Source organism: Cherax quadricarinatus, chromosome 1, assembly GCF_038502225.1.
Source record: "Cherax quadricarinatus isolate ZL_2023a chromosome 1, ASM3850222v1, whole genome shotgun sequence".
NCBI lineage: Eukaryota > Metazoa > Arthropoda > Malacostraca > Decapoda > Parastacidae > Cherax > Cherax quadricarinatus.
The window spans coordinates 31221246-31365424 of NC_091292.1; the positions used below are offsets into that span (position 1 = coordinate 31221246).

At 39.9% G+C, this 144179-nt stretch overlaps 1 protein-coding gene and 1 long non-coding RNA gene across 3 annotated transcripts; one reads left to right on the top strand and one right to left on the bottom strand.

The window, feature by feature from the left end:
* The first annotated feature begins 5097 nt into the window (after positions 1-5097).
* Positions 5098-5770, top strand: LOC138855451 (uncharacterized). The gene is made up of 2 exons (XR_011394683.1): positions 5098-5225; positions 5291-5770. It is a non-coding gene; the product is annotated as an uncharacterized lncRNA (long non-coding RNA).
* A 12802-nt stretch (positions 5771-18572) lies between these two features.
* Rcd-1 (Required for cell differentiation 1) lies at positions 18573-116495 on the bottom strand. 2 transcript variants are annotated; one of them, XM_070104944.1, is made up of 7 exons: positions 116372-116495; positions 112284-112414; positions 82187-82352; positions 73230-73379; positions 69272-69430; positions 41708-41835; positions 18573-22765 (listed from the first exon to the last, which is right to left on the bottom strand). In XM_070104944.1, the coding sequence occupies exons 1-7, from the start codon at positions 116393-116395 to the stop codon at positions 22591-22593; spliced, it is 933 nt and encodes a 310-aa protein (XP_069961045.1). In that variant the 5' UTR covers positions 116396-116495; the 3' UTR covers positions 18573-22590. The 2 variants fall into 2 exon arrangements, with proteins under 2 accessions (XP_069961045.1, XP_069961110.1); XM_070105009.1 differs by lacking the exon at positions 18573-22765 and adding an exon at positions 38030-41151.
* Positions 116496-144179: the final 27684 nt, after the last annotated feature.

Here is a 144179-nt window from a genome sequence, read left to right on the forward strand (position 1 = left end):
TAACTAATTAAACTAACATCTCCTCCAAGGTAAGTGTAAATATAAAAGTGTAAGTAAAAAAAGTAAACATAAGTGTAAATATAAAAGGACCAATGGAAATGTCACTCTTGATTTTTTTGGGTTATCCTGGGTACTTTACACATATGCTGCTATGTATGATAATCTATGTATGTAACTGTATTTGTGTATACCTGAATAAACTTACTTATTTATAAATTAAAATGTAAATATTTCTTATTTATAAATTAAATGTAAATATTTCTTATTTATAAATTACATACATTGTTTAAGTGCGATGGTGGTAGTGGCCAAAGCCTCCACCACCATCACACACCAACATGGCTTCTCTCAGTGGCGGCCCTTAAACCCAACAACAACACTTACACCATTTACTCCTCTCATACATTATGACATATTTTATTCATTCTAGAGTATGCAATAAGATCACAGTAAACAGGTGATTTCAGAATATGCAAAACAACCACTGTGAAAGAATAGAGAAGTTCCAAGCGCTTTCGTGACTACTCATATTATCAAGGAAAATTTGTTCCTTGATAATGTGAGTAGTCACGAAAGCGCTTGGAACTTCTCTATTCTTTCACAGTGGTTGTTTTGCACATTCTAGAGTATATATCATGTTTCTATGTTATTAATATTGTTTATAATGTCATATTAGATGAATTATGATAGATAAATAAGCCGTAGAGATGATATTAGCGTCATATTGAAGCATAATAAACTCACCTTCCTCTTGCCTCCTACCTACCTCCTACACCAACAAGAATCAATAAAGGTTAAGTGTGATGTTAAATGTTCATTTATCCATTTTATTAGTGTTTTATTATTTGTCATTTTTTTCTGTATGTAAATATATATTTAATCTTCAAAAAAAAATTTTTTTTGTTAAAACTTTTGGCTGTCTGAAACGGATTAATTGGGTTTCCATTATTTCTTAGGGGGTAAAACAGATTCACCAATCGTGAACTTCACCAGTCGGCAAACTCTCTGGAATGGATTAATCACGAAACTTGGGGGTCCACTGTAATTCAAAATAGAAGGCAAGTGTAATAGTATAGGAGAGGCCTAAGGACATTATTTAACTATCAGTGGAAATGTTTTAGTGCCTAGAATGTCTACAGTGTTTCTTTTAAACTGTTTTTAAATGTTATTTTTTAATTTTGCATAAAATTGGCCAAATTACCAAATTCTGTGCACTTGATAATGTAGTTTTGATAGTTGAATGGGCAGTTTCTTGAACTTAATAGGGTGGAAGGCATACTAGCAAAATAGATAAAAATTTGATGAAATTAAGCAAAATAGGATTCAAATTGGGCAAAAATCACCGGTGTAAATTGCACCAAGACCACTAACTTTGCGCCTGCGCAATTCAGTAAGTTCTCCACCAAATTTTGTATTTTTGGTGTCATTGCTTTCAGAAAAAGATTCTCTACCATTTCAGAAGAAACAATAATTTAAATGTGGACACTGTGAGCACTTTCAATTTCGAAAGTCTGGACAGTGAAAGATTAAGTTTCTTGGCACCTTCAACATCACTAATAATAATAATAATATAATTCACCACTAAGCCCAAAAGGATCATACAACACTGCAGGGAGGGATGTGCTAGAGGAATATTCAGAAGATAGGAGAGAGTGAGAGACAGGAGTGTTAAGCATCACTAGAATTTCTTTTTTGGTGACATGGTTAATATACAATACGTAATAGACAGGGTGATGAAAGGATTGAAAAATGGAAAGATAAGCATGATGTGTCCAGAAAACAACTGATAATGAGTGGGTGGTTACACCAAGGAGACAACCTGGGCCTTCCCCTAAAACAATGACCTCACAGGGCCTGGTTTTGAGAGTAGGAAAACTCTTGAACCTCATAGAAGGTATGGTATATGAACAGTAGGGCCCCGCTTTATGGCATTTCGTCTTACGGCATTCCGCTAATATGGCGATTTCAAATTATGACCAAAACTCACTGTACGGCTCCCCATCTTTCTAATACAGAGCACCACACCTGGTTTGTTTACATTCAGTGAGCACATCTCTATTATGCCAGGAAACTTTTGAAAATTTTAAGTGTTTTAAAGTTATTGCATATTTTATATGTACTCTGGTAATTATACTTATGTGTCCCTGTACCTAAATATACTTACACACTGTGCTGGCATGCAAGTACACATTAAAATCGCTAAGTCTCTATACTTGACGCCATATAATAATCTCTTGGGCGCATTAAATGTCATATATTATGTTAATATAGACATTTCCATTAATCCATGATATTTTTTCAAAATTATATAATAAACATGCTACATAACATATAAACATGATAAATATACCCCACATTAGAATAAATTAACATAAATATGAGATGTGGTAGCTAGGCGACTTGTTGGAGTGACTGCAAGAATAACGTTTTCTCTAGTCCAACATCAGAGAAAATGTGCACACAATAAAATTACTGGGGGGTAACTAGAAAATTATTTCTTTCATATTCCTTCACTCAGAGCGTCATTTCTTCTAAAAATGGTGTAACATGAGAATGGCAGTGTTCCTCTTTATTTATTCTACTGTATCAAGTAAGTAGACTAAACTTTAACATTATCCTATTGCTGGTACATACTATATATACAGTCAATAACACCTAGCAATAGACTGTAGTATCCTAAAGAAGCTTCAAAATCTATTTTTTATTTTCATTAACACATCAACAGTTTCCTACCAAGGCAGGGTGACCCAAAAAAGAAGAAACACTTTCATCAACATTCACTCCATCACTGTCATGTCAGAAGTGCGCTTAAACTACAGTTTAAGAACTGCAACACCCCTCCTCCCGAGTGCAGGCACTGTACTTCCCACTTCCAGGACTGAAATCCAGCTAACCAGTTTCCCTGAATCCCTTCGTAAATGCTACTTTGCTCACACTTCAAAATCTAAACATTTATAATTCCAACTCGTTTCATTTTTATAAGGATCACTTTCCACAGTATGAAAAATACCTTTAAGGTACGTATATAGATTCACTTGATAAATTCTGAGATCATCCTTATAAAGGAGAGCCCATGTTCTCAGTGCCCTCTTTTTTGGCAGTTTTCAACTGAGTCATTGCTCATTATGTTCTGTGCTTTTTCCACTTTTCCACTGTTTTCACAACAGTTGCATTAAGGAAGGGCGGCCAGTGCCATATTTTAAGGCAAGTATTGTATGTACTGTGTATTTATTTTCATTCCTAGCTGTATAGAGCACTTGACTGTCGGTGTCACATATATACGTCTTACGAGTCAGTGTTTTTGACGTATTAATATGCCAAAATTCTAGCGGCTTCAAATCAAGGGGAGAAAGCTGGTAGACCCACATGTGAGAGAATGGGTCTGTGTGGTCAGTGTGCACAGTATAAAGAAAATCCTGCAGCAGTGCATAATGAGAAAAAGAAAACTCCAACCATGTTTTTGAATAAAAATGCCGACTTTGAGGTGTATTTTTAATGTAGTATTCACGGTTGTATTCTCGTTTTCTTGATCTTATTTGATAGAATGGAAGACATATTACAGAATTAGAGATGATTTTGACTGGTTTCATGATGAAAAGGACCTTGAAATTGAGCTCAAAGTAGCAGAAATGTTCAAGTTTTGCCAATGTTCAAGAGTAAACAAATGACATCACCGTCCAATAAGTGCCCAGCTAGCCATTCTAATATGCAGTCATGAATGGGATGACATTATTTATACAATTATTACAACAATGCAGTAGTCTGCATAACAGTAAATCTTATATTATTTGTGTGAATAAAAATTCAAAATGGAAAGCAAGAGTAATATAAGAGGGGCCTGGAGATGTGACTAAGGAACAGAGAAAATGTTATTTTAGTGCCAGGAATGTCTGCACTGTTTATTCTGAACTCTATTTTGAAACTGGCATCTTTATTAATTTGCGTGAAATTGGCCAAATTGCCAAATTCTGACCTCTTTATTGGGTAGTTGATATTGGTAAATGGGAGGTTTCTTGTACTCAATCGATAGAACAAATGGAGTTCTAAAGAAATGGCTATGAGTTTGGTCGACTGGAACAATGGAACTAGCTGAAAATCGGGCGCAAAAATGGGTGAAATTGCCGATGCGTATATATCGCCAAGATCGCTAACTTCACGCGAGGGTATTTCTGTAAGTTTTCCATCAAATTTCATACTTTTGGTGTCATTATCACCGGGAAAAGATTCTCTATCATTTTATAAGAATTTTTTTTTTTTCGAATATTTTGCGACACGGAGAGACACTTCAGGATTTCAGGTCTCAACAGTCAAAGGGTTAACATATTATAGTGTCAACCTATTGTCAGGTGTTTTAGACACATGCAATATTGAGGAAAAAACCATTCTTTACCATTCATTGATAACTTTTCTTCATTGGCAGAGGTTGGGAACCTAAAAGCCACAAAAACAGAGCCCTCCTGTAATTTATATCAATGTAAAATTCATAACCCACATGAATGTCAAAAATTTGTATACAGTAGGGCCCCGCTTTACAGCGTTTCGCTTTACGGCGTTTTGCTTTACAGCGTTCCGCTAATATGGTCATTTCAAATTATGACCAAAACTCGCTATACGGCTCCCCCCACCTGACTTTCTAATACGGTCACCGCGCCCAACCCGGTTTGTTTACATTCTCCGTGAGATCCGTAAGCACTAAATCTCTCCATTATGTCTGAAAACTCCAAAATTTCAAGTGTTTTTAAAAGTTATTTCATATTTTAAATATACGTACTCTGATAATTATACTTATGTATACCTGTACCTAAATAAACTTACATACTGTGCTGGCGTACAGATACACATTAAAATCAGTGTCTTATGTCTCGAGACGTCATATTAGTAATGATAACAATAATCACCGAGTCTCATTTAAATGTCATACATTACGTTAATATACACATTTTCATTAATCCATCTATGATATTTTTTCAAAATTATATAATAAACATGATACATAACAAATAAATATGATAAATACACCCCACAGTAGAATAAATAAACAAATATGAGATGTGGTAGCAGACGACTTGCACAAGTGACGCCATATTAGAAATAATAATAATAATCACCGAGTCTCATTAAATGTCGTATATTATGTTAATATACACATTTTCATTAATCCATCCATGATATTTTTTTCAAAATTATATAGGCAGTTTGGAGAGATATATTGTGTATTTTTATATGTATATACTTCTAATTATTATTATTATAATCAAGGGGGAAGCGCTAAACCCGGAGGATTATACAGCTATATACTTCTAAACTGTTGTATTCTGGGCACCTCTGCAAAAACAGTGATTACGTGTGAGTGAGGTGAAAGTGTTGAATGATGATGAAAGTATTTTCTTTTTGGGGATTTTCTTTCTCTTTGGGTCACCCTGCCTCGGTGGGAGACGGCCGACTTAATGAAAAAAAAAATAATGATAAACACGATACATAACATATAAAGATGATAAATACACCCCACAGTAGAATAAACATAAATATGAGATGTCATAGCCAGATAACTTGTACAAGTGACGGCAAGAATAACATATTCTCTAATCTAACATAAGAGAAAATGTGTTACTGGGGGTAACTGTAGAAAATTATTCCTTTCATATGTATGTAAGTTTATTCAGGTATACATAAATACAGTTACATAGACTATCATACATAACAGCATGTGTAGAGAACCTAGGATAACCCAAAAAAGTCAGAGTGACTTATTTCCATTGCCTTCACTCAGAGCGTCATTTCTTCTAAAAATGGTGTTACATGAGAATGGGAGTGTTCTTCTTTCTTTATTCTACATGTACACATTTATTTATACACACTCATCTGAGTTTTCTTTGATTTTATCTTAATAGTTCTTGGTCTTATTACTTTTCCTTTTATATCCATGGGGAAGTGGAATAAGAATCTTTCCTCCGTAAGCCATGCGTGTTGTAAGTCAACTAAAATGCCGGGAACAATGGGCTAGTAACCCCTTTTCCTGTAAAGATTACTAAAAAGAATAAGAAGAAGAAAATTGTCAAAGTAGGAAGTCTGAATGTGTGTGGATGTTGTGCAGATGATAAGAAAGAGATGATTGTGGATGTTATGAATGAGAAGAAGCTGGATGTCCTGGCTTTAAGTGAAACAAAGCTGAAGGGGGTGGGAGAGTTTCAGTGGAGAGGAATAAATGGGATTAGGTCAGGGGGTTCAAATAGAGTTAGAGCTAAAAAAGGAGTAGCAATAATGTTTAAGGATAAGCTATGGCAGGAAAAGAGGGACTATAAATGTACTAATTCAGGGATTATGTGGAGTAAAATAAAGATTGGATGTGAAAAGTGAGTTATAATAAGCGTGTATGCACCTGGAGAAGAGAGAAGTGTAGAGGAGAGAGAGAGATTTTGGGAAATGTTGAGTGAATGCGTGGGGAGTTTTGAATCAAGTGTGAGAGTAATGGTGGTTGGGGATTTCAATGCTAAAGTGGGTAAAAATGTTATGGAGGGAGTAGTAGGTAAATTTGGGGTGCCAGGGGTAAATGTAAATGGGGAGCCTTTAATTGAGCTATGTGTAGAAAGAGATTTGGTAATAAGTAATACATATTTTATGAAAAAGAGGATAAATAAATATACAAGGTATGATGTAGCACGTAATGAAAGTAGTTTATTAGATTATGTATTGGTGGATAAAAGGTTGATGGGTAGGCTCCAGGATGTACATGCTTATAGAGGGGCAACTGATATATCGGATCATTATTTAGTTGTAGCTACAGTTAGAGTAAGAGGTAGATGGGAAAAGAGTAAGGTGGCAACAACAAGTAAGAGGGAGGTGAAAGTATATAGACTAAGGGAGGAGGAAGTTCGGGTGAGATATAAGCGACTATTGGCAGAAAGGTGGGCTAGTGCAAAGATGAGTAGTGGGGGGGTTGAAGAGGGTTGGAATAGTTTTAAAAATGCAGTACTAGAATGTGGGGCAGAAGTCTGTGGTTATAGGAGGGTGGGGGCAGGAGGAAAGAGGAGTGATTGGTGGAATGATGAAGTAAAGGGTGTGATAAAAGAGAAAAAGGTAGCTTATGAGAGGTTTTTACAAAGCAGAAGTGTTATATGAAGAGCAGAGTATATGGGGAGTAAAAGAAAGGTAAAGAGAGTGGTGAGAGAGTGCAAAAGGAGAGCAGATGATAGAGTGGGAGAGGCACTGTCAAGAAATTTTAATGAAAATAAGAAAAAAATTTGGAGTGAGTTAAACAAGTTAAGAAAGCCTAGGGAAAGTATGGATTTGTCAGTTAAAAACAGAGTAGGGGAGTTAATAGATGGGGAGATGGAGGTATTAGGTAGATGGCGAGAATATTTTGAGGAACTTTTAAATGTTAAGGAAGAAACAGAGGCAGTAATTTCATGCACTGGGCAGGGAGGTATACCATCTTTTAGGAGTGAAGAAGAGCAGAATGTAAGTGTGGGGGAGGTACGTGAGGCATTACATAAAATGAAAGGGGGTAAAGCAGCTGGAACTGATGGGATCATGACAGAAATGTTAAAAGCAGGGGGGGATATAGTGTTGGAGTGGTTGGTACTTTTGTTTAATAAATGTATGAAAGAGGGGAAGGTACCTAGGGATTGGCAGAGAGCATGTATAGTCCCTTTATATAAAGGGAAAGGGGACAAAAGAGACTGTAAAAATTATAGAGGAATAAGTTTACTGAGTATACCAGGAAAAGTGTACGGTAGGGTTATAATTGAAAGAATTAGAGGTAAGACAGAATGTAGGATTGCGGATGAGCAAGGAGATTTCAGAGTGGGTAGGGGATGTGTAGATCAAGTGTTTACATTGAAGCATATATGTGAACAGTATTTAGATAAAGGTAGGGAAGTTTTTATTGCATTTATGGATTTAGAAAAGGCATATGATAGAGTGGATAGAGGAGCAATGTGGCAGATGTTGCAAGTATATGGAATAGGTGGTAAGTTATTAAATGCTGTAGAGAGTTTTTATGAGGATAGTGAGGCTCAGGTTAGGGTGTGTAGAAGAGAGGGAGACTACTTCTCGGTAAAAGTAGGTGTTAGACAGGGATGTGTAATATCACCATGGTTGTTTAATATATTTATAGATGGGGTTGTAAAGGAAGTAAATGCTAGGGTGTTCGGGAGAGGGGTGGGATTAAATTTTGGGGAATCAAATTCAAAATGGGAATTGACACAGTTACTTTTTGCTGATGATACTGTGCTTATGGGAGATTCTAAAGAAAAATTGCAAGGGCTAGTGGATGAGTTTGGGAATGTGTGTAAAGGTAGAAAGTTGAAAGTGAACGTAGAAAAGAGTAAGGTGATGAGGGTGTCAAATGATTTAGATAAAGAAAAATTGGATATCAAATTGGAGAGGAGGAGTATGGAAGAAGTGAATGTTTTCAGATACTTGGGAGTTGACGTGTCGGCGGATGGATTTATGAAGGATAAGGTTAATCATAGAATTGATGAGGGAAAAAAGGTGAGTGGTGCGTTGAGGTATATGTGGAGTCAAAAAACATTATCTATGGAGGCAAAGAAGGGAATGTATGAAAGTATAGTAGTACCAACACTCTTATATGGGTGTGAAGCTTGGGTGGTAAATGCAGCAGCGAGGAGACGGTTGGAGGCAGTGGAGATGTCCTGTTTAAGGGCAATGTGTGATGTAAATATTATGCAGAAAATTCGGAGTGTGGAAATTAGGAAAAGGTGTGGAGTTAATAAAAGTATTAGTCAGAGGGCAGAAGAGGGGTTGTTGAGGTGGTTTGGTCATTTAGAGAGAATGGATCAAAGTAGAATGACATGGAAAGCATATAAATCTATAGGGGAAGGAAGGCGGGGTAGGGGTCATCCTCGAAAGGGTTGGAGAGAGGGGGTAAAGGAGGTTTTGTGGGCAAGGGGCTTGGACTTCCAGCAAGCGTGCATGAGCATGTTAGATAGGAGTGAATGGAGACGAATGGTACTTGGGACCTGACGATCTGTTGGAGTGTGAGCAGGGTAATATTTAGTGAAGGGATTCAGGGAAAGTAACATTTATGAAGGGGTTCAGGGAAACCGGCAGGCCGGACTTGAGTCCTGGAGATGGGAAGTACAGTGCCTGCACTCTGAAGGAGGGGTGTTAATGTTGCAGTTTAAAAACTGTAGTGTAAAGCACCCTTCTGGCAAGACAATGATGGAGTGAATGATGGTGAAAGTTTTTCTTTTTCGGGCCACCCTGCCTTGGTGGGAATCGGCCAGTGTGATGATAATAATAATAATAAAAAAAAAAAAAAAAATCAGGGAAACCGGTTATTTTCATATAGTCGGACTTGAGTCCTGGAAATGGGAAGTACAATGCCTGCACTTTAAAGGAGGGGTTTGGGATATTGGCAGTTTGGAGGGATATGTTGTGTATCTTTATATGTGTATGCTTCTAAACTGTTGTATTCTGAGCACCTCTGCAAAAACAGTGATAATGTGCGAGTGTGGTGAAAGTGTTGAATTATGATGAAAGTATTTTCTTTTTGGGGATTTTCTTTCTTTTTTTTTTGGGTCACCCTGCCTCAGTGAGAGACGGCCGACTTGTTGAAAAAAAAATAAAAATCAATGTAGAGACAACTTGTACACAATGTAACTTGTACACAAAGCAGACGTGTACATTTTGTTTTCAAAACTTACTTTCACCTGGTTTGTTTACATAACTCTGCGCCTGTCCTCCCTCATGTACTCATTCTCTCTCTCTCTCATTTATTCGTTTTATCTCGTTTACTCACTCCTGACCTTACATTAAGACTACAAATATTTTAAGGTAAGTAATGAGTAAACTGTATATGCATTTTATCGCTCTGGGATGCTTAAACATCATAGAATATTATGTGTAGGTGGGGTGACCTGGTATGGTAGCCCGGCTGACTACCATACATACCACACTTGATTTCTTAAAATAATTACTACTTGTCTCACCCTAGATTAAGACTACAAATATTTTAAGGCAAGTAATAAGTGCACTATGTGTGTATTGTACTTTTTTATTGTTTTTGATGCCTAGTTCTATTGCTAACTTAATATATGTAAGTGTAAAATTGTTATCTAGTATTTGTACGCATTTATAAAAAAAAAAAAAAAAGGGTGTTCCACTATACGGCAATTTCCACTTTATGGCAGTAGCCTGGAACCTAACCTGCCATATAAGTGGGGCCCTACTGTATTGCAAAAGCCAAAATATTTTCTAATGCAGATCTGTAATTACAAAATACTAAAACAGTCGTCCCTGTAAATTCGTAGAGGGGGGGGGGGTATATTTCCATGAATACAAAATTATGTCTGCATAACAAATTTTATCTCCATGGGGAAGTGGAACAGAATTCTTCCTCCGTAAGCCATGCGTAAGAGGCAACTAAAATGCCAGGAGCAAGGGGCTAGTAACCCCTTCTCCTGTATACATTAGTAAATTTATAAAGAGACTTTCATTTTTCTTTTTGGGCCACCTTGCTTTGGTGCAATATGGCCAGTGTTGAAAGAAGAACAAATTTTACTTCAGATTTAGGTACATTTTGTTTCAGCAACATATCGTTCTCGTATATATCACTCTTATCTATTTCATACTGAGATTCATAATAAATATTAATAGAATAGAGTTAAGTTTGAATGTGGAATAGCCACCAAGCCAGAAAAACGTAGGATAAATGAATTTATTTGGTGCTTGCCCATCAGTAACAAGGAAGATCATGAATTTAGAGGGACAGCTGAATATTATATACATTTCTATTTTGTGTCAGTAATATAACAGTGTTAGTACTGCAACTTAGAAGCTACATATCATTATCGTTGATGACAAGGAATTGGGCACCAGTAAGGGAGATTCCACAAACTGGTTTTTGCTTAAAACACAAGAAATACAAATTTTAAGCAGCCTGAAGACTGCATACAGTACTACAAAATTAATTGCAACACACATATATTGTGTCAGTGGTAATCAATGTGATGCTAAAGAGAGAGTATAATGTTGTAAGGAAACTTGCTTCTTGTCAATGAATAACTTTCAACTAAAACAATGACAACCATGATATAAGTTTACCATTTTATAAAGCCAAAAGAAATACTGCATACTAGTAGGACAACGCCTTATGGTGTTCCACTGATATGGACATTTCAAATTATGACCAAAATTCGCTATATGGCTCCCCCACCTGACTAATACGGTAACCATGTGCCACTCGGTTTGTTTACATTCTTCAAGGTCCACGTCTCTCCATTACGTCTGGAAACTTTCCAAAATTTCAAGTGTTTTAACTCCTTTCAGGGCCGAGAGGCCCTCTCTTAAACTTCTCAGGGTCAAAAATTTTTCAGAAAAAAATTATTTTTTCTTATGAAAAGATAATCTTTTCCCGATCATAATGACACCAAAAGTATGAAATTTGATGGAAAACTTACGGAATTATGCTCTCATGAAGTTAGCGGTCTCAACGATGTTTACGCATCGGCGATTTCGCCCACTTTAAGCCCTATTTTCGGCCAATTCCAGTGTACTAGTCGACAAAAATCATAACTATTTCACTAGAACTCCATTTTTTCTATCAAATGAGTACAAGAAACCACCCATTTATCGATTTCAACTATCCAATAAAGTGGCCAGAAATTAGCAATTTTGCCAATTTCACACAAATTTCAAAACATGCCAATTTCCAAACAGGGTCCAGAATAAACAAGACAGACATTACTGGCACTAAAATAACATTTCCTCTGTTCATTAGTCACGTCCCCAGGCCCCTCTTACATTTCTTTTGCTTTCCACTTCGAATTTTTATTCTCACAAAAAACAGAAGATTTAATGTTATGCAGACTACTGCATTAGTGTAGAAATGGTATAAATAATATCAGCGCACTTGTGAAAGAATATTAGACTCACCAATTAATGTGTATTGGACGCGTGGCATGATTTGTTTACTTTTGAACTTCGGCAAAAATCAAACATTTCTGCTGCTCTGAGCTCAATTTCGCAGTACTTTTCATTGTGAAACCAATCAAAATCATCTCAATTTCTGTAATATGTCTTCCATTCTATAAAGTGAGACCAGGAAAACTAGAATACAACCATAAATATCATACAAAAATACAGTGCAAAGTTGCTGCTTTAAACCAAAAACACAAAGTTTTTTTTTTCTCATTACACACTGTGTGCTGCAGGATATTTTTTATATTGCGCACACTGACCACATAGACTCATTCTTTCATATGTAAGCCTACCAGCTTTCTCTTGCTAGATTTGAAGGCGCTAGAATTTAGGCGTACTAGTACGTCAATAACCCTGGTGCGAAGCCGTACTAGTACGTCGGAAACCCTGAAAGGGTTACGGTTATTTCATATTTTATATATCTTTCAACACACCGGCCATATCCCACCAAGGCGGGGTGGCCCAAAAGGAAAAACGAAAGTTTCTCCTTTTACATTTAGTAATATATACAGGAGAAGGGGTTACTAGCCCCTTGCTCCCAGCATTTTAGTCTCCTCTTATGACACGCTTGGCTTACGGAGGAAGAATTCTGTTCCACTTCCCCATGGAGATAAGAGGAAATAAACAAGAACAAGAACTAGAAAGAAAATAGAAGAAAACCCAGAGGGGTATGTAAGTATATATATGCTTATACATGTATGTGTAGTGTAACCTAAGTGTAAGTAGAAGTAGCAAAATGTACCTGAAATCTTGCATGTTTATGAGACAGAAAAAAGGACACCAACAATCCTACCATCATGTAAAACAATTACAGGCTTTCGTTTTACACTCACTTGGCAGGACGGTAGTACCTCCCTGGGTGGTTGCTGTCTACCAACCTACTACCAAGGATATTTTATATATACTCTGATAATAATACTTGTGTGTACCTGTACCTGAATAAACTTACACACTGTGCTGGAATGCAGGTACACATTAAAATCACTAAGAGTGTCTTATTAGTCTTGAGGATGTCATATTAACCCTTAAACTGTCCAAACATAGATCTACTTTTTCAACATTTGAAAGTATGTAAAAAACGTAGATCTTTCTTTTTCTTTTTTAATTTGAAACCGTGTAATAAAAACATTGATCTACGTTTTTTTTTTTTTGTTATACAGTGGACCCTCGCCTAACGATGGCATCTCATAACGTTAAATCCGCATAGCGATACATTTTAACGTAAAAATTTTGCCTCGCCTAGCGCTAAAAAACTCGCTCAACGCGATTCGTCCGAGACGCGTCCACATGCGTCCTGAGCCAGCCTCACTTGTTCCGTGGGTGGCAGTGTTTACAAGCCAGCCTCCGCGGTCACATCCAAGCATACAATCGGAACATTTCATATTATCACAGCGTTTTGTGATTTCACCTGCAAAATAAGTGACCATGGGCCCCAAGAAAGCTTCTAGTGCCAACCCTGTGGTAAAAAGGGTGAGAAATACTATCGTACCACAGTCAGCTGCTGCTGCACCTCGGTCAGCTGTTGCTGCACTACAGTCAGCTGCTGCTGCACCACAGCTGCTGCTGCACCATGGTCAGCTGTTGCTGCACCACAGTCAGCTGTTGCTGTTGCTGCACCACCATCAGCTGTATTACTCGAAGATGTGGAGTGTGTGTTGTTGGTATGGCTTACCATGAAACAATTACCGAGAAACGATTAACCCCAGAGGGTTAGCCACCCAGGATAACCCAAGAAAGTCAGTGCATCATTGAGGACTGTCTAACTTATTTCCATTGGGGTCCTTAATCTTGTCCCCCAGGATGCGACCCACAACGGTTGACTAACACCCAGGTGAACAGGAAAAAATGCCTGGAACTAGTGCTCATATTGGTGAGGTTAGTGGGAAGGATGTGGAAGAGTTGATGGAGGAGGACAATGAAGAACTAACCACTGATGAGCTGCTAGATCATCTTCAACAGCAAGAGGCCAGACCTGAGGAAACTGCTTCGAAGGAGGGGAGAGAGAAATTGAAGAAGTTGCCTACTTCAAAGATTAAGGAAATGTGTGCAATGTGGCTTAAAGTGCAAACCTTTTTTGATGAAAATCACCCTCACACAGCTATTGCAAGCCGTGCTGGTGACTATTACACTGACAATGTTGTGAAACACTTTAGGAAAGTCATTAAGGAACGAGAGGTACAGGCCACTATGGACAAATATGTTGTGCGACAGAGGTCCAGTGACTCTGAAGCTGGTCCTAGTGGCATTAAAAGAAGAAGGGAAGTAACCCCGGAAAAGGACTTGCTACCTCAAGTCCAAATGGAAGGGGATTCCCCTTCTAAACACTAAGACCATTCACACTCTCCCCTCCTTCCATCCCATCAATCATCACCAGATCTTCGATAAAGGTAAGTGTCATGTATTGTACATCTCTTCTTCCATTTGTGTGTATTAAAATTATTTCATGTGGTAAAAAAAATTTTTTTCATACTTTGGGGTGTCTTGCACGGATTAATTTGATTTCCGTTATTTCTTATGGGGAAAATTAATTCGCCTAACGATAATTTCCCCTAACGTTGAGCTCTCAGGAACGGATTAATATCGTTAGGCGAGGGTCCACTGTATTTGAAAATATGTAAAAAAAACGTAGATCTGCTTTTGGAGCACTACGCATGTGAACGTAGATCTGCTTGGACAGTTTAAGGGTTAATATTGATAATAACATACAATAATAATCACTCTGAGGCGCATTAAATGTCGTATACAGCCTCTCCTCACTTAACAAAGGAGTTCTGTTTCTAAGACCATATCTGTAAACAAATTCGTTGCTAAGTGAGGAGCATACTATAATGGCAGTGGTTTGTGTCAACCATCTTTCATACTGTTTTACTGTCACCTTTGTAACATTTATAACATTTCTGTTATATTTTTAAATGTTTATACAGTAGTGTTCTGTATATTGTAATAAGCAGAACAGAGGACATCCGCTCTAATATACATTATTTAGGTTATGTTATGTTAATCTCCAGGGTTTATTACCTGGACTTCAGCAATGAGAGTGGCTACTCTCACCGCTGGGCAACGGCAACCAGTGCATTATTTAGGTATGCATACTGATCAGAAAGCCCATCGTAAATCCGAGTCATCAGTAAACGAGTACACGTACATCGCTAAGTGAGGAGAGGCTGTATTATGTTAATATAGACATTTTCATTAATCCATCTATGATATTTTTTAAAAATTATACAGTATAATAAACACACTACATAACATATAAGCATGATAAATACACCCTGCCTCAGTGGGAAATGGCCAACTTGTTAAAAAAAAAAAATCCAATTGTCTTCTCGGAGTGTTGGAAAAAATAACATTTTCTCTAGTTCAACACCAAAGAAAATACATACACAATAGCATTACTGGGGTAACTATAAAAATTTATTCCTTTTCGTATGCCTTCACTCAGAGTGCCATTCCTTCTAAAAATGGTGTTAAATGAGAATGGGAGTGTTGCTCTTTATTTACTCTACTGTACCAATGCAGAGATAACTTGTACACAATGTAAGGTGTTTGTATTATGGTATAAACTTCACTCCAATGGAAATAAGTGACTGACATTTTTGGGTTTACCTAGGTAATCTACACAAATGCTGCTATGTGTGATAATCTATGTAACTGCATGTATGTGTACCTGTACTTGAATAAAAACTTACTCGCTCACAAACATGGAAATGAACATGTTATCTGGCATTTAAATGCATTTGTATATGAAAAAAAATAAGGTTCTGCTTTCTGGTGATGTCCGCTTTCCGGCAGTAGCCTGGACCCTAACTGCAGTATAAGTGGGGCCCTACTGTATATGAACTATACATTATCCTGTCATGGCAAGCTATGAAACATTAGTCTTGAATATTGTATTGTTACGAGAACACACCAGTTTCAAGTATGAAAGATGTGGGCTTGTACCGAAATATGCTACACCTTACCTTACAGAACCACTGATACTCCTGGTTAGGCTGGTGATAATTAAGCCCTAATTTACCACTGCTCAAATGGTCATTAGTCAAATGTTGTGGTTACTCAAATATCATAATGCACCTGCATGAGCCATACCTTCTGCTGGAATCTGAGAACCACACAACTGGGAAAGTAGACAGAAACCTGAGTCATGCATTATCCCTCTACAGACTGTCAAGTCATTATTCATCCTTTAAAAACAAGTTTTGCTTACAGTACCATGGAGAATCATGTTGGAATCATACCACCAGCACCCACAATAGAAGAGACGGCTACTGAGCCAGGCAAAATTTAAATGGGTATAAGTAAGATAGAGGGACTCAAGAAAAGCAAGGAATTTCTTCAACACCTGAAGAAGTGTCAAAAATTATACAAAATTAGAATGCAATACTTGATAAATGGCAGAACCATTACTAGAATACAGTAATTCACAAAACAGGCATCCTGTGAGGCAAGCAAAGCCTACCACTGTGTACACATACATGTACAGTACATACCAGGGCAGTCAATGCACACAAATTTAACCCTAGAAGCCAATAATCACACATGGATGACCCATGAATGACAGAGCCCTGACATTGGTCTGACCTTGAAAAAGTGCCAGGGGACTCCAAATATTTATATCAGAAGAGGAACTGGGTGAGAGTCACTAAGGCTGATCAGACACTGACGGGGAAGACAAATTGCACATTTTCATAAAACCCTGTCAGGCTACGCTCAGATGCTCTGAGGACAGTAATGACCCTGATCGAGATCTCTATGCCAATAATGAAGTACATGTATGTCGAATGCCCACCTACAAATGATATTTAAAACACCTGAATAGGCTGGCATCCTATCTTCTTATTTTTTTTTTTTTTTTTTATTATCACACCGGCCGATTCCCACCAAGGCAGGGTGGCCCGAAAAAGAAAAACTTTCACCATCATTCACTCCATCACTGTCTTGCCAGAAGGGTGCTTTACACTACAGTTTTTAAACTGCAACATTAACACCCCTCCTTCAGAGTGCAGGCACTGTACTTCCCATCTCCAGGACTCAAGTCCGGCCTGCCGGTTTCCCTGAATCCCTTCATAAATGTTACTTTGCTCACACTCCAACAGCACGTCAAGTATTAAAAACCATTTGTCTCCATTCACTCCTATCAAACACGCTCACGCATGCCTGCTGGAAGTCCAAGCCCCTCGCACACAAAACCTCCTTTACCCCCTCCCTCCATCCCTTCCTAGGCCGACCCCTACCCCGCCTTCCTTCCACTACAGACTGATACACTCTTGAAGTCATTCTGTTTCGCTCCATTCTCTCTACATGTCCGAACCACCTCAACAACCCTTCCTCAGCCCTCTGGACAACAGTTTTGGTAATCCCGCACCTCCTCCTAACTTCCAAACTACGAATTCTCTGCATTATATTCACACCACACATTGCCCTCAGACATGACATCTCCACTGCCTCCAGCCTTCTCCTCGCTGCAACATTCATCACCCACGCTTCACACCCATATAAGAGCGTTGGTAAAACTATACTCTCATACATTCCCCTCTTTGCCTCCAAGGACAAAGTTCTTTGTCTCCACAGACTCCTAAGTGCACCACTCACTCTTTTTCCCTCATCAATTCTATGATTCACCTCATCTTTCATAGACCCATCCGCTGACACGTCCACTCCCAAATATCTGAATACGTTCACCTCCTCCATACTCTCTCCCTCCAATCTGATATTCAATCTTTCATCACCTAATCTTTTTGTTATCCTCATAACCTTACTCTTTCCTGTATTCACCTTTAATTTTCTTCTTTTGCACACCCTACCAAATTCATCCACCAATCTCTGCAACTTCTCTTCAGAATCTCCCAAGAGCACAGTGTCATCAGCAAAGAGCAGCTGTGACAACTCCCACTTTGTGTGTGATTCTTTATCTTTTAACTCCACGCCTCTTGCCAAGACCCTCGCATTTACTTCTCTTACAACCCCATCTATAAATATATTAAACAACCACGGTGACATCACACATCCTTGTCTAAGGCCTACTTTTACTGGGAAAAAATTTCCCTCTTTCCTACATACTCTAACTTGAGCCTCACTATCCTCGTAAAAACTCTTCACTGCTTTCAGTAACCTACCTCCTACACCATACACTTGCAACATCTGCCACATTGCCCCCCTATCCACCCTGTCATACGCCTTTTCCAAATCCATAAATGCCACAAAGACCTCTTTAGCCTTATCTAAATACTGTTCACTTATATGTTTCACTGTAAACACCTGGTCCACACACCCCCTACCTTTCCTAAAGCCTCCTTGTTCATCTGCTATCCTATTCTCCGTCTTACTCTTAATTCTTTCAATTATAACTCTACCATACACTTTACCAGGTACACTCAACAGACTTATCCCCCTATAATTTTTGCACTCTCTTTTATCCCCCTTGCCTTTATACAAAGGAACTATGCATGCTCTCTGCCAATCCCTAGGTACCTTACCCTCTTCCATACATTTATTAAATAATTGCACCAACCACTCCAAAACTATATCCCCACCTGCTTTTAACATTTCTATCTTTATCCCATCAATCCCGGCTGCCTTACCCCCTTTCATTTTACCTACTGCCTCACGAACTTCCCCCACACTCACAACTGGCTCTTCCTCACTCCTACAAGATGTTATTCCTCCTTGCCCTATACACGAAATCACAGCTTCCCTATCTTCATCAACATTTAACAATTCCTCAAAATATTCCTTCCATCTTCCCAATACCTCTAACTCTCCATTTAATAACTCTCCTCTCCTATTTTTAACAGACAAATCCATTTGTTCTCTAGGCTTTCTTAACTTGTTAATCTCACTCCAAAACTTTTTCTTATTTTCAACAAAATTTGTTGATAACATCTCACCCACTCTCTCATTTGCTCTCTTTTTACATTGCTTCACCACTCTCTTAACTTCTCTCTTTTTCTCCATATACTCCATATACTCCTATCTTCTTATACTTACAAAAACAGCTGCAAAGAAACATCCCCTCAGCAGAATTAGCCACAGAAAGTGCAGGAAAAAAAAATGGAGAGCCTAGGAGACTGAAGTCATACACAATGTTACAGGAATGTCCATTTTCCAGAGGATCGGGGTGTTTAGGAGCACCATCAGCATGGCCAGGATTGCCATGACCAAACTCATAAACCCTCAGGCAGAGGGTCCACACACCAGGAGACTATGCACATTATGCATACATATAACAAGCAAAGATTTATTATTTATTATAATCAAAAAGTGCTAAACCTACAAGGGTTTTATAACGAGCAAGGAAACTGGGTAAACAAGGCAATCACAAGTCCAGTATGCCATAGTTACTAGGTATTTATGAGATAAATGTGAAGAGTAGTATGGACTACCAGAAAACATGAAGACTGACAGAAGCCTGAAGGTGCCCAACTAAACGAAATGGAAGACAAGTATCGGAACAGAGGTGAGAAGTGCCTGTACAACAGAATAAGGACAACTAAAGAGGTGTAGTTCACACAAGTGCCAAATGCCACTAACAACCCTTTGAGCAGTGGTTATCTAGAACTTTGAGTATCACAGACCTTACCTGGACCATAAGCAGCACATACCCATGAGCAGTTTTGAGAGTTTTTCCCTCACAGCCCAACCTGAGGACATATTTCTAAGGTGAGACTAGAAACAAGTAGTGATAAGTGAGACATATTCTACAGTGGGTCATCCCATGGTTCCATAAACAAAAAGCACACTGGTTTACTGCTCCAGTTCTGATATTAGCTAAAACTAATATTTGTTCTAAGAGACTTATTAATACAGGAAGGCCCCACTTTATAGCACTTTGCTTTAGAGTGTTTTGCTAAAACAGCATTTTTCAATTATATCTATTCTTCATTTATTCAGGCTACCTACAATAAATATATTAACCACTCACCATGAGCTAAGTATGAAAATATTTGAAGGTAAGTAATATGTGTACTGTATATTCATTTTTTAGGTCTAGCTCTATTGCTCACTAAATATATGACAGTGTAAACATGTTATCATGTTTACACTGTTATCATATGCATTTGAAAAAAAAAAAAAAAAAATGTTTCACTTTAGAATGGTAGCCTAGAACCTAACCTGCTGTATAAGCAGGGCCCTCTTATATATAAATGACACATCAATTATGAACCTTCATCATCTTTAAGTATAACACTAAGTGATAAACTTACACATATCCTTCAGGTAGAAAAAGTCTTTGGACTTTCCATAGTTAGCAATCCTATAGTATAGGCAGTTGCAGTTTCAATTATACTGTGTTCAACATTATGTATTTTTCAGACACTTCCTAAAAATATCCAACAATAACAAATAATCCACAAGACTAGACAATATGAACCATAATAGAGTGCCATACACAGTATGAAAAGTACACAGGTTTCTCAGTTAAGAATACTCGTGTTGTCAATATAAACCCATTCTAATAATGATAAGTGATCTAAAATCAACTTTCACAAACATGTTCTTAATCATTTACACACACTAATTACAGCGGAACCTTGGTTTTCGTATGCCCCAGTTTTCATAGGATTCGGTTTTCGACAATTTTTTTCGTCAAAATTTTGCCCCCATTTTCATACATCTGCTCAGTTCTCGTAGTTGAAAATGGTCCGTACCAAATGTGTCCTCATGAATCGGCCACTCAAGTACCCAAACAAAGCATCTCATGTGTTCGTGACTGAGTCTGCCTTTGTTTCTCATTGAGTGAGCATCACCCCGCACGTTCATCCAAAACATTTTGTAATAATCCATTGTTTTTTGTGCTTGTTTATTGAGTGCGGCTGCTAAATAAGCCACCATGGGGCCAAAGAAGGCAAGAAACACGATAGAATTCAAGAACTCGTAGCAAAGTACGAAAGTGGCGTATGCCTGGCCGATCTTGCCAGGATGTAAGGTAAGTCCTCATCAGCGAAGCTGATGTAGCAAAAGGGGTAAATGTGCTAATGAAACAGAGATCGCAAACAATTGAAGATGCTGAGAAGTTGTTGTTGGCGTGGATCAATGAAAAACAGTTAGCAGGAGATAGTATTTTGGATAGGGCCCTGATACCTGAAGTCCTTATGGAAGGGGATTCCCTTTCCAAACAATAACCTCTCCTCCTACCTCTTCCCTCCTCGCCGTCTTCCATACACCAGCAAGAGTCTTCAATAAAGGTAAGAGTGATGTTAAATGTACATTTATCCATTTCGTTAGATATTTATATGTACTTACCTCTCATTGCTTTCTGTATGTAAAACTACATGTATAGTTATTCTCCATACAATGTATTTTTTCTTAATATTTTTGGGTATCTGGAAAGGATTAATTGGATTTACATTATTTCTTATGAGAGATATTGCTTCAGTTTTCGTACGATTCGGTTTTCATCAGACTTTTTAGAACAGATTAATCACGAAAGCCAAGGTTCTACTGTATTTGCAAAACATATTAATTTTAATTGATGCCTATTTCAAAAATTCCATATCTCCCATAAACCAGATATGGCACAATTCAATACCCAAGAATGTACATTAAAAACCTGACAAGCACTTGATTACATCACCGTGTGAAGAAATCCTGATTAATGCATGACTACAAATATGAAAAAAGTGCTAGTGAAACATTAACAAAAACATTCGAGCTCTTTTGTCCATGTGCACTCATGAAAGTATTCAGATTATTATTATTATTATTACTATTATTATTTTCACTGTGGTATTCCTTCATATATCATTTTAATGCTAGATTCAGGTATGAAATTTCCACTGAGTTACATTGATATTTGCTACCCATGAACCAAATAACTGAAAATATAATCCAACTGGACTTTCCTGCTTCCAGCTTGAACTGTTTTCTATACTATTATATTATATTCCCAAACACACACACAAAAATAAGGAGAAAAAACCATACTCATACTAGTCATACAGCACTGTCTTTCCTGTTTGAACTATGACAATATACAGTGCTGTCTTTCTAGTTTGAACTATGACAATATTTCATTGCCACTCTCACCTGTGATTAAACCTTATTTACATACACAAAATTACAATCTGTACACTCCTTTCCTCTCTTCATTTAAAATGCTCAAGAGAATATTAATTCTGACTGTTATAACTCTTCATTCCCCTTATTTTGTGTAGTTTAAAGGTCAATTGCTTTTCTAAATATATTATACAATGGATATTTTTTTATATAAAACACTCATGCTATTTCATATTTAGAAGCCTTAAAAAATAACAATATTTGGCATTATTTACAAGTACATACTCCTATGGTAATCTTCATAATAGGCAATCATCACTAAGGTTATTGTAACCTCACTTATCTCCTCGGAGAGGATCATTTAGAAACTCCCTTAATGCCTTAGAAGCCTTGCTGTAAAGCAAGGTGCTTGCATCATTTTGACTTATAAATGCATGGAAGAATGTAAATTTTATCACAGCACTCTTTATGAGAAATGATTGCACGTGATACCTTAGATCACAGCACCACTGTCAGTATATTTCAGTGTAAGAAGGGATGTACATCTGATCATGGCATCAATAAGAGATTTAGACAAGATGACTTAAAAATCACAGCATCACCAACTGACACAGTTGCAACCAAGTGTACTATGTACCACACTGTCAGCCCTCACTGAGCTGCCAAAGGAGGCAGGGTAATGCGAGGGTCAGGAACTCCTGTGGATTCCAAGTTGCCAAGGAGTTGTTGCAGCCAATGCTTTGTAGACTTGTCATCCTTGAGGCATGCAGCAAAGGTTTGGTCTTTTAGCTGATCTGGTAAACACTGACGTAAAGCTTCTCGTGCTCTGCAAAATAAGAATTATTAGGTGAAATTTTTCAGCAAACATAATACAGTGGACCCCCGGTTAACGATATTTTTTCACTCCAGAAGTATGTTCAGGTGCCAGTACTGACCGAATTTGTTCCCATAAGAAATATTGTGAAGTAGATTAGTCCATTTCAGACCCCCAAACATACACATACAAACGCACTTACATAAATACACTTACATAATTGGTCACATTCAGAGGTAATCGTTATGCGGGGGTCCACTGTACTGTGTTTTGTTATGAACTAATATACTAACTGATACATGTGCAAGTTTTCCGCAAGTTATACTTTTGTATCAATCAACTCACATATTACTCGGGTAGATAATTTCAAGTACATCCTTCATGTGTTAGCCCAAATCACCGACTAGTATGTTTTAAATACGTGACCCACTGATCAGATCAGATCGACTGGTCTGAACCCTCGACTGGTCCGAACCCTTGACTGGTTTCAAACGGATTCGTTGGACAATAAAGCAGACTGTAAACGGATGGGGTTGTAGGCACCCTTATCAAACACAAACAATAAATATAAATCAGGAACGTACACGGTAAGCTGTCCAATATACAAGTACAGTTAGAAATAGAAATACAAATAGCTAGAGCTTCATTTAAGGAGGTTATTAATAGAGTATTCAAGAGGTTGCTAGTAGAATTACAGTAAATCAACCATTCAAATCATTATGAAGCTCTGTATAGTCTGCAGTCAATCATACAAACGGGCTTCCACATGGATAAATTGTCATTTTTGTGGAAATTGGTGTCACACCCCTTGTGCAGATATCCAAGAACTAGCTACAAGCAGTATTAAAACAGGGAAGTGTTTTTGGGTATGCCCAAATGAGGAAAATCTGTGGACTAAAATCACAAGGGTATTAAAAGAGGATAACATCAAAGCTGCTTTCATAGACAACCTGGAAGCTTTCTACAACAGATGGGAACATAAAAAGTCTGGGCTGAATGGTACTGCCCTTGATACTGGCCATGTAGTCAGAAACTGTAAGGCTGGAGGTGATGTCCTGGTAGTCAGTAAATGTGGGGCTGATAGTGCTGTCCTGGGAGATAGTAATGGTGAAGCTGGAGGTGCTGTCCTGGGAGACAGTAATGGTGAAGCTGGAGGTGCTGTCCTGGGAGACAGTAATGGTGAAGCTGGAGGTGCTGTCCTGGGAGACAGTAATGGTGAAGCTGGAGGTGCTGTCCTGGGAGACAGTAATGGTGAAGCTGGAGGTGCTGTCCTGGGAGACAGTAATGGTGAAGCTGGAGATTTTGTCCAGGTAGTCGGGAATTATACGCAGGAAGGAATACATATAAATGACCTCATAGGGGACAGGAGCCGTAGTGGGGAAACAAGTGTAGTCAAAGATAAGATAAAACCAATATTGCAAACTAGTAATACCACAGGAAATAGCAAACAAGAAGACTCCACTAGCAATAGTGAGGATATATTACCAAAAACAACTGGTGGGAGCTCCATTGTTGGTGCTAGGGAGGATAGGAATAAGACAGGGAAAAATGCACCAACAGGGAATACAGTCACAGAAACCCAAGGCAAACGGAAACCAAGCCTGTGCACATACTATGCACTTGGTATCTGCAGACATGGGAAATCTGGAAAAACAGACGGGACGTGCAACTATGACCACCCTAGAAAATACCATGCCCATATGATAACAGGAAAATGCAAACTCCCTTCCTGTAAGCTTTTTCACCCTGAAATATGTACCTCTTCAGTACAGGAAAGACTGTGCTATAACTTAAATTGCCAGGCACACCATCTAAAGGGTACAAAAAGATACAAAACATCCAGGCCATGGGAAAACCTGGGTAGCCACAGCCACTCAAGAGGGAGAGGTTTTTTAGTGCCAGGAAGGAAAAAAAACTGGCAGGAAATGGCAGAAATCTTACACCAAATCCAGTCATTCCTGGAGTGGAACCACAGTCGATGGCCTCCACTCCAAACCAACAGATACAGATACTAATGCCGAAAAAAAAATCCCCCCCCCCAGTACCAACAATACCACCAGTCCGATGACATTCTTCTTTGCAAATATACAGGGTCTAAAGCCAGCAACAAACAACAAAATACCTTTCATCCATGGACTGCTTGCAGAGGCAAAGGCAATGTTTGCGGCTTTCAGTGAGACCCACATAAAGGATCACTTGGACAACAAAATATGGATCCCAGGTTACAACCTATACAGATGTGACAGAGTGAACAGGCAAAAGGGGGGGGGGGGGGGTTGGCCTGTACATTGCAGAGTCACTTGTTTGCACAGAACTGCTAAATGCCTCAAATGATGTAGTGGAAGTTTTAGCAGTAAAGGTCGAGAACCAAAACCTAGTCATTGTGGTAGTCTACAAGCCTCCGGATGCAACATCCCAGCAATTCCAGGAACAGCTGTTAAAAATTGACCACTGTCTGGAAAATCTTCCAGCTCCTGCACCCAACATCTTGCTCCTGGGGGATTTCAACTTAAGGCACCTAAAATGGAGGAATATAGCAAATAATATTGTTGCAGTAATAACACCAGGAGGCAGCTCTGATGAAAACTCACACTCACACGAGCTTTTAAATCTCTGCACAAAATTCAATTTAAACCAGCAAATAATAGAGCCTACTAGACTGGAGAATACACTAGACCTCATCTTCACTAACAATGATGATCTGATAACAGACACAGCCAACATGGCCGACGCGGCAGGTTGTGTAATGGGCTAGCTGCGGGATTTTCAAGGATAGCTCCTGGTCAAAGAGGCTGACCAGGTCCCTACTTAACAGAACTCAGTGTGAATGCTTTGAGAAGATACCAGAGCAGCGAATGGACTTCCCAGTGCATCGTTTCAGCGTAAATAGTTGAAGTGTTGTGCAGAAGGTTTGGTGTTGTTGAGTCAGGACCAGTCAGTGCCTCCCCCCCTCTCCGCTGGGGGGGGAGGGGGAGGGCGTGTGTAGTAAACAGTGACCCTCTCATAACGCCTCGCCCCTGCCCGTCTCCCCCGCCTCACCCACCCAACTCCCAGCGCCACCCCATCTATAGAGGGTACTTCTCCCCTAACCCACGATGTCAGCGATGGCACTGCAGGGGGTGCCGGGCTCACAGGAACTTCCACTACAGGGACAGCATCGTGGAGTTCGACCGCGAGGCAGCTGTCAGGTGTGCCTCAGGCTGTGTGTACTCAGTTCCTCAAGCTTCAACATCCGTGCACACGAGGGCCTGGGATCTTCAGTCAACTTGGCATCCACCAGGACGTTGCCATGTCCCTAGGACAGCTCTCCATCTGGCTGCTAACGGAGCCACTGGCTTCTTGGACCTCTTGGGGAGGGTCGATGGTGCTCGTGCAAGCAGCAGATCCCGGGGCAACTTGCTGCTGTTTGCAATGGCTGTCTGCCGAGGAGAGACAGGCACCTAGCAACATCTGTTGTTGGGGCAATGGATGAATTCCCTGCTATGTTTGTTAACTGCTCATTACTCTGTAATTTGTCTATGATTGTAATCATGTGATAACGTGTTTATCATTCATTACCTTTGAAACTTGTCATGATTTTGACCAGCTCTACCTGGAGCTCATTACCTTTGTAAATTCTCATGATTAATGTGTTTATGATTCATTACCTTTGCAATTATTCATGAGTGTGACCAGCTCTACCTGGAGCTCATTACCTTTGTAACTTGGTCATGATTATGACCAGATCTAGTTCATTACCTTTGTAACTTGCTCAGCTATCAAAACTTTGGAGTCCAGTCCCTGGACCAATTATGTACCTCTGTAATCTTTTGACTACCGCCCACAGGATGGGTATGGGGTGCATAATAAACATATTAAACTTAACTAACTTGATAAGAAATGTCACCATATCAAAAACAATATACTCAGATCACAACATAATTGAGGTTCAGACATGTATGCGTGGAGCCCCAGACCGACGTAATGAGACTAGTCACGAGGGAGCATTCACCAAATTCAACTTCAATAACAAAAACATAAAGTGGGACCAAGTAAACCAAGTCCTAACCGATATAAGCTGGGAAGATATACTAAGCAACACAGACCCCCAACTTATCCCTAGAACAGATTAACTTGGTGGCACTCGAGGTATGCACAAGGCTTATTCCTCTAAGAAAAAGGAGGAGTAGATGTAAAATAGAAAGAGACAGGCGCTCCCTTTACAGGCGACGGAAAAGAATAACAGAGCGGCTAAAAGAGGTCAATATATCTGAAATGCGTAGGGAGACACTGGTCAGAGAAATAGCAAGCATCGAACTTAAGCTAAAGGAATCTTATAGGAGTCAGGAATCGCGGGAAGAACTAAAAGCCATAAATGAAATCGAAAGAAACCCAAAGTATTTCTTCTCCTATGCCAAATCAAAGTTGAGAACAACATCCAGTATTGGGCCCCTACTTAAACAAGATGGGTCCTACACAGATGACAGCAAGGAAATGAGTGAGCTACTCAAGTCCCAATATGACTCAGTTTTTAGCAAGCCGCTAACCAGACTGAGAGTCGAAGATCAAAATGAATTTTTTATGAGAGAGCCACAAAATTTGGTTAACACAAGCCTATCCGACGTTATCCTGATGCCAAATGACTTCGAACAGGCGATAAATGACATGCCCATGCACTCTGCCCCAGGGCCAGACTCATGGAACTCAGTGTTCATCAAGAACTGCAAGAAGCCCCTATCACGAGCCTTTTCCATCCTATGGAGAGGGAGCATGGACACGGGGGCCGTCCCACAGTTACTAAAAACAACAGACATAGCCCCACTCCACAAAGGGGGCAGTAAAGCAACAGCAAAGAACTACAGACCGATAGCACTAACATCCCATATCATAAAAATCTTTGAAAGGGTCCTAAGAAGCAAGATCACCACCCATCTAGAAACCCATCAGTTACACAACCCAGGGCAACATGGGTTTAGAACAGGTCGCTCCTGTCTGTCTCAACTATTGGATCACTACGACAAGGTCCTAAATGCACTAGAAGACAAAAAGAATGCAGATGTAATATATACAGACTTTGCAAAAGCCTTCGACAAGTGTGACCATGGCGTAATAGCGCACAAAATGCGTGCTAAAGGAATAACAGGAAAAGTCGGTCGATGGATCTATAATTTCCTCACTAACAGAACACAGAGAGTAGTCATCAACAGAGTAAAGTCCGAGGCAGCTACGGTGAAAAGCTCTGTTCCACAAGGCACAGTACTCGCTCCCATCTTGTTCCTCATTCTCATATCCGACATAGACAAGGATGTCAGCCACAGCACCGTGTCTTCCTTTGCAGATGACACCCGAATCTGCATGACAGTGTCTTCCATTGCAGACACTGCAAGGCTCCAGGCGGACATCAACCGAATCTTTCAGTGGGCTGCAGAAAACAATATGAAGTTCAACGATGAGAAATTTCAATTACTCAGATATGGTAAACACGAGGAAATTAAATCTTCATCAGAGTACAAAACAAATTCTGGCCACAAAATAGAGCGAAACACCAACGTCAAAGACCTGGGAGTGATCATGTCGGAGGATCTCACCTTCAAGGACCATAACATTGTATCAATCGCATCTGCTAGAAAAATGACAGGATGGATAATGAGAACCTTCAAAACTAGGGAGGCCAAGCCCATGATGACACTCTTCAGGTCACTTGTTCTATCTAGGCTGGAATATTGCTGCACACTAACAGCACCTTTCAAGGCAGGTGAAATTGCTGACCTAGAAAATGTACAGAGAACCTTCACGGCGCGCATAACGGAGATAAAACACCTCAATTACTGGGAGCGCTTGAGGTTCCTAAAACTGTATTCCCTGGAATGCAGGCGGGAGAGATACATGATTATATACACCTGGAAAATCCTAGAGGGACTAGTACCGAACTTGCACACGAAAATCACTCACTATGAAAGGAAAAGACTTGGCAGACGATGCAACATCCCCCCAATGAAAAGCAGGGGTGTCACTAGCACGTTAAGAGACCATACAATAAGTGTCAGGCTCCCGAGACTGTTCAACTGCCTCTCAGCATACATAAGGGAGATTACCAACAGACCCCTGGCAGTCTTCAAGCTGGCACTGGACAAGCACCTAAAGTCGATTCCTGACCAGCCGGGCTGTGGCTCGTACGTTGGTTTGCGTGCAGCCAGCAGCAACAGCCTGGTTGATCAGGCTCTGATCCACCAGGAGGCCTGGTCACAGACCGGGCCACGGGGGCGTTGACCCCCAGAACTCTCTCCAGGTTACCTGTACTGTTACAGTAGAGTATAACAAAATACAGCAGTTATTGCTTCGTCCCTGTTTTCCACTTTCATGAGGTAGAGGCATCATGTAAAAACAAGAAAAAAATAATAGACAGCACATGACACCTACTCTTTCATACTACCTTCGCCACTCAGCAGTATCATGGGAAGTTAATACAGAACCATCACACTCTAGAAAATTTTCTCAGCAGAATTCCAGTCGTTTTGCAAACTAGGAATAAAAGTATTTAAAAGGTACATTATTTTATCAGAGAGTAAGCATTTTAATACTATAATACAAGTCAAGACCCAAATAAAAACAGAATGTTGGAAGTTCTCTGTAAGACCAATGCCATAGGTAGTTCTTTAACCCTTTGACTGTTTTCGACGTATAAATACGTCTTATGAGCCAATGTTTCTGACGTATATATACTCAATAATTCTAGCGGCTTCAAATCAAGCGGGAGAAAGCTGGTAGGCCCACATGTGAGAGAATGGGTCTGTGTGGTCAGTGTGCACCACATAAAAAAAATCCTGCAGCACACACTGCGTAATGAGAAAAAAAAAACTCTGATCGTTTTTTTGGAATAAAACGCCGACTTTGAGGTGTATTTTTGTATAGTATTTATTGTTGTATTTGCGTTTTCATGGTCTTAGGTGATAAAATGGAAAACATATTACAGAAATCGAGATGATTTTCATTACTTTGACGATGAAAACGACCTTGAAACTGAGCTCAAAGTAGCGGAAATGTTTGATTTTTACCAATGTTCAGGAGTAAATAAATCACACCACACGTCCAATACACGTCAACTGGGGAGTCTAATATGCTTTCACTAGTGCACTGATATTATTTATACCATTTTTACAATAATGCAGTAGTCTGCATAACAGTAAATTTTGTATTTTTTTGTATGAATAAAAAATCAAAATAGAAAGCAATAATAATATAAGAGGGGCCTAGAGATGTGACTAATGAACAGAGCATATGTTATTTTAGTACCACGAATGTCTACCTTGTTTATTCTGGACCCTATTTTGAAATTGGCATCTTTTTTAGTTTGCGTGAAATTGGCCAAATTGCCAATTTCTGACCACCATATTGGGTAGTCCAAATTAGTAAATGGGAGGTTTCTTGTACTCAGCTGATAGATAAAATGGAGTTCTAAAGAAATAGCTATGAGTTTGGTCAACTGGAACAATGGAATTGGCTGAAAATAGGGCTCAAAGTCGGCGAAATCGCCGATACGCATATGTCGCTGAGACCGCTAAATTCGCGGGAGCATAATTCCATGAGTTTTCGATCAAATTTCGAACTTTTGGTGTCATTACCATCGGGAAAAGATTCTCTATCATTTCATAAGAAAAAATAATTTTTTTTTTTCAAAAATTGAGCGACATAGAATGACAGTTTCAGAGAGGGACCTGAAACAGTCAAAGGGTTAAGGCCTGAAAATCAAAAAAACCTTGAAATATAGTAAGAGTTTCTTCCACATAATAGAGAGGACAACAAAAGCATGGAGCTCTATTCTAGTGAAGCTGTTTTGCAAGTACAGTGGTACCTCGGGTTACGAACTTAATTCATTAAGGAAGGCTGTTCTAGTGAAGATACTGAACAAATTTGTTCCCATAAGGTATAATGTAAATTAGATTAATCCATTTCAGACCCCCAAAAATACACTTACAAAAACACTTACATAAATACACTTGCATAATTGTTCGAGTTTTGAGCTGTTCATATCCCAAGGTACCACTGTACAATAAACTCTGATTATAAGAAATGAGAGTTCCACCAAAACTCGTCTTACTGAGCTGCTTAGCACACAGTAGGGCCCCGCTTTACAGCGTTCCGCTAATACCGACATTTCAAATTATGACCAAAACTCGCTATACGGCTCCCCCCCCACCTGACTTTCTAATACGGTCACCGCGCCCCACCAGGTTTGTTTACCTTCTCCGTGAGCTCCGTAAGCACCACGTCTCTCCATTATGTCTGGAAACTCCAAAATTTCAAGTGTTTTTAAAAGTTATTTCATATTTTATGTATACGCTGATAATTATACTTATGTATACCTGTACCTAAATAAACTTACACACTGTGCTGGCATGCAGGTACACATTAAAATCACCAAGAGAGTCTTATGTCTCGAGATGCCATATTAGTAATGATAATAATGATACAGTAGACCATCATTTAGCACAATTTGGGTATAGCACGATTGAAGAATTGCCGCACAATTTTATGTGACATGTCGTATGATGAATTTAACATGGTTTAGTTTGCGGGAAGGAAAAAAAAGTTCTCTTTTCCTCAAGCGGCCGCCTTGTTGTGGATCAGCGGGGGAGACCTCCTGCCGTCCCCAGCCATGCCCCGACACCACCCCACCATCCCAGCATTCGTACTTCATACGTGTCCGGTCCAACTTCTCTGCTACAAGCTTGTGATTGTGAATTGTGTTTTGATCTTTTAATTGGTATATCTTGTATCTGTCAAGCAATCATGACACCCACAAGGCATACCAGTGTTGCTCAAAGTGGCAAGAAAAGTTGTAAGCATTTAATTAAGTCTTAGAATTAACAAAGGAAAAAGAGATATTAGACAAGACATCCTGTTGCCATAATGAAGTGTTACTTTGCACACATAAAAAGAGGTAAACATAAGTTTGTGTGACTGACTTACTGAATGACTGACTTATTGAATGACTGACTGACTGAATGAATGACTGACCGAATGACTGACTGACTGACTGAATGAATGAATGAATGAATGAATGAATGAATGAATGAATGAATGATTTGACTGACTTACTGAATGACTTGACTGACTTAATGAATGACTTGACTGACTTACTGAATCACTTGACTGACAGAATGACTTCAAGTTAGACACTCCAGTATAACTATCAACTTCAGTACCAGAACCTCTACCATCCACCTCAGACCAGTAGGGTCACAACATAACTCTCCACTATCTTCACAATCATCCACAAACACCAGCACCCACAATTTAAGGTAAGAAATATTTTTATTTCTGTTACATTTGTAGTCTTAAGCAGTAAAAACAACATAATACATCATAACAATTAACTACAATTACATATTCACTTTTATTTTTGTAAGCTGTGGGAGGCCTAAAAAAAAGTTGTTTGGCTTTTTTGGGACTCTCAGGAATGTAATCCTATTTTTCCCATAAGTTCTTCAGTTCATCTGACATGGTTTTACCTTACACGGTGTTTTCAGGAACGTAACTACCATGTTAACCCTTTGAGGGTCGACAGGCCCTCTCCGAAACTCGTTCTCAGGGTCGGCCAAATTTCAAAAAAAAAAAATTATTTTTTCTTATGAAAAAATAGAGTTTTTTTTTCTAAACATTATAGGATAAACAAAAAAAAATTTACCATCAATACTTACGGAGATATGGATGCATGAAGTTTGCAGAAAATGAGCCGCGTATGGCAACAGCGGCGACTGCCGCTCACCCGGTAAACTTTAGTTTACTTGTATTTGAAGGTTTGTTGTTTTTTTCTCTATTTTATTTTTTCACATAACTTATGTGGCCTATGAGACCAAAGTAAGGTGCAATGTACATATATACACTCGTTGTATACAACACAATAAGCACACAAACATAATTATCAATATATTGTTTACAAAACTTGTTTACAAAAACAAACAATACAAAATATTGTTTATTATTATTGTTCTATAATATATATACCAATATACAGTCACTGAACATATTCCTATTAGTTCTGCAGCTTGTGGAACTCTGAAACATGGTGTCATACACAATGGTGTTTTATCTTTCTCCCTCATTCTATCTCTTTCAATCTCTCTCTTTCTATCTGTCTGTCTATCTCTGTCTCACAGGTACACATAAATACAAGTATACATAGTATAAATTACCTAGGATAACCCAAGAAATCCAGACAAAGTGCTATACTCTGCTTGAAGATGTGAGTAAAAGTGATGACACAGTCTTGTGGCTCTCTGAGACAGAGAGCTAGACGGATAGACAGATAGACAGGGAGCTTGACAGACAGACAAATAGACAGACAGAAATGTTAGTGTACCAGTACCAGTGTACTAGTGTTCCACCCTCCTCCTCCTCTTCTTCCTCTTCCTCCTCTTCCCCCTACTCTTCCTCCTCTTCCCCCTACTCTTCCTCCTCTTCCCCCTACTCTTCCTCATACTCTTCCTCTTCCTCCTACTCTTCCTCTTCCTCCTCCTCCTCTTCTTCCTCTTCCTCCTACTCTTCCTCTTCCTCCTACTCTTCCTCCTCCTCCTCCTCCTCTTCTTCCTCTTCCCCCTAATCTTCCTCCTACTATTCCTCTTCCTCCTCCTCTTCCTCTTATTCCTCTTCCTCCTACTCTTCCTCTTCCTCCTCCTCCTCTTCCTCCTCCTCCTCTTCTTCCTCTTCCCCCTACTCTTCCTCCTTCTCCTTCTCCTCCACAGTGTAAATTACCAGGAGCCGGCAGCTGTCAAAATGACATATTGTCTCATTACTCACTCCCCCCTCCCGCCTGTCAAAACAATGGGGTCGGATGCTGCTTCCCTTCCTCCATTCTATCTAATTATCTTTCTCCCTCATTCTATCTGTCTTTTTATCTCTGTCTCACAGGTACACATAAATACAAGTATACATAGTATAAATTACCTAGGATAACCCAAGAAACCCAGACAAAGTGCTATACTCTGCTTGAAGATGTGAGTAAAAGTGATGACACAGTCTTGTGGCTCTCTGAGACAGAGAGCTAGACGGATAGACAGGGAGCTTGACAGACAGGCAAATAGACAGACAGAAATGTTAGTATACCAGCAAAAACAAAGGGAGGGAGATGTTTATCTCATCTTTTGGCATCAGCTCTACCCTCATTTACCCTCATCAAACGTCAGCACTTACCAGATGTTATCTCCCCTTATCTTGTTACTGTCATGGGTGAACATTTATTATTACCTATTATTATTATTATGTATTATTATTATGTATTATTATTATTATGTATTATTATTATTATTATGTATTATTGTTATCATTACGTATTCTTCTTCTTCCTCCTCCTCCTCTTCTTCTTCCTCCACCTCCTCCTCCTCTTCTTCTTCCTCCTCCTCCTCCTCCTCCTCCTCTTCTTCTTCCTCCTCCTCCTCCTCCTCCTCCTCCTCCTCTGCCTCCTCCTCCTCTTGCCTCCTCCTCCTCTTGCCTCCTCCTCCTCTTGCCTCCTCCTCCTCTTGCCTCCTCCTCCTCTGCCTCCTCCTCCTCTGCCTCCTCCTCCTCCTCCATTCTTGGAACAAGTTTGAAGAGCTTGTAGTTCATAATCACTATCACTATCATCACCAATGCTCACATCTGAGTCTGGGATTTTGGAAAATAGGAGTTTCCTCTTTGATTCTGGTACAACTGAACGTGAACAAGATGGCCCAGCACCAGAGGTGGAAGGCTGTGGGTTGTCTGGGTTTTCCTCACTATTACCCATATTATGGTCATTAGTTTCGGTCAAAACCTCACCAGAACCTTGAAACTCATCTTCACTGTCACTTCCATCTGTATTAGAACTGTCACTGGGGAACAAAAGTGTCCCAATTTGCCGAGGAGTGAGGAACTTCTTACCACAGGGCATGGTGGAAATTGTGTACTATGATGGCATTCCCACAATGCACCACTGGGTCCCAGATTTTTTTCCTACTGCGCACACCCACCACACAGACCCATTCTCTCACATCTAGGCTTATCAGCCTTTTCCTGCGAGATTTGAGGCCGCTAGAATTTATGCGTACTAGTACGACAAAAACCCCTACGCGTAAGACGTACTAGTACGACCAAAACCCTCAAAGGGTTAAATGACGGTCTACTGTACTCGATAATAATCACAGAGTCTCATTAAATGTGGTATATTGCATTAATATACACATTTTCATTAATTCATCTATGATATTTTTTTTCAAAATTATATAATAAACATGATACATAACATATAAAGGTGATAAATGCACCCCACAGTAGAATAAATAAACATAAATATGAGATGTGGAAGTCAGACGACTTGTACAAGTGATGCCATATTAGTAATAATAATAACAATACTCAATAATAATCACCAAGTCTCATTAACCCTTTGGGGGTTTCGGACGTACTAGTACGTCTTACGACCCAGGGTTTTTGACGTACTAGTACGCCTAAATTCTAGCGCCCTCAAATCTAGTGAGAGAAAGCTGGTAGGCCTACATATGTAAGAATGGATCTATGTGGTCAGTGTGCGCAGTATAAAAAAAAATCCTTCAGCACACAGTGCATAATGAGAAAAAAAAAACTGACGTGTTTTGGATTAAAACAGCAACTTTGCACTGTATTTTCGTATGGTATTTATTGTTGTATTCTAGTTTTCTTGGTCTCATTTTATAGAATGGAAGACATATTACAGAAATTGAGATGATTGTGATTGGTTTTACAATGAAAAGTACCTTGAAATTGAGCTCAAAGTAGCAGAAATGTTCAATTTTTACCAAAGTTCAAAAGTAAACAAATCATGCCAAGAGTCCAATACACATCAACTGGTGAGTCTAACATTCTTTCACAAGTGCGCTGATATTATTTGTAACATTTCTACACTAATGCAGTAGTCTGCATAACAGTAAATCTTATTTTTTTGTAAGAATAAAAATTCAAAGTGGAAAGCCAAAGAAATATAAGAGGGGCCTGGGGATGTGACTAACGAACAGAGAACTTGTTAGTTTAGTGCCAGGAATATCTTTCTTGTTTATTCTGGACCCTATTCGGAAATTGGCATCTTTTGAAATTTGTGTGAAATTGGCAAAATCGCTAAATTCTGACCACTTTATTCGATAGTTGAAATCGGTAAATGGGTGGTTTCTTGTACTCATTCGATAGAAAAAATAGAGTTTTAGCGAAATAGTTATGATTTTTGTCGACTAGTACACAGGAATTGACCGAAAATAGGGCTCAAAGTGGGCAAAATCGCCAATGCATAAACATCGTCGAGACCGCTAACTTCGCAAGAGCATAATTCCCTAAGTTTTTCATCAAATTTCATACTTTTGGTGTCATTATGACCGGGAAAAGATTCTCTATCTTTTCACAAGAAAAAATAATTTTTTTTTTAAATTTGGCCGGCCCTGAGAACAAGTCTCTGAGAGGACCTGCCGACCCCCCAAAGGATTAAATGTCGTATATTACATTAATATACACATTTTCGTTAATCCATCTATGATATTTTTTCAAAATTATATAATAAACACGATACATAACATATAAATATAAATACACCCCACAGTAAAATAAATAAACACAAATATGAGATGTTATAGCCAGACGCCTTGTACAAGTGACGGCAAGAATAACGTTTTCTCTAGTCCAATGTAAGAGAAAATGCGTTACTGGGGTAACTGTAGAAAATTATTCCTTTCATATGCCTTCACTCAGTGTCATTTCTTCTAAAAATGGTGTTATATGAGAATAGGAGTGTTCCTCTTTATTTAGCTTACCGTATCAACGTAGAGACAACTTGTACACAATGTAACTTGTAAACAAACCAGACATGTTTGCCTGCTTTGTTTACAAAACTTGCGTTCGCCTGGTTTGTTTACATAACTCCACGCCTGTCCTCTCTCATGTACTCATTCTCTCTCTCTCATTTATTCGTTTTATCTCGTTTACTCACCTCTGACCCTACATTAATACTACAAATACCTTAAGGTAAGTAATGAGTGAACTATATGTGTATTTTACTTTTTTATTGCTTTTTAATGCCAAGTTCTATTGCTAACTTAGTATATGTTAGTGTAAATTTGTTATCTAGTATTTCTATTCATTTATAAGTGGAAAAAAAGGGTGTTTCACTTTACGAGGATTTCCATTTTATGGCGGTAGCCTCGAACCTAATCTGCCATATAAGTGGCGCCGTACTGTATTATTATTATTATTATATCATCAATCAAAATTTTCCCATTAACTTCCATTACATAATACAAGTGTTTCCTCGTCAAGCATTTCTGTGTTGTATTTAGTGGTTGCCTACCCAACTATGTTTTTTGCTAATCCTCGGGTACTTCCCTTTCTTTCATGAATGCATTAAACTAATATGCTACCCACCCAAAACTACATACAGTAGGCCCGCACTTATTCGGCAGGTTTGGTTCCAGGCTACTGCCGGAAACCAGACTTCGCCGGAAAACAGAACTCCATTTTTTCCATTTATAAATGCATATAAATGCCAGATAACAAGTTTACACTAACATATATTAACTCAGCAATAGAACTAGGCATTAAAATGTAAAATACACACACAGTACACTCATTATTTACCTCAAAATATTTGTAGTCTTAATGTAGGGCAAAAGGTGAGTAGTATTTACTTTAAGAAGTCAGGTGTAGTAGCCCTCCTAACCACCCAACCCACACATACTATCCTACGATGCTTAAAGCTCCCTAGAGCGAAAAAATGCATATACAGTACATGCATTACTTACCTTAAATTATTGTAAACGAAATAATGATGAAAATATTAGTACAGTTATTGTGTTGAATACAACAGTACCATATGGTACCATTGTACCATATGGTACCATTGTACTATATGGTACTATATGGTACTGTTGTATTCAACACAGTAACCATACTAATATTTTCATCAACAAGTTTTGTAAGCAATATAATGATAAATTAGTGCTGCTATTGTGTTGAATACAATGTGTACAATTATACATAATACAAAATATTGGTCTCACAGGCCATAAAAGTTACTGGAAAAAAATATTAGAAAAGAAAAGAAAAAACTAACAAAAAACATGAAATAAAATAATGCGACTTTACGGAAGTCACGGATGTTGCCGCCGCCCGGTCATTGGGGGTCAACTTCGTGCCTCTATATCTCGGTAACTACTGATCAAAAAATAAAAAGTTTGTTTTATTACCTACAGAAAATTAATATCTTTAATTCTGTAAAAAAAATTATTTTTTTTTTTTTTAAATTCTTGGACCCTGGTGCATCCTCTGAGATTTGTCCTCTGGACCCTGAAAGGGTTAAGCAACAAAAACATTATCATTTTTATTTTTGTAAGATCTGAATGTCTAAAAAAAATGTTCGGTTTTTTGGAGGGTCTCAGGAATGTAGCCTCATTTTTCTCGTAAGTTCTTTAGTTTATATAACACGACATTTTCAGGAACGTAACTACAGTGTAATATAAGGGTCTATTGTATATAAATTGTGTACAACAAAGGGCCCAACACTGACCCCTGTGGAACACCACTCGGGACGTGCCCCCACTCTGATTTCTCCCCACTGATGTAAACTCTCTGCTGCCTATCTCTCAACCACGCCTCTACCCAGGAAAAAAATTTCTCCTATTCTGTGTGCCTTAATTTTCCTCAATAGCCTCTGATGTGGAACTCTATCAAAAGCCTTATTTACTGAAGTCCATACACACAAATCATATTCATTACCACGAACTGCCTCCTCAAATACCTTGGTGAAAAAAGTTAGTAAATTTGTAAGGTATGAAGACCCCTTTGTAAAACTGTGCTGAGATTCATTAATCAATTTATGCCTTTCAAGATGGCTACAAATTGCCTCAGCAATTATCGATTCCATAAATTTTCCCACTATGGAGGTAAGGCTTATTGTTCTATAGTTTGAAGCTAAGGACCTGTCTCCTGCTTTGTAAATAGGTATTACATTTGCCATTTTCCACTTGTCTGGCACCAAGCCAGTTTGTAGTGATATGCTGAAAAGACTAGCCAAAGGTTTGCTAAGTTCCTCTTTACATTCCTTTAAAACCCTTGCAAACAGCTCATCAGGGCCTGTGGACTTGTTTGGTTTAATTTCTCTGTCTGTCTGGGGACCATGTCATTAGTTACCCTTGTCTTGCATAGTTTATCATCATCCTGTTCTACATAATTTATTATTTCTAGAATTTCGCTAGTATTTTCCTCAGTAAAAACTGAGAGGAAATAAGAGTTTAAAATTTCAAACATTTCCTCTTATTCCCTTATTTATTTCTCTAACTCAATATACTAATTTCTTAGCTGCCCATACCCTCTTTTGATACACCTATATATACCTCTCTTTTGACCAATGAGATGTTTTAATCTACTGTTTATCCATTTGGGATTTTGGTTGATCTAATTTCCCTACTTGGAACATAAATTGTCTGGGCAGCTAGAACTATGCTCTGAAAAATGTCATACTCGTAAACAACACCACCTACCTGACCCATAGTCAAATCATTCCAATTTAGCCCACCCAGGTAATTTCTCAGTCCAATGAAATCAGCCAAGCAGAAGTCTGGGATAGAGACTTGATTGCAGTTATTTGGGTACTTCCATATGTTGAAACTAAGTGATTTGTGATCGCTTTCCTCAGGCTCATCATTAACCTCAAGATTATTTATTAATGATTCCTTGTTGACAAGAACCAAGTCCAGCAGATTGTTTCCTCTAGTTGGTTCTGTCACAAACCGTTTTAAAAAGCAATCCTTCTATTAATATGTCAGGCAACTGTTCTTCTGGTGTTGTTTCTCTTCTTTGTCTCTTTTCACCACTAACACCTTGTTCTGGCTCACTGGTTCTTTGTCTCACTAAAAACCTGTCCAGTGAGGTTAGTTGTAGGCTCCATTTGAACACTTGTCTAAACTGAGATATTACACTGTATTGCGACCCCTGAATGGGTCACAATGTATATAATGTATATTACCTGTTCATATAATTTTATATTGCTTATATTTGCGATATTAGCTAAATCGTAAATATATCGCTTTATATTATTATTTGACTTAGTTATATTATTAGATAGGATGTAACATTTATATATTACTCAGTGCTCATAGTTCGAGTGTTAAGTAGCTGACAGCATTGTCTAACTAATGTATTATCGTTTCGCTCGTTACGCTGCTGGCTTCTGTGTTGCTGGGCAGCAGCAGTCCACTGAGAGTCACGTGATCAAGGTGGGGTGATCACACCTCGCCTAGAGTAGTCTGCCTGGGCTGCGCTGTCTATGGTCTGTTTTGACGTTCTTCTAACAAGACGTGCCTCTAGCTTTCCTTTGCTGGCCCTTGTTGGAAGATCGTCTCTGTCGCTTTCTTGTTGTTGGTTCTGTGTAACTCTGTTCACAGAACATAGTCTAGACTTAGTGATTTTCGACACTGTACTGAGGTTGTGTGTCTCTTAGACACTCTGAGAAACTCAGGTCCTGAGCTGTAGCTTCCGACCTAATTTGTACTGGTATCTGTGCACTGTCACAGTCGGGGATTTTATAATGCTGAACTTAGATTCAGTAGTATGGGAGTTTTGTGACTTTTGTGGAGGATCTGCAGATGGTCCCTACTTAGTGTCGTTATGTTATCTCCTTGTTCCTGATTCTGTGTCGCTGTTGCTTGTTATACTGTATTGTTGTTCGGCTTACCAGTCGCTTTATTGTTCAAACAAGCTGCTCTGATTGCCAGGTTGGTCAAGAAGTTAGTTTATGTGAGGACTTTGTCAGTCACTGGTTAAGTCTAGTCGAGTCTTGAGACATAGCGAACTACTTAGAGCACTTACACACATACACACAAACTTACTTGTATATATTTGTATTATGTTATTAAATGCTAACAATGTACCAGACGGTACTTAAAAGCCATAAAGATGTGATATGTGCCTTCAGCACAATACTACTGTACACGAGAGAAGTGTAGGAACTTGTATCCTATATTATATTCAATTGATTACTTTAATATACGCCTAGACGACTTTATTGATATTAATAAACTTATTAAATTTTAATTTCTTTAGTTAGTAGCCTACCAGTTGTAATCCTGAAGCACTATTGAATCTTACTAAATTCTAATGGATAATTGGACCAGGATATTGATTACTTGTTACAAAAACCCAGTAACAGGCTGGATGCTAGAAGGGCAGTCCTTTCTAGTATTCACTGGAGATCTCTATGCTTATTAGATATCACATTTTTTGTAACACACTGTCATTGTACATGTTAGAGATGAATGGCCACTGCTTTGTCTGGATAGTATTTTTCAGCAAACTCCTGCACTTCATGCCATTTAGCACACATTTCCTTGACAAGTGCAATTGGCACATCATCCCTTCCCTCCTCTTCCTCTGATGACAGCTCCTCCGTTCTGTAAACGCGAAAACTTGTCCGTTGACAACCAAGAGAACATATGAAAGCCAGGACATTTTTTTCTCGAACACCTCATTTGAAAACTGATTTATTCGACAGGTACATATTGCAATCGACAATTGAGGTGTGACTGTACATACATATTTTTAAGTACATAAAATATACACCAGTTTATTAGGCACACCTGTTTGTTAATAGAAATATCTAATCAGCCAATCACATGGCATCACCTGAATGCCTAAAAGCATACAGACATGGCCAAGAGGTTCAGCTGTTGTTGAGATCTAACATCAGAATAGGAAAGAAATGTGATGCAGAGGATATAAAAATACTGCGTGTGCATACTGTTATACAGGAAATAGCTGATTCCCATCTATTTAAATGGTTGCAATAAACAGCTGGAAGTGAAACTAAGAGATAGTACTCTATGCACCAGCAACACTGCAAAGGTTTAAAATATTTATGATAACTTGAAGGAAGAATACCACAAGCAAGGCTCTATTCCAGCAACTACAAATAAATAATCATACAATAACAAATTTATGCATACAAACCTTGGGTTATCTGACAGCCTTAGGTAGCAGCGTATGACATGTTTAAGAAGTCGTGCAGATTGTTCCTTGGCCAAAGCAATAACCATTTTGCCCAAGATCATTGCTACGTGTGAAAATCGCTCATAGGTCTGAGGGAGAGGAAAGTTCAAATAAAAGAAACTGTCAAATATTTTTTTTTGTATAAAAATTGTCACTTCTGATTAAAACAGAAATACAGAAGGACCTCCATATTCATGAGGGTTGGGGGATCAAGAATTTCGCGTATCTTGAAAATTTGCGAATGTTTGGTGCTCAAATATGACATAGGGAAATACAATAATACTGTACTGCATTGTTCACGACTGTTTTGATGCACAAATATTTTTATTTATTTTATTATCACACTGGCCGATTCCCACCAAGGCAGGGTGGCCCGAAAAAGAAAAACTTTCACCATCATTCACTCCATCACTGTCTTGCCAGAAGGGTGCTTTACACTACAGTTTTTAAACTGCAACATTAACACCCCTCCTTCAGAGTGCAGGCACTGTACTTCCCATCTCCAGGACTCAAGTCCGGCCTGCCGGTTTCCCTGAACCCCTTCATAAATGTTACTTTGCTCACACTCCAACAGCACGTCAAGTATTAAAAACCATTTGTCTCCATTCACTCCTATCAAACACGCTCACGCATGCCTGCTGGAAGTCCAAGCCCCTCACACACAAAACCTCCTTTACCCCCTCCCTCCAACCTTTCCTAGGCCGACCCCTACCCCGCCTTCCTTCCACTACAGACTGATACACTCTTGAAGTCACTCTGTTTCGCTCCATTCTCTCTACATGTCCGAACCACCTCAACAACCCTTCCTCAGCCCTCTAGACAACAGTTTTGGTAATCCCGCACCTCCTCCTAACTTCCAAACTACGAATTCTCTGCATTATATTCACACCACACATTGCCCTCAGACATGACATCTCCACTGCCTCCAGCCTTCTCCTCGCTGCAACATTCATCACCCACGCTTCACACCCATATAAGAGCGTTGGTAAAACTATACTCTCATACATTCCCCTCTTTGCCTCCAAGGACAAAGTTCTTTGTCTCCACAGACTCCTAAGTGCACCACTCACTCTTTTTCCCTCATCAATTCTATGATTCACCTCATCTTTCATAGACCCATCCGCTGACACGTCCACTCCCAAATATCTGAATACGTTCACCTCCTCCATACTCTCTCCCTCCAATCTGATATTCAATCTTTCATCACAAATATATTGTAGGGAAATATAATAACAGCATTTACTTAGCCTAACAATACTGCTTCCTTAACCCTTTCAGGGTCCAGAGGCCAAATCTTAGAGTGGCAGCCAGAGTTCAAGAATTTAAAAAAAAAAAATTTGTTATTTTTTCTTATAAAATGGTCAACCAAATTATTAGTTACTTCGCTAGTATTACTGCTATTTTATCGATTGAGCACCAGAAATTGCCTGTTTCAACTACCCAATAAAGTGATCGAAAATTGGTAATTTGGCCAATTTAACACAAAGTTCAAAATATTCCAATATCAAAATGGTGTCCAGAATAAACAATGCAGGCATTCCTAGCACTAAATTAACATTTCCTCTGTTCATTAGTTATGCTGTCAGGCTTTACAAATGAATTCCATTTTGATGTTTTATTCACATAATGAGCTTTTATTCACACCAAAAAACAGAAGATTTACTGTTATGCAATGTTGCAATGATTGTATAAATAATATCAGCACATTCGTGAACATATATCAGACCCACCATCTGACGCATATTAGGCTCATGACGACATTTGTTTACTCTTGAACACCGGCAAAAATCGAGTTTAGTTTCAAGCCATTTTCAGTACTAAACCCAATCAAAATCATCTCTATTTCTGTAACATATATTCCATTCTATCAAATGAGACCAAGAAATCGTGAATTCAACTGTAAAAAACATACAAAAAAACACTGCAAAGTCGCCGTTTTAATCCAAAATTAGTCGCAGTTTTTTCTATTATGCACTGCATGCTGCAGGATTTGTTTTATGTGGTGCACACTTACCACACAGATGTGTTCTCTCATATCTAGGCCCAAATTTACTGCTCACAGGTTATCTGAGTGAGCTGAGCTCATGGCGTAGATCTACGGTTTGGACCCCGAAAGGGTCAACCTACTGAACCACGAACAATCATAAAACACGAAAGCACTGTGCTTTCGTTTACATTAAATAATTTTCCAATGGCAGAATTGCAATTTCACCTTCTCCTCCAGATAAAAGATAAGATTTCTTCAGATTTTTAACTCCGGAGGGTTAGCCACCCAGGATAACCCAAGAAAGTCAGTGAATCAACGAGAACTGTCTAACTTATTTCCATTGGGGTCCTCAATCTTGTCCCCCAGGATGCGACCCGCATCAGTCGACTTACACCCAGGTACCTATTTGCTGCTAGGTGAACAGGACAACAGGTGTAAGGAAACGTGTCAAAATGTTTCCACCCGCCGGGAATCGAACCCGGGCCCTCCGTGTGTGAAGTGAAAGCTTTAGCCACCAGGCCAATGGGCCACCTACCCAAATTCATGACTTTCTTTGAGCGCTTAGGGGTTGGCTCATCAATAGCTGTTACTGCTTGTTTGGGGGTCATACTTGCACCATCACACAAACACATGTGCATGGTAGGACACGAACAGTAACTGGATACGACCAATGCAAACAGCAACTGGACAATGACTGAGTGAGTAACAGACTGGCGGGCTGCCAGTTGAGGGAGTAAGAGTGATGGTAGTAGGGACGTGGCGAGAAGCATTTTCCCATACTTTTTTCCCACATTTGTTTGGTAAATATGATTGGGCGGCTGGGCATTTGTGAATGTTCGAACCATGTGAAAGTGAAAATTGCTAAAGTGGAGGACTAGCTGTATATCTGAATGTGAACACGTTAGAGGAGACTGCTACCTATTGTTTACAATTATTTTTAACACACCAGCCATCTCCCACCAAGGCAGGGTGACCTGAAAAAGAAGAAACACTTTTACCATCATTCACACTATCATTGTCTTGCCAGAGTTGCACCAATACTACAGTTCGAATGCTACACCCAACTGCAAATATCCCCTACCCCTCTTTCAGAGTGCAGGTATTGTACTTCCCACCTCCAGGACTCAAGTCTGGGTAACCAATCTCCCTGAATCCCTTCACAAATGTTACCTTGCTCACAATCCAACAGCTCATCAAGTCCCAAAAATCACTTGCCTCCACTCACTCCTATCTAACATGCTCTCACACGCCTGCTGAATGTCTAAGCCCCTCGCACCTCTCTAACCTTTCCCAGGGGACACCCCTATCCCGCCTTCCTTCCACTACACTATACTCAATGTAGTCATCTTATTTTGCTCCATCCTCTTTAACCCTTAAACTGTCCAAACGTAGATCTACATTTTTTTACATAGTTTCTTATGGAGAAAATCAAGGTCGGAGCACTACACGCACGAATGTAGATCTACGTTTGGACAGTTTAAGGGTTAAATGTCCAAACCACCACAACAACCCCTCTTCAACCCTCAAGATAATACTTTTAGATAATGTTTTTTTTTTTTTTTTTTTTTTTTTTTTTTTGGGTCACCATACCTCAGTGGGAGATGGCCAGCATGTTAAAAAAGATATATGAGCTCAGTTTTAAACTCTCTTGGTAATACCATGTACAGTAAGCAGAAATTTAGCACTTCAGTTGTTTCAATATTCTATCATTTTCAACAGAAAAAGACAAGAAATTACAAAAGTTATTCATGTACTTCCATGGCCAAGGACACCTTCTGAACAAGTACATCTTTCTCAGGACATGATGAATAAAACATGTGCAACACTTGGGTACTTTTATTGCTAAAACACCACCTCTCACTTCTGGTATAGATTATGTGGTGCCATCCACATGTCTCTTCTCCAAGAATGATCAGTGCTAAGGGAATGAACACCTTCAATCAAGGCTGAAGGACTAATACTTCAAAATTACCTCTCAACTTCTATCAATGCTGAGGGACTGAGCACCTGATAATCACCACCTTTTCAACTGTCTCTAGTATATTAATCAACTCTGTATTCAAATAAAAAAGTCTGCTGCAGTAATAAAGATATCCAAGTGATGCATATGCATCTTAGTTATCCACTTGTCAGTATTATATACAGTGTTATTAATATATTGATTTTTCAGAACATGTACAGTAAGTATTTACAAGATTCTGCCCTTATTACCAATACCTCATATACTCAACCTGGTTTCACCAACACTACAACTCAGCAACCTGCCAACAGACCCACCTTTCCCTAATAAATCTTGATACTTGAAGATGTCTCCCGCTATTACTGGGAGTTGCATTCCTAGAAAAAGCCAGTATAAGCAGAACTGATGTAAATGGTTTATTTACAGCAATAAAAAAAAAGCTACATTCTCAGCTACACGCTAAGTCCTCCCTTTAGACGAAGATTTTGTACTAAGTTTTCAAGTGTGCACCAACAGCAATTTTACAACTTTTGCACATAGGCAACTATGAAACAAAAAATACATACTGCATTAAAAAATCTGATTTTCTAACCAAAACTTCCAAATTTCCCTAGTATGAGTTGATGTAGATCATACAGGCAGGCTGCTATACAGTGGTACCTCAATATTCGAACTTAATCTTTTCCAGGAGGATGTTTGAATAGTGAGTTGTAAGAATATTGAATCAATTTTTCCCATAGGAAATAATGTAAATTGAATTAATCTATTCCAGATCCCCCAAAAATACCAATTATAAAATATTTTAAGTCAAAATATTTCTTATTTAAACCTGTATAATAATATTTGCATGCAAAAATCATATATGAAAACTGTAAAAACAATAAATACATGAAATAAATGAAAATTTAACTTTACCTTTACTGAGGAGTACTGATGGCCTAAGAGGAAGGTACCTTTGATATACCTTTGAGAGATGGAGAGATGTTATTGTTTGGAAAGGGTGTCACTTTCCATAAAAACATCAGGTCACTGCCTATCTGGTGCTTTTTCTCTTTTCTGTCTCTGGAGGATATTAAAATAGTTTTTCCAAAATTCCCTAAGGGTAAGCTCTGTTTCAGAGGTTACTTCAAAGCATCTTTTAAACAGTGCTTTTATGTAAAGTTTCTTAAAATTGGAAATTACCTGCTGTTCCATGGGTTGGATAAGAGGAGTGGTGTTAGGGGTCAAGAACTTCGCTTTAATAAAGCTGTGTTCATCCATCAAATTTTCCTCCAAGCCTGGAGTGTAAGTAGGATCATGGTCTATTACCAGAAGTGGCCTTAATGTTAAGTTTTTTTCTGCAAGGTACTGCTTCACACTTGAGACAAACACTTCATGTATCCACTCAGTGAAGAACTGCCTTGTTACCCAAGCTTTACTATTAGCCCTCCACATTACTCTGAGTTTACTTTTCATCACACTCCTTTTCTTAAACACCCTTGGATTTTCAGAATGGTAGACTAGCAATGGTTTAATTTTGCAGTTCCCACTAGCATTATCACACAACAAGAGTGTTAGCCTGTCCTTCATAGGCTTGTGTCCTGGTAATGATTTTTCTTCTTGTGTGATGTAGGTTCTCTTAGGCATTCTTTTCCAAAAGAGGCCAGTTTCATCACAATTAAAAACTTGGTAAAGAATAAAACCTTCAAAGTCTACATTGATTTTTAAATTCCTTAACCCCTTGGCTGTTGCAACCCCAAATCCTGAGGTGTCTCCTGGTGTCGCAAAATTTCCAAAAAAAAAAAAAATTATTTTTTCTTGTGAAATGATAGAGAATCTTTTCCCGATTGTAATGATACCAAAAGAACAAAATTTGATGGAAAACTGATGGAATTATGCTCTCACGAAGTTAGCAACCTCAGCAATATTTACGAATCAGCGATTCGCCCACTTTGAGCCCTATTTTCGACTAATTCCATTGTTCCAGTTGACCAAACTCATAGCTATTTCTTTAGAACTCCATTTTTTCTATCGACTGAGTACAAGAAACTGCCCATTTACCGATTTCAACTACCCAATAGCATGGTCAAAAATTTGCAATTTAGCCAATTTCACAAAAATTAAAAAATATCACAATTTCAAAATAGGGTCCAGAATGAACAATGCAGACATTCTTGGCTCTAAACATAACATTTTCTTTGTTCACCAGTCACGTCTCCAGGCCCCTGTGATATTACTCTTGCTTTCTATTTTGAATTTTTATTCAAACAAAAAATAGAAGATTTACTGTTATGCAGACTACTGCAATATTGTAATAATTGTATGAATAATGTTAACCCATTCATGACTGCATATTAGAATGGTTACTTGGACATTTATTGGAAAATGACATCATTTGTTTACTTTTGAACATCGGCAAAAATAAAACATTTCCCCTACTTTGAGCTCCATTTCTTTTCATAGTAAAACCAATGAAAATCACCTCTATTTCTATAATATGTTTTCCATTCTATCAAATGAGACCAAGAAAACAAGAATAGAACCATAAATACTATATGAAAATAGACCACAAAGTCGGCATTTTAATTAAAAAAATGGTCGGAGTTTTTTTTTTTTCTCATCATGCACTGCGTGCTGCAGGATTTTTTTTATATGGTGCACACTGATCACACAGACCCATTCTCTCACATGTGGGCCTACCAGCTTTCTGCTGCTTGATTTGAAGCCGCTAGAATTTATGAGTATATATATTGAAAGAATTAAGAGTAAGACGGAGAATAGGATAGCAGATGAACAAGGAGGCTTTAGGAAAGGTAGGGGGTGTGTGGACCAGGTGTTTACAGTGAAACACATAAGTGAACAGTATTTAGATAAGGCTAAAGAGGTCTTTGTGACATTTATGGATTTGGAAAAGGCATATGACAGGGTGGATAGGGGGGCTATGTGGCAGATGTTGCAGGTGTATGGTGTAGGAGGTAGGTTACTGAAAGCAGTGAAGAGTTTTTACGAGGATAGTGAGGCTCAAGTTAGAGTATGTAGGAAAGAGGGAAATTATTTCCCAGTAAAAGTAGGCCTTAGACAAGGCTGTGTAATGTCACCGTGGTTGTTCAATATATTTATAGATGGGGTTGTAAGAGAAGTAAATGCGAGGGTCTTGGCAAGAGGCGTGGAGTTAAAAGATAAAGAATCACACATAAGTGGGGGTTGTCACAGTTGCTCTTTGCTGATGACACTGTGCTCTTGGGAGATTCTGAAGAGAAGTTGCAGAGATTGGTGGATGAATTTGGTAGGGTATGCAAAAGAAGAAAATTAAATGTGAATACAGGAAAGAGTAAGGTTATGAGGATAACAAAAAGATTAGGTGATGAAAGATTGGATATCAGATTGGAGGGAGAGAGTATGGAGGAGGTGAATGTATTCAGATATTTGGGAGTGGAGGTGTCAGCGGATGGGTCTATGAAAGATGAGGTAAATCATAGAATTGATGAGGGGAAAAGGGTGAGTGGTGCACTTAGGAGTCTGTGGAGACAAAGAACTTTGTCCTTGGAGGCAAAGAGGGGAATGTATGAGAGTATAGTTTTACCAACGCTCTTATATGGGTGTGAAGCATGGGTGATGAATGTTGCAGCGAGGAGAAGGCTGGAGGCAGTGGAGATGTCATGTCTGAGGGCAATGTGTGGTGTGAATATAATGCAGAGAATTCGTAGTTTGGAAGTTAGGAGGAGGTGCGGGATTACCAAAACTGTTGTCCAGAGGGCTGAGGAAGGGTTGTTGAGGTGGTTCAGACATGTAGAGAGAATGGAGCAAAACAGAATGACTTCAAGAGTGTATCAGTCTGTAGTGTAAGGAAGGTGGGGTAGGGGTCGGCCTAGGAAAGGTTGGAGAGAGGGGGTAAAGGAGGTTTTGTGTGCGAGGGGCTTGGACTTCCAGCAGGCATGCGTGAGCATGTTTGATAGGAGTGAATGGAGACAAATGGTTTTTAATACTTGACGTGCTGTTGGAGTGTGAGCGAAGTAACATTTATGAAGGGGTTCAGGGAAACCGGCAGGCCGGACTTGAGTCCTGGAGATGAGAAGTACAGTGCCTGCACTCTGAAGGAGGGGTGTTAATGTTGCAGTTTAAAAACTGTAGTGTAAAGCACCCTTCTGGCAAGACAGTGATGGAGCGAATGATGGTGAAAGTTTTTCTTTTTCAGGCCACCCTGCCTTGGTGGGAATCGGCCAGTGTGATAAAAAAAAAAAAATATGTATAATAATAATAGTATAATAATACAATACAATAATAATAATAGAATACCGGTGAACAAAAAAAAATAATAATTTATGTACTACATATAATAATTTTAATAATAGATGGCTTCAAAAGGCCGTCACTACATGGCAGTGTTTACCACAACAAAGAGGGAGCGGTTGTGGCTGCCTCCACCTATTACATAATGACATATTTTATTCATTCTAGAGTATATATCATGTTTCTATGTTATTTATATTGTTTGTTACGTCATGTTAGATGAACTGTGATAGATAAATAAGCCATATAGATGATATTAGCGAAATTATTCGCGAAGTATTCTGCACGGTCTCCAGACAAACTCTCGTCCACTGCCGACACTGCCCATACCACTACATGGAAGACATTTTTTTATTTTAGAGTATATATCAGGTTTCTATGTTATTTAGATTGTTTATTATATCATATTAGATGAATTGAGATAGATAAATAAGCCGTAGAGTTGATATTAGCGAAATTATTGAAGTACAGAATTCCACTGGAACGGATTAATTATATTTCAATTAATTTAAATGAGGAAAATTTACTCTGCAAACGAGCAAATCCAGTTGCGAGCAAGGTCATGGAATGGATTAAACTCGCAAGGCAGAGGTTCCACTGGCCAGTTGGACACATATTGGACAGTGACATCATTTGCTTACTCTTGAACATCTGTAAAAATCAAACATTTCCGCTAATTTGAGCTCAATTTCAAAGTGCTTTTCATCATGTTACTAATGAAAATCATCTCTATTTCTGTGATATATCTTCCATTCTATCAAATGAGACCAAGAAAACGAGAATACAACCATTACTACCATACGAAAATACACCTCAAAGTCAGCAGTTTTTTCTCATTATACACTTGCGTGCTGCTGGATTTTTTTATACTGCACACACTGACCATGCAGACCCAGTCTCTTACACATAGGTCTACCAGCTTTCTCCTGCTAGATTTGAAGCCGCTAGAATTTTGGCGTAATACTACGGCACCAACATTGGCTTGCAAGCCGTAGTACGTACTATGTCACTGACAGTGAAAGAGTTAAAAGAAAGGTCAGCTGACATAATTATACCCAGGTCTTTTACATATTCCTTTCGTTCTATTTAATGACCCTCTTAGAGTTTTGTATATAGTGTTCCTTTTGAGTTCTTCATTCTTTCCATGCCTAAGCAGGTGGAACTTATCACCATTGAACATCATGTTGTTCTCCACTGCCCACTGGAAAACTCTGCTTATGTCTTCCTGTAATTTTTCAGTATCCTCTACCATGGTGACTTTCATGCTTATTCTAGTGTCATCTGCAAATAATGATACAAAAGTGTGACAGGTGTTTTTGTCTATGTCTGCTATGAGGATGATAAACAGCAGAGGTGCCAGCACAGTGCCTTGGGGCACTGAGCTTTTTACCTCATTGATGCTGGATCTTGCTCTGTTTACTACTACTTTTTGTGTTCTGAGTGTTAGGAACCTGAAAATCCATCTGCCTACCTTCCCCATAATGCCCAGGGCCCTTATTTTGTGTGTTATCACTTCATGATCGCATTTGTCAAATGCCTTTCCAAAATCTGTGTAAATCATATCTGCATTTTGGTCATTTTCCAATGCCTCCATAAATCTGCCATAATGGTTCAGCAGCTGTGACAGGCATGACTGTCCTGCTCTAAAACCATGATGGTTCAGGTTATGCTGGTTCATGAAATTTGTAATCTGCCGTCTCATCACTCTTTCGAAGATTTTTATGCGAGGGTTACTGGTCTGTGATTTTTACGTGAGGGTTACTGGTCTGTAACTTTTAGCTAGTGCTCTACTACCTCCCTTATGTAAAGGAGCTATGTCTGCACTCTTTAAGGCCTCCGGTATTTCACCTAAATCTAAGCTCTTTCTCCAAAGAATACTGAGGGCTCGTGCTAGTGGTACTTTGCACTTCTTTATAAATAGGGCATTCCATGAATCTGGTCCAGGTGCTGAGCGAGTGGGCAAGTTATCCATTTCTTTTTATAAATCTATGGGATCTGTACTAATGTCAGTTAGTTGGTTTCTCTTTCACACTCACTTGGCAGGACAGAAGTACCTCCCTGGGCGGTTGCTGTCTACCAACCTACTACCTATAGAACATAAGGATTGAAAAGTAAAGCTTGTGTGAAGCTCATTAGACCTTGTGAACCAAGCGATTCACAAGGTCTACTGATTGCTCATGCTGAATCATGCACAATATATTTTTCAATTCCAATTTTTAATCCTGATACAATGGGTGCTTCTGCTCCTGAAGCCTGGCCCATGGTCAGGCTTCAGGAGCAGAAAAACTCTCGGAACTCAAAGGTTTTATCAAAGGCAATGTATATTGGGTAGAGACCCTTAACCAAACATCATTTTTTTTTTTTGGGGGGGGGGGTGTATGGAGAGGTGAAGGGGCTACTTGTTTGGTAGAATATATTATAGAGTATTTTCATATCATACATAAGTACTGTATCAAAAACTGAGAAAAAATAAAAGGGATAGAAAAATTAAAAATCTTTCTCAGAAAATTATAATTTCAGAATCAACATTTGTTGACTAAATTGAACAACACATATACAAGTCTCCTACACAAAATGACAGAGAACCAACTGCAGAGGAAATGCTGGAGAATCTCAATTCCCACCTAGGACAGAGGCAGATACAGTGGAATCTCTACTTGCGAGTTTAATCCGTTCCGTGACCTTGCTTGCATCTGGATTTGCTCGTTTGCAGAGTCAATTTTCCTCACTTATATTAACTGAAATGGAATTAATCCATTCCAGTAGATTTCTGTAGTTCAATAATTTCCCTAATATCAACTCTATGGCTTATTTATCTATCACAATTCATCTAACATGAGATATTAAACAATATAAATAACATAGAAACCTGATATATACCTTAAAATGAATAAAATATGTCATTATGTGACAAGTGGAGGCAGCCATAACCACTCCTGCATTGTTTTGGTATTCACTAGTAACAGCCTTTTGAAGCCGTCTATTATTTTTTTTTTATTTTTATTATCACACTGGCCGATTCCCACCAAGGCAGGGTGGCCCGAAAAAGAAAAACTTTCACCATCATTCACTCCATCACTGTCTTGCCAGAAGGGTGCTTTACACTACAGTTTTTAAACTGCAACATTAACACCCCTCCTTCAGAGTGCAGGCACTGTACTTCCCATCTCCAGGACTCAAGTCCGTCCTGCCAGTTTCCCTGAACCCCTTCATAAATGTTACTTTGCTCACACTCCAACAGCACGTCAAGTATTAAAAACCATTTGTCTCCATTCACTCCTATCAAACAAGCTCACTTATGTCTGCTGGAAGTCCAAGCCCCTCGCACACAAAACCTCCTTTATCCCCTCCCTCCAACCTTTCCTAGGCCGACCCCTACCCCGCCTTCCTTCCACTACAGACTGATACACTCTTGAAGTCACTCTGTTTCGCTCCATTCTCTCTACATGTCCGAACCACCTCAACAACCCTTCCTCAGCCGTCTGGACAACAGTTTTGGTAATCCCACACCTCCTCCTAACTTCCAAACTACGAATTCTCTGCATTATATTCACACCACACATTGCCCTCAGACATGACATCTCCACTGCCTCCAGCCTTCTCCTCACTGCAACATTCATCACCCATGCTTCACACCCATATAAGAGCATTGGTAAAACTACTCTCTAATACTCTCATACATTCCCCTCTTTGCCTCCAAGGACAAAGTTCTTTGTCTCCACAGACTCCTAAGTGCACCACTCACCCTTTTACCCTCATCAATTCTATGATTCACCTCATCTTTCATAGACCCATCCGCTGACACGTCCACTCCCAAATATCTGAATACATTCACCTCCTCCATACTCTCTCCCTCCAATCTGATATCCAATCTTTCATCACCTTATCTTTTTGTTATCCTCACAACCTTACTCTTTCCTGTATTCACTTTCAATTTTCTTCTTTTGCACACCCTACCAAATTCATCCACCAATCTCTGCAACTTCTCTTCAGAATCTCCCAAGAGCACGGTGTCATCAGCAAAGAGCAACTGTGACAACTCCCACTTTATGTGTGATTCTTTATCTTTTAACTCCACGCCTCTTGCCAAGACCCTCGCATTTACTTCTCTTACAACCCCATCTATAAATATATTAAACAACCACGGTGACATCACACACCCCTGTCTAAGGCCTACTTTTACTGGGAAATAATTTCCCTCTTTCCTACATACTCTAACTTGAGCCTCACTATCCTCGTAAAAGCTCTTCACTGCTTTCAGTAACCTACCTCCTACACCATACACCTGCACCATTATTATAATCATTATAGTATACCCTAGGTAGTAGGATGGCATACAGTAACCACCCAGGGAGGTACTACCGTCCTTCCAAGTGAGTGTAAAATGAAAGCCTGTAATTGTTTTACATGATGGTAGGATTGCTAGTGTCCTTTTATCTGTCTCATAAACATACAAGATTTCAGGTACGTCTTGCTACTACTACTTACACTTAGGTCACACTACAAATACATGTACAAGCATATATACATATATACATGCCCCTCTGGGTTTTCTGCTGTTTTCTTTCTAGTTCTTGTTCTTGTTTATTTCCTCTTATCTCCATGGGAAAGTGGAACAGAATTCTTCCTCCGTAAGCCATGCATGTTGTAAGGGGCGACTAAAATGCCAGGGGCAAGGGGCTAGTAACCCTTTCTCTTGTATAAATTACTAAATTTAAAAAGAGAAACTTTCATTTTTCTTTTTGGGCCACCCTGCCTTGGTGGGATACAGTCAGTTTGTTGAATAAAAAAAAATTATAGTATACATTATTATTATACTTTTTTTTTTTAACAAGTCAGCCGTCTCCCACCGAGGCAGGGTGACCCAAAAAGAAAGAAAATCCGCAAAAAGAAAATACTTTCATCGTCATTCAACACTTGCACCTCACTCACACATAATAACTGTTTTTGCAGAGGTGCTCAGAATACAACAGTTTAGAAGTATATACGTATAAAGATACACAACATATCTCTCCAAACTGCCAATATCCCAAACCCCTCCTTTAAAGTGCAGGTATTGTATTTCCCATTTCCAGGACTCAAGTCCGGCTATATAAAATAACCGGTTTCCCTGAAACCCTTCACTAAATATTACCCAGCTCACACTCCAACAGCTCGTCAGGTCCCAAATACCATTCGTCTCCATTCACTCCTATCTAACACGCTCATGCACACTTGCTGGAAGTCCAAGCCCCTCACCCACAAAACCTCCTTTACCCCCTCCCTCCAACCCTTTCGAGGACGACCCCTACCCCGCCTGCCTTCCCCTACAGATTTATATGCACCCTATGTCATTCTACTTTGATCCATTCTCTTAATGACCAAACCACCTCAACAACCCCTCTTCAGTCCTCTGACTAATACTTTTATTAACTCCACACCTTCTCCTAATTTCCACACTCCGAATTTTCTGCATAATATTTACACCAAACATTGCCCTTAGACAGGACATCTCTACTGCTTCCAACCGCTGCCTCACTGCAGCATTTACAACCCAAGCTTCACACCCATATAAGAGTGTTGGTACCACTGTACTTTCATACATTCCCTTCTTTGCCTCCACAGATAACGTTCTTTGTCTTATATGTACATGTATTATTATTATATGTACAGTGGACCCCGGCATAACGCTATTAATCCATTCCTGAGAGCTCAATGTTATGCGAAATTATCGTTATGCGAATTAATTTTCCCCATAAGAAATAATGGAAATCAAATTAATCCGTGCAAGACACCCAAAAGTATGAAAAAAAAATTTTTTACCACATGAAATATTAATTTTAATACACACAAACTTAAGAAAACATGCACAGTTACATGACACTTACCTTTATTGAAGATGTGGTGATGATTGATGGGATGGGAGGAGGGGAGACTGGATGGTTTTAGTGTTTAGAAGGGGAATCCTCTTCCATTAGGACTTGAGGTGTCAAGTCCTTTTCCGGGGTTGCTTCCCTTCTTCTTTTAATGCCACTAGGACCAGCTTCAGAGTCACTGGACTTCTGTCGCACAACATATCTGTCCATAGTGGCGTGTACCTCTCGTTCCTTTATGACTTTCCTAAAGTGTTTCACAACAGTGTCAGTGTAATAGTCACCAGCACGGCTTGCAATAGCTGTCTAAGGGTGATTTTCATCCATGAAGGTTTGCACTTCAAGCCACTTTGCACAGATTTCCTTAATCTTGGAAGTAGGCAACTTCTTCAATTTCTCTCTCCCCTCCTCCGAAGCAATTTCCTCAGGTGTGGCCTCTTGCTGTTGAAGTTGATCTAGCAGCTCATCAGTGGTTAGTTCTTCATTGTCCTCCTCCACCAACTCTTCCACATCCTCCCCACTAACCTCCAACCCCAAGGACTTCCCCAATGCCACAATTGATTCCTTAACTGGCATAGGATTCTCAGGGTTAGCCTCAAATCCTTCAGAATCCCTTTGGTCTGCACATTCTGGCCACAGTTTCTTCCAAGCAGAGTTCAAGGTCCTCTTAGTCACTCCCTCCCAAGCCTTACCTATGAGGTTTACACAATTGAGGATATTAAAGTGCTCTCTCCAAAACTCTCTTAGAGTCAATTGAGTTTCTGAGGTCACTACAAAGCACCTTTCAAACAGAGCTTTTGTGTACAGTTTTTTGAAGTTCGCAATAACCTGCTGGTCCATGGGCTGCAGGAGAGGAGTGGTATTAGGAGGCAAAAACTTCACCTTAATGAAGCTCAGGTCCCCACAAAGTCGCTCTGCCAAGTCTGTAGGATGACCAGGGGCATTGTCTAACACCAGGAGGCACTTAAGGTCTAATTTCTTTTCAGTTAGGTAATTTTTCACAGTGGGGGCAAATGCTTGGTGTAACCAGTCATAGAAAAAGTCCCTAGTGACCCATGCCTTATTGTTTGCCCTCCACAGCACACACAAATTAGCCTTGAGGATATTCTTTTGCCTGAACGCTCTGGGAGTTTCAGAGTGATACATTAATAAAGGCTTCACTTTGCAATCACCACTAGCATTGGCACACATGAGAAGAGTAAGCCTGTCTTTCATAGGCTTATGTCCTGGGAGTGCCTTTTCCTCCTGAGTTATGTAGGTCCTGCTTGGCATTTTCTTCCAAAACAGGCCTGTTTCGTCACAATTAAACACTTGTTCAGGTTTCAGCCCTTCACTGTCTATGTACTCCTTGAATTCATGCACATATTTTTCAGCTGCTTTTTGGTCCGAACTGGCAGCCTCACCATGCCTTATCACACTATGTATGCCACTACACCTCTTAAATCTCTCAAACCAACCTTTACTGGCCTTAAATTCACTCGCATCACCACTAGCTGCAGGCATTTTTCTAATTAAATCCTCGTGCAACTTCCTAGCCTTTTCACTAATGATCGCTTGAGAGATGCTATCGCCTGCTATCTGTTTTTCGTTTATCCACACCAATAACAGTCTCTCAACATCTTCTATCACTTGCGATCTCTGTTTCAAAAGCACAGTTAAACCTTTGGCAAGAACAGCTTCCTTGATTGCCGTTCTCTTGGACACAATAGAAGCGATGGTTGATTGGGGTTTACTATACAACCTGGCCAGCTCGGAGACACGCACTCCACTTTCATACTTAGCAATGATCTCTTTCTTCATCTCCATAGTAATTCTCACCCTTATTCCTGTAGGGTTGGCACTAGAAGCTTTCTTGGGGCCCATGGTCACTTATTTTTCAGGTGAAATCACTATAAAAAGGCTGTAATAATACGAAATGTTCCGATTGTATGCTTGAATGTTACCATGGAGGCTGGCTTGTAAGCAATGCCACTGGCAGAACAAGTGAGGCTGGCACAGGCCGCATGGACGTGTCTCGGACGAATCGCGTTGAACGAATTTTTCAGCATTATGCGAGGCAAAATTTTAGCGATAAAATGTATCGCTATGCGGATTTAACACTATGCGATGCCAACGTTATGCGGGGGTCCACTGTATTATTATTATTATATGTATTATTATTATTATATTATACTATTACAGTGGACCCCCGACATTCGATGACATCGACATTCGATAAATCCGATATTCGGTGCATTTTAACGCAAAAATTTCGCCTTGACATTCAATGGAAAACCCGACATTCGATACGATTCGTACAAGACATGTCCACGTGTGGCCTGAACTGCCCCGTTAGTGCCAGTGTTTACAAGCCAGCCAGTGTGCGCGCATCTAAGGATACATTCGGTACATTCCATATCATCCATATTATCACTGTTTTTGGTGCTTGTTTCTGCAAAATAAGTACCATGGGCCCCAAGAAAGCTTCTAGTGCCAACCCTGTGGTAAAAAGTGTGAGAATTAGTATGGAAATTAAGAAAGATTTTGAAGGGTTTGGGGCTAACCCTGAGAAGCCTATGCCAGTTGTGGACTCCATTGTGCCTACTTCAAAAATTAAGGAAATGTATGCAAAGTGGGTTGAACTGCAAACCTTTATGGATGAAAATCACCCTAACACAGCTATTGCAAGCCGTGCTGGTGACTATTACAATGACAATGTTATGGTCCATTTTAGACAAATCTTAAAGGAACGGCGACAGAGGTCCAGTGACTCTCAAGCTGGTCCTAGTGGCATTAAAAGAAGAAGGGTAGTAACCCCGGAAAAGGACTTGCTACCTCAAGTCCTAATGGAAGGGGATTCCCCTTCTAAACAGTAACAACTTCGACACTCTCACCTCCTCCCATCCCATCAATCATCACCAGATCTTCATTAAAGGTAAGTGTCAATTATTCTATTGTTATTATTCTATTGTTATTGTTATTATTGTAATTATTCTACTACATTAAACTTAATATTTCATGTGGTAAAACTTTTTTTTTCATACTTTTGGGTGTCTTGCATGGATTAATTTGATTTCCATTATTTCTTATGGGGAAAATTAATTCGACTTTCGATATTTTCGACATTCAATGAGCTCTCAGGAACGGATTAGTATCGAATGTCGGAGGTCCACTGTATTGTTATTGTACGTATTATTAGTAGTACAGGTCTCCCTCAACATTTGCGTTTTCAACTTTCGTGGGCTTCACACATTCGCGAATTCCCAACCGCCAAATTCACAGCCACCAAATTCCCAGCAGCCAAATCACATTTAAGTTTCCCACCACCTGCAAGTCCCTACTACCCTCCCTCCGACCCCTGCAACTGGCAGCCAGCCCTCCTACCACTCAGTGTGATGAGTGTTTTGTTTATTTATTATTTGTTATTAAACTACAGTATAAATAATGTAAACCCATTCATGACTGCATATTGGAATGGCTATTCGGACAGATATTAGACGGTGACATCATGTGTTTACTCTTGAACACAGCAAAGAATCAAACATTTCTGCAACTGCTAATAATAACAATAGTAATAATAATAATAATTAATATGATATAATTGAAGAAGGAAATTGTATAAAAATACGAGGGAGTGGTTGACATCATCAGTGTGGCTTTGTTTATGCTGGAGTGAGCATTAGTCTCCGTGCTCTTCCAAACATTTCACAATAATTCATTGTGTTTGGTGCTGCCTCACCCACTGCCTCAATCGCTGCTTCAACCGCTGCCTCAACCGCTGCCTCAACCGCTGCCTCAACCGCTGCCTCAACCGCTGCCTCAACCGCTGCCTCAACCGCTGCCTCAACCGCTGCCTCACCCACTGCCTCAATCGCTGCCTCAACCGCTGCCTCAACCGCTGCCTCAACCGCTGCCTCAACCGCTGCCTCAACCGCTGCCTCAACCACTGCCTCTACCACTGCCTCAATCGCTGCCTCACCCACTGCCTCAACCACTGCCTCAATCGCTGCCTCACCCACTGCCTCAACCACTGCCTCAATCACTGCCTCAACTGCTGCCTCAACCACTGCCTCAACCACTGCCTCAACCACTGCCTCAACTACTGCCTCAACTACTGCCTCAACCACTGCCTCAACCACTGCCTCAACCACTGCCTCAACCACTGCCTCAACCACTGCCTCTACCACTGCCTCTACCACTGCCTCTACCACTGCCTCTACCACTGTCTCTACCACTGCCTCTACCACTGCCTCTACCACTGCCTCTACCACTGCCTCTACCACTGCCTCTACCACTGCCTCTACCACTGCCTCTACCACTGCCTCTACCACTGCCTCTACCACTGCCTCTACCACTGCCTCTACCACTTCAGTCGCACTCAATCTACAAGCACCAAGCACAATGAATTATTGTGAAATGTTTGGAAGAGCAAGGAGACTAATGCTCACTTCAGCATAAACAAAGCCATGCTGACGATGTGTCAACCACTCCCTTGTATTTTTGTCAATTTCCTTCTTCAATTATATCGTATTTATTATTATTATTATTATTATTATTATTTTTTTTTTTTTTTTCCACAAGTCGGCCGTCTCCCACCGAGGCAGGGTGACCCAAAAAAGAAGGAAAATCCCCAAAAAGAAAATACTTTCATCATCATTCAACACTTTCACCACATTCACACATTATCACTGTTTTTGCAGAGGTGCTCAGAATACAACAGTTTAGAAGCAAACACATATAAAGATACACAACATATCCCTCCAAACTGCCAATATCCCAAACCCCTCCTTTAAAGTACAGGCATTGTACAGTACTTCCCATTTCCAGGACTCAAGGCTGACTATATGAAAATAACCGGTTTCCCTGAATCCCTTCACTAAATATTACCCTGCTCACACTCCAACAGATCGTCAGGTCCCAAGTACCATTCGTCTCCATTCACTCCTATCTAACACGCTCATGCACGCTTGCTGGAAGTCCAAGCCCCTTGCCCACAAAACCTCCTTTACCCCCTCTCTCCAACCCTTTCGAGGACGACCCCTACCCCGCCTTCCTTCCCCTATAGATTTATATGCTTTCCATGTCATTCTACTTTGATCCATTCTCTCTAAATGACCAAACCACCTCAACAACCCCTCTTCTGTCCTCTGACTAATACTTTTATTAACTCCACACCTTTTCCTAATTTCCACACTCCGAATTTTCTGCATAATATTTACACCACACATTGCCCTTAAACAGGACATCTCCACTGCCTCCAACCGTCTCCTCGCTGCTGCATTTACCACCCAAGCTTCACACCCATATAAGAGTATTGGTACTACTATACTTTAATACATTCCCTTCTTTGCCTCCATAGATAACGTTTTTTGACTCCACATATACCTCAACACACCACTCACCTTTTTTCCCTCATCAATTCTATGATTAACCTCATCCTTCATAAATCCATCCGCCGACACGTCAACTCCCAAGTATCTGAAAACATTCACTTCTTCCATACTACTCCTCCCCAATTTGATATCCGTTTTTTCTTTATCTAAATCATTTGATACCCTCATCACCTTACTCTTTTCTATGTTCACTTTCAACTTTCTACCTTTACACACATTCCCAAACTCATCCACTAACCTTTGCAATTTTTCTTTAGAATCTCCCATAAGCACAGTATCATAAGCAAAAAGTAACTGTGTCAATTCTCATTTTGAATTTGATTCCCCAAAATTTAATCCCACCCCTCTCCCGAACACCCTAGCATTTACTTCCTTTATAACCCCATCTATAAATATATTAAACAACCATGGTGACATTACACATCCCTGTCTAAGACCTACTTTTACCGGGAAGTAGTCTCCCTCTCTTCTACACACCCTAACCTGAGCCTCACTATCGTCATAAAAACTCTTTACAGCATTTAATAACTTACCACCTATTCCATATACTTGCAACATCTGCCACATTGCTCCTCTACCCACTCTATCATATGCCTTTTCTAAATCCATAAATGCAATAAAAACTTCCCTACCTTTATCTAAATACTGTTCACATATATGCTTCAATGTAAACACTTGATCTACACATCCCCTACCCACTCTGAAACCTCCTTGCTCATCCGCAATCCTACATTCTGTCTTACCTCTAATTCTTTCAATTATAACCCTACCATACACTTTTCCTGGTATATTCAGTAAACTTATTCCTCTATAATTTTTACAATCTCTTTTGTCTCCTTTCCCTTGATATAAAGGGATTATACATGCTCTCTCCCAATCCCTAGGTACTTTCCCCTCTTTCATACATTTATTAAACAAAAGTACCAACCACTCCAACACTATATCCCCCCCTGCTTTTAACATTTCTGTCATGATCCCATCAGTTCCAGCTGCTTTACCCCCTTTCATTCTACGTAATGCCTCACGTACCTCCCCCACACTTACATTCTGCTCTTCTTCACTCCTAAAAGTTGGTATATCTCCCTGACCAGTGCATGAAATTATTGCCTCTGTTTCTTCCTTAACATTTAAAAGTTCCTCAAAATATTCTCGCCATCTACTTAATACCTCCATCTCCCCATCTACTAACTCCCCTACTCTGTTTTTAACTGACAAATCCATACTTTCCCTAGGCTTTCTTAACTTGTTTAACTCACTCCAAAAATTTTTCTTATTTTCATTAAAATTTCTTGACAGTGCCTCTCCCACTCTTATCATCTGCTCTCCTTTTGCACTCTCTCACCACTCTCTTTACCTTTCTTTTACTCTCCATATACTCTGCTCTTCTTATAACACTTCTGCTTTGTAAAAACCTCTCATAAGCTAACTTTTTCTCTTTTATCACACCCTTTACTTCATCATTCCACCAATCACTCCTCTTTCCTCCTGCCCCCACCCTCCTATAACCACAAACTTCTGCCCCACATTCTAATACTGTATTTTTAAAACTATTCCAACCCTCTTCAACCCCCCCACTACTCATCTTTGCATTTACATTTACCCCTGGCACCCCAAATTTACCTACTACTCCCTCCATAACATTTTTACCCACTTTAGCATTGAAATCCCCAACCACCATTACTCTCACACTTGATTCAAAACTCCCCACGCATTCACTCAACATTTCCCAAAATCTCTCTCTCTCCTCTACACTTCTCTCTTCTCCAGGTGCACACACACTTATTATAACCCACTTTTCACATCCAATCTTTATTTTACTCCACATAATCCTTGAATTAATACATTTATAGTCCCTCTTTTCCTGCCATAGCTTATCCTTCAACATTATTGCTACTCCTTCTTTAGCTCTAACTCTATTTGAAACCCCTGACCTAATCACATTTATTCCTCTCCATTGAAACTCTCCCACCCCCTTCAGCTCTGTTTCACTTAAAGCCAGGACATCCAGCTTCTTCTCATTCATAACATCCACAATCATCTCTTTCTTATCATTTGCACAACATCCACGCACATTCAGACTTCCCACTTTGACAATTTTTTTCTTCTTATTCTTTTTAGTAATCTTTACAGGAAAAGGGGTTACTAGCCCATTGTTCCCGGCATTTTAGTTGACTTTTACAACACGCATGGCTTACGGCTTATTATTATTATTGTTATTATTAGCAGTAGCAGAAATGTTTGATTCTTTACTGTGTTCAAGAGTAAACACATGATGTCACCGTCCAACACCTGTCCGAATAGCCATTCCAACATGCAATCATGAATGGGTTTACATTATTTATACTGTAGTTTAATAGCAAATAATGAACAAACAAAACACTCACCACACTGAGTGGTGGGAGGGCTGGCTGCCAGTTGCAGGGGTCGGAGGGAGGGTAGTATGGACTCGCAGTGGTTGAGGAAGTGGTGGAGGCATTGCTGGAGGCATTGCTGGAGGCATTGCTGGAGGCAGTGGTAGAGGCAGTGGTAGAGGCAGTGGTAGAGGCAGTGGTAGAGGCAGTGGTAGAGGCAGTGGTGGAGGCAGTGGTGGAGGCAGTGGTAGAGGCAGTGGTAGAGGCAGTGGTGGAGGCAGTGGTAGAGGCAGTGGTAGAGGCAGTGGTAGAGGCAGTGGTAGAGGCAGTGGTAGAGGCAGTGGTAGAGGCAGTGGTGGAGGCAGTGGTAGAGGCAGTGGTGGAGGCAGTGGTAGAGGCAGTGGTAGAGGCAGTGGTAGAGGCAGTGGTAGAGGCAGTGGTAGAGGCAGTGGTAGAGGCAGTGGTAGAGGCAGTGGTAGAGGCAGTGGTAGAGGCAGTGGTAGAGGCAGTGGTGGAGGCAGTGGTATTTAATAACATACATGTTATTAAAGCAAAACATGTATATATTTAGTACAATTTACGATGTTTTCATGTATTTTATGATTGTTCATGGTTCAACAAGTTAAGGAAGCAGTATTGTATTATATTTCCCTACAATATATTGGGGCACCAAACATTCACGATTTTTCAACATTCGCGAGGCTCTTGATCCCCTAACCCTCGCAAATGTTGAGGGAGACCTGTATTATTTATTACCATTTGGAATTTTTATTCACACAAAAAAAATAGAAGATTTACTGTTACGCAGACTACTGCATTATTTACGAAAAGTTCCTTGAAAATGAGCTCAAAGTAGCAGAAGTATTCGATTCTTTGGCGATGTTCAAGAGTAAACAAATGACGTCACCATATTGAAGGGTGGGCGCCCAGCACCCATCCTTCAATCTCTATATAATGTCAGTTTTTATTAATTTGAGCGTCTTTATCATACTTCTACATTATTTATGTTATACCTAATATTATTCTGGAATAAATATGATAGTTAGATAACCTTTATTGATAGTAATAGTATAATTATACAATATTTTATAGTGTCATGAGCTCATACCTCCACACACCATGGTGAACTATGAGTTACTGAGACTGTTCGCGCCTTCTCCCTATTTTCGTAAAGCTCCACCCAGTGGAGGTGGTTGCTGGTGGTAATAGTTGTGGTGGTTGCTGGTGGTAGTAGTGGAGGTGGTTGCTGGTGGTAGTAGTGGTGGTTGCTAGTGGTAGTAGTGGTGGTGGTTGCTGGTGGTGGTAGTGGAGGTGGTTGCTGGTGGTAGTAGTGGAGGTGGTTGCTGGTGGTAGTAGCGGAGGTGGTTGCTGGTGGTAGTGGAGGAGGTGGTTGATGGTGGTAGTGGAGGAGGTGGTTGATGGTGGTAGTGGAGGTGGTGGTTGCTGGTGGTAGTGGAGGAGGTGGCTGCTAGTGGTAGAGGTAGAGGTGGTTGCTAGTGGTAGTGGAGGAGGTGGTTGCTGGTGGTAGTGGAGGAAGTGGTTGCTGGTGGTAGTGGAGGAGGTGGTTGCTGGTGGTAGTGGAGGAGGTGGTTGCTAGCGGTAGAGGTGGAGGTGGTTGCTAATGGTAGTGGAGGTGGTGGTTGCTAGTAGTAGTGGAGGAGGTGGTTGCTGGTGGTAGTGGAGGAGGTGGTTGCTGGTGGTAGTGGAGGAGGTGGTTGCTGGTGGTAGTGGAGGAGGTGGTTGCTGGTGGTAGTGGAGGAGGTGGTTGCTAGTGGTAACTCCGCCCTGTGGGCAGAGCCTTACAAAAATAGGGACAAGGCACGAGCAATCTCAGCAACTCATAGTTCACCATGATGTGTGGAGGTATGAGTTCACAACACTATTGTATAATTATACTATCACTATCAATAAAGGTTATCTATAATAATTTATTCCAGAATGTTAGGTATAACATAAATAACGTAGAAGTATGATAAAGACGCTCCAATTAATAAAAACTGACATTATACAGAGAGGTATTGAAGGGTGGGTGCCAAGCACCCACCCTTCAATACCCTTTATCACCAAGGAATCGAACATTTCTGCAATTTTGAGCTCAATTTCAAGGTGCTTTTCACTGCAAAAGCAATCAAAATTATATCTATTTCTGTAATATATCTTCTATTCTATCAATTCAGACCAAGAAAACGAGAATACAACCATAAAAACCATACAAAAATATACTGCTAAGGGCGGCTAATGGCTGAGAAGTGAACTCCGTTATTTATGGTCCAATTTCTTTCAATTTTGGCACATGTTAAGAAGCATCTTTCCATCATACATTGCCCAAGTTTCAACAAGATAGTCCAACAAACAACTGAGATCCAATTCCCTAGATTAAGAGGAAGAGCGTCAAGGAACCTCCCTTGAGGCCCACTTGCATCTGGAAATTTTGTTTGCGTATGGAAGCAAAAAATCGACCGAGCGACTGCTCGTATCTGGAAAAATTCACACATGGATGCACTCATAAGTAGAGGTTCCACTGCATAAGAGAATGAGGTACTAGACTCTGTACAAAAACAATGAACACTAATAATAATTTAAGCAATTCCATGTTACTAGTTAAGTTGCAGATTTTTTTCACAGAAGAGAACCCAGACACATCTAGAAGCACTGCTTTGAGATGGAGTCTGGAGCAGATGATGATGCCTATCATCATCACAAAGTACTACAGAGTAACACTGACCACAGAGTATTACAGGATACTTGAGCACCCAGTACAGTGGTCCCTCATTTTTTGTAAGCATCGGAAGTCGTAATTTTTGAAAATCGTGACATTTTTTCGTCAAACATTGACTTATCGTCATTTGACTCGCAAATAGCCGTTCATACCAGACGTGTACGCACACCTCGAGTGGCCTCACACTCCATTCCCAGCCAGTGTGCCATTGTTTATCAGTGAGGACGATCTCACGCGTTTATATGATACATTTCATAACATTCCATTTGTTTTACTGCTTGCAACTGCTAAATAAGCCACCATGGCTCCAAAGAAAGTTTCTAGTGCCAGCCCTTTGGTAAAGAATGTGAGAAACACGATGTAATTCAAGAAAAAGCTTGTAGAAAAATACGGAAGTGGTGGTGGTAGAGGGTGGTAGCAGTTGTGATAGTGGTAGAGGGTGGTAGTGATGGTTGTGGAGGATGGTAATGATGGTGGTAGAGGGTGGTAGTAATGGTGGTAGTGATGATGGTAGAGGGTGGTAGTGATGGTGGTAGTGATGGTGGTAGTGATGGTGGTAGTGATGGTGGTAGAGGGTGGTAGTGATGGTGGTAGAGGGTGGTAGTGATGGTGGCAGAGGGTGGTAGAGGGTGGTAGAGGGTGGTAGTGATGGTGGTAGTGATGGTGGTAGTGATGGTGGTAGTGATGGTGGTAGTGATGGTGGTAGTGATGGTGGCAGAGGGTGGTAGAGGGTGGTAGTGATGGTGGTAGAAGGTGGTAGTGATGGTAGTAGGGGGTGCCTTCTTCAGTGATTCAGCAATTCTACTAACTCCTCCAATATTGTTAGGGTTATAAAGGGCTACAGAAAACACCACCGCCTCAGCTGCAGCCTTCACCACCATTATGTACAGTTTATTCTCTCAGTGGCCCTTATACACCCAACAACAACAACAACACAACACTAGTTGTGATATACATAATGACTTATTTTATTCATTCTAGAGTATATTCCATGTTTCTATGTTATTAAATACCAAATTAGAAAAAAGATTTCAGTTTTGAATAGCTGTATAAAAAAAGTAGCGAGTTATGCCAATTTGTTTACATGCCTACCCTGAAATTTTATACCTTAAAATGAGCACTGCTTTTGCTCACAATGAAGGAAAAGCCATCAAAACAATGGTTAGCACTTTATGTTGCCAATAATGCTTATGCAGTATGCAAAGTAGGCTACAGTAAATATACTTCTCTGAAAGCAAGGCCAAGGTACATGACTGCCTGTTGAAGTTAAAAACAAATTGGCAATGCATTTGAGGCATGTTTGAAATAGGAATAGCACCTACTAGGAATGCAATAATTGATGTGTCAGAATACTTAACAGTAAAATGCATAAATACATTTAGGGATACTATTCTACATGACAGGATTGCTGTTGTCTTTTTTGTCTCAAACATGCATGATAACAGGTATATCTTACTACTTATGCTTAGGTTACACTACACATGCATATACACATACACATATATTTACACACCCATCTGGGTTTTCTTTTATTTTCTTAATAGTTCTTGTTCTTTATTTCCTCTCATCTCCATGGGGAAGTAGAAAAAGATTCTTCCTTCATAAGCCATGCATGTCATAAGATGCGATTACAATGCCAGGAGTAAGGGGCTTGTAACCTTTTCTCCTGTATACATTACTAAATTTAAAAAGAAAAGCTTTCATTTTTTTTTTGATACCTGTCCTCGGTGGGATATGGCTGGTTTGTTGAAAAAAAAAAATAGGGATAATACACCTAAACTTGAATGTTAAATTGCATTCATCACCATAATCTGATCCTTTGAAAAAGTCACTCATACAAACTGATAAAAAAGACTGACAAACCTGATCTATTTGTTATTTCCAGATTTTACTATACATTAGGGGCATAGATAAAGTGACTGGGAACTGAGGACAAGCCACAAAGTGACTGGAATTTAGACGACATACATCGCGAAGGATAGTGATTTCTGCAGGCAAGCCAGTAATACAAGATTCTTGCAGTGCAAACCAGGAAAACACAACAATACTAGATTCTTGCTGTGCAGATGGCATTATAATAGACCTACTGCCATATTCAAGGAAAAAAAAATTATATGCATTATGAGTAACTGGAAGGATGATGGCCTCTAAATGAAAATGACCTGCAGTAAAAATGAGTCAGGCCGGATAACTCACGCCTTTTATGAGTTTCAACACTTTGTAACTGACAGTCTTTTCCTGTGAAAAGTCCTGCACACTGAGATCAAAATATGTATTTCTTACCTCTGCCATTAACAAAAAAATTATCATTGTAGCCAGTGCTGTGTACATTGGACTGTCATATGGTGACCAGAACCTAACCTAGCCCAGCACAGTGAAGAAAAAAAAAGGTACAATACCATGACTGGAACAATACACAAATAACCTGCATATAGGAGAGAGGAGCTTATAACTGTTTTGGTTCGACTTGGACTGGACCATTTACAAAGACTATAAATGGTCCAAGTTGGACCGAAACGTTGCCATAAGTTCCTCTCAGCCACATACCTCTGAGGAGGTATGTGGCTGAAGCTGTTATTGAAGTGTAAATAAGCCACTGTGCTGGAATACACAGATAACCCACACATAGGGTTATCTGTGTATTCCAGCACAGTGGCTTATTTACACTTCAATAACAGCTTCAGCCACATACCTCCTCACTTCAAATTCCCTATCCATTCACTCATACCAGATACAAACTTTCACTTCTATAATCAGTACCTTAATATCTTATGATCACTTTTATAACCAGTACTTTTATATCTCTGTAACCAATACCTTCTTATCCTTTAATCACTTCCATAACCAGTACCTTAATATCTTATAACTTCTGTAACCAGTACCGTAATATCTTACAACTTCTGTATCCAGTACCTTAATATTTTATAACTTCTATAACCAGTACCTTAATATCATGAAATTTCTGTAAACAGTCCTATTTTATCTTATAAAATAAGTTACATTTATAAAACTAACCTGGCAAATATAGTTTAGTCCTGTTTCATCTAGGAGGATCTTTTGTAAGATGAAAGTAGCCACAGTCTTGCTCAGCTCTGACCCAGATTCCATAATACGTAAACAGAGTGGGATGATCTCAGTTGTTAGTAAGAAATTTATAACTTCTTGTTCGTCGGTCTGTAGAGGTCATAAAAAAAATCCAAATTTTAATTACTGTATGCTTTCAAGCACAAACATGTAAAACAATTATTTTTTCTTGGGATAAATATAATATTTTTACCAAACAAATTTTTCCCCAAGCTAACAAAACTACTGCAATCATTCTGATACTACAGTGTTGTAAAGAACATACAGTAGAAACCCAATAAATGCAGGGAATATATTTCCAAAGTGCACGGGAAAATTATAGTCGTATGCACTGAAGTTTTAAACAATGATCCACAATGCCACAGAAATTATACATTTCTGTGCATCTTTCAATCATGTCCATACTGTGGCTATATTTCTACAACTGATGAATATGTTGATGATTAATAATAAGGTAGTGAAGGAGTGATAACAGCTCAATGAGTCACAGCCCTTACACTATACATATTTCTTAGCTATTATTTTCTCAAATGTATTCATCTTTAGTATATGCTTTTTTGGTATACTTGTGGTAAATTCCTACATGGTTGGCATAATTTGATAAGGAAATATGACTTATTTTACCAAAATCGACATGCTAATTACAGGTGATGGTGGTGGTGGCAGTTAATATTGCTTGCCACAGAATAACCTCTGCAGCCAAAGCGCATTTGGCAAATCTGAGAATGGATTTCAGGTATCTCAAGAAAGTCTTTCTGGGCCCAACTTGGAGTATGCAATGCCAGTATGGAACCCATACCAGAGGAAATATGTAAATATACAGAGGAAGTAAAGAATGGAAGTAAGGTACACACAATTATAGTGTAAATTACCTAGGATAACCTAAAAAATCCGAAGTGCTATACTGTGCTTGTAGACATAATGCATATGAATACCTGTTGGTTCACAGTGGCTCTCTCTGAGACAGACAGACAAGCAGAGACGGAAAGAGACAAGCAGACAGAGAGACAAGACAGACAGACAATCAGAGACAGAGAGACGAGCTCATCAAATGTCATCCCTTATCACTGCACCCCGGCTGGTGCCCATCAAATGTCACAGCTTATTTCCTCTTATCTCTATACTATTTTATCTCTGCACCCTCGCTGGCGCCCATCAAATGTCATCCCATATCTCATCACTGCCCTCCTGGACGCTTCTCGCATTGCTTCAAGGGAGCTTCTTCCTTCCTCCTCCTCCTTCCTCCTCCCTCCTCCTCCTCCTCCTTCCTCCTTCCTCCTCCTCCTCCCTCCTTCCTCCTCCTCCTCTTTCCTCCTCCTCCTCCTCCTCCTCCCCCTCCTTCCTCCTTCCTATTTCCTCCTCCTCTTCCTCCTCCTCCTCTTCCTCCTCCTCCTATTCCTCCTCCTCCTCCTCCTCTTCCTCCTCTTCCTCCTCCTCCTCTTCCTCCTCCTCCTCTTCCTCCTCCTCCTCTTCCTCCTCCTCCTCGTCCTCCTCCTCCTCTTCCTCCTCCTCCTCCTCTTCCTCCTCCTCCTCCTCCTCCTCCTCTACTCCCGTGTATCCAAAACATTGCTGGGACCTATAAATATTTTGTATATATTCCTAGACAATAGTAAATGGCCAAGGCAGGTGTAAATGTCCACCTGTCAATGTGTTTGTGACATTCTGAGTACAATTTCAGTACCTAATATTAGTGTCAGAACAAAGATTGGTTATGAAATGCCAAGAAATACAATAAATTGCAATTATCAGAACATAAAAATTATATAAAATATAAAAATGAGAAAAAATGGTATATTGGCAACACTTCCTCAAGCAGGACTCAATGCTGCCGTCAGGTGAGCATTAACCCTTTCAGGGTCGACAGACTTGTTCTCAGGGTCGACAAATTTTCAAAAAAAAAAAAAAATAATTTTTTCTTATGAAAAGATAGAGAATCTTTTCCTGATCATAATGACACCAAAAGTATGAAATTTGATGGAAAACTTATGGAATTATGCTCTTGCAAACTTAGTGCTCTCGACGATGTTTACACATCGACGATTTTGCCCACTTTGAGCCCTATTTTCGGCCAATTCCAGTGTACTAGTCGACAAAAATCATAACTATTTCGCTAGAACTCCATTTTTTCTATCGAATGAGTACAAGAAACCATCCATTTACCGATTTCAACTATCCAATAAAGTGGTCAGAATTTAGCAATTTTGCCAATTTCACACACATTTCAAAAGATGCCAATTTCCGAACAGGGTCCAGAATAAACAAGAAAGACATTCCTGGCACTAAAATAACATTTCCTCTGTTCATTAGTCATGTCCTCACGCCCCTCTTACATTCTTTTGCTTTCCACTTTGAAGTTTTATTCTCACAAAAAAAATAAAAGATTTACTGTTATGCAGACTACTGCATTAGTGTAGAAATGGTATAAATAATATCAGCGCATTTGTGAATGAATATTAGACTCACCAGTTGACGTGTATTGGACACGTAGCATGATTTGTTTACTTTTGAACTTTGGCAAAAATCAAAGATTTCTGCTACTTTGAGCTTAATTTCAAGGTACTTTTCATTGTAAAACCAATCAAAATCGTCTCAATTTCTGTAATATGTATTCCATTCTATAAAATGAGACCAGGAAAACTAGAATACAACAATATATACCATACGAAAATACAGTGCAAAGTCGCTGTTTTAATCCAAAAACATGGTCAAAGTTTTTTTTTTCTCGTTACGCACTGTGTGCTGCAGGATTTTTTTTATACTGCGCGCACTGACCATATAAACCCATTCTTTCATATGTAGGCCTACCAGCTTTCTCTCGCTAGATTTGAGGGCGCTAGAATTTAGGCGTACTAGCACGTCAAAAACCCTGGTGCGTAAGCCGTACTAGTACGTCAGAAACCCTGAAAGGGTTAAGTGTCAACTTTGCAGCCTCATATCTCAGGAAGTACTGACCCTAATTTTTTATTTTAATCCTATTACACTTAGAAATTTTTTCTCTGTATTTCAATGAAAAAAAAAAATTATTTTTCAAAATATTCGGGGCACTGGGGGGAGAGAACATATATATGCATTTGGATCGTTTAGGGGTTAAAGACATGCATGAACCACAGGGATGTTAGGAAGTATTTCTTAAGTCTCAGGGTGGTTTGAAAATGAAATAAACTTGGCGAAATGGTGGAGGCAGGCTCTATACATAGCTTAAGAGCAGGTATGATAAGGCCCACAAGGCTAAGAGGAATTGAATCTGGCAAGCAGGAAGTTGAGAGGCAAATCCAGCAGCTAAGACTTGACCCCTGTTTATACAGGTATTGTGCAAAGCCAAATCATCCCTCTCCTCACACTTGCATATCAAAAAGCAATATCAACTACTGACACGATTTGGTAAGGATATGTGGCTTATTTTTACTGATGTTTTTACCATGTCGGCAGACAATGGTAGCTGATATTGCTAGGCACATTTGTACAGGAACATGTCAACCCTTTCCACACATTTATGAATAAACGCCTAAAGTGTGAGGTATGAAAAACTTAATTATTTTTGACAAATTAAGAAATTTAAAATACTTGCATGATTTTTGTTTTTTGAGGTGTCATAAACTTAACCCAGTTTTCCCAATTTTCCAAATTTTCAATCCACATAATTCCTTTTCATCTAAAGCATAGGTTTTCAGGGAAACAGCCCACACATTAATTAGGTCTCTACTGTACTGTATATGAGTAACTGGTTAAGGAATTTTCTTGAATCTATGGAGCTAGAAAGTTCCCAGTTTTACTTGTTTTACAGTTAAAAATAATACTTATGCTAAAGTAATAGTTTCACCTACTGTAAGAATAAATGGGACAGAGAAGATGGACAAGTCAAAATAAATAACATCCTAGTTACTCTTACCTTGACTAAAGCACCAATGACACCCAAAGAAGTGAGGCGCAGATATTCAAAGGGGCGTGTCTTGCTGACCGTTTGCAAGAATGGATATAAGTAGAGAGGAATGTGAGCAGCCAGGAACTGAGACCGTGTCTCTGGATGTGAAGCTACACACTGTAACAAATAATCATTAAGCTATGCATTATATCATCTAATAACTGTCAACAAGTTTAATCATGATCTTTGTAAATCCAACAATCCCCAGTTCTTAAACTTCCTGAATAGTATAATGCCTGCCTGCTAAAACCTTCAGTTACTAAGCCAATCAAAATCACTTAGACATCTGCTTCTGCACTAGACTAAATCTAGACTAATATAATAGCTCCACTAAAAGGTGACAAAAATACTGATAGGACCACAAATCACTACCGTACCTATTAAAAGCCAAGAAACTAAAGTTAACTCTTATAATTAGACATCAACACATGAATCACAGCAGTAAGAAGAATAAACTGGGAAGGAAAGACAAAAATATAATAAAACATCAGCACATAATTAAACAGCTTCCTGTTTAAAATAAAAATAAAAACTCTGCAATAAACAGCATTCACTGAATACAATAAACAACTAATACACAACAACTTACACAAAGAAGTACAGACTTGCCCTTACCTCTAGTAAACAATGAGAAATCCAAAACAGAGAATTAGCAATAAAAAGTAATGCTGAAAACATTTGGAAACCTCTTTCAACAAAACACATCATCCCTTAGCCTACTAAACACACAAGCTTTGCACTTCAAATCTTCAGCACCCTGAACTGTAAGACAAACCCAGATTTAAGACAGACAGACAGACATATTCACTCACTCACTGACTCATTCACTCTTGCACACTCTTTTTTTCCAAAGCTGCAACAGAACCCATGGGCACCTTGAACAAAATAAATACCTCTGAGATTCTATACATTCACCTACATTTATGCAGGCCCCACAAAAAAGAAGTACAAACTAAGGAATAGCTTACAAAAGAAACCAAAAAGACAAAATTTAGCAACTTACTGAACCCTATGTAATTGTTCCACTCAAACATTCTAAATAATATCTTATACATGTGCTAATTTTTTTTAACACATTAGCCATATCCCAATGAGGCAGGGTGACCCAAAAAAGAAAGAAAAACCCAAAAAAGAAAGAAAAAACTTTCATCATCATTCAACACTTTCACCATCACTCATGCATAATCACATAATCACTGCCTTTGCAAAGGCGCTCAGATACAACAGCTCCAAACTGCCAATAGCCCACACCCTCGTTTAAAGTGCAGGCACTATAGTTCCCATTTCCAGGACTCAAGTCTGGCTAACCAGTTTCCCTGAATCCCTCCACAAAATATTACCCTGCTCACACTCCAACAGCTCATCAGGTCCCTAAAACCATTCGTCTCCATTCACTCCTATCTAACACGCTCACACACGCTTGCTGGAAGTCCAAGCCCCTCGCCAACAAAACATGTGCTATGTACAGGCAAAAATTCATCTAAACAACAATATTACTACTGTATACATCTTTTAGATAAGATAAGACACTTTATTTCAGTATGATACAATGTTTGTACAGAGGTGAATGACATTTAGGTGTGCATGCAGAAAGCCCCTTAATATGTAGAGCATTTTGGGAAAACTTAAGACAAATTGCATGGTTTTATATAGTCTCTTAAGTGGTTGTAAATATAAATTTAGGAGTTACAATAAATACAAGAGAATTGAACATCCTATTAGTACATGCTATATGGCTTTTGTCAAGTTTAATTGTTTAAAGAATTACAGGTTTATGATTATAGGTAATGAGGATTCTAGCATATTAACATAATGTGGACACAATCAATGTTTTATGTTGTTTTCCACGTTAGTGAATATATAAGTACAGTAGGGCCCCACTTATACAGCAGGTTAGGTTCTAGGTTACCGCCAGAAAGCGAACATCGCCAAAAAGCAGAACGCCATTTTTTCCACTTATAAATGCATATAAATGCCAGATAACAAGTTTACACTAGCATATATTAAGAAAGAAATAGAACTAGGAATTAAAAACAATAAAAAGTAAAATACACACACAATACACTCATTACTTACCTTAAAATATTTGTAGTCTTAATGTAGGGTGAAAGGTGAGTAAACAAGGTAAAACGAATAAAAGACAGAGAGAGAGAGAGAACGAGCAAATGAGAGAGGAGAGAGATGCAGTTATGCAAACAAGCAGACGAACGCGTCTGTTTTTTATTCATACACGTAACATCTCATATTTATGGTATTCTCATATTTATGTTATGTAACATGTTTATAATATAATTCTGAAAAAAATAACACAAATGGATTAATGAAAATGTTTATATTAACGTAATATACGACATTTAATGCACCTCAGACTGATTATTAATGCATATTATTATTATTATGCTTGGATTTCCAGCAAGCGTGCATGAGCGTGTTAGATAGGAGTGAATGGAGGCGAATGATACTTGGGACCTGACGATCTGTTGGAGTGTGAGCAGGGTAATATTTAGTGAAGGGATTCAGGGAAACCGGTTATGTTCATATAGTCGGACTTGAGTCCTGGAAATGGGAAGTACAATGCCTGCACTTTAAAGGAGGGGTTTGGGATATTGGCAGTTTGGAGGGATATGTTGTGCATCTTTATACGTATATGCTTCTAAGCTGTTGCATTCTGTGTACCTCTGCAAAAGCAGTGATAATGTGCGAGTGTGGTGAAAGTGTTGAATGATGATGAAAGTATTTTCTTTTTGGGGATTTTCTTTCTTTTTTGGGTCACCCTGCCTCGGTGGGAGACGGCCGACTTGTTGAAAAAAAAAATTATTATTATTATTATTAGGTGTTGTGGGCAAGGGATTTGGACTTCCAGCAAGCGTGCATGAGCGTGTTAGATAGGAGTGAATAGAGACAAATGGTATTTGGGACCTGACGAACTGTTAAAGTGTGAGCAGGATAATATTTAGTGAAGGGATTCAGGGAAACTGGTTATTTTATATAACTGGACTTGAGTCCTGGAAATGGGAAGTACCGTACAATGCCTGCACTCTAAAGGAGGAGTTTGGGATATTGGCAGTTTGGAGGGATATATTGTGTATTTTTATACGTATATACTTCAAAAGTGTTGTATTCTGTGCACCTCTGCAAAAGTAGTGATAATGTGTGAGTGTGGTGAAAGTGTTGAATGATGATGAAAGTATTTTCTTTTTGGGTCACCCTGCCTCAGTGGGTGACGGCTGACTTGTTGAAAAAAAAAAATTACTATTATTATTAACCCTTAAACGGTCCAAAGAGATTGACATTCAAATTCGTAGTGCTACAAAAGTAGATCTACTTTTTTTTACATATTTTCAAATATAACAAAAAAAAAAAATGTAGATAAAATTTTTTTTACACGTTTTCAAATGTAAAACAAAAAAGAAGATCTACATTTTTTTACATACTTTCAGATGTTGAAAAAACGTATATATACGTTTGGACCATTTAAGGGTTAACATGGCATCAAGACTAATAAGACACTTTTGGTGATTTTAATGTGTACCTGCACACCAATGCCTGCACTTTAAAGGAGGGGTTTGGGATATTGGCAGTTTGGAGGGATGTGTTGTGTATCTTTATATGTGTATGCTTCTAGACTGTTGTATTCTGAGCACCTCTGCAAAAACAGTGATAATGTGCGAGTGTGGTGAAAGTGTTGAATGATGATGAAAGTATTTTCTTTTTGGGGATTTTCTTTCTTTTTTGGGTCACCCTGCCTCGGTGGGAGACGGCCGACTTGTTGAAAAAAAAAAAAAAATATATATAAAAAAACATTTTAGTAATTATTACAGGAAAAGGGGTCATTAGCCCATTGTTCCCGGCACTTTAGTTGACTTTTACAACATGCATGGCTTACGGAGGAAAGATTCTTATTCCACTTCCCCATGAATATAAAAGGAAAAGTAATTAGAACAAGAACTAAGATAAAATCAAAGAAAACTCAGATGAGTGTGTATAAATAAACGGGAGCAAGGGGCTAGTAACCCCTTCTCCTGTATAAATTACTAAATTTGGAAAGAGAAACTTTTGTTTTTCTTTTTGGGCCACCCTGCCTTGGTGGGATGCGGCTGGTTTGTTGAAAGAAAGAAAGAAGATGTATGTTTAGTGTGACCTCAGTGTAAGTAGAAGTAGCAAGATGTACCTGTAATCTTGCATATTTATGAGACAGACTAAAGACACCAGCAATCCTACCATCATGTAAAAGAATTACAGGCTTTCGTTTTACACTCACTTGGCAGAACGGTAGTACCTCCCTGGGTGGTTGCTGTCTACCAACCTACTATGATAAACTTCAAGTGTTTTAAAGTTACTTCATGTTTTTTATATATTTTTTTTTAAATAAAAAACATGAAGTAACTTTAAAACACTTGAAATTTAAGAAAGTTTCCAGACATCCTGGAGAGACGCGGTGCTCACGGAGCTCACAGAAAATGTAAACAAACTGGGTGGAGCGCAGTGGCTGTATTAGAAAGTCAGGTGGGGAGAGCCGTATAACGAGTTCTGGTCATAATTTGAAATGTCCGTATTAGCGGAACACAGTAAGGCAAAATGAGTATATAAAATTAGAATACTATCCAATATATAAAATTAGAATATTATCCAGTACCCACAGGTACAGGAGTTCCAACACTCAGAAACTCTTCTAACATTGTTCATACCAAAACAGTTTTTAAATTATAATAACATGTACACATTCCTAGGTAGTAGGTTAGTAGACAGCAACCACACAGGGAGGTACTACCGTCCTGCCAAGTGAGTGTAAAACGAAAGCCTGTATTTGTTTCACATGATGGTAGGACTGCTTGTGTCTTTATTCTGTCTCGTAAACATGCAAGATTTCAGGTACGTCTTGCTACTTCTACTTACATTAAGGTCACACTACACATGCCTGTACAAGCACGTACAATGGACCCCCACCGTTCAGTGGCTGTGACTTTCGTAAAATCCGACTTTCAGCAACTTTTTTCGCCAAAATTTAGCTTCGCGGTCTGTGATTAGCCTTGTGATTCGGTGACCGTCCCATACACGTCAGCCATCAGCGCTCACACAAAGCCAGACTCCTGCACCATTCAAACTCAGTGTGCCACTGTTTACCAGCGAATGACCATCACTCCACAGGTTCATACAATACATTTCATAATAATCCATTGTTTTTTGTGCTTGCAACTGCTAAATAAGCCACCATGGGCCCAAAGAAAGCGCCTAGTACCAACCCTTCGGTAAAGAAGAAAAGAAACACAATAAAATTCAAGAAGAAACTCGTAGCAAAGTACCAAAGTGGAGGAGGAAGAGAGAGGGGAGAATGTGCTTTCTGCAGTGATTCAGTGATTCTAAGATATGTACAATACTAAAGCAGCAGGTATCGATAAAGGCTATAGTGCCAGCCAGCGATAAAGTGTAGAACTAACAGCGCAGCAAGTTAGTTAAGCAATTAAGCGATAGAAAAACGACATGAATGTAACTCTCCAATGTTGTTGGAGGTGTACAGGGCCAATGAACATAGGCCGCCCTGCTATCTTCCACCATCCTAAACCTCTGCCAGCATCTCCTCCATCAAACTAATTAAACTAACATCTCCTCCAAGGTAAGTGCAAATATTTCTTTTTTATAAATTAAAATGTAAATATTTCTTATTCATAAATTACATACATTGTTTAAGTGTGAATAGTGTTGGTGGCTTCTGCTGCCACCTCCATATGTCATATTAGATAAATTGTGATAGATAAATAAGCCGTAGAGATGATATTAGCGTCATGTTGAAGTATAATAAACTCGCCTCCCTCTCGCCTCCTACCTGTCTTCCACAAACCAACAAGAGTCAATAAAGGTTAAGTGAGATGTTAAATATTCATTTATCCATTTTATTAGTGCTTTATATTTATTTGTCATTGATTTTTCTATTTAAATCTAAATTTAATCTTTAAAAAAAAATTTTTTTGTTAATACTTTTGGGTGTTTGAAACGGATTAGTTGGATTTCCATTATTTCTTATGGGGAAAATGGATTCGCCAATCATGAATTTCACCATTCAGCAGACTCTCTGGAACGGATTAATCACGAAACTCGGGGGTCCACTGTATATACACACACACCCTTCTGGGTTTTCTTCTCTTTTCTTACTAGATCTTGTTCTTGTTTATTTCCTCTTATCTTCATGGGGAAGTCTGAAATCTGGTGGAAAAATTGTGGAATTACACTAATGCAAAGTTAGCAGTCTTGGCACAATTTACACACAGGCAATTATGCCCACTTTGAGTCCAATTTTAGGCAATTCCATTGCTCAGGACAACCAAATTCTTAGCTATTTCGTCAGTATGCATTCCATTCTATTGAATGAGCACAGGAAACTGTTCATTCAACCATTTCAACTACCTTATCAAGTGATCAGAATTCGATAATTTGACCAATTTCGCATAAAATTAAAAAAAGTCTATTTGAAAATAGAATCCATAATAAATAATGTGGACATTCCTGGTATTAAAATAACATTTCCATAACTTGCTTTCCATTTTGAATTCTTATTCACAAAAAAAAATACATTTTTTTATTATTTATTAGCACATCAGCCATTTCCCACCAAGGTAGGGTGGCCCAAAAAAGAAAAACTTTCACCATCATTCACTCCATCACTGTCTTGCTAGAGGTGCACTTACACTACAGTTATAAAACTGTAACATTAACACTCCTCCTTCAGAGTGCCAGTACTGTACTTTCCATCTCCAGGACTCAAGTCCGGCCTGCTAGTTTCCCTGAATCCCTTCATAAATATTACCTGGCTCACACTCCAACATCACGTCAAGTCCTAAAAACCATTTGTCTCCATTCGCTCCTATCTAACACGCTCACACATGCGTGCTGGAAATCCAAGCCACTCGCACACAAAACCTCCTTTACCCCCTCCCTCCAACCTTTCCTGGGCTGACCTCTACCCCCCTTCCCTCCACTCCAGATATATACACTCTCAAAGTCATTCTATTTTGTTCCATCCTCTCTACATGTCTGAACCACCTCAACAACCCCTCCTCAGCCCTCTGGATAATAGTTTTGGTAATCCCGCATCTCCTCCTAATTTCGAAACTACGAATTCTCTGCATTATATTCACACCACACATTGCCCTCAGACATGACATCTCCACTGCCTCCAGCCTTCTCCTTGTTGGAACATTCACCACCCATGCTTCACACCCACGTAAGAGCGCTGGTATAACTATACTCTAATACATTCTCCTCTTTGCTTCCATGGACAAAGTTCTTTGTCTCCACAGACTCCTAAGTGCACCATTCAACTTTTTCCTCTCGTCAATTCTATGATTCACCTCATTTTTCAAAGACCCCCATCTGGTGACAGGTCCACTCCGAAGTATCTAAATACATTCACCTCCTCCATACTCTCTCCCTTCAACCTGATATCCAATCTTTCGTTACCTAATATTTTATCCTCATCACACAAAAAATAGATGATTAATTCTATTTCTCGGATAATAAAATATAACCAGGAAACACTGGTCATAATTTACAGTGTCCCAATAATTGAATCAGACCTATTAAAAATCCATAAAACAGACTTGGGGTTGTAGAGGAGCCTTACCCATCCTCTAGAATATCAGCAAAAATCAAATATTTCTGCTACTTTGATTTTAATTTCAAGTTACTTCCATTCCTGAAACAAAGTCATCTCTATTTCAGTATTATATCTCCATACTATCAAATGATATCAAGAAATAACCAATAAAACCATAAAAACCATCTGAGAAAACACAGCAAAATCTCTATATATTTTCTTTTTGCATAAATTTTACAGACTAAGAGCTGTTATTCCTACCTCGGCTCATTTCATAGCCCAGCCTTATCTAAGGTATACGTACTACTCTCCCCCCACTAGGATTCAACCCACAACAGTCAGCTAACACCCACATACAGTACATACTTACTTACTGCTAGATGAACAAGGGAAGGTGTAAGGAAACATGCCTAAAGTTTCCACCCAGCTGGGGATCAAACCACAGACACTCAGTATGTGTGCTGACTGCACTACCAACCAACCATACACACAGTCGCAGTTTTGTTTTCCCATCATGCACCACATTGGGCTGGAGGATTTCTTTTACAAGGTGCACGCTCATAGCATAGACTCTTTCTTTCATATCTAGGCCAAAACTTACCACTCACAGATTATCTGAGTGAGCTGAGTTCATGAGGGACCCTGAGCTCGAAGCCGTAGTTCTATGTGATGGCCAGCGAAATGGTTAAGGAAAGTGATAGTGATTTCTTGCAATTCTTGATGAACATGAAGTTCTATGAGTCTGAGCAGAGTGCAGGGGGCATGCAATCAATGGTGCCTTTGAAATCAGGTGGGATTAGGGTCATGCCAGAAATTGACAGCAGGGTTTTTAGTGTAATTCATGAAAAATTAATTTAGACTGTCAATCTTCAGTTTGATTATGATTCATTGTGACTTCAGTTTTTTCTCTGATAATCTTACCTGCCCTCAGCCAAGTGTCCTGTGCCTCATTCAAATAAAATCCCAGTGCCCATACCACACCTGTATTTCAAGTCACTAACCCCAAAGAAGTCATAACTCTAATGAAAGTTGCTCCAATTTCCAACCATTCTGAAGTTAATGAACAACTACATCTTATCAAACAAAATGATCATAAAGACTTGGTACATCACTTAACTCTCACTATAGCCAAAGTGAACTGACTACCATGCATACGAAGGACTGAACTTGTTGGCTAATGATCACAACTAGCCACCTTTTATTTTTCTATGAACGACAGAAAAAAACAATATGACACCAAAGGTGCATTTGTAGGTTCACAAACTCAATAGCTCAAATACCAAGGTCAAATCAATGTTGATGCTAGAAAGACCGGTTTGTAAATGACACTTACCTGAAGAAGAGCCAAAGCATTGCAGACCCTATTGCTCTGATGGGCAGTAAGTGTGGCTGGATTAATAGCTGGGTAGATATTGATAATCTCTTGGAGCAGTGCAGCAATGGTACCAAACGAGTTCCACAACAGTGGTGCAAGGTCAGGAACAGACTCACGCTTCTTACTGTATGGCAGGAAATTAATTCATTAGCCAAGGTCAGGAACAGACTAATATTTCTTACTGTATGGCAAGAAATAAATTGGTCATTACTATGCAAGAAGACATCAAATACTATACTGCACTTCTGCACAAAAAAGTGATGTATGAGTAAACAAGAAACTTTATTTATATTATACAAGCACCTAAATAACAATAATTACTATCATCAACAACAAAAATGCAATTTCTTTTTTCTAATGCAACTCCTACCCCCTTACACACAAAAGCAAATTCTGTCAGAGATGAAAATTTCAAATTAGATTTCATATTTCTATTTCACATAAACTGCATTATAAAAATAATTGTAATCCTATGAATTTACAACTGTAAAGTCTACAGTGCTATGGCCAAAATAATAACTACAGTGGAATAATTGGGAATACTGCACTAGCAAAACTATATTGGGAACAAGTAATATTAAGAAGTAGTATCTATAGAAGAACAAGACCAAACAAAATACATTTAAGAGTTACAAAGAAAGATTTTTTCTGAGAAACTAAGTTAATGACACCAATTATACGAAAACCAATGGAAAACTTGGAGAATTATGCATGCAAAAAGATAGTGAACTAGACGCAATTCACGCACTGGCAACCTCATCCACTTTGACTCCTATTTTAACCCGTAAACGTCCAACTACGTTCTGACTGCTAGTGCCCCAAACGAATATAAATGTTTTATTTTTCCTGCCTTCAAATATAGCATGAATGGCCTGAGATGCCTTGTCAGCATAGAATGCGTCATAACACTCATTGTGCACTGTATTAAAAAAATCTGAGACCACTTAGTACCTTGTGGGAGCACCTGTTCAAATGAGTGCCAGCTAGAGCAAACAGCCCAGCAAACACCTGGGATTCACTGATTTCATGAAGTATTAACTCTCCCATTTTAACCCGTAAACAGTCCAAACGTATATATACGTTCACTACCCCAGTGCCCCGAAAATTTTTAAAAATAAAAAAATCGTTTATTTTTAATGAAAATAAAGAGCACATTTTTCTAAGTGTTTTTTTTTTTTTTTTTAACATAGATATGAGGCCGAGAAGTTGGCCCTGGATGCTCACGTGACAGCAACATCGACATTTACACCTGCCTTGGTCATTTACTATTGTCTTGGAATATATACAAAGTATTTATAGATCCCAGCAATGTTTTTGATATGTGGAAGTAGATGATGATGATAAGAGGAGGAGGAGGAGGAAGAGGAGGAAGAGGAAGAGGAGGAGGAGGAGGAAGAGGAAGAGGAAGAGGAAGAGGAAGAGGAAGAGGAAGAGGAAGAGGAGGAGGAGGAGGAAGAGGAGGAGGAGGGGGAGGAGGAAGAGGAAGAGGAGGAGGAGGAGGAGGAGGAGGAGGAGGAGGAGGAGGAGGAGGAGGAGGAGGAGGAGAAGGAGGAGGAGAAGGAGGAGGAGAAGGAGGAGGAGAAGGAGGAGGAGAAGGAGGAGGAGAAGGAGGAGGAGAAGGAGGAGGAGAAGGAGGAGGAGAAGGAGGAGGAGAAGGAGGAGGAGAAGGAGGAGGAGAAGGAGGAGGAGAAGGAGGAGGAGAAGGAGGAGGAGGAGGAGGAGGAGGAGGAGGAGGAGGAGGAGGAGAAGGAGGAGGAGAAGGAGGAGGAGAAGGAGGAGGAGGAGGAGGAGGAGGAGGAGGAGGAGGAGGAGGAGGAGGAGGAGGAGGAGGAGGAGAAGGAGAAGGAGGAGGAGGAGGAGGAGGAGGAGGAGGAGGAGGAGGAGGAGGAGGAGGAGGAGGAGAAGGAGGAGGAGGAGGAGGAGGAGGAGGAGGAGGAGAAGGAGGAGGAGAAGGAGGAGGAGAAGGAGGAGGAGGAGGAGAAGGAGGAGGAGAAGGAGGAGGAGAAGGAGGAGGAGAAGGAGGAGGAGAAGGAGGAGGAGAAGGAGGAGGAGAAGGAGGAGGAGAAGGAGGAGGAGAAGGAGGAGGAGAAGGAGGAGGAGAAGGAGGAGGAGGAGAAGGAGGAGGAGGAGGAGGAGAATACGTAATAATAGTATGAAAAGCAAAATCCACCCTTCACAGTCACATGATAGGATGAGATAACATCTGATAAGAGCTGACATTTGATGAGCATACGCGAGGGTGCAGTGATAACACTTGATTAGAAAAGATTAGCAGCATCGCCCTCGCTTTGTTTTCGATGGTACACAAACATGTCTGTCTATCTATTTATCTGTCTGTCAAGCTCCCTGTCTATCTGTCTATCCGTCTAGCTCTCTGTCTCAGAGAGAGCCATAAGACTGGGTCATCACCTTTACTCATATCTTCAAGCAGAGTATAGCACTTTGTCTGGATTTTTTGGGTTATCCTAGATAATTTACACTATATATACTTGTATTTATGTGTACCTGCGAGACAGAGACAGACAGATAGAGACAAAGATAGACAGAGACAGAGAGACAGACAAAGATAGACATAGATACAGACAGACAAACGGAGATAGAGCCAGGCCAGCAGCCGGCCAGCCACGCAGCTGGCCAGCCAGCCAGCCAGAATTGTTTCTCTTCACTAAGGGCATAGGTTATAAGACATTCTGAAAGGGTGCTGCACAAATGTTGCACATGGGTTATTATCGAGATTTTTTGATATTTCATCAACCACTTAGGGCCACATCCACCTCAAAGCCACTAAACTCGGGGTCAAAATCACTTTCCTCTTAAAATGGGAGAGTTAATACTACATGAAATCAGTGACTCCCAGGTGTTTGCTGCGCTGGTTGCTCTAGCTGGCACTCATTTGAACTGGTGCTCCCACAAGGTACTAAGTGGTCCCAGATTTTTTTAATACCACGCACACTGAGTGTTAGGGGTAAAAACGTATACAGTGGACCCCCGCATAACGATGGCATCACATAGCGATTTTTCCGCATAACGATTACTTTTATCGCAAAATTTTTGCCGCGCATACCGATTAAAAACCCGCTTACCGATTTTCGTCCGAGACGCGTCCAATGTGCCCTCAGCCAGCCTCACATGTGCCGCCCCGTCCCATTGTTTACCAGCCAGCCTCCGCGGTAACATCCAAGCATACACTCGGAATATTTCGTATTATTACAGTATTTTCGGTGCTGTTTCTGGAAAATAAGTGACCATGGGCCCCAAGAAAGCTTCTAGTGCCAACCCTACACCTCAAAGGGTAAGAATTACTATAGAGATGAAGAAAGAGATAATTGATAAGTATGAAAGTGGAGTGCGTATAGCCGACCTAGTCAAGCTGTACAAGAAACCCCAATCAACCATCGCTACTATTGTGGGCACCAGAAAGACAATCAAGGAAGCTGTTCTTGCCAAAGGTTCAACTGTGTTTTCGAAACAAAGATCGCAAGTGATGGAAGATGTTGAGAGACTCTTATTGGTGTGGATAAATGAAAAACAGATAGCAGGAGATAGCATCTCTCAAGCGATCATATGTGAAAAGGCTAGGAAGTTGCATGAGGATTTAATTAAAAAAATGCCTGCAACTAGTGATGATGTGAGTGAATTTAAGGCCAGCAAAGGTTGGTTTGAGAGATTTAAGAAGCGTAGTGGCATCCATAGTGTGATAAGGCATGGTGAGGCTGCCAGTTCGGACCACAAAGCGGCTGAAAAATATGTGCAGGAATTCAAGGAGTACATAGAAACTGAAGGACTGAAACCTGAACAAGTGTTTAATTGTGATGAAACAGGCCTGTTCTGGAAGAAAATGCCAAGCAGGACCTACATTACTCAGGAGGAAAAGGCACTCCCAGGACATAAGCCTATGAAAGACAGGCTTACTTTGTTGATGTGTGCCAATGCTACTGGTGATTGCAAAGTGAAGCCTTTATTAGTGTATCACTCTGAAACTCCCAGAGCGTTCAGGCAAAAGAATGTCCTCAAGGATAATTTGTGTGTGCTGTGGAGGGCAAACAGTAAGGCATGGGTCACTAGGGAATTTCTCTATAACTGGTTACACCATGCATTTGCCCCCAATGTGAAAAATTACCTAACTGAAAAGAAATTAGAACTTAAGTGCCTCCTGGTGTTAGACAATGCCCCTGGTCATCCTACAGACGTGGCAGAGCGACTTTATGGGGACATGAGCTTCATTAAGGTGAAGTTTTTGCCTCCTAATACCACTCCTCTCCTGCAGCCCATGGACCAGCAGGTTATTTCCAACTTCAAGAAACTGTACACAAAAGCTCTGTTTGAAAGGTGCTTTGTAATGACCTCAGAAACTCAACTGACTCTAAGAGAGTTTTGGAGAGATCACTTTAATATCCTCAATTGTGTAAACCTTATAGGTAAGGCTTGGGAGGAAGTGACTAAGAGGACCTTGAACTCTGCTTGGAAGAAACTGTGGCCAGAATGTGTAGACAAAAGGGATTTTGAAGGGTTTGAGGCTAACCCTGAGAATCCTGTGCCAGTTGAGGAATCCATTGTGGCATTGGGAAAGTCCTTGGGGTTGGAGGTTAGTGGGGAGGATGTGGAAGAGTTGGTGGAGGAGGACAATGAAGAACTAACCACTGATGAGCTGATAGATCAACTTCAAGAGGAAGAGGCCAGACCTGAGGAAACTGGTTCAGAGGAGGGGAGAGAGAAATTGAAGAAGTTGCCTACTACAAAGATAAAGGAAATCTGTGCTAAGTGGCTTGAAGTGCAAACCTTCATGGATGAAAATCACCCTCACACAGCTATTGCAAGCCGTGCTGGTGATTATTACACTGACAATGTTGTGAAACACTTTAGGCAAGTCATAAAGGAACGAGAGGTACAGGCCACTATGGACAGATATCTTGTGCGAAAGAAGTCCAGTGACTCTGAAGCTGGCCCTAGTGGCATTAAAAGAAGAAGGGAAGTAACCCCAGAAAAGGACTTACTACCTCAAGTCCTAATGGAAGGGGATTCCCCTTCTAAACACTAACACACTCTCTCCCCTCCTCCCATCCCATCAATCATCACCAGATCTTCAATAAAAGTAAGTGTCATTTAATTGTGCATGCCTTTTTCAGTTTGTGTGTATTAAAATTAACATTTCATGTGGTAAAAAAAAATTTTTTTCATACTTTTGGGCGTCTTGCACGGATTAATTTTATTTCCATTATTTCTTATGGGGAAAATTCATTCGCATAACGATTATTTCGCATAACGATGAGCCCTCTTGCACGGATTAAAATCGTTAACCGGGGGTCCACTGTATATATGTTTGGACCGTTTACGGGTTAAGAGTAAAGTGATGTTGACCCCGAGTTTAGTGGCTTTGAGGTGGATGTGGCAATAAGTGGTCGAGGAAATATCAAAAAACCTCGATAATAGCCCATGTGCAACATTTGTGCAACACCCTTTCAGAATGTCTTATAACCTATGCCCTAAGTAAAGAGAAACAAATCTGAAACGTAATATTTATTCAGCAGGCTGGCTGGCTGACTGGCCAGCTGCATGGCTGGCCGGCTGCTTGCAGCCTGGCTCCGTTTGTTTGCCTGTGTCTATGTCTATCTCTGTCTGTCTTTGTCTATCTTTGTCTCTGTCTGTCTCTGTATCTGTCTCTTGTCTATCTCTTTCAATCTGTCTCTATCTCTGTCTCACAGGTACACATAAATACAAGTATACATAGTGTAAATTACCTAGGATAACCCAAACAATCCAAAGTGCTATACTCTGCTTGAAGATATGAGTAAATGTGATGACACAGTCTTGTGGCTCTCTCTGAGACAGAGAGCTAGACAGATAGACAGATAGACAGGGACCTTGACAGACAAATAGACAGACAGACATGTTTGTGTACCAGCGAAAACAAAGCTAGGGCCGATGCTCATCAAATGTCACCTCTAATCTCATCTTACCAAGTCTTATCACCACACCCTCACATATGCTCATCAAATGCCAGCTTTTATCTAATGTTATCTCATCTAATTATGTCACTGTCAGGGTGGACATGCTTCAAGGGAACTTATTATTATTATTATTATTATTATTATTATTATATACTTCCACATATCCAAAACATTGCTGGGACCTATAAATACTTTGTATATATTCCAAGACAATAGTACGTAAATGGCCAAGGCAGGTGTAAATGTCCACCTGTCAGTGTGTGACAATTTGAGTACAATTTCAGCACCTAATACTAGTGTCAGAACAAAGATTGGTTATGAAATGACAAGAACTACTATAAATTGTAATTATCAGAACAAAAATTATATAAAATATGAAAAATAAAAAAAAGGTAAATCGGCAACACTTTTGCAAGCGGCAGGACTCGATGTTGCTGTCACATGAGCATCCAGTGTCAACTTCTCGGCTTCATATCTCTGTAAGTACAGACCCTATTTTTTTTTTATCCTCTAACACTTAGAAAAATGTGCTCTTTACTTTCATTAAAAAAAAAAAATTATTTTTCAAAATAATTGGGGCACTGGGTTAGTGAACGTGTACAGTAGGGCCCCGCTTTATGGCATTTTGCTTTACGGTGTTCCGCTAATATGGTCATTTCAAATTATGACCAAAACTCATTATACGGCTCCCCCCCACCTGACTTTCAAATACGGTCACCGCGCCCCACCCGGTTTGTTTACATTCTCTGTGAGATCCGTAAGCACTAAGTCTCTCTATTATGTCTGGAAACTCCAAAATTTCAAGTGTTTTTAAAAGTTATTTCATATTTTATATATACTCTGATAATTATACTTATGTATACCTGTACCTAAATAAACTTACATACTGTACTGGCATGCAGGTTCACATTAATATCAGTAAGAGTGTCTTATATCTAGAGATGTCATATTAGTAATGATAAAAATAACCACCTAGTCTCATTTAAATGTCGTATATTACGTTAATATACACATTTTCATTAATCCATCCATGATATTTTTTTCAAAATTATATAATAAACATGATACATAACATATAAAGATAATAAATACACCCCACAGTACAATAAATAAACAAATATGAGATGTGGTAGCAAGACGACTTGCACAAATGACGCCATATTAGAAATAATAATAATAATCACCGAGCCTCATTAACCCTTTGACTGTCGCGGCCGTGCGGCCGTATATATACGTCTTACGAGGTACCGTGTTTGACATATATATACAGTGGACCCCCGCATAACGATCACCTCCGAATGCGACCAATTATGTAAGTGTATTTATGTAAGTGCGTTTGTACGTGTATGTTTGGGGGTCTGAAATGGACTAATCTACGTCACAATATTCCTTATGGGAACAAATTCGGTCAGTACTGGCACCTGAACATACTTCTGGAGAGAAAAAATATCGTTAACCGGGGGTCCACTGTACTCATAAATTCTAGCGGCTTCAAATCAAGCAGGAGAAAGCTGGTAGGCCCACATGTGAGAGAATGTGTCTGTGTGCACCATATAAAAAAAATCCTGGAGCACGCAGTGCATAATGAGAAAATAAAAAACTCCGACCGTTTTTTTTAATTAAAATGCCGATTTTGTGGTCTATTTTCGTATAGTATTTATGGTTGTATTCTCGTTTTCTTGGTCTCATTTGATAGAATGGAAAACATATTATAGAAATAGAGGTGATTTTGACTGATTTTACTATAAAGAGAGCCTAGAAATGGAGCTCAAATTAGGGGAAATGTTTGATTTTTGCCAATGTTCAAAAGTAAACAAATGATGCCATTGTCCAATAAATGTCCAACTAGCCATTCTAATATGCAGTCATGAATGGGTTGATGTTATTTATACAATTATTACAGTATTGCAGTAGTCTGCATAATAGTAAGTCTTCTATTTTTTGTTTGAATAAAAATTCAAAATAGAAAGCAAGAGTAATATCAGAGGGGCCTGGAGACATGACTGATGAGCAAAGAAAATGTTATTTTAGAGCCAGGAATGTCTGCATTGTTCATTCTGGACCTTATTTTGAAACTGTCATATTTTTTAGTTTTCGTGAAATTGGCCAAATTGCAAATTTCTGACCACATTATTAGGTAGTTGAAATCGGTAAATGGGCAGTTTCTTGTACTCAATCGATAGAAAAAATGGAGTTCTAAAGAAATAGCTATGAGTTTGGGCGACTGGAACAATGGAATTAGCCGAAAATAGGGCTCAAAGTGGGCGAAATCGCCGATTTGTAAACAGCGCCGAGGTCGCTAACTTCGCGAGAGCATAATTCCGTCAGTTTTCCATCGAATTTCGTTTTTTTGGTGTCATTACAATCGGGGAAAGATTCTCTATCATTTCATAAGAAAAAAAATTTTTTTTTTTTTTTAACTCTTTGATGGTCTGTCCCGTAGATCTACGGCTTTACGTTCAGGGTCCAAACCGTAGATCTACGTCATGAGCTCAGCTCACTCTGATAAACTGTGACTGGTACATTTGGGCCTAGATATGAGAGAATACATCTATGTGGTATGTGTGCACCACATAAAACAGATCCTGCAGCACACTGTGTATTATGAGAGAAAAAAACTGAAATCATGATTTTTCGATTAAAACAGCGACTTTGCAGTGTTTTTTCGTATGTTTTTTATAGTTCTATTTGTGATTTCTTGGTCTCACTTGATAGAATGGAAGACATATTACAGAAATACAGATGATTTTGATTGGTTTTAGCACTGGAAATGGCTTGAAACTGAGCTCAAAGTAGCAGAAATGTTAAATTTTTGCCGATATTCAAGAGTAAACAAACGACCTCACATGTCTAATACGCGCCAGCTGGTGGGTCTAATATGCATTCACAAATATGGTGATGATATTTATATAATTATTACAGTATTGCATAACAGTAAATCTTCTATATTTTGGTGTGAATAAAAATTTGTTATGTGAATAAAAAATCAAAATGGAGTTTATTTGTAAAGCCTCAAAACATAACTAATGAACAGAGGAAATGTTAGTTTAGTTCCAGGAATACCTACATTGTTTATTCTGGACCCTATTTTGAAATTGGAATATTTTGAACTTTGTGTTAAATTGGCCAAATTAACAATTTCCGATCACTTTAATTTGTAGTTGAAACAGTTGACTTGGCGATTTCTTGTGCTCAATCGATAGAATATAAGTAATACTAGTGAAATAGCTAAGAATTTGGTTGACTGGAATAATGTAATTGGCCTAAAATGGGAGTCAAAGTTGGCAAAATCGCCGATTCGTAAATATCGCTGACACATCAAAATTCGCGAGAGCATAATTTCGTCAATTTTCCATCAAATTTCGTACTTTTTGTTTTATTACCTTCACAAAAAGATTCTCTACCATTTCATAAGAAAAAATAACAAATTTTTTTTTTTTAAATTCTTGGACACTGGGGCACCACTTCAGATTTGGGCCTTGGACCCTGAAGGGGTTAAATTTTGTGACACCAGGAGACACCTCAGGATTGGGGGTTGCGACAGTCAAAGGGTTAAATGTCGTATATTACGTTAATATACACATTTTCATTAATCCATCCATGATATTTTTTCCAAAATTATATAATAAACACGATACATAACATATAAAGATGATAAATACACGCCACAATAGAATAAATAAACAAATATGATATGTGGTAGCCAGATAACTTGTACAAGTGATGGCAGGAATAACATTTTCTCTAGTCTAACGTCGAGAAAATGTGTTACTGGGGGTAACTGTAAAAAATTATTCCTTTCGTATGTATGTAAGTAAGTTTATTCAGGTATGCACAAATTCAGTTACATAGATTATCATACATAACAGCATATGTGTAGAGAACCTAGGATAACCCAAAAAAGTCAGACAGAGTGACTTATTTCCATTGCCTTCACTCAGAGCGTCATTTCTTCTAAAAATGGTGTTACGTGAGAATGGGAGTGTTCTTCTTTATTTATTCTACCGTATCAATGTAGAGACAACTTGTACACAATGTAACTTGTACACAAACCAGACATGTACATTTTGTTTATTTACAAAACTTACGTTCGCCTGGTTTACATAACTCTGCGCCTGTCCTCCCTCATGTACTCATTCTCTCTCTCATTTATTTGTTTTATCTCGTTTATTCACCCGACCCTACATTAACCCTTTGTCGCGCAGCGGCGAAAATTTTCGTGCTTAAACACGTGCACCTTTACTCGTGTCATCCTACTCGCGCCACACATCTGGATTCCCATTCTTTAATTCTAACCAATCACAAGCCTTCCTTCAGTCGCTTCAGTTAAGTGGTGATGGCGTTTGCCAGCTTCCCATTGGTTGAGAGAACAAAATATAAACACGTGTGGCTTGGCGTCGCCCTGAGTGGGTTTTTTCCATCCAGTGTCACTAATATACTCTTGGATTTTACCCTCTACAATGTTGGTAAGTACTGATTGTTGTGTTTAGTGCATACATGAATAGTTTAGGCATATTTTTTTTTTTTTTTTTTTTATTAACACACTGGCCGATTCCCACCAAGGCAGGGTGGCCCGAAAAAGAAAAACTTTAACCATCATTCACTCCATCACTGTCTTGCCAGAAGGGTGCTTTACACTACAGTTTTTAAACTGCAACATTAACACCCCTCCTTCAGAGTACAGGCACTGTACTTCCCATCTCCAGGACTCAAGTCCGGCATGCCGGTTTCCCTGAATCCCTTCATAAATGTTACTTTGCTCACACTCCAACAGAACGTCAAGTATTAAAAACCATTTGTCTCCATTCACTCTTATCAAACACGCTCACGCATGCCCGCTTGGAAGTCCAAGCCCCTCGCACACAAAACCTCCTTTACCCCCTCCCTCCAACCTTTCCTAGGCCGACCCCTACCCCGCCTTTCTTCCACTACAAACTGATACACTCTTGAAGTCATTCTGTTTAGCTCCATTCTCTCTACATGTCCGAACCACCTCAACAACCCTTCCTCAGCCCTCTGGATAACAGTTTTGGCAATCCCACACCTCCTCCTAACTTCCAAACTACGAATTCTCTGCATTATATTCACACCACACAGTGTCCTCAGACATGACATCTCCACTGCCTCCAGCCTTCTCCTCGCTGCAACATTCATCACCCATGCTTCACACACATACAGGAGTGTTGGTCAAACTATACTCTCATACATTCCCGTCTTTGCTTCCAAGGACAAAGTTCTATGTCTCCACAGACTCCTAAGTGCACTGCTCACCCTTTTCCCCTCATCAATTCTATGATTCACCTCATCTTTCATAGACTCATCCGCTGACACGTCCACTCCCAAATATCTGAATACATTCACCTCCTCCATACTCTCTCCCTACAATCTGATATCCAATCTTTCATCACCTAATCTTTTTGTTATCCTCATAACCTTACCCTTTCCTGTATTCACTTTCAATTTTCTTCTTTTACATGCCCTACCAAATTCATCCACCAACCTCTGCAACTTCTCTTCAGAATCACCCAAGAGCACAGTGTCATCAGCAAAGAGCAACTGTGACAACTCCCACTTTATGTGTGATTCTTTATCTTTTAACTCCACACCTCTTGCCAAGACCCTCGCATTTACTTCTCTTACAACCCCATCTATAAATATATTGAACAACCACGGTGACATCACACATCCTTGTCTAAGGCCTACTTTTACTGGGAAATAATCTCCCTCTTTCCTACATACTCAAACTTGACCCTCACTATCCTCGTAAAAACTCTTCACTGCTTTCAGTAACCTACCTCCTATACTATGCATCTACAACATCTGCCACATTGCCCCCATATCCACCCTGTCATATGCCTTTTCCAAATCCATAAATGCCACAAAAACCTCTTTAGCCTTATCTAAATACTGTTCACTTATATATTTCACTGTAAACACCTGGTCCACACACCCCCTACCTTTCCTAAAGCCTCCCTGTTCATCTGCTATCCTATTCTCCGTCTTACTCTTTATTCTTTAAATAATAACTCTACCATACACTTTACCAGGTATACTCAACAGACTTATCCCCCTATAATTTTTGCACTCTCTTTTGTCCCCTTTGCCTTTACACAAAGGAACTATGCATGCTCTCTACCAATCCCTAGGTACCTTACCCTCTTCCATACTGTTACGAGTATGGAAGAGGGTAAGGTACCTTGGCTTACATAGCCAAGGGAGCATATCTCACTCAGATAATCATTGACCTATCATAAGAGACATGTCAAGTTCTCTCTGGTGGTCATTTTTCTTTCATGACTGACTTCCTTTCTTAAGCTTGTCACTTTCGAGCTATTTATACTCGGGCAAATTAATCTTTCAGGTGACTGAATAAGCCTTGTCGGCCTTGGTGTTAATCTGTGGTCTATGCTATTCTAAGTCATGCTGGATGGGAATGAGACTAAGTCCATCACTTACGAGCTCTGGTACACTCTGAATTGATAGTTCAGATAAGTCTTAATGACCATTATAAGTTACTTTGTGGTTAAGTCTTAATAACCATTATAGGTGCATAATATTGGTGAACTTAGAACAAAGCTCGACCTCAAGAGGTTCATTTATTCATATCAATGTACTGGTACGTACCAAGAGAAATGTAAGAGTTAAACTCCTTATTTTATGTTAATCTTAACATTATATCATACATTAAGCTAAAAATCTACTAGTAAAGATTCTAAGTTTTAGTTATTTGTTTCGTAATCCTGAATTCTTGTTAAGTTATTGTTACAAAACCGTAAACAGGCCATATGTTCAACAAGTATGCTACCTTAACACTCTACCATACCATTAGAGAAGGTTTAAGAAGACGAGTTTTGTAACAAATGGGATGCCTGTCCGGGATTTTGATCCAAGGAAATGGAGAAATGATTAATTAGCTCTTTACCTTGTGCAATACTTTGGCATAATATAATCACTCTTGGTACGAACTTATTGTCATAATGTCAGGACCTTCTAAGACATCAGATAGGGGAGCTAGGTCCCAACTTAATATTCGACATTCTGTATGCTTAGAGAAATGTCTAGAACAGGAAGTTGATAACTTGAGTGTTTGACTCCCAGCAATTATGGCTCCTGATGTTTGGCTCTCGCTTACCACTCACCCAGTGAACAAGCAATCATGGAGTACGTATAAGGAACTATGTTGAGTGTGTGTCTACCTTCTCTTCCCCATTGCTATTGGTATTGGCGACACCAATACTGGGCCGAGTGAAAGGATCGATTTTCACAGGTTCTTGGTGGGTGCCTCCCTGTAAATTTAGTTATGATCATTGGTTTTTCTTCTCGGGTATCAGGGTTGCCAAGAGCATCCACATGTCGGGAGTTAGCATGGTCGGTGCTGCTGTTCACGCCCCTCGTAAAACCAAGAATCTTTCAGTCATTTTTTGTGAGTCACTGCTATCCAGGGACAATGCTTCTTAGTCTAGTTGGTATACTGAAGGCATAAAAGTTAAGTAATGATATTTTGGAACAGAACTTGTTCTCTGGTTCCTTAATGTTAGCTGCAGGTTGATCTGTGCTTCATTAATCTGTTCTGCAGTCTTGTTGACATTGTTGGTTCAGCTACTGCTCTAGCTGATACTGCTGGTGCCTCTGTGTGATTTCTGAATAAAGAAATCTTTGTAGTGCTGTTGGTCTCATTGGTCTTAGTCATTTGGAGACGTCGAAGACAAAGATGAGAAACAAAACTTGTATTTGTTCAAGCTTTTATGGAAACAAAGTGTGGTGTGATATTATCACCTCTGGTGCTCCGGAACGTGTGAGTGGAGATGATGAAAAACTGTAAGGGCTACTCCTGCACAACAGTCACGGATGACAGGCTACAGTCACGGGTGACATCATTGAGAATTCAACAAAATTTGCCTAAGAGTGGTCAAAGTACTATCACTTGAGACATTAACAGTGCTCTTGACAGGATATTTACGACGGGAAAGTCACAATCTGAGTCGGATTTATCAAAGGCACTCGTGGCATGAGACATGTGCTTTCTAGTATTTTCCTCGTGAGTGAGCCAACGATTGTTGTCCTGTCTGTTACCGTATGAGCCGTTGCTTCAGCAACTTGTGTTGTGGCTCAGCTGAGAGGAGGCATAGAGTTGATATGCGCTTCTGACATACTAACCTCTGTTTAATAAGTTAGTCTCTGAGCAGAAGTCCGCATATATTTCTGACATACTAACCTCTGTTTAATAAGCTAGTCCCTGAGCAGAAGTCGACATACACTTCTGACATACTAACCACTGTCATGCAAGCTAGTCCCTGAGCAGGAGTCAGCATACTTTCCTGACACACTAGCCTCTGTATCACAAGTTAGTCCCTGAGCAGGAGTCCATATTTCTGCCAGACTGGTAAACTGGTGAGCCTCTCTGAGCAGAACCTGGTTGATTGTTCTCTCAAGTATGATAATGGACAATGGTGGAATTGATGCCAAAGATGCATCCCCTATGAAGCTGAGGATGACAAATGTTGGTATAACCCATGCAAGTCAGGTGTGGAGACACTGACTTTTTGGTTCGCGAGGAAAGTGAAAAGGCTTTGAAGAAAGCTGTTGTTACTGTTGGACCTGTTTTTGTTGCCACTGATGTTTAACTTAGTTCATTCCAGTTTTAGCATATCTCACTCAGATAATCACTGACCTCTCATAAGAGACATGTCAAGTTCTCTCTGGTGGTCGTTTTCCTTTCATGATTGACTTCCTTTCTTAAGCTTGTCACTTTCGAGTTATTTATACTCGGGCGAATTAATCTTTCTGGTGACTGAATAAGCCTTGTCGGCCTTGGTGTTAATTTGTGGTCTATGCTATTCTAAGTCATGCTGGATGGGAATGAGACTAAGTCCGTCACTTACAAACTCTGGTATACTCTGAATTGATTGTTCAGATAAGTCTTTATGACCATTATAAGTTACTTTGTGGTTAAGTCTTAATAATCATTATAGGTGTATATTATTGGTGAACTTAGTACAAAGCTCGACCTCAAGAGGTTCATTTATTCATATCAATGTACTGGTACGTACCAAGAGAAATGTAAGAGTTAAACTCCTTATTTTATGTTAATCTTAACATTATATCATACATTAAGCTAAAACTCTACTAGTAAAGATTCTAAGTTTTAGTTACTTGTTTCGTAATCCTGAATTCTCATTAAGTTATTGTTACAAAACCATAAACAGGCCATATGTTCAACAAGTATGCTACCTTAACACTCTACCATACCATTAGAGAAGGTTTAAGAAGACGAGTTTTGTAACACAAACATTTATTAAATAATAGCACCAACCACTCCAAAACTATATCCCCACCTGCTTTTAACATTTCTATATTTATCCCATCAATCCCAGCTGCCTCACCCCCTTTCATTTTACCTACTGCCTCAGGAACTTCCCCCACACTCACAACTGGCTCTTCCTCACTCCTACAAGATGTCATTCCTCCTTGGCCTATACACAAAATCAAAGCTTCCCTATCTTCATCAACATTCAACAATTCCTCAAAATATTCCCTCCATCTTCCCAATACCTCTAACTCTCCATTTAATAACTCTCTTCTCCTATTTTTAACTGACAAATCCATTTGTTCTCTAGGCTTCCTTAACTTATTAATCTCACTCCAAAACTCTTTTTTATTTTCAACAAAATTTGTTGATAACATCTCACCCACTCTCTCATTTGCTCTCTTTTTACATTGCTTCACCACTCTCTTAACCTCTCTCTTCTTCTCCATATACTCCTCCCTCCTTGCATCACTTCTACTTTGTAAAAACTTCTCATAGGCTAACTTTTTCTCTCTTACTACTCTCTCATCATCATCATTCCACCAATCGCTCCTCTTCCCTCCCACACCCACTTTCCTGTAACCACAAACTTCTGCTGAACACTCTAACACTACATTTTTAAACCTACCCCATATCTCTTCGACCCCATTGCCTATGCTTTTCATTAGCCCATCTATCCTCCAATAGTTGTTTATATCTTACCCTAACTGCCTCCTCTTTTAGTTTATAAACCTTCACCTCTCTCTTCCCTGATGCTTCTATTTTCCTTGTATCCCATCTACCTTTTACTCTCAGTGTAGCTGCAACTAAAAAGTGATCTGATATATCTGTGGCCCCTCTATAAACATGTACATCCTGAAGTCTACTCAACAGTCTTTTATCTACCAATACATAATCCAACAAACTACTGTCATTTCACCCTACATCATATCTTGTATACTTATTTATCCTCTTTTTCTTAAAATATGTATTACCTATAACTAAACCCCTTTCTATACAAAGTTCAATCAAAGGGCTCCCATTATCATTTACACCTGGCACCCCAAACTTACCTACCACACCCTCTCTAGAAGTTTCTCCTACTTTAGCATTCAGGTCCCCTACCACAATTACTCTCTCACTTGGTTCAAAGGTTCCTATACATTCACTTTACATCTCCCAAAATTTCTCTCTATCCTCTACATTCCTCTCTTCTCCAGGTACTTCTTTCTTTCTTTCAACACACCGGCCGTATCCCACCGAGGCGGGGTGGCCCAAAAGGAAAAACGAAAGTTTCTCCTTTTACATTTAGTAATATATACAGGAGAAGAGGTTACTAGCCCCTTGCTCCCGGCATTTTAGTTGCCTCTTACAACACGCATGGCTTACGGAGGAAGAATTCTGTTCCACTTCCCCATGGAGATAAGAGGAAATAAACAAGAATAAGAACTAGAAAGAAAATAGAAGAAAACCCAGAGGGGTGTGTATATATGTGCTTGTACATGTATGTGTAGTGTGACCTAAGTGTAAGTAGAAGTAGCAAGACGTACCTGAAATCTTGCATGTTCATGAGACAGAAAAAAGGACACCAGCAATCCTACCATCATGTAAAACAATTACAGGCTTTCGTTTTACACTCACTTGGCAGGACGGTAGTACCTCCCTGGGCGGTTGCTGTCTACCAACAAAATATAAACACATGTGGCTTGGCATCTCCCTGAGTGGGTTTTTTCCATCCAGTGTCACTAATATATTCTTGGATTTTACCCTCTACAATGTCGATAGTACTGATTGTTGTGTTTAGTGCATACATGAATAGTTTAGGCATATTTTGATATATACATAAAGTCCGTGTGAAGCATAATGTGAGTGTAGCATGCAGTTGAAAAAAGTGCAACAAAGGAAGGACGAAAGTTTTCATCGCTGCCCTTTAAGTAACATAGTACACTTTCAATAAAATAAATATTTATACAAATTTTCTATTGCATATATGAATTCTGTAGTGGTCTGGATCTATACAGAAGGTTTTTATTGTCCTTCCAGATCAATGAGAAATTGTTTAATGGGGAGCCCTCCAGCACCAGGTCAAAATATATCTGCATTTTGGAGGACAGTGACTCAGAACCAGAGGTAGATGACCCAGAATTGCTGGATAGTGGTGATGAATACTTGCCACTGGATGCAGAGGTGTCAAGTGATGATGAGGAGGAAGAAAGGCCAGCCAAAAAGTAGAAATTAGTGAAGAAAAAGAAAGGTATTACGATCGAGGAGTACCCTGATGAGGAACATATTTATGATGATACTGCTCTTCAAGGTCAATCAATTAGCAATATAGAATAATTGGTCTTCCTCATGAATCTCAGGAATATGGGACTTGAAAGTTTTATCCCTTTGCAATGTGTCCATGTTGCTATTTGTTTCATTTTTATATTTTTCTAATACAGTGGACCCTCGACCAGCGATATTAATCCGTTCCTGAGAGCTAATCGTTAATCGAGTTAATTTTCCCAATAAGAAATAATGGAAATCAAATTAATCCACGCAAGACACCCAAAAGTATTGAAAAAAAAAAATTTACCACATGAAATATTAATTTTAATACACACAAACTGAAGAAGACATGCACAGTTACATGACACTTACCTTTATTGAAGATCTGGTGATGATAGATGGGATGGGAGGAGGGGAGAGTGTTGATGGTGTTAGTGTTTAGAAGGGGAATCCCCTTCCATTAGGACTTGAGGTGGCAAAGTCCTTTTTCGGGGCTACTTCCCTTCTTCTTTTAATGCCACTAGGACCAGCTTGAGAGTCACTGGACCTCTGTCGCACAACATATCTGTCCATAGAGGCCTGTGCCTCCCGTTCCTTTATGACATTCCCAAAGCGTTTCACAACATTGTCAGTGTCACAAACACTTGTTCAGGTTTCAATTCTTCACTGTCTATGTACTCCTTGAATTCCTGCACATATTTTTCAGCTGCTTTGTGGTCCGAACTGGCAGTCTCACCATGCCTTATCACACTATGTATGCCACTACGATTCTTAACTCTCTCAAACCAACCTTTGCTGGCCTTAAATTCACTCACATCACCACTAGTCCTGGCATTTTTCTAATTAAATCCTCATGCAACTTCCTAGCCTTTTCACATATGATCGCTTGAGAGATGCTATCCCCTGCTATCTGTTTTTCGTTTATCCACACCAATAACAGTCTCTCAACATCTTCTATCACTTGCGATCTCAGTTTCGAAAACATAGTTGCACCTTTGGCAAGAACAGCTTCCTTGATTGCTGTTTTCTTGGCCACAATAGTAGCGATGGTTGATTGGGGTTTTGTGTACAACCTGGCCAGCTCGGAGACACGCACTCCACTTTCATACTTAGCAATGATCTCTTTCTTCATATCCATAGTAATTCTCACCCTTTTGCCGTACGGTTGGCACTAGAAGCTTTCTTGAGGCCCATGGTGACTTATTTTGCAGGTGCAATCACTAAAAAGGCTGTGATAATATGAAATGTTCCGATTGTATGCTTGGAAGCGACCGCGGTGGCTGGCTGGCTTGTAAACACTGGCCAGAAGTGGACGAGTCTCAGACGGAACGAATAGTGTTGGTCGAGTTTTTTAGCGCTAGTCGAGGCAAAATTTTTGTGTTAAAATGTATCGCTGGTCGGATTTATCGTTAATCGATGCCATCGTTGGTCGAGGGTCCACTGTACTTACAAAATGTTTTGATACAAGTTCCATTTATGTTTTTGATATTGTCTGTTTGTATAGTAAATTTTAAAAATAGTTATTGGGTGTTTTACTTAAGAATTGCAAGTTTGCAACATTCAGATTTTTACTCCCTATTTCGGGCAGGGGCGAAAATATTCGTCTTTCGGAGATTAGCAATTGCTCGAAAACTAACCATTAGAATTCCATTTATATGGCCTCATTCAACTTATATTGAGATACTCTATCCACTCTAGGGAGTTCTGTTAGAATTTCTAATGTATCATAAATTGCCCTCTGAAGGGTTAAGACAACAAATATTTTAAGGTAAGTAATGAGTGAACTGTATATGCATTTTATTGTTCTGGGACGCTTAAATATCATAGAATAGTATGTGTGTGTGGGTGGGTTGGCCTGGCTGGCTACCATACACACCGCACTTGATTTCTTACAATAAATGCTACTCATCTCACCCAAGATTAAGACTACAAATATTTTAAGGTAAGTAATGAGTGAACTGTATGTGCATTTTATCGCTCTGGGATGCTTAAATGTAATAGAATATTATGTGTAGGTGGGGTGGCCTGGTATGGTAGCCCGGCTGACTACCATACATACCACACTTGATTTCTTACAATAAATACTACTTGTCTCACCCTAGATTAAGACTACAAATATTTTAAGATATGTAATGAATGCACTATGTGTGTATGGTATGTTTTTATTGTTTTTTGATGCCTAGTTCTATTGCTAACTTAATATATGTTAGTGTAAACTTGTTATCTAGTATTTGTATGCATTTATAAGGGGGAAAAAAAGGGTGTTCCACTTTACGGCCAATTCTGCTTTATGGAGGTAGCCTGGAACCTAACCTGCTGTATAAGTGGGGCCCTACTGTAAATACATTTGGACCATTTATGGGTTAAACCAATTTCACTGCTGAATTTTACCAAATTATTAGCTATTTCACTACAGTGCCACCCATTCTATCAACTGAGCACAAAAATTGCCCATTCAGGTACCAAAACTACCCTATAGTGTACAGAAGTTAGCAATTTGACTAATTTTACACAAAATTTTAAAAAATTCCAATTTAAAAATAGAGTCCCAAACAAACACTGTAGACATTCCAGGCACTAAAGCAACATTTATTTTATTCATTAATAACATCTTCAAGCCTCTCCTATATCACTTACCCTCCATTTTGAATCCATATCACAAAATATTGAAGCTGTGCCCTATTTCTCAGATAATACCTGGAGCAGCACTAATAAAAACCCATAACAGACCAGGGTGTACAGAGAAGACTTTACCAATACTCAGGAAAAAACATCAGAAATCAAACATTTCCACTACTCTGAGCCAGTTTTCAAGCTACTTCTGGTCCTGAAACCACAAAACCATGTCTATTTCAGTAGCATGTCTTCCATTCTATCAAATAATACCAAGAAACAGCCAATAAAACCATGAAAACCATACTAGAAAACACTTCAAAGCCACTATTTTGAACCAGATGCAAGGTCTGAGGTTTGCTTTTCCCATCTTACAACACTTGAGGCAAGATTTATTTATATTGTGCACACTCACCACACAGACTCATTTTCTCATGTTTAGGCCAAAATTTACTGCTCACAGCTTACCTAAGGGAGCCGAGCTCCTGGCGTCAATAATGCAGATACAGTGGACCCCCGATTAACGATATTTTTTCATTCCAGAGGTATGTTCAGGTGCCAGTACTGACCAAATTTGTTCCCATAAGGAATATTGTGAAGTAGATTAGTCCATTTCAGACCCCCAAACATACACGTACAAACGCACTTATATAAATACACTTACATAATTGGTCACATTAGGAGGTGATCGTTAAGCGGGGGTCCACTGTATATATACAAGACAGTGACAGGGTTAAGACAATATTTTACCATAGATTATAATGAACTACAAGAGTATTTACAAACATTATAATCAAAATAAAATTTTATCAAAATTAAGGTCACTATACAGTAATACCCTGGCTTTCATCCTTAATCCGTTCCAGATGGTCGGCCGAAATCCGAAATGGACAAAAACCAAAGTAACATTTCCCATAAGAAATAATGTAAATCCAATTAACCCTTTCAGGGTCCGTCCCGTAGATCTACGGCTTTACGTTCAGGGTCCAAACCATAGATCTACGCCATGAGCTCAGCTCACTCTGATAAACTGTGAGTGGTACATTTGGGCCTAGATATGAGAGAATACATCTATGTGGTATGTGTGCACCACATAAAACAGATCCTGCAGCACACTGTGTATAATGAGAGATAAAAAATGAAATCATGATTTTTCGATTAAAACAGCAACTTTGCAGTGTTTTTTCGTATGTTTTTTATAGTTGTATTTGCGATTTCTTGGTCTCATTTGATAGAATGGAAGACATATTACAGAAAAAAAGATGATTTTGATTGGTTTTAGCACTGGAAATGGCTTGAAACTGAGCTCAAAGTAGCAGAAATGTTAAATTTTTGCCAATATTCAAGAGTAAACAAACGACCTCACACGTCTAATACACGTCAGCTGGTGGGTCTAATATACATTCACAAATATGGTGATGATATTTATACAATTATTACAGTATTGCATAACAGTAAATCTTCTATTTTTTGGTGTGAATAAAAATTCATTATGTGAATAAAAAATCAAAATAGAATTTATTTGTAAAGCCTCAAAACATAACTAATGAACAGAGGAAATGGTAGTTTAGTGCCAGGAATGCCTACATTGTTCATTCTGGACCCTATTTTGAAATTGGAATATTTTGAACTTTGTGTTAAATTGACCAAATTAACAATTTCCGATCACTTTATTTTGTAGTTGAAACAGTTGACTTGGCGATTTCTTGTGCTCAATCGATAGAATAGAAGTAATACTAGTGAAATAGCTAAGAATTTGGTTGATTGGAATAATGTAATTGGCCTAAAATGGGAGTCAAAGTCGGCAAAATCGCCGATTCGTAAATATCGCTGACACATCAAAATTCGCGAGAGCATAATTTCGTCAATTTTCCACCAAATTTCGTACTTTTTGTTTTATTACCTTCACAAAAAGATTCTCTACGATTTCATAAGAAAAAATAGCAAATTTTTTTTTTTTAAATTCTTGGACACTGGTGCGTGACTCCAGATTTGGGCCTTGGACCCTGAAAGGGTTAATCCATTCCACATACACAAAAATATTAACAAAAAATACATTTTATAGAGAATAACTACAGTGGACCCCCGCATACCGCACGCATCGCATACCGTACAATCCGCATACCGCTCGCTTTTTTCGCAAAAATTTTGCCTCGCATACCGCCCAAAAATCCGCTCACCGCCCTTCGTCCGAGACGCGTCCAATGTGCGGCCTGAGCCACGCTCACAAGTTCCGCCGGTGGCATTGTTTACCAGCCAGCCTCCGCGGTAACATCCAAGCATACAATCTGAACATTTCGTATTATTACAGTGTTTTTGGTGATTTTTTCTGGAAAATAAGTGACCATGGGCCCCAAGAAAGCTTCTAGTGCCAACCCTACAGCAATAAGGGTGAGAATTACTATAGAGATGAAGAAAAAGATCATTGATAAGTATGAAAGTGGAGTGCGTGTCTCCGAGCTGGCCAGGTTGTATAATAAACCCCAATCAACCATTGCTACTATTGGTGGTACAGCTGCTGCTGCACTGTCAGCTGCTGCTGCACTGTCAGCAGCTGCTGCACTGTCAGCTGCTGCTGCACTGTCAGCTGCTGCTGCACTGTCAGCTGCTGCTGCACTGTCAGCTGCTGCTGCACTGTCAGCTGCTGCTGCACTGTCAGCTGCTGCTGCACTGTCAGCTGCTGCTGCTGTTGTACCACCATCAGCTGCTGCTGCTGCTGTAGCATCGTCTGCTGCTGCTGTAGCATCGTCTGCTGCTGCTGTAGCATCGTCTGCTGCTGCTGTAGCATCGTCTGTTGCTGCTGTAGCATCGTCTGCTGCTGCTGTAGCATCATCTGTTGCTGCTGTAGCATCGTCTGTTGCTGCTGTACCACCGTCAGCTGCTGCTGCTGCTGCTGTAGCACCGTTGTTGGTGTGGCTTATTGAGAATACCAAGAAACAATTAACCCCAGAGGATTTGCCACCCAGGATAGCCCAAAAAAGTCAGTGTCATCGAAGACTGTCTAACTTATTTCCATTGGGGTCCTTAATCTTGTCTCCCAGGATGCAACCCACACCAGTCGACTAACACCCAGGTGAACAGGGAAAAATGCCTGGAACTAGTGCTCATATTGGTGAATTTAAAGCCAGCAAAGGTTGGTTTGAGAGATTTAAGAATCGTAGTGGCATACACAGTGTGATAAGGCCTGTTCTGGAAGAAAATGCCAAACAGGACCTACAGTACTCAGGAGGAAAAGGCACTCCCAGGACACAGTGTCTCATCAGTCATTGCTGCATCTTCAATAAAGGTAAGTGTCATTTATTCTTCATTTAGTAGAGTAGTACATGCACAATATATATTGTGCATGTACTACTCTACTATTGTGCATTTATCCTTCTCTTTGTGTGTAGGAAAATGTATATTTCATGTGGTAAAAATTTTTTTTTCATACTTTTGGGTGTCTTGCACGGATTAATTTGATTTCCATTATTTCTTATGGGGAAAATTCATTCGCATACCGAACATTTCGCATAACAATCAGCCCTCTTGCACGGATTAAGGTCGCTATGCGGGGGTCCACTGTATAGTTTTACATTCAGAAAAAAATGAGAAATAAATATAGAGCACCTATTTTAATGGATAAATGAACATTTAAATCAGTTCTACCTTAACTGAAGACTCTTGGCATATTCTTTACGATATCCGCATGCAACTGCCTTGCCTTTTCGCAAATTATCGCCTCCACAACACTATCTCCCAATGACTGTTTTTCATTGATCCACACCAACAACAACTTCTCAACATGTTTGATTGTTTGCCATCACCTCCACCCTCTACCACCATCACTACCACCCTCTACCAACATCACAACCACTACCATCCTCTACCTTTGTAGAGGGTGGTAGTGATAAGAACATAACACAAGAAAGAAGGAACACTGCAACAGGCCTACTGACCCATGCGGAGCAGGTCCATGTCCCCCCCCTGGGATTAGACCAATGACCCACCCCCGGATTATCCCAATGACCCACCCAGTCCGGTCATCCCCACTCAAGGATGGAGCACTGTACCAGACCCAGCAGCACAAGCTAGGCAGGTCCAACTCACACCCACCCACACCCACTCATGTACTTATCTAACCTATTTTTAAAACTACACAACGTTTTAGCCTGAATAACTGTACTCGGGAGTTTGTTCCAATAATCCACTACTCTATTACCAAACCAGTGCTTTCCTATATCCTTCCTGAATCTGAATTTTTCCAACTTGAAACCATTGCTGCAAGTCCTGTCTTGGCTGGAAATTTTCAGCACACTATTTACATCCCCTTTATTTATCCCTGTGTTCCATTTATACACCTCGATCATATCCCCCCTAATTCTACGCCTTTCGAGAGAGTGCAGATTCAGGGCCCTCAGTCTATCCTCATAGGGAAGATTTCTGATACATGGGATCATCTTTGTCATCCTCCTTTGTATGTTTTCCAGAGCATTTATATCCATTATGTAATACGGTGACCAGAACTGAGCAGCATAGTCTAAATGAGGCCTAATCAAGGATATATAGAGTTGAAGAACAACCTGAGGACTTCTATTATTTATACTTCTAGATATGAAGCCAAGAATTCTGTTAGCTTTATTGCGAACACTAATGCACTGTTGTCTTGGTTTTAGATTACTGCTAACCAGAACTCCTAAATCCTTTTCGCAATCGGTAGTATTAAGATCTACATTATTTAGTTTATATGTGGCATGGTTATTTAACTGTCCAACATTTAGAACTTTGCATTTGTCAATATTAAATTGCATCTGCCACTTCTCCGACCATTGCGTCAGTCTATTCAAATCATCCTGGAGTGCTCTAATGTCCTCATTAGAATGAATTGGACGGCCTATTTTGGTGTCATCAGCAAATTTGCTTATGTCGCTATTTATTCCCTCATCTATGTCGTTATGTAAATTGTGAACAACAACGGGCCCAACACTGACCCCTGAGGAACACCGCTTGTGACGTGCCCCCATTCTGATTTCTCCCCATTTATGCAAACTCTCTGCTGTCTATTTGTCAGCCATGCCTCTACCCAGGAAAAAATTTCTCCTCCTATTCCATGTGCCCTAAGTTTCCTCAATAGCCTCTGGTGTGGAACTCTATCGAAAGCCTTACTGAAGTCCATATACACAATATCATATTCATTACCATGATCTACCTCCTCAAACACCTTTGTGAAAAAAGTTAGTAAATTCGTAAGACAGGAACGCCCCTTTGTAAAACCGTGTTGAGAATCATTAATCAATCTGTGCCTGTCAAGATGGCTACGAATTGCTTCGCCAATTATTGATTCCATAAATTTTCCCACTATAGAGGATATTTCTCCATAAAACTTTGCAACTCATTCTACAAGTTCTTTCTTGAATTCTATCGTGTTTCTCACCTTCTTTACCAAAGGGCTGGCACCCTGAACTTTCTTTAGCCCCATGATGGCTTATTTCACAGTCACAATCAATAAACAAGCACAAAAAAATGGATGAATGCATGGAGCATTGCTAACTCAACGAGAGACAGAGGCAGACCGAGTCTGGTGCGAGTGAAAAGCGGCATCCCGGGCGGGTGGGCGCATCTGATACAGACAATTTCTGAGCGGATGTATGAAACCCGGGGGAAAATTTCGCCAAAAAAAGTGCTCCAAATCTGAATTGTACGATTTTAGCACCAGACGAAAACTGGGGTTCCACTGTATGTGGCAGAGAATGGCAGTGTAGAGATTGTATTTCAATCTCCATCTGAGATCTTCCTCAGCAGTACTGAACAGCTGAAGAAAATCTCAGACAGAGATGAAATACAAAGTCTCTTTCTACACTGTGTTTTAGTTGCCATGTGTGAGTCAATTCACTGACATGTCCACTACACTTTAAAGCTTCATTATAGTACAGAACACTTGCCTTCAGTTTCTTCACTACCCACTTAGTGACTTAGCATTTTGGGTGCATGCTGACAAAATTACTGCAAGAATCTGGTGCATAAGGTAGCTAACAGATCTTTGGTGCACAAGATAGCTAAGAGATCACTAAGAATCATTCATTAATGTACTGGATCATTAGCAAATTTTGGCATAAATTCAAAATTCAAGCCATAAGTCGAAAAATTTGGCGAGTTGGCCCTAGACATATGTTAGTTTAATGAGACCTTAAGTTCAGAAGTTGTAGGTCAAAACTGTACTCGAATGTAATCCTGAATATGGTCCTGGCACAGGGATGAGGTACCAGTTCTCTGGGAGCAGTGCCTTTATTTCCTTAGAGGTAATTAAGTACAATGTAGAAAGAAACATTTCATTTTGGTCATTAATAGATCATTACAGTTCCATACTTAAAGCATTAGAAAATACATTATTATTATTATTATTATTATTATTATTATTATTATTATTATTATTATTATTATTATTATTATTATTATTATCAGCACTAAGCCCCAAAGGTTATACAGCACTGCAGAAAATACAGTAAAACCTCTCATTGACAGATTAATAGGTGGGAGGGGGTGTATGATAATGCCAATTTCCCTATCTCCCATATTATGTAATTAATATTTCAAGATCATCCAGCTGTCTTCTGATATAGTGAACTTGATCCACTGATGAAGAAAACTAGACACTAAGAAGACATGAACTGTAACCTGTTCTACTACAGAACATCACTGAACTGTCTCGTAATTTTATAGTATTCTAATGTATTTTAAAATAATTTTACTTACTTTCATGAGGTGAAAAGACGAAGTGTAAATTGCTGTGATCAATAGGAATTACTCAGAATAACTATTATTCCGAGTCAGAGGAGCTGTAAGCCTCTACTAATGAAAATAACGTAGAGATCCGATGTGGAGAACTGGTTATAAGTACGTACACTTTCCTGCATGAAACAAACATAAGATAAGCATTACTTATCTTTTAACAGCACAATGTCCAGCAGCCTCTCCCTGGAAATCCCTTCAGTGTGCCATCCCAGTTTCCACCGAGGTTATTGCTTAACAAGTTTGTTATTCGTATAATTTGCCCCAAAGGAATGTATATCTCAGCATTTCACTATCATCCGCACAAAAAAACTGCTGAGTTCAGCTTTATATCTCTTCCTTACTACACATTGCAACAATATTCTATACAAGAGGGTATGTTTCTTGTTATCTAGCTATAGACTAGAATTCCTAATAGTCCCAACTTGTAGATAAACTGGGGTGCAGGTTTTCCCTTAATTTTCCTAAGGAGAAAAAGTAATTATTCTCGTTTAACCTCGTTGTGCAGTTGATCAGAAACTCTAGCAAGGAGAGAAAGGCATGCCTTGTGACACTATGGTACATCCTCATAAAGCTGTTTGCAAGGACGGAAGAGTCCACTAGCCCCTTCTAGGAAGGCTAAGTCCCTCAGAGGGCTGAGGGAGGACTGTGAGGGCTGAGAGATACCCCCTTTACTGGAAAATTTTCTCTACAGCTGAGATGTAGATAGCTGAGAACATGTAGATTTCTGATAACCACACTAAGAACCTCATGTTTTCTCCTGGCACCACCACTTGCTTTAGAAACCATTGTTAATTGCACTTAATATGTTAACAAAATCACACAAAATACTTTAAATCCAAAGAAAATTAGAGATTGAATGACAAGTGTATGCATCAGTGGGCACAAACAATAAAATGGCACAGGTGGCCCACAGCTCAGGAAAGAATGACAGCGAACAGGTGCTGGACATGGCCTCTTTGGCTTGTATTGGACAAACATCCATCACAACCTGGCTGATCTGGTACCTGGTGAAGATACTTGTCCAGTTTCCTCTTGAAGACTTCTATGCTTGTCCCTGCAGTGTTTCTGATATCTTCTGGTAAAATGCTGAATAGTCTGGGGCCGTGGACATTGATAAAGTGTTCCCTTATTGTGCGCACTGCACCCCTGATTTTCACTGAGTTTATTTTGCATTTCCATATTTCTTGCTCCAGTATGTTGTTATGGCAGTGTGCAGACTTGAGAAAGGCCCTCAAGTACTTTCCAGGTATATATTATCATGCATCTCTCTCTCTCTTCTCTGCTCCAGTGAGTACATATTTAAGACTAAGGGGTTCCCAGTAATTTAAATGCTTTATTGGCTCTATGCAGGCCATAAACGATCTCTGTGTTTGTTCCAGCTCTGATATTTCTCCTGCAATTAACAGAGCTGTCAACACTGAGCAATATTCCAAATGAAGGAACACAAGTAATTTGAAAATTGTCACCGCTGACATTATTCCCTTATATTGAAGGTTCTTATTACCCACCACATCATCCTCCTGGCCTAATAAAGAATACCATGACTGAAACAATACACAAATAACCTGTGCATGGAAGACAAATTTAAGATGATGATGTTTCGGTCTGACTCGTACCATTTAAGGTCAAAGTCGGGCCAAAACACTGTCATAAGTCTCCTATATGAGGATTTTCTGTGCACTGGCCAGGTAATTCAGAATGCATCCAGACACTATCACTACAGACAAAATGTGGAATAATGGGCTTTAGTCCATTTTGTCTGATAATTAGAGTATGTATGGCCAATTTTTCCTTAAAAAATTGCCAAAATCTGTTAATGAGAGGTTTTATTGTAGTTTAAAACATATCACAGGTATTTACTGCCTGTACATCTTACTTAAGTTAACACACACATTTTATAAACAAAAAAGTTTCCATAACAAAGTTAAGGCATAACTAAATTAACCCTTTGAGGGTCGACAGGCCCTCTCCGAGACTCGTTCTCAGGGTCGGCCAAATTTAAAAAAAAATAGTTTTTTCTTATGAAAAGATAGAGAATCTTTTCCAGATCATAATGACACCAAAAGTATGAAATTTGATGGAAAACTTACAGAATTATGCTCTCGCGAAGTTAGCGGTCTCGGCGATGTTTACGCATTGGCGATTTTGCCCACTTTGAGCCCCATTTTCGGCCAATTCCACTGTACTAGTCGACAAAAAACATGAATATTTCACTAGAACTCCATTTTTTCTATCGAATGAGTGCAAGAAACCACCCATTTACCAATTTCAACTATCCAGTACAGTGGTCAGAATTTAGCAATTTTGCCAATTTCACACAAATTTCAAAAGATGCCAATTTCCGAACAGGGTCCAGAATAAACAAGAAAGACATTCCTGACACTAAAATGACATTTCCTCTGTTCATTAGGCACGTCTCAAGGCCCCTCTTACATTCTTTTGCTTTCCACTTTGAATTTTTATTCTCACAAAAAATAGAAGATTTACTGTTATGCAGACTACTGCATTAGTGTAAAAAATGGTATAAATAATATTGGCGCGCTTGCGAAAGAATATTAAATTCACCAGTTGACATGTATTGGACGCTTGGCATGATTTGTTGACTTTTGAACTTCGGTAAAAATCGAACATTTCTGCTACTTTGAGCTCAATTTCAAGGTACTTTTCATTGTAAAACCAGTCAAAATCATCTCAATTTCTGTAATATGTCTTCCATTCTATAAAATGAGACCAAGAAAACTAGAATACAACAATAAATACCATACGAAAATACAGTGCAAAGTCGCTGTTTTATTCCAAAAAAAATGGTCAAAGTTTTTTTTTTCTCATTATGCACTGTGTGCTGCAGGATTTTTTTATACTGTGCACACAGGCCACATAGACCCATTCTTTCATATGTAGGCCTACCAGCTTTCTCCCACTAGATCTGAGGGCGCTAGAACTTAGGCGTACTAATATGTCAAAAACCCTGGGTCGTAAGCCGTACTAGTACAGCCGAAACCTTCTAAGGGTTAAAGCTGAAGAATCTGAGAAAAAAAAAAATAAGTAGTATAGGTGTTTTCCACCAATACATTACTGTAATGCACAGTAATAATTTTATATATGTTTAACACCTTTGATCAACGCTAAAAACACTCAAGAGTGTTATATCTCACAGTCACAAACCTACCTCAGTTCAAGAAGAGCATTTTCTCTTGTTTCAGGGTTTGCAAGTTCAATGATCCACTGGTATATCTTGTCCCGCTCAGCACTGGTTATGCCACTCCCACCTCCCAGGAATCTTTGAACTGGAACTGTACCCTGTAAGGTGGTGATATATACAGCATATTAAAGAAGAAATGGAAAAATATTAGCTATTTAACACACTGGTCATTTCTCACCAAGTTAGTGTGACCCAAAGAAGGAAAACATATTCACTACCATTCATTTTGTAGCTGTCTTTCCAAGAAGGCACAGATATTACAATGATGCCCAAAAAGCAAAACTCCCATTCATACTTCAGAGTGCAAACACTGTACCTGCCACCTCCAGAACTCAAGTCCAGCTACATGGTTTTCCTTGAATCCTTTCACATGTGTTGCCTTGTGCACCCTGAAGCAGCTAGTTACATCCCAAAAAACCACATCACTTTCCTCATTCTTATCCAACACACTCAAATACTTGGTGGATGCTGAACCCACTCAGTGTCTCTTATGAAGATCTACTCTAGGGTCCTTCACATAACTCTACATTTTGAGCTCAGCTCCCAGAGGTAAGTTGCGAGTGGTAAATTTGGGCCTAGATATGAGTGTGTGGGTCTGTGCAGTGAATGTGCACAGTACAAGAAAAAATCCTGCCCCATGCAATGAACGATGGGAAAAGCAAAACTCTGAGGCATTTTCTATGATGAATTACATGGTTTTATTGACTGGTTTCTTGATTTTATTTGATAAAAAGGAAAATATATTACTGAAAAAAAGAGATGATTTTGATTGGCTCCAACACCAGAAATAGCTTCAAATTGGGCTTAAAGTAACAGACTTATTCAATTTTGCAATTTTTGTGAGGATGGGTAAGGCCCCCTTACATCCTCCAGTCTGTTTTGTGGGGTTTTACTAGGTCTCATTCAATTATTAGGACACTGTAAACCATGACCAATCATTCTTGGTTATGTTTTACTATCTGAGAAACAGGGTAAATCTTTGATTTTTGTGATGATGAATTCAAAATAGAAGATAAATGTAACACAGGAAAGGCATGGGGACATGATTAATGAACAGAGGAAATGTTGCTTTAGTGTCTGGAATGTCTTCAGTGCTTATTTTGGGATCTATTTTTAAATTTGATTTTCTTTTAATTTTGCATAAAATTGGCCAAATTACCAAATTCTGTGCACTTTATAGGCTACAGTGGTACCTCGGTATACGTCCGCTTTGGAATAAGTCCAACTTGTATGTCCTGTTTGGACGTGAAAATTTTTGCTTGGTATACGACCTTAGTTTGGAATGCGACTCGCATGCCAGAACTTGTATGGGTCAAATTGAGTCACAACACCGTGTGCTACCTTTGTTTATCTCTCTCTTGAGATCAAGCCACAACTGCCCACTAGCATCAGTACACCCGTTGCTACCATTCAGTGAACAACCCGCGCTGTAACTCTGAATTTTCACGTGATTTTGTTTTTTTTTAATAAATTTTTGGTAAATTCATTAGCCCTGAGTTCTAAGAAAGTTAATGAAAGAGCCAAGCAACAAAGAAAATGGTTAGGATCACCATGGAGGTGAAAAAAAGAGATTTTTGAAAAGTATGAAGGTGGCATGCGTATCTGGGACTTGGCTGCTGCATACCGTATGCTGAGAACAATGGTACCTACAATTGTGAAAAACAAAGATATTATTAAATTGGCTAACATTGCGAAGGGGGTGAAATCGATTACCAAACAAAGATCAGGGACATTAGAGCATGTTGAAAAATTGCTTTTGATCTGGATAACAGAAAAACAGTATGCCGGCGATAGCGTATCAGAGGCAATGATTTGCGAAAAGGCAAAACTGATGCATGCCAATCTTTTGAAAAACAAGGCAGGAGCAAGCAAAGAAAGTGAAGTGTTTAAAGCCAGCTATGGCTGGTTTGATCATTTTAAGAAGAGGACTGGCATTCACAGTGTTGTGAGGCATGGAGAGGGAGCCAGTGCTGATAAAGATGCCGCCAATGATTTTGTTACGGAGTTTGGGGAATTTGTGGAGGCTGAGGGTTTTGTTCCCCAACAAGTTTTTAATTGTGACGAAGAAAATGCCTAACAGGACTTATATTACACAAGAAGAGAAGTCATTACCAGGACACAAGCCAATAAAGGATAGGTTAACTCTCTTGTTCTGTGCCAATGCAAATGGGGATTGAAAACTGAAGCCTCCACTGATCTACCACTCTGAAAACCAGAAGGCCTTTAAAAAACACAACATGCAGTTACCCGTGATGTGGAGGTCGAACAGCAAGGCTTGGGTAACCAGAGAATATTTCATTGAATGGTTTAATGTTGTGTTTGGGCAAAGTGTAAAAAGTTATTTGGAGGAGAAAAATCTGCCTCTGAAGGCCCTCCTCATAATGGACAATGCTCCAGCTCACCCTTCAAGCTTGCAGGATAATGTGCTGCCGGAGTTTGACTTCATCACTGTAAAGTTTCTCCCCCCTAACATGACTCCTCATTCAGCCCATGGATCAGAAGATCATCAGTAATTTCAAGAAACTCTACACTAAAGCATTATTCCATAGGTGCTCTGAAGTGACCTCTGACACAGAGTTAACCCTGAGAGAATTTTGGAAAGATCACTCTACTATTGTTCATTGCGTAACTCTCATTGACAAAGCCTGGGAGGAAGTTTCATACCGAACAATGAGCTCTGCTTGGAGGAATTTGTGGCCAGAAGCAGTGGCTGAAAGGGATTTTGAGGGCTTTGAGGCTGTCTACAGTGGAGGATATTGTCTCTCTGGGCAGGTCCATGGGTCTGGATGTGAGTGATGGTGATGTGGAGAAGTTAATGGATGGGCACAGTGAAGAGCTGACCACTGAGGAGCTGCAGGAACTTGAGAAAGGGAAGCACAAGACTAAGATGGATGCACTCTCTCTTCAGGCTCAGAAGAGGAGACAGAGGAAGCCCCTACTTCATTAATCAAGGAAATCTTTGCCAAATGGATGGACATCAAAAACTTTGCAGAGAAGTACCACCCCAGCAAAGCCTAAACAAGCCATAATAGCATTGTCTGGAATGACCAGACAATGTCACAAATCCGAAGCATCCCGAGAAGAAGGCAGAAGCAAAGTTCTTTGGACAGATTTTTAGTAAAAGTCAAACCTGGTTGAAGCAGCTTCAACCAGGTCCAAATAGAAAAGAGGCAGAAAAAAGAAGGGGACTCTCCTTCCAAACAATAACATTTCCTCCTCCTCCCTTCTCAGGGCTATACTAGCAGGCACTCGACTCTTTTCAGCAAAGGTTAACTTTGCATTTATTTCATCTAATTCTTTTGTATTTATGTACGTATGTATTTTAGTATTAAGCAGTGTTTAAATTACATATTTTAGTATTAAGCAGTGTTCAAATTATTCTATACAACCCCATCAATGTATAATAAGCCAATAACAATAAGATTTTTTTCATGGGAACGGATTAATCGTTTTCCTTATACGTAGTATTTCTTATGGGAAAATTAGTTTGGTATACGTCCTGTTTGGTATAAGTTCAAGGTCCTGGAACGGATTAAGGATGTATACCGAGATACCACCGTAGTTCTAATCGTTGAATGGGTGGTATTCCGTTAGCATTAGTATAAGTCCGCCGGGAACGCACATGTTAGTGGCTTTCTTAATACTTTATTACATGTAAACTACACTTTGTATAATGAACAAAGAAATAACATTTGTTTGTGTTGTCTTAAGGTGTAGAGTTAGTTAAACAAACTGCTAGAGAGCATCACTGAGGTTATAACTTCAAGCAGCATTATATTTGATATAAGTTGGACGGGTACGTGAGTGGGTATGACCTGCTTGGTATTAGCTAACAGGTTTACCGTAGTGTTCTTTCATGCGTGTGTTCTTGTGAAGGTTCAACACAGAGTTCACACACAACACTCGGCAGGTTGTGAACCCCCTTCAACCGGCCTCAACTTTATAAACAACTTGGGTGAAACTCCAAGGCTCGTGTTAACTCACTCTCCATCTGTGGTGACTCTACCGATAATCCTCTAGTATTCAGGAGGGAGGGAGAGTAAAAACGAGCTTACCTGATTATTAGCTAAAGGGTTCATCTTTGCAAGTAGCTCAGCTTGCAGCGGCAGCAAAGATAAACATAAACACAACACTGGTAGTTGACTTTCCTCTCAACAGATGGCGCTGCTCCAAGCACTACCGTACCTCTCATACATATTCAAACAATTTACCAAAAGTAAGTAAAGTAAGCAAGTAAATAAGTCTTTGTCTGACTTTTTTTGGTTATCCTGGGTAATTTACACATATATTACTATGTATGATAATCGTACTTACGTGTACCTGTACCTAAATAAACTTAGTAAGCCTAGTAACGTGTGGAAATTAGCTAGCACACTACACATAATGAAGGTTGTGGTTCATATAGTGAGACATGAAGGAGCTTGTTCATATAGTGGGACATGAAAGGTCTGGTTCATATAGTGAGACATGATGGGTTTGGTTCATATAGTGAGACATGAAGGAGCTTGTTCATATAGTGGGACATGAAGGATCTGGTTCATATAGTGGGACATGAAAGGTCTGGTTCATATAGTGAGACATGATGGGTTTGGTTCATATAGTGAGACATGAAGGAGCTTGTTCATATAGTGGGACATGAAGGGTCTGGTTCATATAGTAGGACATGAAAGATCTGGTTCATGTAGTGAGACATGATGGGTTTGGTTCATATAGTGAGACATGAAAGGTCTGGTTTATATAGCGAGACATGATGGGTTTGGTTCATATAGTGGGATATGAAGGGTCTGGTTTGTATAGTAGGGCATGATGGATTTGGTTCATATAGTGACAGTGATTTTGGTTCATAGAGTGGAACACGGTGGTTCTAGTTCATAGTGTGACATGGTAGTTCTGGTTCATATAGTGAGACGTGAGGAGTCTGGCTCATTGAGTGAGACATGGTGGTTCTGGTTCATAGACTTAGACATGAAGGGTCGGGTTCACAGAGTGAAACATGGTGGTTCTCGTTCAGTGAGACAGTGGTTATGGTTCATTGTGACATGGTGGATCTGGTTCACAGAGTGAAACATGGTGGTTAGAATGATAACAAATTCTCACTACAGGCAGCACACTCCACCAATATTCAATACACTAAACCTACTCACCATACAAAACATCCATACTTATTACTGCACCTATTACATACATAGAACACTTAACTCTGATATTAACCCTCCCCTCAAACATCTCCTTGCCAACCTCAACAGAACACATGACCATAACACAAGGCACAGATCACTCTTTGATGTTCCTCGTGTCCATCTCACACTATGCAAAAACTCAATGCACATAAAAGGCCCTAAAATCTGGAATTCATTACCTGTAAATATAAAAGAAACACAACCTGTTTATAAATTCAAGTCTCTTCTCAAAGATTACTTACTCACCCAAAACCAAATAAATACTGAATAACTGAACATTATAAATTGTATATCTTAAATGTTTCTCACAATTATATCACATAAATGTTAAACCTAAAACCCAATCTAACTTTATTATTTTTTAAATACACTACCTAACAGAATCACTACCTAACTGAATGCAACCATATGACCTGTCTTTGTAATACTCACTTGTGCTTTATAGTTATCTGTTTACATTAATGTTTTATCACTGATTTCATCATTGCTTAGTAGCAGCGCTGTATAGTCCTTGTGGCTTAGCGCTTCTTTTTGATTATAATAATAATAATAATAATCATTGCTTAGTTAATCTTAAGTTAATTTTAAGCCAGCCCGTAATGCTATGCATAGTATAAGTGGCTTTGGCATACTGCTCTTATCTGTATTTTTTTTGTACCTCTGTATGTGTGCACAAATTGGAAATAAATAAATAAATAAATAAATAGAGTGGGTTATCCTAGGTTCTTTACACATATGCTGCTATGTATGATAATCTATATAACTGTATTTGTGTTAACCTGAATAAACTTACTTATTTGCTTACATGAAGGGTCGGGTTCATAGTGAAACATGGTGGTTCTGATTCATAGCGAGACATGGTGGTTCTGGTTCATAGTGAAACATGGTGGTTCTGGTTCATAGTGAGACATGATGGTTCTGGTTCATAGTGAGACATGGTGGTTCTGGTTCATAGTGAGACATGGTGGTTCTGGTTCATAGACTGAGCCATGGTGGTTCTGGTTCATAGAGTGAGACATGGTGTTCTGGTTCAAAGAGTAAAACATGTTAGTTCTGGTTCATAGAGTTAGACATGAAGGGTCGGGTTCATAGTGAAACATGGTGGTTCTGGTTCATAGAGTGAGACATGAAGGGTCGGGTTCATAGTGAAACATGGTGGCTCTGGTTTATAGAGTGAGACACTGGTTCTGGTACATAGCGTGAGACATGAAGGGTCGGTTTCATAGTGAAACATGGTGGTTCTGGTTCATAGTGAGACATGGTGGTTCCGGTTCATAGAGTGAGACATGGTGGTTCTGGTTCAAAGAGTAAGACATGGTGGTTATGGTTCATAGAGTGAGACATGAACGGTCGAGTTCATAGAGTGAAACATAGAGGGTCGGGTTCCTAGAGTTGGACATGGTGGGTCGGGTTCCTAGAGTTGGACATGGTGGGTCTGGTTCACAAAGTGGGACATGGGGGGTCTGGTTCAAAGAGTGAGACATGGTAATTTTGGTTCATTGTGACATGGTGGTTCTGGTTCATAGAGTGAGGCATTGTGGTTCTGTTTCATAGAGTGAGACATAAAGGGTCGGGTTCATAGAGACATGGTGGTTATGGTTCATTGTGATATGGTGGTTCTGGTTCATAGAGTGAGACATTGTGGTTCTGTTTCATAGAGTGAGACATGGTGGTTCTGGTTCATAGAGTGAGACATGGTGGGTCTGGTTCACAGAGTAAGACATAGTGTTTCTGGTTCATAGAGTGAGACATTGTGGCTCTGGTTCATCGAGTGAGACATGGTGGTTCTGGTTCATAGAGTGAGACATGGTGGGTCTGGTTCATAGAGCAAGGCATGGTGGGTCTGGTCTATACATAGAGTGAGACGTGATGGTTCTGGTTCATAGAGTGAGACATGAAGTGTCGGGTTCATAGAGTGAGACATGATGGGTCTGGCTGATAGTGAGACATGGTGGGTCTGGTTCATAGAGTGAGACATTGTGGTTCTGTTTCATAGAGTGAGACATGGTGGTTCTGGTTCATAGTGAGACATGGTGGGTCTGGTTCATAGAGTAAGACATAGTGTTTCTGGTTCATAGAGTGAGACATTGTGGTTCTGGTTCATCGAGTGAGACATGGTGGTTCTGGTTCATAGTGAGACATGGTGGGTCTGGTTCATAGAGCAAGGCATGGTGGGTCTGGTTTATACATAGAGTGAGACGTGGTGGTTCTGGTTCATAGAATGAGACATGAAGTGTCGGGTTCATAGAGTGAGACATGATGGGTCTGGCTGATAGTGAGACATGGTGGGTCTGGTTCATAGAGTAAGGCATGGTAGGTCTGGTTCATAGAGTGGGACATGTTGGGTCTGGTTCATAGAGGAGTGGGACATGGTGGGTCTGGGTAATAGTGAGACATGGTGGGTCTTGTTCATAGAGTAAAACATGGTGGGTCTGGTTCATAGAGTAAGATATGGTGGGTCTGGTTCACAAAGTACAACTTGGTGGGTCTGGTTCATAGAGTGGGACATGTTGGTTCTAGTTCATAGAGTGGGACATGTTGGGTCTGGTTCATATAGTGGGACATGTTGAGTCTGGTTCATAGAGTGGGACATGTTGAGTCTGGTTCATAGAGTGAGACACGTTGAGTCTGGTTCATAGAGTGAGACATGTTGGGTCTGGTTCACAGTGGGACATGGTGGGTGTGGTTCACTGAGTGGAACATGGTGGTTTTTCGTTAACATGATATCTCCACTGCTAGTTGTGTGGTGGTTAGCATGCTGGCCCTATATTTGTGGGTTTCGCAGTTCAGTTCCCATAAGCGTAGCACTAAGAGTTTTATAATGAAAATATTTAGCTCCCAGCGAGCGTAGCATTTCCGTAATAAATGTCCTAGTACTGCACTTTGTTTTACTTCCGTACTTGCCTGTAGTTTGTACCAACTCTGACCGATTCAGTTCCCGTATGATTTCTTCCATGGAAATATGTGAATTCTTCTGCATATTTGCCTTTAATGTGCATTTCTACAAAAGATTCACGTGTTTACTGAGTTTGAAGGATAATAAATACAAGGTTTGATCCAAGGGAGGGGAGGGTGACACATATTCCTTTGAACAAGTGCCCTTCACTAGATTTAAACATCCTCCTTGCTAGCTGGTTGTATGAGAACTTTCACTCTAGGTACACCGTCCTACGACCTGCATGATGGGTGTGTGAAGGAAGTGAAGCTTGTTCCTGCTCTAGCCTTGTATAATGCTGTGTACATCAGGGTAGACGCACACATACAGCGTATATAATTTTTTGTTATAAACAAAATAGAAAGTGACCCAGGGAATAACCTAAGAGTACATGAAGACAGTGTTGATCCTTCTCCCTGGCCTCTGTGCCGGACGTGGGGAGATTCCCATCAGCCAGTATTATCTCAGGTCAACGCTGAGCAAAGGTCAACTCCAACTTATTATGTTCTACCTTGCTTCACTATTTTTTTTATTTCGTGTGTTTGTCTGTTTTCACATGTGTATTACTCTAAGTAACACATATCTGGATGTTAAGTTTTATAAGCTTAGCGGAAGTCTGAACAATTATAGATGACCTGTTGCCAGGTTAATAAATTAAACCCTTCACAGCTGACCTGACTGTTGTTAGTTGAAATTGAAGACTTAATGAAGTAAACAACTGCAGGCAATCAGTTGATGACTAGCAACAAAGGAACGTGTTAGAACTATTAATAATATCATTGTCACACATAAGATCAAATTCTACAATGTACATCCACTACCCTGGTACTGATGCATATTCAATATTGCATAATTGTGTGTGGGACGGAAAGGAGGGAAAATATTGGAGAGAGTTTATTTTGTAAGGTTTAAATCATATGTCTGTATTGTATCCCAGACAAATCATATTACTCCATCTCCTGATTCCTTCAAGAGTGGTGCCTTGACCCTGGTGAAGGGCTTTTCATTCAAAGAACAGGAGCTACTCTCCCTTTCTTCACATCAAGTCGAATTGCCTCCGATTCTTCAGACTCTGTATGACATTTGCTTCCCCGTGAAAGGTGATTAGAGAAAAGTATTCACGTATTGCATAACCACAGTCCCCTTTACCTCATTGCAACTGTAAGGAATAGTACAATGTGCGGCATAAGTTTCTAATGCAGTTAAATATTAGCGATGAAGCTTTGAAGCTAATTATGAAAGACATTCACAAGTTATCACATGGACTCAATACCCAACTTCTTCAATAAAAATGGCAAATTAGGATATACAACCCAAAACTAATTCAGTCTTTCCATTAAGAAACACCAGCTCTGAAGGCAGGCTGAAGAGGCATTCTCTTGATATTCTAAAATACACCAATATCCCAAAATATACCTGCACGTTAAGTTCGAAGCTGCTCACAATTCCCATAATTAATTTATCAGCGTTGAAGGGTGAACCCAGTTAGATGAGGCATTCCGAATTTATCTCATGAAAATCAGTATTTTAATTTTCCCAGTTTCACCATGAAAAAGAGAGAAATTGGTACCTAACATAGCCCGAAATTAATCCAAGCTTTTCTATATGTAAGAATGATAAGCGGTTAAGGTTTAAATAAGTAAGTTTGCATGTAAGTAAACTTTGGATACATAATTCTTTGAACAATGGTCATGATAGCACACAGATACTTTGTGCACATAGAAGTACATTATTTAGATTTAATCTAGGATAACCCAATAAATTAAAAAACTGTGGCATATTTCTGATCAGAAGAAATATTCTCCTGTTATTTCACAGAAAGTAATTTGATAAAATTAGCCTAATAAAATTTTCTCAACCCATAATCAAGGTGAAGCTTCCTTTTGAGGGAAACACAGCAGCACTAAAAGTTTGAAGCTTATTAAAAGAGGCATCCTCAAATTATTGCACCAAACCCCCCCCCCCCCCAAAAAAAAAAAAATTGTATCTATACAGCCTAAACCCTAGAAACGTTTCATCCATTTCCTTGGATGAATCAGACATTAAATATTGATGCTGCTCAGAATCGGTTTATTTTAATCAAGGGATGAAAGCACTAAGCTTGGGAAATTTGAACCGTTCAGATTCGAGCCAAGGAGAGAAAGAACAGGTTTATTTCCTTGGATCAAGAACCATTCACCAGGATCAAGGCTAAATAATACAATAGCGTAAAATACTACTACACCACTTCGAGACTAAAAGTACCAAAATGTCACTAACACACTTCATTAAGAATACTACTTAACTTTTTCTAATGATACACAAGTGTTGATAATCTGAAGCTTATCAGAAGAGGATTTTTTAAAGTTATCTCATCGCAACCAATTTCAGGAATGGCTTATCTAACACTGAGCAGAGGACTCCTACAGTAATCTTTTATTCCATTCCCCTTCACTTCACAATTGTTGTTGACAAGATATGAAAATTTGAAGATGATCTGACAAGGTTTGATGGAAGTTACAGTAGTGTAATATAACACTGTTTAACATTGCTTCTGATCAGGCACAGTAGCGGAAATAATGCAGCACATCCAGTATGTACACCATTAGTCCTTTCATTTAGATTTCTCGCTGGCCAGTAGGATTCTATATGTTAGGTAGGCGTTGTGGGGTGATCCAAGTACAATATAAATGGTAAGTGGTAATATAATTTTTTTAATTATCTAATTTCTGGTACATATTTGCCTGGTGTCAATTAGAAAATTCTTACCCTGTTTGTGTGTATTAGTGTTTCCATTAATTCTTTCTGGAGATCGTTTCCTTTAATTTTCATACAGTCCACACTATTTTATAATTTATCATTATTGGTATTAATGTTTAATATTGTAATCATTAATTTAATATCAGGTCAAGCTTTTTTGTGAGATCTGTGAAGGAGTGGGCATCGAAGGAGTGACAGTTCTGTGACCTACTGTGACTAAGTCCCACTTACCTCACCCAAATTACTTACATGTAATAATAATACCCTGTAAACCTCTTGCAGGTAATTTCTCACAAACTCAAAATGTTACAACTGTACCGTACGACATTATAAATGTAATTTACTTCAATTTTTTTAAAACTTGCAAAGAAACAATACAAACCCTGTATATAAAATTTGATAACAGGGAGTCTCACTTACACTTACACTTACACCATGTAATCACAATCTCACAGGCAAGAAGGCCTAATCCCACATGCTTATTTAATGCGGGAAGGTTGTAAGCAGACTCCAGTCTTGATTACGTAAGATTTAGCATCAGAATATGGTGAAGCATAACAAGATATCACAAACTATATATACACTGACGGATCTAAACAAGACTCAATTGACAGAGATGCATATGCTCTTGATGCCACCTTTTAATATATGAATTACAAGAACCATGCTGAGTTATGAGTAAGAAATAACAACTAAGCTTCAAAAAAACCATACCCCCGGCCGGGATTGAACCCGCGGTCATAGAGTCTCAAAACTCCAGCCCGTCGCGTTAGCCACTAGACCAGCTAGCCACAATAAGATTCATCCAACTAGGTATATTTCTACACCATAGGAAAGTTAGCACAGGCACCTCTGTGACCACAAATGCAAGTTTTTACAGACGAATCTCCAGCTAGCGTGGCCGTGACGAACTCTAGCTCAAGTCCCTTCACTGCCGTCAACATGACTTAAGAAATCGTAATGACACGATTGCAAATAAACCATACCCCCGGCCGGGATTGAACCCGCGGTCATAGAGTCTCAAAACTCCAGCCCTAGTTGGATGAATCTTATTGTGGCTAGCTGGTCTAGTGGCTAACGCGACGGGCTGGAGTTTTGAGACTCTATGACCGCGGGTTCAATCCCGGCCGGGGGTATGGTTTATTTGCAATCGTGTCATTACGATTTCTTAAGTCAACTAAGCTTCAACTTTGCAAACTGAATTGTTTGCCATCCTAACGACATTATAGTTAACTTATGGTAATCATATTGACTACTTGATCATTGCTGATTCTACGTGACCTCCATTTACAATTAACTCACGTGATGACTTAAGCAAAATACTAATCTTAAAAAAAGTCAGATATAAATATTAAAGAACAACTTGAACTGGCAATAATTTATGATTCCCGATTTTACCAAAAAAAATCGCATTTTCAATATTCAAATCTGCTCCACACAAATCATATTAAATATAACAGGAAACATTTCTATCGTTTTCCCGTATTTCAACCAAAAGAGAAGAAAGTAATATGTGTGACTTTGATATGCATAAATTTAAACTCAAAAAGATACAGCTAACACACATACACATAAATGAAAATGTATGGCGCCAGACTGTCGCTCTATAATGAACACTAAATAGAAACTAATTACAGTGCAGGAACTAACAACTGCACAAAAATTAATAACGCATGAACTATCACCTATATAGTAACTAATAACTGTGCAGAAACTAAAAAAAAATCATGCACCAATTAATGAATGACACAATTAGTACCTTGGCGAGATGTTATCAGGCGTAAGTTCCCCCGTCTGCTAATAACTTGTTCATTTTTCCACTATAATCTACCTTATCCATAATTACCATCGCATTTGCTTTGTCTGTTTCGTAAGGTGAAGTCGAGGATCTTTCTTTAAGTCATGGGATAACTTAACAAATCTTTGAGGACAATTGTGTTGTAGAGGTCTGAGCTTTGCTCACTTGTGGTGTAGAGGCCTGAGCAAAGCTCAGAATTAAAGAAAGATCCCAGACTTCAACTTACGAAAGAGACAAAGCAAATGCGATAGTAATTATGGACAAGGTAGATTATAGTGGAAAAATGAAGATGTTATTAGAAGATAGCAGTACTTACGTGCCTCTTAAGCGTATGTGTCGGGAGAGAACCTTATCTTCTGAGTGAATTAACAAGTGGAACTCTGGAGTGTAGTTAATATTAATAACTCATGTGAAGAGCTCTTTCATACCAAAAAGTCTTTCATAGTTACCCGTTAATTGGTCAGATTATACGTTACGACAGTCAAGTTTGGACACGGATTTTGTTAGTTCGTTAACTAGATTGCTAGAATATATTAAGTCGACGTCGCAAAGGAGAAAAATTCACTCGATAATTATTAATATTAAATTCACTGACAAGTTCTAAACAGTAGGCTCATACATCACCTGGGGACTGGGATTTAATGAATTTTGACCCAAGCAAGGATCCATTTCCATAGATCAGTGAGTGTCTCATGATCCACTTCCTTGGATCACGATCCCTCTTGAAGGGAAGACTCACCCCAACTTTGACATTAATTCACGGAACACGATAGCTAGAATTCCTCTCTATACTCAACAGTAGTTACTCTTTCATGAGTCGATATTATACTTATTTTATTTGGTATTTATATATTTAGTAAGAAATACAAATTGTAAAGTATGTACAAGCGTCTTACGTTATGATGTAGATGCCACAGCAAACCCATGTTAGTATTTGAGTAGATACAGTGTCATGGATTACGAACTAAATTGCGGGTCAGAAACCTTTAATAGATTAACGATATAAGTTATTCACCAGTTAAATTAATATTAATTGCAATATTAAGGGTTAGGGTCATAAAAATGTATTACTTGTTTAAAAGACACTCTACAGAATATGTACCTGGTATGCATGATTCGAGAGCCAGAAGGAATCATAAAACAGCGCTTGTTCCATAATAAATAATAATAATAATAATAATAATAATAATAATAATAATAATAATAATAATAATAATAATAATAATATCTTTATTTACTACAAGTACATGTACAAGGTATACAGGCCTAGCTGACATCAATGACATACTACACTACAGAAAGCCCCTTGTTATGCAGAGTATTTCGAGCAAATTAGGTCAGTTTTGTCCCAGGATGCTACCCACACCAGTCGATTAACACCCAGGTACCAGTTTTACTGATGGGTGAACATAGGCAACCAGTGTAAGGAAACACATCAAATGTTTCCACCCCTTCGCCGGGAATCGAACCCCGACCCTCACCGTGTTAAGCGAGAACTTTTGCCACCAGGCCACCAAGTGTTAAAGTAATTTCTAGTGAACGTACTTTCTGGATAGTGCAATGAGACAAGAAATTTAAATGAATAGACTGTAAATATGATTGGCATCTTTAGCTACTAGCAAATTGATTATATCAATTTCGTATGCTATGTGTGAAAATTATTATTATGTGAGCAAATCACCTGCAGGAGGTTTACAGGACATCACCTGAATTATTACCTGCAAGTAATTTGGGTGAGGTAAGTGGGATTTAATCACAGTATTTCGCTGAACTGCAACTCCTTCGTCTGCCCACTTCTTCACCACTCTCACAAAACGCTAAACCTAACATTAAATTAATAATTACAATATTAAAACAGGCTACTGTTGTAATTAAAGTTATGTGGACTGTATAGGATTTTGGTTTACTTGCTGGGTACACAAAATATTCATATTAACATTTACCATTTAATTGCTGTAGATGGATCACATTACAACACCTGCTTAACACCCAGACCCTACACTAGCCAACTAGTGATGTAAATGCAAGAACTATGGTGTACTTTCCTGTGAGTGTTGTCCGCATCCTTTATTTCGCCATCCCCACGTAATTCTTCAGGTCCCGCAAATTTCCTGTCCCAGTTCTTCAGCAGGGGACATTAACATGGGTTCCTATTACAAATTCAGACCGAAACACCTCAATCTGGCCTCCGAGTATAACCGATTATTAACAGAATTTCCCACCACAACCAGTGTTCACTAATTGCAAATGGCGTCTCTCTCCCCGGCATCTCTAATAGCTGTTCTCCACCCCCTCCCTTGAAATCTCTCAAAGGGTCTCAACAGAATCATATTTAAACCATACCATATTATATTTTATTACACAATTATTGTATTATTCATTCGTATGTTCTATATTCAGGAAATTATGTAAAAAATTTTCTCACTGATCAGAATAACAAAATCACATGTGGTCCTTCAACATTATTATATGACACGCATAACTGATAAATTTTAAATCATTTAGTTTTCGAAAAAAAAATCATATAAGTTTACACATTAAATTATTTATAAGATATATTAGGATTGATGTATGATGCTTAACTATGCCTGAAAATGAATTTGCAAACTTTTCGCTGATATAATAAGCATCATCAGCACTTGCTGACCGACGAGCAACAATGACAGTTACGATGAACATTATGCCTTTGATTGCTGAGTAAAATAAAGAGGAATGAGCCCTTAACCTGTTCAGAAATGTACTACAGTGTTTAGCATCATGATCTGTGCTGCTGGCTGGTAGGTCATAGAGCTTATCTGAACACTTTATGCTGACCCCTCAGAAGTTTTCAAAAGCTTGGGAGACAGGCACACAGGCAACATATGCATTAGTTTAGCCTGAGTGTTTGGAGTAACACCTCGGCCATTCCATAAAACTTCCAGGAACCTTGAACATTCGCATGAGAACCTGTTTAACTGTATGGTCAGCGAAATTACCGCTTCATCGTGAAATTCAGATACCTTCTGGTAAAGCGTGAATCTGCAACATGCCCAGCTGCACGAAGAATAGGAATATTCTCGGTGACAACATATAGATGGCACTCTCGGCCACCTTTACGCTCTGCACGATTGAAGAACATCAAAACACATAACTGACGTTGAGCCACGACTTCCCTGTAAGGCACTCTGCTGGCAGATCCTCACCCAGATCATCCATGATCTGTGTGAGTTGAGTAACCATTGTTTCCTTCAACAATGTCAGTAGCGCACTCAGCATTCAAATGCATCTCAGGCACTTTAAGCGGCTATATCATTACAAGACTGTAGAAAAATATACAGTAGAGAGTCGAAGATGAGGTAATCATACACTCAGCCTAGGAGCAGGTGATGAGCACTTAAGTCAAGACTTCGGTGCTCGTCACCGAAGGTGAATGTATTTGCAAAACTAACACTTAACATTAATCCAAAATGAGTATGGGAGAAATTTCTTAAATAAACTCGATACGCAGCTCCTATACTCCTAGCGCAGCTTTCCCCATCACATACTGAATGTATAGTAAGTTTATTTAGGCATAATTACACATAAGTACAAGTATCATACATAGTGCAAATTACCTAAGATAAACCGAAAAAAAATGTCAGACAAAGTGGGGAGGTCTTCCCAGACCTCATTCTGTCTAGTACAAGAACAACCTGTCTATGCTCCAGTAATGTTCGTAACTGCATTATATATTCGTCCATGTAACAAACTTGTGACCGAGTTTAGGCTCTACTTGTACTGTTGTGTGCTCCTAATTCACTTCGCGTGTCACATATACAAGTCTGAATGACCTTTCGGCTCCTGCGCTCAAAGAAAAAAAAAATCCACGATCCCATCGCCTTCAACGTCACAACACTCAAGAACGCGTGTGAAACCCATCATAATAACAAGGCCGTTGTGAACTGGCGGAGCTTGACTGTGATGGTGTTAAGGTTCACCTGTGGAGTACGTGTAGCAAAGTCCCTCGCTCGTGAGGTCACCTTCCCGCCCCTATCTGCTCCCGGAACTAAATGTAAGCTTCTAAAATCTATAAATATTTATGTAAACTGTGGTTGGTTGATTGGTTTCAAAGATTGATTATTTTGTGAACCCTTTAGACTAAGGTTGCATTAGACAATTTTACCATCAGTCAAAAATACATTAATTACTAAAATAGGGATTAAAATAGGCTTTCAGTGTACATACCCTGAGACAAATACACCTCTCGGTGTAAACATTTTGTGAAAGATTGATTGGTTAATAGGGATTAAATCTTACTGATTACACTAGGGTCATTAAGACTACACGGTAACTGTTCATCACTAGACAAAAATAGTTTAATCCCTAAAATAGGGAATATTTAAAGTAAACTCTTAGCATATATACGCTGAGAGAAATGTACACCTCGGGATATACATATCCTTTCCTTGTCAACGACAGCTTTGTAGCTGATACCAGCGAAGTGATTTAAGATACGTGATCAAACACTAGGACATATTTATTACAAAACGTTCCGGACCCGGGAATTTAAGTGATCAAGGTACTAGAAACGAAATGTCAAGTGTCTTTTTTTAAAGCAAAGATAGCTTTCTCAGAAATTTTAAGAGTATGTTTAGGATTAAAAGAAAATAACAAAGATGGTTGTAGTATATTAGTGATAATAGATTTTTTTTTCTTATTCGCCGTAATAGATGTTATCGTTGTCACGATGAAGAAGTTATTGCACTAAATAATAATAATGATGTAAAATAATAGTAATATAAAGTTATAAAGCGTTGCACATATTTTTTTATAAATATACGAGTATATATATATATATATATATATATATATATATATATATATATATATATATATATATATATATATATATATATATATATATATATGTGTGTGTGTGTGTGTGTGTGTGTGTGTGTGTGTGTGTGTGTGTGTGTGTGTGTGTGTGTGTGTGTGTGTGTGTGTGTGTGTGTGTGTGTGTACTCACCTATTCACCTAGTTGAGGTTGCAGGGGTCGAGTCCAAGCTCCTGGCCCCGCCTCTTCACTGGTCGCTACTAGGTCACTCTCCCTGAATCGTGAGCTTTATCATACCTCTGCTTAAAGCTATGTATGGATCCAGCCTCCACTACATCGCTTCCCAAACTGTTCCACTTACTGACTACTCTGTGGCTGAAGAAATACTTCCTAACATCCCTGTGATTCATCTGTGTCTTCAACTTCCAACTGTGTCCCCTTGTTACTGTGTCCAGTCTCTGGAACATCCTGTCTTTGTCCACCTTGTCAATTCCTCTCAGTATTTTGTGTGTCGTTATCATGTCCCCCCTATCTCTCCTGTCCTCCAGTGTCGTCAGGTTGATTTCCCTTAACCTCTCCTCGTAGGACATACCTCTTAGCTCTGGGACTAGTCTTGTTGCAAACCTTTGCACTTTCTCTAGTTTCTTTACGTGCTTGGCCAGGTGTGGGTTCCAGACTGGTGCCGCATACTCCAATATGGGCCTAACGTACACGGTGTACAGGGTCCTGAACGATTCCCTATTATGATGTCGGAATGCAGTTCTGAGGTTTGCTAGGCGCCCATATGCTGCAGCAGTTATTTGGTTGATATGCGCTTCAGGAGATGTACCTGGTGTTATACTCACACCAAGATCTTTTCCCTTGAGTGAGGTTTGTAGTCTCTGGCCCCCTAGACTGTATTCCGTCTGCGGTCTTCTTTGCCCGTCCCCAATCTTCGTGACTTTGCAGTTGGTGGGGTTGAACTCCAGGAGCCAATTGCTCGACCAGGTCTGCAGCCTGTCCGGATCCCTTTGTAGTTCTGCCTGGTCTTCGATCGAATGAATTCTTCTCATCAACTTCACGTCATCTGCAAACAGGGACACTTCGGAGTCTATTCATTCCGTCATGTCGTTCACAAATACCAGAAACAGCACTGGTCCTAGGACTGACTTCTGTGGGACCCCGCTGGTCACAGGTGGCCACTCTGACACCTCGCCACGTACCATGACTCGCTGCTGTCTTCCTGACAAGTATTCCCTGATCCATTGTAGTGCCTACCCTGTTATCCCTGCTTGGTCCTCCAGTTTTTGCACTAATCTCTTGTGTGGAACTGTGTCAAACGCCTTCTTGCAGTCCAAGAAAATGTAATCCACGCACCCTTCTCTCTCTTGTCTTACTACTGTCATCATGTCATAGAACTCCAGTAGGTTTGTGACACAGGATTTCCCGTCCCTGAAACCATGTTGGCTGCTGCTGATGAGATCATTCCTTTCTAGGTGTTCCACCACTCTGTGTGTACTCGCCTATTTGTGGTTGTAGGGGTCGAGTCCTAGCTCCTGGCCCTGCCTCTTCACTGGTTGCTACTGGGTCCTCTCTCTCCCTGCTCCATGAGCTTTATCAAACCTCGTCTTAAAACTATGTATGGTTCCCGCCTCCACTACGTCACTTTTTAGGCTATTCCACTGCCTGACAACTCTATGACTGAAGAAATACTTTCTGACATCCCTTTGACTCATCTGAGTCTTCAACTTCCAATTGTGACCTCTTGTTTCTGTGTCCCCTCCCTGGAACATCCTGTCTTTGTCCACCTTGTCTATTCCGCGCAGTATTTTATATGTCGTTATCATGTCTCCTCTGATCCTCCTGTCCTCCAGTGTCGTCAGGCCGATTTCCCTTAACCTTTCTTCATAGGACATTCCCGTGTGTGTGTGTGTGTGTGTGTGTGTGTGTGTGTACTCACCTATTTGTACTCACCTATTTGTGGTTGCAGGGGTCGATTCATAGCTCCTGGCCCCGCCTCTTCACTGATTGCTACTGGGTCCTCTCTCTCCCTGCTCCACGAGCTTTATCAAACCTCGTCTTAAAATTATGTATTGTTCCCGCCTCCACTACGTCACTTTCTAGGCTGTTCCACTTCCTGACAACTCTATGACTGAAGAAATACTTAACATCCCTTTGATTAATCTGAATCTTCAACTTCCAATTGTGACCTCTTGTTTCTGTGTCCCATCTCTGGAACATCCTGTCTTTGTCCACCTTGTCTATTCCACGCAGTATTTTATATGTCGTTATCATGTCTCCCCGGACCCTCCTGCCCTCCAGGGTCGTCAGGCCAATTTCCCTTAACCTTTCTTCGTAGGACAGTCCCCTAAGTTCTGGGACTAGTCTTGTTGTAAACCTCTGCACTTTCTCTAATTTCTTGACGTTTTTGACCAGGTGTGGGTTCCAAACTGGTGCTGCATACTCCAGTATGGGCCTGACGCAAATGGTGTACAAAGTCTTGAACGATTCCTTACTGAGGTATCGGAACGCTATCCTTAAGTTTCCCAGACGCCCGTACGCTGTGTGTGTGTGTGTGTGTGTGTGTACTCACCTATTTATACTCACCTATTTGTGGTTGCAGGGGTCGAGTCATAGCTCCTGGCCCCGCCTCTTCGCTGATTGCTACTAGGTCCTCTCTCTCCCTGCCCCATGAGCTTTATCATACCTCGCCTTAAAACTATGTATGTATGGTGTGTGTACTCACCTATTTGTACTCACCTATTTGTGGTTGCAGGGGTCGATTCACAGCTCCTGGCCCCGCCTCTTCGCTGATTGTGTGTGTGTGTGTGTGTGTGTGTGTGTGTGTGTGTGTGTGTGTGTGTGTGTGTAATGTGTAAAGATGCATTTATTTAGTCATTTCCAAATATATTGTTTGGAAATTAAGTCTGGGTAAGATTTTACAACATAAAAAACGTAAGTAGCACCTCTTTCTGTGAGAGCGGGACGAGCACCTACAACCTCTTAGCGTAAAAACTGGACCCGAGTGTTGGTATCAGGTTAGCCGGTACCTTCCCCTGGTCACACCCGCTTACCTTCTACATCACTCTCCCTGCTCATGGTGTTATAGAGTTCTACAGGAGAAACATTTCTATTATATCACTTTGTGGTTTCAGGGATCGTCGCCCCCGCGGCCTGGACTAAGAAAAGGTCTCCTAAATTATAAAGAAAATAAGAGCTAATAAAAAAACGCACAATAAAGCAAAGTGTATACAGAATGTCAAGTATAACTGTTTACGATTTTCGTGTCATCTTTCGTGTTCGAGAGATAAAGGAAAGACCTTCGTAGTCATATAAAACAGGATAGCAACACACTGCGGATGGGCTAATGGTGTTTACCAAAAAACGCCACGCCAGCATATTGTCTGTTACCCGATTATGGTTTCTGCCTTACCATGACGCCTCTCAAACTGTGGTTAGTGCCCCATCAATGTGGCTACCGTATTACCATCCTTACTATGACACCTGTTTTTCCACTGAGATTCGTGTCCTTTCATAATGTCTCTTTCCCGATTGTGGTTCCTGCCCTGCCATAACTTTATTTTTCCCTCGATTAAGGTTCCTGTAATACTAGTACGAGAATAAGAGCTAGTTGTAATTCATAAAAACACACGAGCATCATTAAAAAAATCTTTAGACGACGTACTGCCGGCACAGCAAGCTTTGTTATGTTTGATGAAGCCTGCTCACAAGCTTTGTTATGTTTGATGAAGCCTGCTCACAAGCTTTGTTATGTTTGATGAAGCCTGCACACAAGCTTTGTTATGTTTGATGAAGCCTGCACACAAGCTTTGTTATGTTTGATGAAGCCTGCTCACAAGCTTTGTTATGTTTGATGAAGCCTGCACACAAGCTTTGTTATGTTTGATGAAGCCTGCACACAAGCTTTGTTATGTTTGATGAAGCCTGCTCACAAGCTTTGTTATGTTTGATGAAGCCTGCTCACAAGCTTTGTTATGTTTGATGAAGCCTGCACACAAGCTTTGTTATGTTTGATGAAGCCTGCACACAAGCTTTGTTATGTTTGATGAAGCCTGCACACAAGCTTTGTTATGTTTGATGAAGCCTGCTTACAAGCTTTGTTATGTTTGATGAAGCCTGCTCACAAGCTTTGTTATGTTTGATGAAGCCTGCACACAAGCTTTGTTATGTTTGATGAAGCCTGCACACAAGCTTTGTTATGTTTGATGAAGCCTGCACACAAGCTTTGTTATGTTTGATGAAGCCTGCTCACAAGCTTTGTTATGTTTGATGAAGCCTGCTCACAAGCTTTGTTATGTTTGATGAAACCTGCTCACAAGTTTTGTTATGTTTGATGAAGCCTGCTCACAAGCTTTATTATGTTTGATGAAGCCTGCACACAAGCTTTGTTATGTTTGATGAAGCCTGCTCACAAGCTTTGTTATGTTTGATGAAGCCTGCACACAAGCTTCATGAAGCCTGATGGCTGGATGAAGCCTGCACACAAGCTTCATGAAGTCTGATGGCTGGATGAAGCCTGCACACAAGCTTCATGAAGCCTGATGGCTGGATGAAGCCTGCTGTTCGGTAGAAAAGTCAACTAACTCAAACTAAGTACTGCTGCTTTTGTGTCTTTATCAGTTAATTACAAATATGGTTCCTGCTCTACCATGACGCTTCTCCCTCGACTATGGTTCCTGTCTTACCACAGTTCCTTCCCAGACCAAAGTGTTTCTTTGCTCTTGTCGTTGTTCATCATATTTATCCCCGACACGGATTCCGGCAACGTCAATTTTTTCCCCTCTGCTTTTCGGATATGGAGATGGCGTCTTCTCTTCCCTACACTCATCCTTGTTTGTCCATCGCGTCTCTTTCTTACTTTTTAATTTCCGTTTTTTTTTAATCACTTCGTAAATTTGTTTTCTCATCGTGGCCATTTTACAGATTCTCGTAACTTCTTTATCTCTGACCACTGCAATTTCCTCTTTTCCCATCACGCACTCCGTAAGAACACACACACACACACACACACACACACACACACACACACACACACACAGGAGGCAGGAACCATACATAGTTTTAAGGCGAGGTATGATAGAGCTCATGGGGCAGGGAGAGAGAGGATCTAGTAGCAATCAGCGAAGAGGCGGGGCCAGGAGCTGTGACTCGACCCCTGCAACCACAAATAGGTGAGTACAAATAGGTGAGTACACACACACACACCAGTAGCGACCAGTGAAGAGGCGGGGCCAGGAGCTATGAATTGACCCCTGCAACCACAATTAGGTGAGTACACAGACTCCTTCCTCAACAGGTCAAGTGTCTATCGGTAAGTGTCTTTGACAACTGGTAACTAAAGCCAACGCGCACATGAAAATGGGAGATGAGTAAATTAGAAGTGAGACAATAAATACTGTGAAGGATGTACACGTACATCGGATCAGATCAGTAGTGGCTTATGCAGAACTAGAAAACTGAGAACTATTTTTTATTGCTCTACTCAACGGGTCATTAAAAATATTGTACATAAAATATTGCAAGCCAGCCATATAACATGCAGGACTAGTGGAAGCTCGTTCCTAATCAAACACAGAGATTCGAGAAAGTCTAGTGGCTTGCAGCCAGACTTACCCCAGGACTGAGGGGATTGTCATATGAGGAAAGCCTTGAGGAGCTTTATGCAACGTTATTGGAAAAACAGAGAATCTGCTAGGATATTGTGGCGACATACAAGACAGAGGCACTAGAAGGTTAGATAGTTCAAGAATGTTTGATATGAGACGGGTAGGAACAAAGAGAATCTGATGGAAGTGACGGATAAGTATGAAATATTTAGTAGTTAAGAGTAGTGTCAAGTGCAACAACTTAAATGAATTCTATACATAGTTTCACGAGCGAATATTCTAAGTTTCAAGAGACCAGGAATTAACGCAGCAGACGAGTTTAGGTTATAGGACCAGGACTTAATTAAGAGTTGGCCTCAGCAAGAACAACTCGGTGAGTACACGCACACACACACACACACACACACACACACACACACACACACACACACACACACACACACTACAGACCAGTGTCTCTGACTATAGTATGCAAAGTCATGGAGAAGATTATCAGGAGGAGAGTGGTGGAGCACCTGGAACGGAACAAAATTATAAATGACAACCAGCATGGATTCATGGAAGGCAAATCCTGTGTCACAAACCTTCTGGAGTTTTATGACAAGGTAACAGAAGTAAGACACGAGAGAGAGAGGGGTGGGTGGATTGCATTTTCCTGGACTGCAGGAAGGCCTTCGACACAGTTCCTCACAAAAGATTAGTGCAGAAGCTGGAGGATCAGGCGCGTTTAACAGGGAGGGCACTGGACTGGATCAGAGAATACCTGACAGGGAGGCAACAACGAGTCACAGTACGTGAAGAGGTATCACAGTGGGCGCCTGTGACGAGCGGGGTCCCACAGGGGTCACTTCTAGGACCAGTGCTATTTTTGATATGTGTGAATGACATGATGGAAGGGATAGACTCTGAAGTGTCCCTGTTCGCAGATGATGTGAAGTTGATTAGAAGAATTAAATCGGATGAGGATCGGGCAGGACTACAAAGAGATCTGCACAGACTGGACACGTGGCCCAGAAACTGGCTTCTCGAATTCAACCCTGCCAAATGCAAAGTCATGAAGATTGGGGAAGGGCAAAGAATACCGCAGACAGAGTATAGGCTAGGTGGACAAAGACTGCAAACCTCACTCAAGGAGAAAGATCTTGGGGTGACCATAACACCGAGCACGTCTCCGGAGGCACACATCAACCAGGTAACTGCTGCAGCATATGGGCGCCTGGCAAACCTGAGAATAGCGTTCCGATACCTTAATAAGGAATCGTTCAAGACACTGTACACTGTGTACGTCAGGCCCATACTGGAGTATGCAGCACCAGTTTGGAACCCACACGTGGTCAAGCACGTCAAGAAGTTAGAGAAAGTACAAAGGTTTGCAACAAGGCTAGTTCCAGAGCTCAGGGGAATGTCCTATGATGAAAGGTTTTGGGGAAATCGGACTGACGACACTGGAGGATAGAAGGCTCAGGGTAGACATGATAACGGCATACAAGATTCTGCGTGGAATAGATCAGGTGGACAGAGACAGGATGTTCCAGAGAAGGGACACAGAAACAAGGGGTCACAATTGGAAGCTGAAGACCCAGACGAGTCACAGGGATGTTAGGAAGTATTTCTTCAGTCATAGAGTTGTCAGCAAGTGGAATAGCCTAGCAAGTGACGTAGTGGAGGGAGGAACCATACAAAGCTTTAAGACGAGGTATGACAAAGCTCAGGGAGCAGAGAGAGAGGACCTAGTAGCAATCAGTGAAGAGGCAGGGCCAGGAGCTGAGTCTCGACCCCTGCAACCATAATTAAGTGAGTACAATTTGGTGAGTACACACACACACACACACACACACACAGTGAAGAGGCAGGGCCAGGAGCTCGAACTCGACCCCTGCAACCTCAACTAGGTGAGTACAACTAGGTGAGTACACACACACACAGTTCGATCTATCAAATAATTCAGCTGTTTCTGGCGTCGATCCATTGGTGTAAATTGCCATTAGGACAAACATAACGTAAATTCGTCAATTATTTTGTCGTTGTTACTGGAATGTTCCTCTAGCAATGGTAGCTCTTGTATTTTAACTTAAAAAGAAAATAAGTGAAATGCGTATGTTAAAGGCAAGCTAAAAGAATTTTTTTTTTACATACGTATATTTAAATCACCACATATTTTCTAAAAAAATATATATGTATTATGTTTTATTCTTGTATATATCATCCTTATTCCACAAATCCTACTTTATTTCTAATTCTTGTGCTATTTATCTTCTTTATCAGGCTAAAACGTTGTGTAGTTTTAAAAATAGGCTAGATAAATACATGAGTGGGTGTGGGTGGGTGTGAGTTATACCTGACTAGCTTGTGCTGCTGGGTCTGGTGCAGTGCTCCATCCTTGAGTGGAGATGATCAGACTGGGTGGGTCATTGGGCTAATCCGGGGGGATGGTCATTGGTAGCAACGGCTACCAGCAGTGAGGTGCAGTCCAGCACCTGCTACAAGTGGCGAGTGGTTCACAGTAATGGAAGGCGCATCAGAGTAAGGAAAGTTAAGAGTGAAGATCTGAAGGTAGGAAATCGCTTCTCTGTTCTTCAGGATGAATGTACTTCAGTGGCCAGTGAAGGTAAGGGTACTACTGCCCCTGCTAATGGAGGTAAGTGCATTCTTGTGGTTGGTGACTCTCAGGTAAGATATTTTGACCGTGCTTTTTGTAATAGGAATAAGAAGATGAGAGATAGAGTGTGCTTCCCTGGAGCTGGTGTTGGGGACATTGTCAACAGGCTGGATAATATCATGTCAGGTAATGGGAACAAACCCATTATCTGTCTCAGTGCTGGTGGAAATGATATTGGGAAGGGTAGGAGAGAAGAGCTGCTAGATAAGTACAGGTCAGCTATAGATTTCATTAAGTCTAAGGGAGGGATCCCAATCATATGTAGCATCTTGCCTAGAAGGGGAGTAGGAAATGAATGGTTGTCTAGGGCAATTGGTGTAAATTGCTGGCTAGACAGATACTGCAAGGAACTTGCAATCCCATTCATTAACAACTGGAACAACTTTTATGGCAAACATGATATGTATGCAAGGGATGGGGTACATCTCTCTGGGGCTGGGGTGGTAGCACTTGCAGACTCGATTGAGAAGGCCATTGGTGAAATGCCTATGATTTTAAACTGACGGAAGATAGAGGTATGGGTGTGTGTGGGAAACAAGCAGGTTGCAACACTTGGGTTGGAAACAGTAAATGTATAAAAGGCATTCAGCATAAAGTTATCAATAAAGACAATTGATCAGGTCAGCAAACAAAGGGGGACAGCAGAGGGCAGCAAGGGACTAGCTCCCTTAAGGTTTACTATACTAATAGCAGGAGTGTAAGAAATAAGATAGATGAGCTAAGATTAATTGCAAGTGCAGGAAACATAGATATTATTGCTATAACAGAGACCTGGCTCAATCTGAAAGATAGAGAGATGCCCTCTGAATGTCACATACAAGGCTATAAATTATTCCACACTGACAGGGTCAACAGGAAAGGTGGTGGAGTAGCGATGTATGTCAGAGACAATTTAAATTGTTGTGTTAGACAAGATATTAAATTAGAAGCGTCAGCCACTGAATCTGTTTGGTTACAGCTTCTCGAGGGCCGAGGAAAACTAATTTTGGGTGTGATTTACAGGGCCCCAAATCTTGATAGGGAGTGCAGTAAACTTCTATGGGACGAAATTCGTAAGGCATCTACATACGAAAATGTTGTGCTAATGGGAGATTTCAACTATAGACAGATTGACTGGAGCAATTTGACAGGAAATTTAGAGTCAGGTGACTTTCTTGATACGATCCAGGATTGTTTTTTAAAACAGTTTGTGACAGAGCCAACTAGGGGAAATAACCTCCTTGACTTGGTTCTTGCCAGTAGGGAAACACTAATTAATAATCTTGAGGTTAATGATGAGCTTGGGGAAAGTGATCACAAATCACTCAGTCTTAATATATCATGGAATTCCCCTAATAATGGCAATCAAGTCTCCGTCCCTGACTTTCGCTTGGCTGATTTCATAGGACTGAAAAATTACTTAGGTGGGCTGAACTGGAATGACCTGACTAAGGGTCAGGTAGGTGGTGATGGTTGCCGATATGATGCTTTCCAGGGCATAGTTCTAGCTGCTCAGTCAAATTATGTTCCAAATAGGGAAATCAGATCAAACAAAAATGATCCTAAATGGATGAACAATAGATTAAAATATCTGATTGGTCAAAAGAGAGGCATATATAGGCAAATCAAAAGAGGAGAGGGGCAATTGAGAAATCGATATATTCAGTTAAAGAGAGAAATAAAAAAGGGAATTGGAAAAGCAAAAAGAGATTATGAGGTTAAAGTTGCAAGAGAATCGAAGACTAACCCAAAAGGATTCTTTCAGGTATACAGAAGTAAGATCAGGGACAAGATAGGCCCACTCAAAAGTTCCTCGGGTCAGCTCACTGACAGTGATAAGGAAATGTGTAGAATTTTTAACACATACTTCCTCTCAGTTTTTACACAGGAGGATACCAGCGATATTCCAGTAATGATAAATTATGTAGAACAGGACGATAATAAACTGTGCACTATTAGGGTCACAAGTGACATGGTCCTTAGGCAAATAGATAAATTAAAACCTAACAAATCCCCAGGCCCTGATGAACTGTATGCAAGGGTTCTAAAGGAATGTAAAGAGGAGCTTAGCACACCTTTGGCTAATCTTTTCAACATATCACTACAAACTGGCATGGTGCCAGATAAGTGGAAAATGGCAAATGTGATACCTATTTTCAAAACAGGTGACAGGTCCTTAGCTTCGAACTATAGACCAATAAGCCTAACCTCCATAGTGGGAAAATTTATGGAATCAATAATTGCCGAGGCAGTTCGTAGCCACCTTGAAAAGCATAAATTAATCAACGAATCTCAGCATGGTTTTACAAAGGGGCGTTCCTGCCTTACGAATTTATTAACTTTTTTCACTAAGGTATTTGAGGAGGTAGATCATGGTAATGAATATGATATTGTGTATATGGACTTCAGTAAGGCTTTTGACAGGGTCCCACATCAGAGACTATTGAGGAAAATTAAAGCACATGGAATAGGAGAAGAGATTTTTTCCTGGATAGAGGCATGGTTGACAAATAGGCAGCAGAGAGTTTGCATAAATGGGGAGAAATCAGAGTGGGGAAGCGTCACGAGCGATGTTCCACAGGGGTCAGTGTTGGGCCCCCTGCTGTTCACAATCTACATAAACGACATAGATGAGGGCGTAAAGAGCGACATCGGCAAGTTTGCCGATGACACCAAAATAGGCCGTCGAATTCATTCTGACGAGGACATTCGAGCACTCCAGGAAGATTTGAATAGACTGATGCAGTGGTCGGAGAAGTGGCAGATGCAGTTTAATATAGACAAATGCAAAGTTCTAAATGTTGGACAGGACAATAACCATGCCACATATAAACTAAATAATGTAGATCTTAATATTACGGATTGCAAAAAAGATTTAGGAGTTCTGGTTAGCAGTAATCTGAAACCAAGACAACAGTGCATAAGTGTTCGCAATAAAGCTAATAGAATCCTTGGCTTCATATCAAGAAGCATAAATAATAGGAGTCCTCAGGTTGTTCTTCAACTCTATACATCCTTGGTTAGGCCTCATTTAGATTATGCTGCACAGTTTTGGTCACCGTATTACAGAATGGATATAAATTCTCTGGAAAATGTACAAAGGAGGATGACAAAGTTGATCCCATGTATCAGAAACCTTCCCTATGAGGATAGACTAAGGGCCCTGAAACTGCACTCTCTAGAAAGACGTAGAATTAGGGGGGATATGATTGAGGTGTATAAATGGAAGACAGGAATAAATAAAGGGGATGTAAATAGTGTGCTGAAAATATCTAGCCTAGACAGGACTCGCAGCAATGGTTTTAAGTTGGAAAAATTCAGATTCAGGAAGGATATAGGAAAGTACTGGTTTGGTAATAGAGTTGTGGATGAGTGGAACAAACTCCCAAGTACCGTTATAGAGGCCAGAACGTTGTGTAGCTTTAAAATTAGGTTGGATAAATACATGAGTAGATGTGGGTGGGTGTGAGTTAGACCTGATAGCTTGAGCTACCAGGTCGGTTGCCGTGTTCCTCCCTTAAGTCAGTGTGACCTGACCTGACTAGGTTGGGTGCATTGGCTTAAGCCGGTAGGAGACTTGGACCTGCCTTGCATGGGCCAGTAGGCCTTCTGCAGTGTTCCATCGTTCTTATGTTCTTAATCCGGGGGGGGGACATGGACCTGCTCCGCTTGGGTCAGTAGGCCTGTTGCAGTGTTCCTTCTTTCTTATGTTCTTATGTTCTTAAATTTTGTTACGATTCTGCATATTTTGTCTCATTCCTCAATTCTAAATATAAAAATCTAACCTTATTCCAAAAGTTTGCTTCAGTAAGAACATCATTACTCAAACATTTTAGTTTGCTGTAGAGAAGACATAGAAGTCTTTATGAAATGCTCTGACAAGCAACCCGTGTAAAAAGTGACCTTGAGTTCGTGGAAGATCATCGCCTCTTCATACCAGGTTAACCCCACATCCTCCACACATCCACCCACTCACCCTAGCTCTACTTACGCACCTACTGCACCTTCATATTCTTGCTCAATATCCTTGTTTTCTGACCCCACCCAACACGCCGGACTACTCGGGCATTCTGACTTCATTCACAATACCTGACTTTGATTCTACGCTTTCGCCTATGTTCTACGATATATGAATGGTCATAACTATGACCATAATTTTTAAAAGGGTGAACCGGTAAGCCAGCGGAAAACCTCTGTCAGATGATCAAATGCTCCATCGAAATGGTCATCGTATGACTAAGACCCGAGTCAGGAAACACTTGTCCTGTTTCCTGACGAACCTTGCCTAACCTAACCAATGTTCTACGAACCCAGCTTCACGAATCAAAAGTGGCGTTCCGCAGGGATAAGTTTTAGGCCATATATTGTTTATAATTTATACTAACGACCATGAAGTGCAAATAAAATGCGACACGAGTAAGATCTCTGATGACACAATATTAGAGAGAAAATAAATTCGGAGAAGGATACCACTGATTTTCAGGAACCTTTGGTCAAGCCAATTTCGTGGACTGGAAAATGGCAGATGAAGTTCAATATTGAGAAGTGCAAAGTCCTGATCTTTATGATAATAACTCTTACACTTAAAAACTAGGTAATGTAGAGCGTAATCATACATAATATGAAAAAGACTTAGGAGTCATGGTAAACAGAAACCTGAATCTAAGACTGAAGTATCTAAGCGTACATAATAAGGCTAACTGAAACTTGGATTTATGAGTATATGTAAAATGAGCCCAGTGATTATATTACTTATATAATGTACCTCAGTCCACCCCACAATGAATTTTTCAGAGGAAAATAGATTCAGAGGCCTGAATCTATACTTTGTTGAAAGAAGTAGAATGAGGGAAGACATAAGTGAATTATTCAAGTGGAACACACAAATATCCCGCACATAGGAAAGAGAAGCTTATGACGTTTCGGTCCACTTAGACTAATTTACAAGTCACACTAACACACGTAGAGGGAGCCAGTATGTATGAGAGGGGGACAGGGACGGGACAGAGAGAGGAAGATGTAGAGAAGTAGTGGTAGAGGTAAAGTTGGTAGAGGAAGTAGTAGTAGAAGTAGTGGTAGTGGTGGTGGTGGCGGTGGTGGTGGCGGTGGTGGCGGTGGTGGCGGTAGTGGTGGTGGTGGTGGCGGTGGTGGTGGCGGTGGTGGCGGCGGCGGTGGTGGTGGTGGTGGGGGGGGGGGTGGTGGCGGCGGCGGTGGTGGTGGTGGTGGTGGTGGTGGAGGTGGTGGGGGGGGTGGTGGGGGTGGTGGTGGTGGTGGTGGTGGTGGTGGTGGGGGTGGCGGTGGTGGGGGTGGGGGTGGTGGTGGTGGTGGCGGTGGCGGTGGTGGTGGTGGTGGTGGTGGTGGCGGTGGCGGTGGTGGTGGTGGTGGTGGTGGTGGTGGTGGCGGTGGTGGTGGTGGTGGTGGTGATGGTGGCGGTGGTGGTGGTGGTGGTGGTGGTGGTGGTGGCGGTGGTGGTGGTGGTGGTGGCGGTGGTGGTGGTGGTGGTGGTGGCGGTGGTGGTGGCGGTGGTGGTGATGGTGGCGGCGGCGGTGGTGGTGGTGGCGGCGGTGGTGGTGGTGGTGGTGGCGGCGGTGGTGGTGGTGGTGGTGGTGATGGTGGTAGTGATGGTGGTGGTATTGATGGTGGTGGGGGTCGTGGTGGTGATGGTGGTGGTGATGGTGGTGGTGGTGATGGTGAAGGTGATGGTGGTGGTGGTGGTGGTGATGGTGGTGGTGGTGGTGGTGATGGTGGTGGTGATGGTGGTGGTAGCGGTGGTGGTGGTGATGGTGGTGGTGGTGGTGGCGGTGGTGGCGGTGGTGGAGGTGGTGGTGGTGATGGTGCTGGTGGTGGTGATGGCTGTGGTGGCGGTGGTGGTGGTGGTGGTGATGGTGGCGGTGGTGGTGGTGGTGGTGGCGGTGGTGGTGGCGGTGGTGGTGGTGGCGGTGGTGGTGGCGGTGGTGGTGGTGGTGGTGGTGGTGGTGGAGGTGGCGGTGGTGGTGGTGGCGTTGGTGGTGGTGGCGGTGGTGGTGGCGGTGGTGGTGGCGGTGGTGGTGGTGGTGGTGGTGGCGGTGGTGGTGGTGGTGGTGGTGGTGGTGGTGGTGGTGGTGGTGGTGGTGGCGGTGGTGGTGGTGGTGGTGGTGGTGGTGGTGGTGGTGGTGGTGGTGGTGGTGGTAGTAAG

Coding starts and splice junctions, on each gene's coding strand:
- Rcd-1 (XM_070104944.1), bottom strand. CDS start 116,395: ATGAACCCTTTAGCTAATAATCAG. Junction 41,836..69,271: donor GACTAAACTATATTTGCCAG/GTTAGTTTTATA, acceptor CCTCTCCCTCAG/ACCTATGAGCGATTTTCACA. Junction 22,766..41,707: donor AGGCTGTCAGATAACCCAAG/GTTTGTATGCAT, acceptor CTTATTTTGCAG/AGCACGAGAAGCTTTACGTC.